We start from the raw sequence: 144,179 nt of genomic DNA on the forward strand, positions 1-144,179 counted from the left end.
ATTAATGTCTCAACACAATAGCTTGGCATTTTTTCCTTTTTTCTATTTTTTGGTTCAGTTTGTAGAAATAAGAGATTAGGCTTCCTTGATGGCTCAGCAGGTAAAGAATCTACCTGCAATGCAGGAGACACAGGAGATGCTGATTCAATCCCTGGGTCTTGAAGATCCCCTGGAGAAGGAAATGGCAACCCACTCCAGTATTCTTGCCCTAAAATCCCATGGACAGAGGAGCCTGGCAGGCTACAGTCCAAAGGGTTGTAAAGAGTTGGACATGACTGAGCAACTAAGCACTTGTTCCCTGAATATGTGGTAGTAATGACCTATTAACTTTTCCTTGTCTAGAGCTTCCTAAGAGAGAAAACTTAGAATTAGTAATATATTTAGTGGTTATTTGTCTATTCAAGTTATTTTTTCATCTTTTACTAATTTTGTCACTACATTTGTATATTATCCATTTAATGTGGTTTTCAATGTAGTATTAAATTATTATTCATAACTTGATATTTTCAATGTCTTCAGTTACTTCACATCATTTTGTGTGGTGTTTGCTTCATGCTTTTCTACTGATGATAAATTTTTTTCAAATGTATGTCTGACTGATCTTTAAAAAAATAGCTTGCAGTTTTATAAATCATATTTCTGTCTTCCATTTCATTTAATGACTATTTTATTATTTATTTTATTTGTTGCTGTAATCTGTTTATTGTTAATCATTTTCTATCTTTATTGAAAGGCTTAGTTCAGTTCAGTCGCTCAGTCCTGTCTGACTCTTTGTGACCCCATGAATCGCAGCACACCAGGCATCCCTGTCCATCACCAACTCCCGGAGTTCACCCAAACTCATGTGCATTGAGTCGGTGATGCCATCCAGACATCTCATCCTCTGTCGTCCCCTTCTCCTCCTGCCCCCAATCCCTCCCAGCATCAGAGTCTTTTCCAATGAGTCAACTCTTCGCATGAGGTGGCCAAAGTACTGGAGTTTCAGCTTTAGCATCAGTCCTTCCAATGAATACCCAGGACTGATCTCATTCAGAATGGACAGGTTGGATCTCCTTGCAGTCCAAGGGACTCTCGAGAGTCTTCTCCAACACCACAGTTCAAAAGCATCAATTCTTCGACACTTAGCTTTCTTCACAGTCCAACTCTCACATCCATACATGACCACTGGAAAAACCATAGCCTTGACCAGACGGACCTTTGTTGGCAAAGTAATGTCTCTGCTATTGAATATGCTATCTAGGTTGGTCACAACTTTCCTTCCAAGGAGTAAGCATCTTTTAATGTCATGGCTGCAATAACCATCTGCAGTGATTTTGGAGCCCCCCAAAACAAAGTCTGACACTGTTCCCACTGTTTCCTCATCTATTTGCCATGAAGTGATAGGACCAGATGCCATGATCTTAGTTTTCTGAATGTTGAGCCAACTTTTTCACTCTCCTCTCTCACTTTCATCAAGAGGCATTTTAGTTCCTCATCACTTTCTACCATAAGGGTGGTGTCATCTGCATATCTGAGGTGATTGATATTTCTCTCAGCAATCTTGATTCTAGCTTGTGCTTCTTCCAGTCTAGCGTTTCTCATGATGTACTCTGCATATAAGTTAAATAAGCAGGGTGACAATATACAGACTTGACGTACTCCTTTTCCTATTTGGAACCAGTCTATTGTTTCATGTCCAGTTCTAACTGTTGCTTCCTGACCTGCATACAGATTTCTTAAGAGGCAGCTCAGGTGCTCTGGTATTCCCATCTCTTTCAGAATTTTCCACAGTTTATTGTGATCCACACAGTCAAAGGCTTTGGCATAGTCAATAAAGCAGAAATAGGTATTTTCTGGAACTCTCTTGCTTTTTCTATGATCCAGAAGATGTTGGCAATTTGATCTCTGGTTCTTCTGCCTTTTCTAAAACCAGCTTGAACATCTGGAAGTTCACGGTTCACGTATTGCTGAAGCCTGGCTTGGAGAATTTTGAGCATGACTTTACTAGCGTGTGAGATGAGTGCAATTGTGCAGTAGTTTGAGCATTCTTTGGCATTGCCTTTTTTGGGGATTGGAATGAAAACTGACCTTTTCCAGTCCTGTGACCACTGCTGAGTTTTCCAAATTTGCTGGCATATTGAGTGCAGCACTTTCACAGCATCATCTTTCAGGATTTGAAATAGCTCAACCGGAATTCCATCACCTCCACTAGCTTTGTTCGTAGTGATGCTTTCTAAGGCCCACTTGACTTCACATTCCAGGATGTCTGGCTCTAGGTGAGTGATCACACCATCGTGATTATCTGGGTCGTGAAGATCGTTTTTGTATAGCTCTTTGTGTATTCTTGCCACTTCTTCTTAATATCTTCTGCTTCTGTTAGGTCCATACCATTTTTGTCCTTTATTGAGCCCATCTTTGCATGAAATGTTCCTTTGATATCTCTAATTTTCTTGAAGAGATCTCTAGTCTTTCCCATTCTGTTGTTTTCCTCTATTTCTTTGCACTGGTTGCTGAGGAAGGCTTTCTTATCTCTCCTTGCTATTAAAGGCTTAGATACTTAATATTCTTTTTTACACTTTAAACAATGTTTTCAAAACTATACATTTTCCTCTATTCACTGCTGTATAAGCTTTGAATTGTCTCCTAGGATGAGAAGTTCACATTCTATAATACTTCATTATGTTCTTTCAGCTCCACTTGCAGTTTGCTCAAACTTATGTCCATTGAGTCAGTGATGCCATCCAACCATCTCGTCCTCTGTCGTTCACTGCTCCTCCTGCTTCATCTTTCCCAGCAGCAGGGTCATTTCCAATAAGTTGGCTTTTCCCATCAGGTGGCCAAAGTATTGGAGCTTCAGCATCAGTCCTCCCAGTGAATATTCAAGGCTGATTTCCTATAGAATTCACTGGTGTATTTTGTTCAAAATGCCATAGATATAACCATAAATGATTAAAAAATATATGAAAATATTTACAGTGATTATGCAGAGTAGAAAATTTAAAATATTTTCTAAATTTATTTTAGAAATATTTTCTAAATTTTTCAAAATTTTCTTCTAAATTTTTTAATATATTCTTCAGTTTATGCATTACTTTAGCAAGTAGAAAAGAAACAATAAATGCTAATAAGTAATGTTAATAAAAATTAAAACCAAGGTAAAATTATCCTTCTCAAAAACAAATTTGTACCGCAGATTATCCTTTTAAAATTTTGTCAAGTATTTTCATATTTTAAGAATCAAATTTTATGTTTCCTACCTGAGGTTGGCCTAGAGCAGTGAATATTTTCATACCTGGTAGATATTTATAGGTGGAATATTAAACTTTATTATTTTCAGAAAAGTTGAGCCAAACCAAAAGTTGGCTCTTTCGGGAAAAGTTTTGAAAAAAAAAAATTATGTTAAAAGAAAAAGAGTTCAAAAATAAGTCCTACTACCTGAAATAATGCTGTAAATGACTGTGGTTTCTGAGACGGAAATAAATATGTAGAGGGGGAAGCGAACCATGAAAATACCGCCAGCCAAACTGCTCAACCCAGACCCATGTAGCAGGAAGTGTCGTGGGAAGAGAGGATCTGGTCAAATGAAACAATTGCATATCAGCCGTCAAGCCTTAACATTCAAATCACATTACCCTTAGAGCTGAAATAAACGACTTCTTTTCTTCATATTGGGCTTTAATCCTCTGACTAACAAACTGGGACTGGGGACTAAATCATCTTGAAAGTCCTATTCATCTTTCAGTTTCTATCTGTGATTTCACATTTGTTTAATTATGAGGAAATTCACTACCCAACATATATAAACCTACTTACCACCAAAATCATGCAGAGTTATTTTATATGTAGATAAAATAACCAAAGAGCAAAATCAAAGCTGTAAGATTATTAGAACACAATATGACCAACTATTTTTAGCTCAGTGTGGAAAGGCCCACTTTTTTTTTTTTTCTAGAATCCTCGCTGCAGGTGAACAAGGTTGGCACTAAAATGCAGCACCTGGAATATCCCCTCCACAACTTTGGAAAGGCCCACTTAAAGAGGAGAAATGTCTACACACAATCACCAACAGTCTTGGAAAAAATATTTGTAACACATACACAAGACAAGGAGTTAATATTCCTAATATACACAGTGATTAAAGAAATGGATTAAAGAATTAAAGATTAAAAAAGATTAAAGAAACCATACAATATGTAAATATATAAATAATATGAACATAAAAGTCATAGAATACCTATAGACAGCCAATGAATAAAAGGAAATATGCTCAACTTTCCTCTTAGCCAGGAAATGCAAATGAAGACCAAATACAGTATGATATCATACCCAGTAGATTTATAATAATTAAAATAAGAGCACTAAATACTGGCTAGGGTCTGTGGAAATAGATAGTGAACAGTTTTTAGAACCATTACTATAAAGTGGGCATAATATACTTGGCAAACACTTTAGAATATCAATCAATTATTTAAAAAATAAAAATATAATTTGAGGGTCTTCGCTGGTGGTCCAGTGGTTAAGACTCGGAGCTTCTAATGCAGGGGATCCAGGTTTGAACTCTGGTCTGGGAATTAAGAGACTACATGCTGCTGTAGCATACACACACACACACGCACACACACATATATACACATACATACACAGATATAATTTGAACAATCACTTTCACTTCTAGGAAATCTATTCTTCAGAAAGAGTGCTATTTATAGACAAAGTTATGTATAGAACACTGCAGCTTTAAGTATTATTTATAAACCAAGAAACCTGGAAGTTAAAACTAAAGATACACCAATATAAAATAATGCATCAATATAATGTGTTACAAGATGGCAATTTTTTAATGAAATACACATATACTCACCTGAAAAAGTAATACATGATAGGTAAAAATTGCAAGATAAAACCAAAGGCATACTCTTTGGGCACGTGTTGCATATTTATATGTATGTGTATGCATGTGTGCACATGAGTAGTTATATATTTATACCTGTACGTGCTTTAGTCTGGGTGTTTATAATGATGGTGATGATGAGGAGGACCGATGGCAGCTGATATTTACTACGTCCTTACCTTTTGTTAGGCATTATCCTAAGCACTTTACATGGATTCATTTAACTAATCCTCAGAACTATCCAATGCGTTAGAGTAGTAGTCTCCCTTTTTAGAGACCACAAACAATTTGCCCAAATCACACAGTTAGGTGACAGAGCTGGAATTGATTTCAACCGTTGTTCTCCAGAACCCACATCTCTTAAACCTTTCAGTAAACTTCTCTAAACAGGTTCGGCCTGAAGCAAGACAGTAGATCACCGACATGGCCTGATATGTGGTCTTGTAGGCTCCCAAGGACCCTAGCCTCTCTTCTCTGAGTCATCCATGAGCAGTTTGAGAGCCCTGGGGCATTTTTTAAAGGCTCTGGCTCCTTTTCTTCTCCAGCAATGTGTAGCTGAAATCTGTCTTTGATACCTCTACTGAATACCATGGAAGGTTAGTGATTTTAAAATATTAAGGTCCTATTAGGTGAGAAATTGGAGAAGGAAATGGCAACCCACTCCAGTGTTCTTGCCTGGAGAATCCCAGGGACGGGGGTAGCCTGGTGGGCTGCTGTCTATGGGGTAGCACAGAGTCGGACACGACTGAAGTGACTTAGCAGCAGGTGAGAAATAGCTTTTGAAGAAAATACTGTCACTGTATGATGGGAAGCTTTATGTTAGCCCCACAAGAATGCTGATTTAATTCTGAGGTTGGTGAGGATATTGATAATTGAGTTGAAAACAGTGAGAGAAAATGTTCTTTATTTGCATACAGTTGTACAACAGTGGGGAGCTAGAGATGGACCTACTCCTGTGCTCATGATCAATAGTCAAACAACTGCATTAAGAATAGGCAAAGGCCCAGGACTAACCTGCTGCTTACATTTCTCTTTGTGAAAGTTTTGAGGAATGAAGTGAATATAAAAAACAAAATAAAATAAAATGATGCCCTCATCAGGATCACGTGGAGATGATCCAGCATTACTTTAGAAAAACACAGCAATGATTTCCAAAGCTAATTCAAACCAGATGCAGTTTAAAACTCACGGAAAGTAGTTTTCCAGTGAGAAAAAAAAATTGTCTCTTTCAGGGAATTTCAGGACAACTTTTAGAATCACTCAATTGTGCTGCATTTTTATATCATTCTGTACAGCAAATATGTTTCTAAAAAGTCTTCAAAACAATTATTTTGTCAGTTATACATAGGCATTGCTATTTACAGTTTATTTATTTCTATTTTCCTTCCAGTGTTATTGAGATATAATTGACATACAGCACTGTGTAAGTTTAAGGTATACAGCAGAGTGATTTGACTTACAACATCATAAAATGATTACACAATAAGTTTAGTAAACATTCATGATCTCATATAGATACAAAATAAAAAAAAAATTTTTTTCTTCTTGGTGAGAACTCTTAGATTTACTCTCTTATATAACATACAACAGGGTTAATTATATTTATCATGTTATACATTACATCCCTAGTAGTTATTTATCTTACAAATGGAATTTTGTTTCTTTTGACTAACTTCATCCAGTTCCCCTCCTCCTACCCCCTCACCACCTCTGGTAACCACATCAGAAAGGGAAAGAAGCCAAGAGTTATGCTGTCATATCGGAAAGACTGCTTGGCAGGAACCTCCAGTGTTCATCAGCGTCTCAACAGTCTCCTTCAGATTTTAGCACTCATAACTTAAAATATTTAATTATCATGAACTTCCAAATGTCACTAATTTTCACTGGGTATTTTAGTGTAGAAAATTCTCCCTAAAACAAATGACTCATCAATTTAAACCATATCCATACTAACCAATTTTAGGTTAGTAAAATCTTTTGAGGACATTGTTCCCTGTACTGTCTTTTGGAAATTGTAAACAAACAAAAAATAAAACAAACAAACAAAAACCCCTTTCTCTTTCGTTGCAAAGCTACTTGATTATAATAAATATTTATTACTTGACAGTTAAATTTTGAAATTGCTCAATGAGAGAGAAAGCAATTTTTACAGCCAGGAGCTGCCCCACATAAACTCAGAGAGGAAGAAATCTTGCCAATGCTTCCTACAAATGTGGAAAAGCCCACACCTGCCAGTTGTTTTGGAAATGGGAGACATGTGTCAGACCATGCTTCATCCCGAATGCAGCGGCTGGCCTTTTGGACTGACATTATAAACTCTTCCAAATGTATCTAGCCATGCAGTGCTAAGAGCTTTATTCATTTCATAAATATTTCAGAATGCAATTATAGCAGAATGATTTTTTAAACCTTACAAAGCCCAAGCTTAAAATTTTTAAAGGAAAAGTTTTTATAATAGAAGAATCTAAATTTTACAAAAGTTGACTTAAGAGAATAGGGACCTCTATATTCCTGTCACTCAACAACAACATTGTTACCACTTTATCAGTTTCATTTCCTCTAACCTTCCCTTGCTTTCCTCCTGGTGTACCTGAACCTAAATCCCAGACACTGTGTTGTTTTATTCATAAATATTTTATTATATCTCTATATGAGAATGAGATACTTTTATCTTTTTAACCTCTTATAACTAAGGAATATATACATTGTAATATTGCACTGATTTAAATAATTAAATATTGCACTACTTAACAAAGGCCATGAATGCAAGAAGATAGTAATTAAGACCACTGGAAAGAATGTAGCCGAAAGGAAAGGAATTTTCCCCTTTTTCTGCCTTCTCTTTAAGTACTTACTTACCATGCTGTTTTCTTCTTCCAGTTTCCTTGATTCATTAGGCAAATATGTTTTCTGGGTCATTATAAACTTAGAAACTAAAAAAAGGTGGCCAACATAAATGCAATATGAAGCAGATAATTCTTAATTTTTTTAACAGGTTTTAAGGGTGAACGATTTCAGGTTGTAGCAACAAGTATTTTTCTGTACATTCTTAAACCAGACTGTAATAAAATAGTAAATAAGTAACCCAGGTTTTACAATTCATGTGAAACACTTCCTGTGTTAAACATTTTTCTTTCTGTCACACAAACTAAAGAACATACAGGAAAAATGCAACAAGAACTACTATATTCATCTTCAATAATTCCCTCTGTGCTATTCTTGAGGCCCCTGAATTTCTTTAAAACACTACATAATGTTTATTAGAGTAGATCTAAATTTTATATATTGATATACCAACATTTTTAAAAACTCAGTCATATAGATGGATGAATGGATGCATGGATGAATGGATAGATAGGATTTTTCAGGCAAGAGTACTGGAGTGGGGTGCCATTGCCTTCTCCGAGGTATATAGACAGATGGGTAGATTTTTTAAAATTTGTTGCTATTTTTATTTTTGTTTGCTTTGGGATTTTGGATCTCAAGTGCACAGAATTGAATTGATTATACTCCTTGTTTCCTGGCAAATTTTTATTGTCAACCAGTGCATCTTCTCTCTTTTTATTTCATGATTTTTCTCATTCATTTCTGCATCATCAACCCCCTCAAAACCCCACCAGGCTCCTACTCACATGCAGTTAATGTACACTCTTCCAATCCACATTCCACGGGGTTTGTAGTCATTTGCAATGTGAGCATTCATGAAATTTATTTTTGTTAATGTACATATGCTCTTATTGGCACAACTGGCATCACATGCTGTTTGTTACTATTCTATTCAACTTCATAGTTATGAAATCTGCTTACACTGCTATCTTTTCCATGCTGATCATTGCCTCAAGCATAAGGATTCCTCTCATGCATATTAATACACTGCATGTTACTTATACCTAAAAGCAATTTACCTATTTTTCAACTCCTAGATTGCCTTCAACTTTTTCCAGCACAATATACTTTGATAGGCATCACTCTACAGTCTCCCTGAGCATCTGTGAAGAACATCACTCAAGTCCACACTCAGGAGTGAACTTGGGGGCACAACAAATATGCCTACAGTTTTCACTCAGTACTGCCAGACTCACTCGAGATGTTTACATCGTGTTAGAACTGCCCGTCTCAATATTATATGAGATTATTTCCTTACATCCTTGCCAGCCTTTGATGTTATCTTTCTAATTTTTAACAACCTGATGGTGTAACAGCAGTGGAGTCATACCAGTGTTAGAGGTTATGTGTGTGACATCAGAGAAGGCAATGGCACTTCAGTACTCTTGCCTGGACAATCCCATGGATGGAGGAGCCTGGTAGGCTGCAGTCCATGGGGTCTCGAAGATCAGACATGACTGAGCGACTTCACTTTCACTTCTCACTTTCATGCACTGGAGAAGGAAATGGCAACCCACTCCAGTGTTCCTGCCTGGAGAATCCCAGGGATGGCGGAGCCTGGTGGGCTGCTGTCTATGGGCTTGCACAGAGTCGGACACGACTGAAGCGATTTAGCAGCAGCAGCAGTGTGACATCAGGGCTTCCTTGGTGGCTCAGTAGTAAATAATCTGCCTACAATATAGGAGCCGTGGGAGTTGTGGGTTCAGTCCCTGGGTTGGGAAGATGCCCTGGAGAAGGGCCTGGCAACCCACTCCAGTATTCTTGCCTGGAGAATCCTATGGACAGAGGAACCTGGTGGGCTACAGTCCATGGGGTCACAAAGAGTTGGTTAAGACTGAAGCGACTGAGCATGCAAGCATATGTGGCCTCAAAGTCTCATTCCACCTCTAAATACTTGTGCAACTTTCTGTTCCTGGTTTCCTAATTTGGAAAAGGAGACAATAATGATGCCTAGTTCATGGAGTTGCTCTAAGGTCAGAACAGAACAGTTATACTTTAAAAGCACTTAGAGTAGTGGCGCTCAAATATTGGATGTGTATGTAGTGCTGTCAATTAATAATGAGTGCCCAAATAAGCATTCTTTGTATATGCTCCATATCTTTACATTACTTTACATTTCCATAACGTTCCTTGACTTTATTCTTGCTGCATGTGTTTTATTTGCATATATTCTTGATATCCTTATTTACAGAAATTAAAAGCTTTTCACTCAGTCTGCCCGCATCTTCAATTTTATCTTTGTCATCCTATTTTAAGGCCATATCTTTAGTTCCATGTAGTCAAAGCTATCAGTTTGTCCCTTTATATTTTGTGCTACTTTTGGCATTAATAAATTTTTCTACTCGGAAATCATAGACATGTTCAATTATATATATATACATTTAATTCTTATGACTTTGTATTTTGTATCACATTATTCTAATCATTTCATAATCTTATTGAATTTTCTTGTTCTATCAGTTTGTCAGTAGGAGTCTTAAACTTTTTTTTCAAATAAGCATCTGCAGATAATGAGTTTTAATTCTTTCTGGCAATTCTTAATCTCTTCTATTTCTTCTTCTGGTCTTGTATTGTCCATGACTTCCTGTACCCATTTGAGAATTACTGAGATACTAGGGCTCCTATTGCCTTTTCTTATTAGTTTTTTCCATTCTCAAATGAAATCCTTCTAAAATGTTCCCACTTGATATGTTATTGCTATAATTTATTATTATGTCATTAGGTTAAGAAAGTTCCCTTTTCCCAAAGCTACCTAATTTTCTAAAAATGTTGACATAAAGAGATTTTTTTTTTAATATATTGAGATTATCCTATTTTTTCTTTGAAACAAAAATAATTTTTTACTTGGTTGGATAAAAATTTAGATCTGATATGGTGTTAATGTTCATAAGTGAAAATGAACTGTAATTTTATTTTCTCGAACTGCCCTTATTGAGGTTTATATTCTGTAATTGTTTCATGGAAATAATTTTAGCAGTTTTTCTTTTTTCCTCCTTTCTAGATATATTAGTATACAATAGAGGATATACATGGTAAAACTCACATATAAAACTTTTTGGACCTGGTACTTTATGGAAGAAAAGTTTTTGCTTTTTAAGGGGCCTTGTTTACTCAACATATGTGTATTGGTCAATTAAGAATTTCTATTTCTTCTTTTGGTAATTTTAACATTTTATATTTTTCTAGAAATATAATTTTACTTTTAATTTCAAATGTATTGACATTTATTTATAATACTTTTGATTTTTAAAATACTTATATTATTCTGTACTTAGATTACTTTTACAAATTATGTGTTATTTCCTAGAACTAAGAACTGCATACTCCTCCAAGGTCCTGTCAACTCTCACTATCTTTGATTCTAAGATTTAAAAACCATAGTCTTGCTGAGGGACATCCAAATACATGTCAAATCAATTTACTGTTCTTCAGGAATTATGCTATCCTCCTGATTAGGACCTGGATGAGTTAGTACTAGGGCTTCCCTGGTACCTCACCTGGTAAAGAATCTGCCTGTAATGCAGGTGACCCGGGTTTGATTCCTGGGTGGGGAAGATCCCCAGGAGAAGAGATACGCTACCCACTGCAGTATTCATGGGCTTCCCTGGTGGCTCAACTGGTGAAGAATCTGCCTGCAATGCCGGAGACATCAACCCACTCCAGTATTCTTGCCTGGAGAATTTCCCCATGGAACAGAGGAGCCTGGCGGGCTACAGTCCATGGGGTCACAAGGAGTTGGACACAACTGAGCAACTAAGCACAACACAGCACGTTAGTACTGACTGGTAGAGGCTGGGACGATCACTGTGGTTTAGATGGTGAGTTCAGCACTTCAGTAGCCTAGGTTCAGATGCCAACTCAGCACTGATTACAAAAGTGACTTTGGACAGATTTCTTATCCCACCTCTATCTCAGTTACTCTGTCATGAAAAGGGAGATGAAGACTTCCCTGGTGGTCCAGTGGGTAAGACTCCACACTTTTACTGCAGGGGGCATGGGTTTAATCCCTGGTTAGGGAAGTTCCACATGCTGCAGTGGTGAGGCAAAAAAAAAAAAAAAAAGGGAGCTGATAATAGTAGCACCTGTCTGACATGATTGTTGCACGACTAGGTTGGCAGTGCGTGTGAAAACACTTAAACAGCACATGGGACACACAAAATCCTCTAAGTAAAAGGTGTTCGTTTACGATTTAAAGTCAAATCTGAAGATACTAATGTGTGAAAGTGAAAGTTAGTTGCACAGTCATGTCCGACTCTTCGATTCCAAGGACTACAGCTTGTCCCGTTCCTCTGTCCACGGAATTCTCCAGGCAAGAGGACTGCAGTGGGTTGCCATTTCCTTCTCCAATACTAACTTGTATCTTGTTTCATTTTTCTTTCACTTACATTTTAAGAAAAACTTTCCAATCATTCTATATTATTCTAAACCTTTTAGTAATTTTTAAATGTTATCAAATCCTCTCATATCATCTATTGATATAATTATATATCAATAATCTTGAAGATGAGCCTATTATTGCACACATATAGCAATGCAGATGTATCATATATTTAATTATAAAAGATTTAGGAATAATAATTTTTTTAAATCCTTAAATAATACTGAATTTTATAAACCAAGACATGACTAAATGCCAAGATTATACCATGTTCCCAACACAGTAGATTAAATTAATGTTAAAATCAGTTGACTCGTTTCCAAAGAAGACATAGATGGCCAATGGTTGTATGAAAAAATGCTCAGCATCACTAATCATCAAGAAAATACAAATCAAAACCACAATGAGATATCATCTCATACCTGTCAGAATGCATATTATCAGGAAGACAACAAATAACTAGTAGCATTTGGCTTCCCTGCTGGCTCAGTGGTAAAGAATCTGCCTGCCAGTGCAGGAGACATCAGGGTTGGATCCCTCATCGGGGAAGATCCCTCATGCTATGGAGCAGCCAAGCCCATGTGCCACAGCTTCTGAGTCTGTGCGCTACAGCCCCGGAGCTGAAACTACTGAGCCCATGTGCTGCAACCCTGAAACCTGTGTACCCTAGAGCCTGTGATCTGCAACAAAAAAGCCCCTACAGTGAGAAGCCTATGCACTGCAACTAGAGAGAGGTCTCTGCTCATCACAGCTAGAGAAAAGCCTGCACAACATCAAAGACCCAGCACAGCCAAAAATAAATGAATAAATTAGTAAAATCAATTTTTAAAAAATAATGAGCTTTGGTAAGGATGTGAAGAAAAGGGAACTCTTTTGCCCTGTTAGTGGGAATGTAAATTGGTACAGCCACTGTGGAAAACAGTATGGAGGTTCCTCAAAAAAGTTAAAGTAGAACTACCATAGAATCCAGCAATTCCACTTCTGGGTATTTTTCCAAAGAAGGGAAAAAAACACTAACTCAAAAAGATACATGCACACCTATGTTCATTGCGACATTATTTGCTGTAGCCAAGCTATCAAAGGAACCTAAGTGTCTGTCGAAAGATGAATGGATAAAGAAGATGTGGTATATATGTATACAATGAAATACTGCTCAGCCATAAAAATGAATGAAATCTGGTCATTTTCAACAGTATGTATGGGCCTAGAAGGTATTATGCTAAGTGAAATAATAAGACAGAAATACTGTATAATTTCACTTATATGTAGAATCTTCTAAAAAATGAACAAATAGAACCAAAGAACAATTCATAAATACAGAGAACAAACAGGTGGTTGCCAGAGGGGGTAGGGTTTGGGGGGATGAGTGAAAGAGGGGAGGTAGATTAAGAGTTACCAAAAACATGAGTCATGGGGATGGAATGTTCAGCATGAGGAATACAGTCAATTCTACTCTTATATTTTTGACGGTGACAGATGATAACTAGACAGATCATGGTGGTCATGTGTAATGTGTAGGAAATTGAGTCAGTGTTGTGTACCGGAAACTAACAGTAATGTAGATCAATTATACCTCAGTTAAAAAAAAATACATAGACACTGGGAAGAAATGCATCAAAATGCTAGTGATGGTTATCTCTATGGGGTGGGGATTATGGGTTATTGTTAATCTTTATGTATTTATGCATGTCTTGTAACAGAAAGAAAACAATAAAGGTCATTTAAAAAGTTTAATGTGAACATTAAATGATAAATGTGAACATTAAATTAGAATTAAAATGATTCTAAATATTACATGTCAAATATGTAACAATTGATACGGAAGTTTTGAAGAAAATAGTGAGGACCTACCACAGCAGAAATTAAAGGAAAATATAATTATTGTGATAAAAGAAGCATGCCACAATGAATACATAAATCAGTAGATGGAATAGAAAGCTTAGAAATAAGAATTTCATATATGATATATATTATCTTTCAAATCAATACATAGACACGAGTAGATATTATTTGATCTAGAAATCCCACTTTTGAAATCTATTCTACAGAAATAGTGACACATGAATAAAGAATAATACATATGGAAGATTGTTTATTGACATGTTATTTAAATTGATGCTTTTGAAAGTAACTAGAAGTATATAATTGGGGAATGGTATATTAATACAATGGAATACAAAGCAGTTACTATTTTTAATAAGGTTCTATATATCCTTACCTGAAATGATGTTTATAATTTATTAATAATTTTTAAAGCAGGCTACATATGAATATAGACTCCATTTTGGTTGAAATATGTATGTGAATATATGTGTTTGTGTGTGAATAATAACATACATTTATTGAGAGTTCACTATCTGCCAAGAATTTTTTCAAGTTTATCTATGTTAACTTATTTACTCTACACAGCAATCCTACCACGTGGTACCCCCATTTTAGAGATGAGAAAACTGAGGTGCCACAGGTTATGCAGCTCAAATTGACTGAGCAGGGAACTGAATATAGGACAGTTGAGTCCAAACTGTGCTTTTAACCACTGACGTACATAGAGATGGGTGAATGCGAGGGTGAACAGAGACGGCTAGACAGAAAGTCATAAAGATGATTCATGGATATGTCTGTAACGATGAAAAACTTGAAAAAATTGTGCATCAGATTGTTAAAACGCGTCCTCTACAAAGTGGACTTCAGTGGGCCAGATGGGCATTCACTTCTAAAATAATACAATGTTTGTCAAAATAGAGAGTAAGAAAGATGTGATTATGGGTGAGTGTGACTCTCTTATAATTTTTTTGAATAAAAATAAAAGGTAAAATTATATTCTCAAAGACTCTAAAATGACACATGATTTGTTCATGCCTTACAAATCAGGGTTTCTCAAAGGTGAGGACAGGGCTTTTGAAAATTCTACATTGATTTCAGCTCCACCCGCCCAGTGAAAAGATCTATGTATTAATATTAGAGATGATAAAACAAACTGCATATCAAAATGTAGAGTTTCATTTCATGATCTTATTTTTGGTTAAAATGTTATCAGAACTTATCCTTAGGTTGTGTGATTAGGGATCATTTTAATCTCATTCATAATTGGTACTTTCAAAATTGTCTTCAATGAACATATCTAACTATTATAATCAGAAAAAGCACAATAAAAATAGTAGAAAAAAACAAAAGAACTCTGCCCTCTTTTTATAAGACCTCCAGTATCCCAGTGCCCCACGATTTCCTTGGTGAGGGAAATTGTCTTCCATTTTTCCTCTGTGGGCCTCAGCAAGAAGCGTGAGTTCCAGGCGTCCAGGGAACAGTTATTGAATGACTTATTTTGAATCTTGGTCATTTCAGGAGAGAGACTGGGTAGACATGGAAGAGGTGAAATCTAAGAGTAAAAGGACTACCAGTCAGATTGCTCAACTTAAACTCATAGAAACAGATACTGAGTCAAGAAGAGAATTAGCTAAAGGAAGTGACCTCCGGTCAGTGAGAAGGGTTCAGTCAAGCCTTACCTTTTCAGCAATCTGCTCTTTGGTTTAGGTGAGTTAATTAACCCTAATTTTGCAAGTACCTGTACAAGAAAATGATGATCTGATCATGTCTGATTTCTATTATTCTCTATGATCACAGTTCTGCCATTCAAATGCCCTAAATAATTGTTGACGTATTTCTTGAAAATTTTAGGTTATCTCTCACAAGATGGTAAACTCAGGGTTACAAACAAAACTAAATAAAACACTCATCATGATTATTAGTAAATAGTTATATTTAGAAAAATCAGGCAAAAAAATAAACTGTTCAAGCAGCTTTAGCCTCAATTCTGTCATAGTTTTAAAGCTAGAATCCTCCTCAGACCCCTATTTGCATAAAAATAAGCTTAAAACAAAAATTATCATTTTAAGATCATAAATTTCTGTAAGACCTTGGACCCTCAATCTTCTTTTGGTCATGTGCATTCTCTAATATGTAAATTCCTAAAATAATGATGATGTCTCAATAATCTCATATGGGTTAGCTATTTCCTATATAATAATAATAATAAATGATTTTATATATAACAAAAAATTACAGAAAAGCACTGAACCAACCCACTGTAGTAAATAAGTTTACAAGAAATAAATTATCCCAACTGCAGATTTTCAAGACCAATAAAACCTTTACTGTAGCATTGAGCCATGGATGTGGCTCTAGTTATAGTTTATAGTTATAGTATTATGTGCAATTTTAAACTAACTAACTGGTAAAAGATAAAGTCCTAGATACTGACTGATCTAAAAAAAAAGAAAGAAAGGTGAATTTTTTAAAAATTCTACTTTGTCTGATGTGGACAGGAGAGATGGAAATATACTTCCTTAGAGTGCATTTTCACTTTTAATAATCACCTGCTTTAGAAAAGCACTGGGTTTAGGATCAGGCTGATTATTAACTATGTTCATTGACTGTGTTCACAGGGTTTTGCCATACCTTACTTCTTTCAGTCTTCACAACACTCACATCTTCTGACTCCAGGTTCCATGCTTAAACCCTGAACTCATTTGGTAAATCAAACAGGTTAATACAGTTTAGCAGGATTGCCTGTAAAAGAGATATATTTTTAATTATGTTCTTTTAATATTTAGTCAAAGGAAAACAAAAAATAAGATGAAGCATTTTCCTCTACTGGAAAAAAAAAGTGTATACATCCTGTTATTCACATATGTTTAATTTCAACAATTCTGTGGTCATGAATCAGTAATGGAAATAAAATTAGCTGCCTCTCAACTCTAAGATTTTATGATTTGGAGAATGAAGGCCACTTGAAGCCAATTTTTTGTTTTGTTTTTTTACTAGCTCATCCCAGTGAATTTCACAATGAATTAATTATATTATTTAACATTGCTATTTATTTTATAGATTAAACTATGTATCATTTTCCCTTGGGCATTAACATTCTAGAAGAACAAGCACCTTGAATTTAACCAAGGTCCCATACCTCAAATCTTCAGACTCTTAGTGAAAAACAAAAAACAAACAAAAAAACTTATCCACCTTGGTAGTTTTTATCTGGACTGAGAGAGGATTGATACATTGACCAAAAAAAAAAAAGTAATTTAATCCAAAATCAGTTATTTAACCACACATTTTCAGCATGTGTTACCATAAGATCAGAGAACAAAATAATGAGATATTCGTCTCTGAGTGAGCCTACAGTCTTGTGAGAGAAAACTTGCTTGAGAGTGTGGTAGTTGCTATAATGTAAGAGCATACCAAGAGCATTAGGAAAAGAGAGTTTCCTAAAATTTAGAGATGCCAAGGGTATAATGACAATGAAGATGTATATCTTCAATTAAACCTGAAAGAAATGGTAAAACTTCAATAGATGGATAGTGGAAGAAGGGCAATAGCATGAAGAGGAGAAAATAATCACTTTTAAGAACGTAGGTTATGAGAGAAAGAAAAAGAGAAAATAAAGGCATGGAAAAGAAACTGACATCTGGTTTTAGAGACCTATTTTTGTATAGGAAATGGGCAGTTCTTATCTGAACTAGACTTAGAAACATATTTCTTAAAGGATTGGATTTGGAGAAGTGAATTAACCATTCATCAATCTCAGCTGAGTTTATGCCAGACAGTATTGCAGGGCTTATATTTACTTATCCATTTAATGGGCTTCCCTGGTGGCTCAATGGTAAAGAATCTGCCTGCCAATGCAGGAGATGTGGGTTTGATCCCTGGGTTGGAAGGATCCCCTGGAGGAGGGCTTGGCAAACCACTCCAGTATTCTTGTCTGGGAAATCCCATGGACAGAGGAGCCTGGCAGTCTAGTCCATGGGGTTGCAAACAACAACACATTTAATAATTACAATTTTACAAGGATTCCTGTCTGTATTCCCATTTCACAGACAAGAAAAATGAGATACGAGAGCATAAAGATTCAGACATGACTTAGTGACTGAACAACAACAATGCAAAAAAACCCACAATAAACAAAAATATCAAAATTTTAAGTAAAGGAAGATCAGTATTTTTTCCTTTGTTTCAGCATCCAATATGGTCCCATCTAGCACTGTTAACAAGTCTGTCCTTATTTTAAACTTTGCTATTTTTATCATAATTTTTTGCATTAATCTTGATTTTAAAAAACGCTGCCTTAAAATATTATTGACCTTGATTCTTGAACATTTTTGGTGCCCTTGTAAATTTTGCATCCCAGGCAGGTACCTCACTTGCTGTGTGCCAAGTCGCTTCAGTCATGTCTGACTCTTTGTGACCCTGTGGACTGTAGCCCACCAGGCTCCTCTGTCCATGGGATTCTCCACGCAAGAATACTGGAGTGGGTTACCAGGCCCTCCTCCAGGAGATCTTCCAGATCCAGGGATTGAACCCACTTCTATTATGTCTCCTGCATTGGCAGGTTTTTTTTTTTTTACCACTAGTGCCACCTGGGAAGCCCACCCTAGTGCCTGCATAAGCAAGAGGGAATTTCACTTATCCATCAAAGTTCCTTTTTATTTCTTTAGTAAAAAGAAATTATCTCCTTTCATTTTTATTTAATCATTAAGAGGAATTCCTTCACCAGAAGGAAAGGAATTATCACTAAAACTGAAACTGAACTTAAGTGATAACTCTGATTTTTAAATTGTCCTAATTCTAGATCACCAGTTTTCATATTTTTTTTTCCCTAGAGGAAGGAAGAGAACACATGATTTTAACTTTACAGATAAGAAAACCGAGACATGTAACGGTTCAGTGTCAAAGCTAAACTTCCTAGTGCTAAATGGGACACATGAGATCAGAAGTTCTCTAGGACAAGTCTGAAGAAAATAAAAATACAATGCATACTTACATGAACAAATCTTGGCCAAATAATTTGTCTTGAAAGAGTAAGGAACATATGTTTTTGAATTAGACACAGTGAGCTTGAATTCCCCTTTGGCCACTCACTAGTTCCATGATCTTTGACAAGTTACAAAGCTTCAGTTGCCTCATTTATAAAATAAGCCTTCTCATATCTACCTAACATTGTGTTAGGAGAAAAAAAGAAAGTAGCTAATAGTTTTTAGCAATTAGGATCTCGATCTGTGACAGAGGGCATATACAAAGCAGAAAAATTCATATTATTAATTTTTTAGAGGTTACATACATTAATAGAAGGACAGAGGAACCAAAAGGGATAGTGCGCCTAAGGGTACAGTTGCTTGAATCCAAAGGAGAGAAAAAGTTGGTTATTTGTCTTTAAAAGTACAGGGACTTTTGGTAGAGGAAGTCGAGGAAATAAATACTCTGACCTTACTCTCCTCTCCCTCTGATTTTCAAGCAGCCCCTAAGCCAGAGGACACTGAAGCCCAATTGCTCTAGGTCATGCAGTCGGGTCTTAAAGGAGGGCTACAAGGTGCAGAAGGATGGAGGAGTTTAGAGGAGCAAAAGGAAGCTTACCACCTCATAATGTGCATACATGCTCAGTCGTTCAATCTTGTCCAACTCTTTGTGACCCCATGGACTGCAGCACGCCAGGCTTCCCTGTCCATCACCAACTCCCAGAGCCTACTCAAACTCATGTCCATCGCATCAGTGATGCCATCCAACCATCTCATCCTCTGTCATCCCCTTCTCCTCCCACCTTCAAGCTTTCCCAGCATCAGGGTCTTTTCCAATGAGTTCATTCTTTGCATTAGGTGGCTAAAGCATTGGAGTTTCAGCTTCAGCATCGGTCCTTCCAGTGAATATTCAGGACTGATTTCCTTTAGGATTGACTGGTTGGATCTCCTTGTGAGAGAGTCAATTCCTAGGTAGGTTGACAAGAAGTCGGGGGTCCCCAATGAGAGAGGGGTCTGGAATTCTCAACGGGGAGGAGAGGACAAACTTTTTTTCCTCTTCATTCCTTAGGATTATATAACAATAATGTATCCTGCTTGAGGACAGTTTCTGGAAAAAAACCTTCTGGCTAGCCCTGTAATCTTAAAATGTAAGTTTTATGAGAGTGGGTCTAGTAAGGTCTTCACAACCTCCAGACATTCTTTCAATTCACTGTAATAACTAATTTAAAAGTATATAACTCTATTGCTAACAGTAGTGAGGGGGTACTCTTTCTGCCCCTTTCTGATGTCTATGTCAGAAGCTTTCTCTATCTCTTTTATATTTTAATAAACTTTATTACACAAAAGCTCTGAGTGATCAAGCCTTGTCTCTGGCCCCGTATTGAATTCTTCTCCTCTGGAGGCCAAGAATCCCAGCGTCTTTTGTGGTTCAGCAACCACCTTTCATCTTGGGGGCTCATCCGGGGTTCTTCAGGACAAGGTAAGGATGCTTGGAGCTCTAGTTCTTAGTTCTAGTGAACACATTTTCTGCTGTACTTTACTAACTCTACAGTGTGCTTACGTGAATGAATGACATGCCCTGTGTGACGCAAGTGAGGAGCCCTGTTCTGCGTTTCCACAGTGACCTCATAGGGCTTATGGCAGAAACCTGTTGGGGTTTATAACAACCTGCCAATGCCAAGAGGTACCCAATGTCTCCTTCGGGTACCAAGCAGAAATGGACAAAGCGTGTGGACTGAACTTTCCTTTCTCGGTCAAACTTTCCTGTCTCTTTGACCATTTCATAACTTCTTGGGAATTAGAACTACTAACCTATCTGTCGGATCATAGACTTTCAAGGGACTTGTGATCTATGCTGTTACTGTGTACTGGTACTTAGGTCCCAAACGTGGATTGATAGTCAGGAAGTGCCTAGCTAGGAGTCAAAAGTTTGAAAGTTAGATGGAGCTCTAGCTCCAGGAGCATCTCTGAGGTTAAAGGTTACTTAGACTGGAAGTACAATGGGTTTCTTACTCCGATAACACTAGCTCTTAGTGGACCACAGGAGGATTTCCAGTGGCTTCTGTCCCAACTCCTTAGATATTCTTTCTTTAAAATCTGTGGGAATGAACTGGAAGGACTAGCCCCAATAACTGGAGGACAAAAATCACTTTTTCCTCACTGGCCAGCTCTTCACCATCTCTTTTGCTATCACTTATACTGGTGTGGTGACACTTGGAAGGAACATCTCAGTTTTATGTTCATACCAGTCTTATTGTGGTCAGGAATATACTCAGGGTCGTGCACAAGCACTCAGGTGATGAATGTTTCCCCCAGCGGGTCTTAGATTGGGAGGCATTCTGGAAGGTTACTCTGACAGCACCCCACGTGGCATCAGAGGCAAGCAAGGTTTTAATGGTGAGGAACTAGACATCACGCTGGAATGCCATCAGGTCTACCCCTGGTGCATCTCCACCCCACCTTGGTGGTAGAACCAGGAGGGACGAGTATGGTGCCTGCATCTGTAAGGGACAGACTAAGTCTAACCAGGGAAGGAAAGCTTAGGTGTAAAGTCTGTCTACGCCCCCATCTAGAGCAGGGAGGGATGCCTCCGGTAGAAAGATGGTGCTGGTCACTTTTTTTCTCTCTTACATATGGGAGCTAACAATTCCAGCCTCGCTCCTTTGACACGCCTGATCTTCCTATGTGATACTGCATGGCCATGGTATCCATTAGAGGATGGTGAACGGTGGCCGGTTGGAGGGTTTCTTAATTATAATACTGTTTTATAATTAGACCGGTTCTGTAGAAAACAAGGGAAATGGATAGCAGCAGCATATGTGTTGCTCTTTTTCTCTCTGCAAGGCATGCCAGACTTACGTCCTAAGGGTATAGTTTTGGGTGTGCAACCTTTAGCTCCCTTTTGTCTTCCTACTTTGCCCTCTTACCTGGGGCTCCAAACTGAGCAAACTGAAAGTCAGAGAACCATCCCCAGGAAGGGTTGCTTTGGTCTCAGTAAAAACCCAAACTGAGAGTCAAACAGCCCAAGTAGAGGTCCAAACAACCCCTGTCTCAGTACGACCTCAGACCACTCTGGTTTCAATAGAAACTCAGACAATCGAAGTAAGAGAAGCTCAGACAGCGAAAACTAATGGTGAAATACAGGATGAGATGGAGGACAGGAGACAAAGAGATGAAGAAAAGCAGGTTTCTCCAATCTATCCCTGGGATGGTATGTGCAGAGCAGCCAGAGAGGCTGAGAAACAGCCACACAAGCTGTTGCCTCTACATGAAGCATCCACCAGGAGAAATAATCAGTCTGTGAGAGTTAATAACTTTTCTTATCAAGAAATAGAAAGGATCAAGGAGGATCTGGGAGACTATTTAGAGGACCCAGAAAAATATATTAGAGCTTTTAAAGGTGTTACTCAGCTTTATGACCTTACATGGAAGGATATGATATATATCTTGGGACAAATGCTGACTCCCAGCTCAAAAAGTCGAGTTTGGCGGAACGCTGTTGCTTATGGAGATGAATGGCTTGGAAATGAATCAGTAGGGAAGAGGGACAATGAGATAGCCGCCCTCCCCACTGGGAATCAGGCAGTCCCAACTATAGTGAAGGAGGAAACAGAAAAGGCTCCATCTTGAAATCAGAAGTCCATCTTGGGCCGGACTGTGGACTTTGAACTATATGCCCAGTATCTATGGAAATGACATATCAACTGGAAAACCAGGCCCCCCGAAGGAAGAGCCCCAGGGCTCCTACCTAGACTCTCAGTCACCTAAAAGAATACCCTAATTATCTGTGTAACCAAATAGACTCATACATTCTATTATGCTTATTGGGGTATGACCACAGGCCTATTGATAATTGTCCATTGTTAACTATCTAGGCTTAAGGTATATGATTGCGGGTAAACTAGTTTCAGGGAACCTTATACACTTAGGGTATATAGTGAAAGTGAAGTTGCTCAGTTGTGTCCGACTCTTTGCGACCCACAGACTGTAGCCCGCCAAGCTCTTCTGTCCATGGGATTCTCCAGGCAAGAATACTGGAGTGGGTTTCCATTTCCTTCTCCAGGGGATCTTCCTGACCCAGGGATCGAACCCAGGTCTCCCACATTGCAAGCAGACGCTTTAACCTCTGTGCCACCAGGGTAATCTTAGGGTATATAAGGTTTTCACAAAAACTGGTCGGGGTCCTTGGCTAAGAGGAGACTCTGCCTTGGGCCCGCCGGTGTCCACTATCTGCACTGTCCTTCTGAGTGAGATTGTTTCCCAGAACGCTTGGTTACAACTGTAGAACCAGACTGGAACTACAACAAGGCTAAAAAAGGAAGATGGGATCAGAGTCATTTTGTCGGATGTATTCTTGAAGGACTCAGGCAAATGCATGCTAAAACTTTAAACTATGCCAAAGTGGCAAACATAGAACAGGAGGAGAAGGAAGCTCCTGGTAAATTCCTAGATAGACTGAGAGAAGCCCTTTGCAGATTCACTGAGACTGATCCCGAAAGTGAAGAGGGAAGAGTGATCTTAAAAGATTTCTCACTCACTTACAGCTCCATATATCCACCGTAAGCTATTAAAACAAGCGTATGGACCAAACCAGTCTTTAGATAATTTGTTGCAACCAGGTCAAACAGTCTATTATGGTAGGTAATATGAGGAAAAGAAAGAAAGGCCGAAAAAGACAAAGGAACAGTCGGAAGCTCTTGTAATGGCTGTCAGAACCGTTCTTAAACAGCCTGAGAAAGATCCCAAGAGGGACCCAGGTGAAAAGGGATGGGTTTGCTATTACTGTGGAAAGGAGGGGCACCTCAAGCGGGATTGCCCTCAGGCATCTAAGCCGCCCCCGGCTCCATGTCCAGTCTACAGGGGACCACACTGGAGGAGAGACTGCCCCAAGAGGTTTAGGTGTCAGGGGTCAGACTCTCAAGACAATCAGGACTGAAGGTGCCTGAGGGTCCCCACACAAGCTCCCATCCTAATTACACCTGAGGAACCCCGGGTGGTAATAATTGTGGGGGGCCAATCCACCGATTTCCTTTTAGATACTGGGGCAGCTTACTCTGTGTGCTTACTGAAGCCCCTGGCCCACTTTATTCCCTATCTGCTTCCATAGTGACTGTCTGGGCAGTCCACTGTCCAGTCCACTTTGCCTATTTGGGCAAAGTTTGTCACGGGATCTACAAAACTTTAATAGCTCCGAAGCAGTTATGCTATGATATATAGATGATATTTTGCTCTGTGCTGAGACAGAGGAAGCTTGCTTACAAGCCTCAGAGGAATTCTTAAGCTTTCTAGCAAGCTAAGGTTACAAGGCATCAAGAGAAAAGGCTCAGTTTTGTCAACAATCTGTTAGATATCCGAGCCTAATCATATCAAAAGGGACTAGGGCCATAGGCCCTGAAAGAATTAAACCTATACTAAATCATCCCCTGCCTATGACTTTGAGGCAATTGAGAGGATTTTTAGGAATCACAGGCTACTGCTGCATTTGGATTCCAGGTTATGGGGAACTTGCCCGGCCTTTATATGAATTTATAACTGAGACCCAGCAGGCCCAAACCAACAAACTGGTTTGGTCTCCAGATGCTCAAAAGGCTTTTAAGGCTTTTTGAACTGCTCTCCTGAAAGCTCCCGCTCTGAGCTTGCCCACAGGGTCAGAATTTAATTTGTTTGTCGCTGAAAGAAAAGGTATGGCCCTGGGTGTTTTGACACAACCCTGAGGGCCTCACCAGCAACCTATTGCTTATCTAAGTAGAGAATTAGACCTAATTTCACTAGATTGCATTGTGTAAGAGTAATTGGGGCAATGGCTTTATTAATACCTGAGGCCTTAAAAAAAATTATGGACGAAATCTTACTGTACTGACTTATGATGTGAGTGGAATCTTAAATTATAAGGTTAATACTTGGATGACAGACAGTAGGCTTCTTAAATATCAGTCATTGTTGTTAGAAGGACCAATAACTAAGCTTTAAAGTTTGTGGAAATGTAAATCCTGCCACTTTGCTTCCTGAGAAGGAAAATGAAACACCTGATCATGATTGCTTCCAATTTCTAACTTTAAACTATGCAGCTTGGGAAGATCTAATGGATACCCCATTAGACAATCCTGACACAGAAAGATTTACAGATGGCAGTTCTTTTGTTAGGGATGGGAAGCATAAAGTAGGTAACCTACAGCCGCTATGCTGAGAGCTGAACACTAAGTATGTTTATTTGACTTTACATGCTCATGCTGCAATATGGAGAGAAAGAAAGTTTTATATGGCAACAGGAGAACCTATTAAGCATTTGAGAGATCAAGAGACTTTTAACTGCTGTATATTGCCCTAAAGAAGTAGCTGTTATGCATTGCAAAGGGCACAGCAGGGATGGGAGTAAAGTAGCAGAAGGTAATCAGCTGGCTGACTGTCAAGCCAGAAAAGTGCATTTTTACAAAACCCCTTCACTGCAGACACCCTTGATCTGGACAGGTCCTGTGGAACAGGAAAAACTACAACATACTGAGGAAGATTTAGAAAGATATGCAAAAAGAGGAGCAAAGATTACTGATAAAGGATGGTTACAGTCGGAGGATGGATGATTAGTAATTCCTGAAAATGCTCAATGGAAAAGTTTTCCTAAAGCCTTAGAATTAACTAATTATGTAACTCAGTCCTCAGCTTTTCAACAGGCATTGATGGAACTCTGAGAGGTGTCTCCTGACCCAGCCTCTGAGTCAAGCAAGCCTCTACTTGAGCCAGGAGCCAAGCTGCTGAAAAAAACATTGGGATCTGGGGGCCAATCTCTCGAGCCCCTCTGGGAAGGCCCTAATTACCAGGTTATTCTTTCTTCTCCCACAGCTGTCAAAGTGGCAGGAATTGATTCATGGGTGCATCACACTCGAGTTAAGAGGTGGCACCCTGACCAGAACGAAGTGACATCATTTTATGCCTTTACTTTCTATACTCTGACTTTGTACTTTTTAGATGGGCCTGATAATCTATGTGAGCCTACTTCTGCTGACTCCAAAAGTCCTGAGTCTGCCATTTGACCTTCAAGACAATGCCTTCCTGTCCTGAACTCATTCCTATGTCACATTCCACAATCCATCTAATTCCTGGGTCTGCGGAATGATCCCCTTATCATCAGTGGAAGGCTTCCCGTGGTGGACATCTCCACTTCAAGGTAAAGACTCTCTTCAACTCTGTAATGACATCTAACAATCTTAAGATGGACTGATGTAACTATGGACATAATGTGACTTTTGAGTTTAACTTGGTTTAATGACTATTTTGCCTTACATCTATAACTGTAAAACAGGTTTTGTTTCTAACCGTCTGAAAGCTTTTAAGTTACAAATGGTTGTCCAAGCTCCTATGAGTGCCACAGCCTCCTCCAACTATTACTTGGGACCCCTGGAACAGAGACCCTCAATATGAGGGTTAGGAGAATATGTTGCCTCAGCAATTTAGGGACAATACCCCTAAATAGCAGGAAGTAGTTATGGAATGAAAACGATGCCCCTTTCCCTTGGCAAAATAATGCTCTTAAAAGAAAAGGAGGGGGGGTGGGGGAATGAGAGAGTCACTTCCTAGGAGGCTTGATAAGAAGTCTGGGGGTCCCCAAGGAGAGAGGGATCTGGAATTCTCAAGGAGGAGGAAAGGACAAACTTTTTTTCCTCCACATTCCTTAGGGTTATATAACAATAACGTATCCTGTTTGAGGACAGTTTCTGGAAAAAACCTTCTGGCTAATCCTGTAATCTTAAAATGTAAATTATGGGAGTGGGTCTAGTAAGGTCTTCACAACCTCCAGACATGCTTTTGATTCACTGTAATAATTAAAGTATATAACTTCACTGCTAACATTAGTGAGGGGGAACTCTTTCTGCCCCCTTCTAATGTCTATGTCAAAAGCTTTCTCTATCTATTTTATACTTTAATAAACTTTATTACACAAAAGTTCTGAGTAATCAAGCCTCATTTCTGGCCCCGTATTGAATTCTTCTCCTCTGGAGGCCAAGAATCCTGGAATCTTTTGTGGTTCAGCAACAACCTTAAACTTGCTGTCCAAGGAACTCTCAAGAGTCTTCTCCAACACTATAGTTCAAAAACATCAATTCTTCGGTGCTCAGCCTTCTTTATAGTGTAACTCTCACATCTGTACATGACCACTGGAAAAACCATAGCTTTGACTAGATGGATCTTTGTTGGCAAAGTAATGTCTCTGCTTTTTAATACGCTGTCTAGGTTGGTCATAGCTTTTCTTCCAAGGAGCAAGCGTCTTTTAATTTCATGGCTGCAGTAACCATCTGTGGTGATTTTGGAGCCCAAGAAAAGCCTCTCACTGTTTCCATTGTTTCCCCATCTATTTGCCATGAAGTGATGGGACCAGATGCCATGATCTTAGTTTTCTGAATGTTGAGTTTTTAAGCCAGCTTTTTCACTCTCCTCTTTCACTTGCATCAAGAAGCTCTTGAGTTCTTCTTTGCTTTCTGCCATAAGGGTGGTGTCATCTGTGTATCTGAGGTTATTGATACTTTTCCTGGCAATCTTGATTCCAGCTTGTGCTTCATCCAGCCCGGTATTTCACATGATGTACTGTGCATATACGTTAAATAAGCAGGGTGACAATATACAGCTTTGATGTACTCCTTTCCTGATTTGGAACCAGTCTGTTGTTTCATGTCCAGTTCTAACTGTTGCTTCTTGATCTGCATATAAATTTCTCAGGAGGCAGGTCAGATGGTCTGGCATTCCCATCTCCTGAATTATTTCCCACAGTTTGTTGTGATCCACATAGTCAAAGGCTTTGGCGTAGTCAATAAAGCAAAAGTAAATGTTTTCCTGGAACTCTCTTGCTTTTTTGGTGATCCAGCAGATGTTGGCAATTTGATCTCTGGTTCCTCTGCCTTTTCTGAATTCAGCTTGAACATTTGGAAGCAACAAGAGAAGAATCTACACATGGACATCACCAGATGGTCAAAACTGAAATCAGATTGATTATATTCTTTGCAGCCAAAGATGGAGAAGCTCTATACAGTCAGTAAAAACAAGACCAGGAGCTGACTGTGGCTCAGATCATGAACTCCTCATTACCAAATTCAGACTTAAATTGAAGAAAGTAGGGAAAACCACTAGACCATTCAGTTATGACCTAAATCAAATCCCTTACGATTATACAGTGGAAGTGACAAATAGATTCAAGGGATTAGATCTGACAGACAGGGTGCCTGAAGAACTATGGACAGAGGTGCATGACATTGTACAGGAGACAGTGGTCAAGACCATCCCCAAGAAAAAGAAATGCAAAAAGGCAAAATGGCTGCCTGAGGAGGCCTTACAAATAGCTGAGAAAAGAAAAGCAAAAGGCAAAGGAGAAGAGGAAATATATACCCATTTGAATGCAGAGTTCCAAAGAATAGCAAGGAGAGATAAGAAAGCCTTCCTCAGTGATCAGTGCAAAGAAATAGAGGAAAACAATAGAATGGGAAAGACTAGAGATCTCTTCAAGAAAATTAGAGATACCAAGGGAATATTTCATGCAAAGATGGGCACAATAAAGGACAAAAATTGTATGGACCTAACAGAAGCAGAAGATATTAAGAAGAGGTGGCAAGAATATACAGAAGAACTGTACAAAAAAGATCTTCATAACCCAGATAATGAAGATAGTATGATCATTCACCTTGAGCCAAACATCCTGGAGTCAGAAGTCTTGTGGGCCTTAGGAACCATCCCTATGAACAAAACTAGTGGAGGTGATGGAATTCCACTTGAGCTATTTCAATTCCTAAAAGATGATGCTGTGAAAGTGCTGCACTCAATATGCCAGCAAATTTGTAAAACTCAGCAGTGGCCACAGGACTGGAAAAGGTCAGTTTTCATTCCAATCCCAAAGAAAGGCAATGCCAAAGAACGTTCAAACAAACACAGGTGGTTGTGCATTTAATTCAAATAACAATCTTTAAGGTGAAAACTATTATTTTCCCATTTTATACATGAGGAACCTGAGGCTTGCTGTAGTTAGGAAGTTGCTAAAGCCTCAGAACCAAGAGTGCTTGCTTGCAAGAAATGTTGTTTGCAACATTGTGTTAGCAAAATATAGACAAAATTTAAATATCTATGAACCTCAACAGATTAAATAATTTACAGTACATTTATAAGATTTAATACCATGTGTCAGTAAAAAGAAGAGGCTCTATGAGTACTGGGTATTGATATTTTGATATGTTGTTACAGAACAGTGTGTATATTACCATTTCTGTTAGAAAATAAAATTACTATGCTATCTATATTCTTGTAGATAAAAGAATATCAAATATGTCTGGAAAAATACACAAGAAACTGGTAACTCAGCTGCCTCTGGTGAAAGCTGAAATAGAGATACATTTTTATTGCTCACCTATACTTCTGAATTCTTTTTCCATGGTCATGTAATACCTATTTCAAAACAAATTAATTAAGGAAAAATCAAATTGTATGTAATTAGTGACCTCCAGAGAAGGCAATGGCACCCCTCTCCAGTACTCTTGCCTGGAAAATCCCATGGATGGAGAAGCCTGGTAGGCTGCAGTCCATGGGGTCGCTAAGAGTTGGACACGACTGAGAGACTTCACTTTCATTTTTCACTTTTCATGCATTGGGGAAGGAAATGGCAGCCCACTCCAGTGTTCTTGCCTAGAGAATCCCAGGGATGGGGGAGCGTGGTGGGCTGCCGTCTATGGGGTCACATAGAGTCGGACACGACTGAAGCGATTTAGCAGCAGCAGAGGTGACCTCCAGAGAAGCCTGTAATTTGGGAAACAGTGACAGAAAATGTACATGCATAAAAACTAGCTTTCTTCCTCTGCATCCTGAGCAATTTGGTTTCTCAATAACAATAAAGTCAATTGCCACATCAGCTTCAGTTAAATGAATGCAAAATAAGGAGTAAACTTTCATCTATATTTTACAGTGCTTAGCCCATGCTACAAAAGCAAAGTCTGTAGGGAAAACAAAAAGATCAGCACCCTGAAGCATTTGTAAGAGGTAACTCACACGGTAAGCTAAGTATATAATACCACAGTCACAAACAACCCAGCCTGAGAACATCCCAAGAGGATTGCTGCTTTTTTTTTGTTTCCAAAAAATTTTCTTGGTGAACGAAGCAGGTGGCAAAGAGGTTAACCACAGCTTCCTGAATCCCTGAAGACTTATAGAGCTCTATCCCCGGGGTAAGACTGCTATCCTTCCAGGTTTTCATTCTTTCCAAGAAAACTGACAAGCTGTTTCTCGTGGCACTTTCAAACCGGGAAGATCAAGACAGAGAGAAACTGTGGCCAGCAGGGATGGAGAGACTGGCAGATGAAATGATGGGGTTGATGATTAATTATTACCTAGACAGCCAATTTTTTTTTTCCCCCTAAACGATGCACTAAACAGTTTTCATTGTTGATCTCCTCCATCTGTTGCCAAGAAATATGTCCTTCCTGGGAGGACGCATTTCCTGGATTTTCAGTAAGGTTCTCTCAGGATCTCTACGATTTCTGAGATTCCGATTTCCCTCGGGCTGCAGGAAAGGGCGCAGGAGGTTGATACAGGATGCTGCGCTTAGGCTGAGAAGTGATTGGCTGAGATACTCCTGGCACTTGGCCCCTCCCTTTGGGGGCCCCGCCCCCTCCCCCGCCTCCCCGCAGAGCACACCCTATAAAACCGCTGCGACCTGGGTCCATCCAATCGGTCTGGGTTCAGTCCGACTCCCAGGTCAGCGAGACCCCGCGTCCACTCCCCGGAACATCGCGTGCCCGAGTCATGGCCCAGGGGCTGTACCACGAGGAGTTCGCCCGCGCGGGCAAGCGGGCGGGGCTGCAGGTCTGGAGAATTGAGAAGCTGGAGCTGGTGCCGGTGCCCGAGAGCGCGTATGGCAACTTCTACGTCGGGGATGCCTACCTGGTGCTCCACACGACGCAGGCCAGCCGGGGCTTCACCTACCGCCTGCACTTCTGGCTGGGTAAGGGGCGAGCCGGCCGCGGGGCTGGCTCGGGGAGGGGCGAGGCCGCCCGGGATTGCGAGTGGCCGGCTGGGGGAAGGCAGCACTAGCTGGACCCACTTGGAGACCCGTCGCGCCGGTTGCGCCCCAGTGGGCGCCCCCTCCAACTTTGGGGTTGGAGACCTTCCACTCGCGAGAGTCCGCGCCTGCAAACGCGTTAGCGAACGCAGGGCGCGGCGAAGTGGGGGAGCAGTCTTACCTCCATGGCTTTGATCTTTGTTGAGTCCATCTCCCAGGTTTGCAGCTGGTTCCTCTAGCTTCTCCCCCTTTCACGTTCCAGTCTCCAAACTCCCGCTTCCTCCCAGGGCGGCTGCCAGCCACGCCCTGGGTCCGGTCAAGTTAGGCTCACCTTCCGAGAAGTTCAGTCCTGGTTTCCCTGTCAGCTAAGAGATGAAGTCAAACAAGTTTATGGGCATTCGCCCGCAGCCGCAGGAAGTCCTTGAATATATGTATATATATATTTTTTCCACCCCACCCCGCACACCCCCACCCCCACCCCCACCCCCGCCCCGCCTTCCTGGACTCAGCTTAGCGTTCTCTAGTAATTGCAACGATTAATTAAGTTCTTGGCTGCTTTAAAAATCACATCCCAAGCCTGCACCGCGCTGCTTGCAGCTTTGGTGAACAGAAATTCCTCTTGATTAGGATGCTGGCGGCCTTATCAATACAAAGTAAATAACTTTCTATGGCAGATTTTGTATTTAGATGAGTCGCTTTATAATGACTATTTTTATATTTATTACCTATGTTTTTGAATAAGGACACAGTTTGGAACAAAACAGCTCCTTCATCGGTAGTAATTATTTTGGGCTTCACCCGCGCCGGTCTCTTAGAACACTGGGCCTTGTGTGTTCTACTTTTTCCACCTTCTACTTTTACTCGTAAACATGCTGAATGTCTAACCTCTCCCTGTGAGATCCTGTGCCACTGGGCACACCCCGTCTAACAACACACCGATTATCTGAGCCTTATTGCCTTCGTTGAGAATCAGCTTGCCTCCCCTAGACTGTGTTTATTTATACTTTTATTCATTATGGGGAAAACACACAAAACATACACATTTTGAAGTCCCTGAAGTCATTTTTCCTTCCTAACATTTGAAGATTTTGAGGCAAGATGGTAGAGAACATTGAGAAGTGATGTTCTCAATATTAGCCACCACCGGGAGTGAACACTTCCAAATGAGAAATCCATACAGGGAGACAGGACTGTTTCATTATAACATTTATTTGATACTAAAATTTTGTGCCTGCTTGAGGAGGCTGAGGCTGAGATCCAAACTCCTTGTGGTTTTCTAGTGTAATGTCACTATTCATTTTATCACAGACAGTGATCTACTTATGTTTTACACCAAGAATCACCCCACTGAAATCTTAATGTATAACTTATGTTCATGAATGAGTGAAGCCACATAGAATAGTAATGCCTTCACCTTGGTCCTTTTTTTAGAACTTAGTTTTGCAATGAGTAAAAGTATTGTAAATGAATGAATGAATCAGACTTCAGAAAGGGAAGAGAAACCAAACTGATATAGTTCCAGTTTCAAAAAATGTAACAGAAATGCTTTGGGCAGAAACATTTTATGATCTTAAAGATCTATAAAAACTGAACGTACTAGTGTGTTAATTAATAGGTTAATTCAGTAACTTTCAATGTGTCCAGCACTGTGTAAGGCATTTTTGCATACGAATAACTTAAGGAACTTCCCTGAAAGTTTACAGTCTCAATGATGCAATGAAACAAAAGTGATAGAACACAGGTAAAATGTGATGAGCACCAGGAAAGAGACACGAAGTGTCTATGGTCACTGGGAAGCAGAAGAGCGTTGATGGAAAAACAGGAAAAGGAGGGGAGTTGGGAGGGATTGTGTGATAGAAACTCATGGGAAATGTGGAAAGTTTAGAGCACAGTAGCCAGCAGGACCTGAAGATATAACTCGAACTAAATTTGGGCTTTGCAAGTGTGGTTAAAGAACCCTTGTCAATGCAGTAGACACAGGAGATGGGAGTTCGATCTCTGGGTTGGGAAGATCCCCTGGAGGAGGAAATGACAACCCACTCCAGGATTCTTGCCTGGGAAAAATCCCCTGGACAGAGGAGCCTGGCGGGCTACTGTCCACGGAGTAGCAAAGAGTCAGATATGACTAAGCACCAGCACACCATTAGACCTAAATTTGGGTGAATTCGTGAGTTTTATTCAGAAACACAGATTGAGAGGACATTCCAAGAGGGAGAGCTGAAAGTTCAAGGGAAGAGAAAGCCTGACTAAAGGAAGTCAGTTGAGAGGAAGATGAAAGAGAATAGAGTTAAAATCAGCCTGGTATGAAAAGGGGCGTAGCGTAGAAGTGAAGAAACAGGCCAGCTGAGAGGAAGAAAAGGGAAACAGGAAGAAGTGGGCCCAAAACAGGAGAACAGAGGAAGAGTTGTCTTCCCTGGCCTCTCCCTCAGTGTCTTTCCATAATACCCTCGCATATCTCAGATCTTTTTATTTGATTATTTTTTTGTTTTATTTCCTTTACAAAGTAAGCATTTGTTGCATGTCATTCAGAAGTTGTTGCATTGGTTCTTCCTGAAAAAAACATTTTGGTTTTGTACCTAGCAGTTTAAATGCATCTACCAGCTAGTCTGTGCTGGGTTCTATTTCAAGGCACTGTGAATCCAAAAAACTGGGTGAGCGTATACAACATACAATACAAAGAACTTATACACCAGCTGCGGAGGATGCTGAGAAACTGGGGTTTTATACATCGCTTGTGGTGGGGGTGGAATATAAAGTGTACAACCATTATGGAAAAGACTTTGGCAGTTTCTTATGAAACTGAGCATGCAACTTCCATGTGATTCAGCAGTTACATTCACAGGTATTTAACCCAGAGAAATTTCATTTTCATGCAAGAACCAGTACACTGATGTCATAGCAAAATTTCAGTCAGCCCACATAACTTTCAACAGGTTACTGATTAAACAAGTGGCACGTCTATACCAAGGACTACTACTCAACATAAAGGAACAAACTTTTTTAAAATTAATTTTAATGTTATGTTAGTTTCTACTGTACAGCAAAGTGAATCAACTATACATACATATATATACACATATTCTTTTTTTTTTTTTAATTTCCTTCCCATTTAAGTCGCCACCAAGCACTGAGTTCCCCGAGCTATCCAGTTACTTCTCAGTAGTAATCTAGTGTATACATCGTGTCAATAGTGTATATGTGTCAATCGCAATTTCCCAACTCATCCCACTCTCCTTCCCCACGTGGTGTCCATACATTTGTTCTCTGTGGCTGTCTCTATTTCTGTTTTGCAAATAAGATCATCTATACCATTTTTCTAGCTTCCACATATATGCATTAATATATGATATTTGTTTTTCTCTTTCTGACATCACTCTGGTTGAGAGCCCCAAACTCCGGATAAACACAAGTCAGACGAATCCCTTAGGGAATTATGCCTAATGGGAAGAAGAAAAACAACACCAGTAGGTCTCATGCTATATGATTCTACTCATATAACATTTTAAAAGTCTAGATTCATTGCTACCAGAGGTTAAGGATGAGGTGAGGAAGGAGTAGTTCAGGTGGGAGGTGGGTGGAGTTTTAAAAAGACACCATGAGGGATTTTTTGGTGATGGAACTATACAGTGTCTTGACTATGATGGTGGGTATGTAAATTTACACATGTGATAAAATTATATTTAACTAATGTACAAGTGCAGATGACTACAAGTAAAATTGGGGAAATATGAAAAGTGTATAAGTGGATTGTATCAGTGTCAATATCCTGGTTGTGACAGTCTGTGCGTCCTGTACTTATATGCTTATACTTTAATGTGTGTATACTGAATTAGTGGAGAAGGCAATGGCACCCCACTCCAGTACTCTTGCCTGGAAAATCCCATGGATGGAGGAGCCTGGTGGGCTGCCGTCTACGGGGTCACACGGAGTTGGACATGACTGAAGCGACTTAGCAGCAGCAGCATACTGAATTAGTATACATATAGTATACTAATTTAGTATACTAAACTATACATACTAAAGTTTTACAAAATGTTCTATTTGAGGAAACTTGGTCTATTGATCCATCTGTCGATTCTTCAACCAGTACCACACTATCTTAATTAATTATTGTGCCTGTATAGGAAAACTTAATATCAGATAGAATTAGTTTTTTTACCTTGTTTTTCTTTGTCAGGATTGCTTTAGCTGTTCTAGGGACTGTGCCTTTTCACATTAATTTTATAACAAACTCATGTAATCTGTAATAAACCTTGATAGGATTTTGACAGGAATAGCATTAAGTCTATAGATCAATTTGGGGAAAATTGACATATTTATTATATTACAAGACTTATAATTCACGAACACTGTCTTTACTAAGGTCTTTGATTTTTATCATCATTTTGTAGTTGTTAGCATGTAGATCATGTACTTGTTTTGTTAAACATATTCCTGAGTATTTCAGTTTCTTTGAAGTGACTGAAAATGATATTGTGATTTCAATTTCAATTTCTGCATGTTCATTGTTTCTATATAAAAATGCGACTGCTTTTTGTTATTGGTTAATATTTATCATGCTATCTTGCTGAATGCATTTATTCTAAAGGGTTTGTTTTATTCTTAGGATTTTCTATGCAGATTATCCTGTCATTTCTAAATAGACACATTGTTTTATTCCTTTACAATCTTTATGTTTTTTTATTTCTTTTTCCTACCTTTCTGCAATAGTTAGAACTTCCTGTGTTATGTTCATAAGAGTACTTGCCTTGTTCCCCATTTTGGGGGGAAAGGATTCAGTCCTTGATCATTAAAAATTATGTTAGCTTTATGTTTTTTGAAGATGCTGTTTATTAAGTTGAGCATTTCCCCCCGTATTCTAGACTTGCCGAGAGCTTTTATCATGAATGGATATTCCATTAACCTAGTCATTAAACCTCTCTTTTTATTATGTTTTATATATAAAATCTGGAGAAAGCAATGGCACCCCACTCCAGTACTCTTGCCTGGAAAATCCCATGGACGGAGGAGCCTGGTGGGCTGCAGTCCATGGGGTCGCTAAGAGTCGGACACGACTGAGCGACTTCACTCTGACTTTTCACTTTCATGCATTGGAGAAGGAAATGGCAACCCACTCCAGTGTTCTTGCCTGGAGAATCCCGGGGACGGGGGAGCCTGGTGGGCTGCCGTCAATGGGGTCGCACAGAGTCGGACACGACTGAAGCGACTTAGCAGCAGTAGCAGCATATATGAAATCATCACATCCTCGAAACAATTTCAGGAAGCTTATAGCATATGGCTTCCCAGGGTGCTCAGTGGTAAAGAATCTGCCTGCAGTGCAGGAGACGCAAATTAGATCCCTAGGTCGGGAAGATTCCCTGGAGAAGGAATTGACAACTCACTCCAGTATTCTTGCCTGGAAAATCCCATGGACAGAGGAGCTTGGCGGGCAACAGTCCATGGGTGTTACAAAAGAGTCATACACGACTTGGAGACTAAACAAACATACAGCATATGTACAAATAAAATATAACACAATGTAATGTAAATAACATAACATAAAAGAATATAACATGAAAGGCATTGGGAAAATCAGCATGGGAAAAATAAATGAAATCATAAGAACTCATTCAGAACACTCAATAGTTTTTGAACACTTATGAGAATTTCATCATGCTATAACTGAATTTGATTCTAGTTTTTATGTTCAAAGGCTAGTATTGGTTTCATTAAGACCTTTCAGCCTTTTTAGAAGACTCTGGTTTACTCATACTGACATTCCCTGGCCTGGCACAGTACATAAGCATCAACAAATTACAGGATAATTTAATTAACTTACTTCAAGTTCATTCATTAATCACATACCTATCCATTTGTATCTACCTCAAGAAACTCGGATTTCAACCTGTTCTGAAGTAAGAATACGTGTATCAGATGCATCATCCTTAACACCTTTCCTATTAAGGTTGATTTAAGTTTCCCTCCTTTAACATCTTTGCCTTCATTGATAATCTGATTTATGGATGGGGAAGTGGACAGAAGAATGACACTAGAGCTCTTTCAGACTGCAAAACTGCATGTGCTTTTTATGTGTGTTAAGTAATTTCCTTTGACCACAATGAGTTCATAAAATTGATATCTAGCTACTGATTTTCTTTTTTCCTGAGAAGATAGCACACCAGTCTTCTTTGAGAGTAAGAGAGGAGTTATAAATAAATCCAATCCTTTCTTTTATATACTTGACTGACTTCCTTTCTTCAACTTTAGTGAATACTCCTAATTGGGGTTCCAGGTGAACTCTAGTATTGTTACAGCTTTTAAATGTTTATGTGTCAATTATCCAGGGAGGAAAATTACATTCCCCAGTCACCTCAAAATGTTACTGCTAGTGAGAGTCTGAGTTTAAAAAACCTACTAGTATTGTAATTTCTAAGATCTGTGCCTCAGAGTCACAGAAACCTGTCTTAGAAACCTGGGCTGTGTCTGCCAAAGGTCAACTTTATGACCTCAAGGAAGTTACTTTTTCTCTCTAAGCCTCCATGTCCTCTGCTGTAACATGGTAGAAAATGATTTTGGCTACGTTGGGTCATTTGAAGATTAAAGCAGATCATTAATGTAAAACACTAGCACAGCGTCTGGCCCATAGCAAGGGTGCTATAAATGTATATTAGCTACTATTATTTCTAGAGTCATTAACGGTTTTCACACAGGTTAGGTATAGTAAAAGTTTTTAAATGTCTTTTAAATTTTGAGGTCTTCTCAGGACTGTCCTCGACGAAGGCAATGGCATCCCACTCCAGTACTCTTGCCTGGAAAATCCCATGGACGGAGGAGCCTGGTGGGCTGCAGTCCGTGGGGTTGCTGAGGGTTGGACACAACTGAGCGACTTCACTTTCACTTTTCATTTTTATGCATTGGAGAAGGAAATGGCAACCCACTCCAGTGTTCTCGCCTGGAGAATCCCAGGAACGGGGGAGCCTGGTGGGCTGCCGTCTATGGGGTCGCACAGAGTTGGACATGACTGAAGCGACTTAGCAGCAGCAGCAGCAGCAGCAGCAGGACTGTCCTGGTTCTGATCTTTGTGTACACTGAGGACACTGGGTCTTAAGAATTGGTGTTTTGACCTCAGTGAGGTGGCCTGGATCAGATCTGTATTAGAATTATGAAAGTTAAATGTGTGTAATATGTTAAATTCCCAGGATGATACTGCATATGTTAACATTCAAAAGATGTGAGCATGCTGTTGCTTTTATTCTCCCTTTTCCTTCAGAGAATATTATCTGATGCCAGTAAGACAGTCAAGTGGGGACACTGGGACTCAAACACAGGGGAAAGCTTAAGATATGAGGGAAATTATCAGCTCTGTAGTCCTAGAAGCGATCTTTATATTTATCTTGAGAACACAGTTTCTGGACTTAAAAAAAAAATGTATTGGCGTATCCCAACCATCTGTACTGTTCTAGGTTTTTATCGCTTAGGAGTGAATATGATTTGAACTTAATACATTTTTGTTGTTCAGTTGCTAAGCTGTATCTGACTCTTTTGTGACCCCATGGACTCTAGCCCATCGGGCCCTGTGTCCATGGGATTTTCCAGGCAAGAATACTGGAGTAGGTTGCCATTTCCTTCTCCAGAGGATCTTTCCCACCCAGGAATCAAACCCACATCTCCTGCATTGACAGATGGATTCTTTACCACTGAGCCACCAGGGAAGCCTCATTTTTAAAGTTGTCAAATTCAGAACCAGACAGATCCATCTCTTGATCTTAAACATGGTGCTAAAGTAAATTGCTTGAGAAAATTGGATTCCAAAGATTACATGGGGAGAATTTTGAAGTGTGACCATATTCCACTGAAGTTCAGAGAAGCCCAAATAAAGAATTATGGACTAACTGGCAGCTGTGGGTTGAGCTTTTTGACAGGGCTATTGAAGATTATGACTTTGGAGGAATTAAGGTGCTTGGCAGTGGAAAGAATCAAAACATGTGAAATTCCTTAAAAATGTATTGACTTAATTATGCCTATGTTACACATACTTATTAAAAAAAAACCTTTATACTTAAAAAATAGAGATAAGGTCAAGTTACATTAATTTTCCTGTTCTCAAAGTGTTGTTTAGTTCTGGCCTATGATGTTTGTATTCCTTACAAATATTAATATATTGACATGTTGGAAACCTGGAGATTAATGCTGAGAAAGGTTAAGACAACTGAAAAATGTTTTGATAGCCTGATCTTATTGAATGTAACAAATGAATCTGAATCCTACTGGAATATATTGTTATATCATCCTGAACGTATTTGGACAGTGGTGATTCTTTTAAGGTTTAAAAAAAAAACTGGAAAGCAGATACAGAGAATTTCTTTTACTTATTAGCAAAATAGTATTTTCTATTGAATCATTTCTGCAGAAAAATTGTTCTGTTGAAGATGAACAATTTATACATAAATTTATGGTTCAGTTCAGTCACTCAGTCGTGTCCGACTCTTTGCGACGCCATGAATCGAAGCACGCCAGGCCTCCCTGTCCATCACCAACTCCTGGAGTTCACTCAAACTCATGTCCATTGAGTCGGTGATGCCATCCAACCATCTCATCCTCTGTCGTCCTCTTCTCCTCCTGCCCCCAATCCCTCCCAGCATTAAGGTCTTTTCCAATGAGTCAACTCTTTGCATGAGGTGGCCAAAGTATTGGAGTTTTAGATTTAGCATCAGTCCTTCCAATGAACACCCAGGATTGATCTCCTTCAGAATGGACTGGTTGGATCTCCTTGTAGTCCAAGGGACTCTCAAGAGTCTTCTTCAACACCACAGTTCAAAAGCATCAATTCTTCAGCACTCAGCTTTCTTCACAGTCCAACTCTCACATCCATACATGACCACAGGAAAAACCATAGCCTTGACTAGACGGACCTTTCTTGGCAAAGTAATGTCTCTGCTTTTGAATATGCTCTCTAGGTTGGTCATAACTTTCCTTCCAAGGAGTAAGCGTCTTTTAATTCCATGGCTGCAATAACCATCTGCAGTGATTTTGGAGCCCCCAAAAATAAAGTCTGACTCTGTTTCCCCTGTTTCCCCATCTATTTCTCATGAAGTGATGGGACCGGGTGCCATGATCTTCGTTTTCTGAATGGTGAGCTTTAAGCCAACTTTTTCACTCTCCACTTTCACTTTCATCAAGAGGCTTTTGAGTTCCTCTTCACTTTCTGCCATAAGGGTGGTGTCATCTGCATATCTGAGGTTATTGATATTTCTCCTGGCAATCTTAATTCCAGCTTGTGCTTCTTCCAGCCCAGCATTTCTCATGATGTACTCTGCGTAGAAGTTAAATAAGCAGGGTGACAATATATAGCCTTGATGTACTCCTTTTCCTATTTGGAACCAGACTGTTGTTCCATGTCCAGTTCTAACTGTTGCTTCCTGACCTGCATATAGGTTTCTCAAGAGGCAGGTCAAGTGGTCTGGTATTCCCATCTCTTTCAGAATTTTCCACAGTTTATTGTGATGCACACAGTATAATTCAAAGATAGTTTCTGAGTTTTTTCTTATCAGACATTCTGCCTTAATCCTGTTTCTCAGTTGACAAATGAGATACTGTCATTTGCTCTTTTAGGAAAGGAGTGTACTCAGGATGAAAGCACAGCAGCTGCCATCTTTACTGTTCAGATGGATGACTATTTGGGTGGCAAACCTGTGCAGAACAGAGAACTTCAAGGCTATGAGTCTACGGATTTTGTTGGCTACTTTAGAGGAGGTCTGAAATACAAGGTAAGCAGCTCCCTCAAATTGTTTTATGACCCCCTTTCTCTTCCTATGCATCCATACCTCATGTCTTGATAGAATAAAAGTTCATTGAGGGCAGGTGTTTTTTTTTTAATTGGAGGATAATTGCTCTACAATATTGTGTTGGCTTCTGCCATACAACAATGTGAATCAGCCGTAAGTATACACATGTCCTCTCCTCTTGAACCTCCCCTCCGCGCCCCCGCCACCTCGTCCTACCCCTCTAGGTTGTCACAGAGCTCCGGGTTGAGCTCCCTGTGCCTGTACAGCAGCTTCCCACTGGCGGGCTGTTTTACACATGGTAGTTAGTATATGTCGGTGCTGCTTAAACCTAGTGAAGTAATTCAGAAAGAGGGCAGGGTATTTCGTTTTCATTTTAATCTATTTTGTTCACTGATACAGCCCCAAGACTCTCTAGACACATAATAGGTGCTTGATAAATGTTTGTGGAATATATGGTATAATGTGTGACATATTCTGACTTAATCTCATTTGGAAGGGTAATTTTTAATGAAGTTAAGTAAATATAGGCAACGTGGGCATTAATAATGTTTATTTTTTGCTATTCTAAAGAATCGCTGAATTTGCTACAAATACATGACTCAGGAATTTCAGTTCTGGAACGTATGAATTCAGTATTTATAGCAAGTATAACTTCAGTTAATACATAGAACTATACATACATTTCCCAAATAGCTTAGTTTGATCTTAGAAATGTTACAAGTGAAACCACTGAATTGAACATATGCGTGGTTCAGCCTCACAAACTCCTACATATACACTGGCATACACACACACACACACACTCACACACACACTCACACTCACAGAGTTTATGTGTTTGGCCTGAAATTCATTATCAAATGACTTTACTTTGGAAATAAACAAGTAAAATATCAGATAATTAACTATCTCTATACCTTTAAGGCAACTTTCAGTAAAGGATAGCTTTTTCTGGAATTCTCTCAGTGACCCTTGCAGATTGTCCGTCTTTCATTATTCCCCATGCCCCGGAGAATGTTCAGTTAAAGTGTGAGGAATACCTTCCCTACAAACACCCCAGAAACAATCTTTTTAAAATCAAAAGTGCTTCAGCAGGTATTCTGTGAGACCCTGCCACTCCGCCCCTCCAGTATATTAGCCCTGTGGAGACCTAAAACCTCAGAAGTAAACTACTAAACTAGAATTCTGACTCTAATCTAGAGACTATTAAATATGAAACTATTGCCCTTTATTTAATTCACATGAGTTATTTTATGTCAAATGATCCTGAAGTCCCCTGTATATCAATGAATCCAAGATTTAGAATAAGCTGGAGCTTGTATTACTAAATGCATGTACTGTACCATCATCCTGATTATGAACCCATTTCTGTCACATGTGGCTTGTTTGCCGCAGGGAAACAGGTTTTCTGTGCTCAATTTCCTCAAATGTGCAACAGGATAACAACAGCTTTCTTGTGTAGGTGTCATAAGGATTAGATTAAATGATAAAAATGTGTATGTTATAGTGCATATGCAATCATTTGAGACTCATGCTATTATTAATTCTTCTGGTATTAGTGGGTCTTTTGAAATCAAATTTCTGGAAATATATTTAAAAGTGGACATGATAAAAGTAATTTTACAGTTATTGAATAATTGTCTTCTAATTGTCAACATTAAAACCACCACAGATCAGCATTTTTTAGAAAGAGGATATTTGCACATAGAGGTCAAATTTATCAGCAAAAAAATCAGTTTACTGTCTTATCATTAGTGACATTAACCAGATGGTAACATGTGTAGTTGTAGCTAGACTTGATAGGAGATGTGGAAACAAAGATCATTTTACCACCCAGAACAGCAAAGATTATTATGTTATGCTTAAGTTCATGCTTTTAGGGATGTACTAAGCACTTCACATGTGTCATCTCATTTAACTGAAAAAAGCAGCCCTGTAGTCAGTTTCTATCATTATCATCCTATTAAGATAAGTAAATGGAAGCTTAGAGAGCCTAATTTGTGAAGGTCTCACTTTTCACTTTCATGCATTGGAGAAGGAAACGGCAACCCACTCCAGTATTCTTGCCTGGAGAATCCCAGGGACAGAGGAGCCTAGTGGGCTGCCGTCTATGGGGTCGCAGAGTCGGACACGACTGAAGTGACTTAGCAGCAGCAGCAGCAGCAGCAGCAGCAGCATAGGTACTATATGACTGAACTGGGTGACCGACTCCAGTGCCTAAGCTAGTAACCATGGTATTATGATGCTTTCAATATAAGTAAATGGTTCAAACGTCTGGATGAATTTTTATTTAAGAATACTCTTTGAAAAGGATATTGTGTCTATTTGAAATGAGTAAAATTTGGCAAAGTCTACCATTACCAAGTCAGCAATGGTCACATTTAGTTGCCATATGCAGTATAAAGATGTAGCTAGGAAACGGTGAGACCATCTTCCCATGTCCCATGTCATTTAATTGACTTGTGGTTTTTTTTCTCTGTGAGGTTTTATAGGGAGATGGGGTGGAGTTATAGAGGATGACTTACTTACTATTGCTTCCTTTCGGAGAAGGCAATGGCACCCCACTCCAGTACTCTTGCCTGGAAAATCCCATGGACAGAGGAGCCTGGTAGGCTGCAGTCCATGGGGTCGTTGAGGGTCGGACACAACTGAGCGACTTCACTTTCACTTTTCACTTTTGTGCATTGGAGAAGGAAATGGCAACCCACTCCAGTGTTCTTGCCTGGAGAATCCCATGGACGGGGGAGCCTGGTGGGCTGCCGTCTATAGGGTCGCACAGAGTCGGACACGACTGAAGCGACTCAGCAGCAGCAGCAGCATTGCTTCCTTTATTATCTCTCTGGCTAAGCCCCTGTCCCAGCTTGAACAAGACCCAGCCCCAACTGTGGTTGTAAGTAGCAACAATTAGACATCTGTCAGCCAGTAAAACTGTATTTATGGTGCCCTTGGTTTAGAAGATCATCCACCTTGCTTTCATTCTATAAAGTAGGTAGAAGGAGACTGGGAGTTTCTAGGGTTCATTCAAGCAATGCTCACAGAAGAATTACTTTCTGATATGGATATATATGGAACTTTAGTTTTTTGTTCATTTTTGGCATCAAATATTAGAGACAAAATTAATTTTTAAAACTACCATTAAATGTTCACACACTATATATATATCACTCTGATAGTTCACCATATGAAATTATCCTAATATTATATATTTATTTTAAGCCTAATTCAACTCTATATTTTATGACTTTTTTTTTTCAGAACACAGTGTTCTTACACTATTTTTTGTTATCAGATCACAGTATAATTCTTATTTTAAAAAATTAAAATGGCAAAACATAATATGTAGATGATAAACTTTATTTTTATTTTATACTACTTTGTGCTGTCAAGAAATATGGCAATCCTTTTAAAATTATGAACTGGGAAATTATTATGTATTTGTAAAAGCTTGTGGTTATAGTTATCCTGAAGTCAACATTTAAGCCCGTACTAATAAAACCTTTATATTCATGAGGGCCTTTTGGAAAAGCGGAGAAGTCTGAAAGTCATTGGAAATTTAAAGAATGTGCTATTAATTATATATGAAGCTTGACCTCTTTCTTTGGATTTATTGTATATGTTGATGTAATAAACTTGAAATCTGGATTATTTAATAGACTTCATTTTTAAAAGATTTTGTTTTGATGTGAACCATTTATTTTTAAAGGCTTTATTGAATTTGTTACAATATTGTTTCTGTTTTATGTTTTTGGTTATTTGGCCCCGAGGATCTGGGATCTTAGCTCTCCAACCTAGGATTGAACTCGCAGCCCTGCATTGGAAGGCAGAGTCTTAACCACTGGACTCCGGGGAAGTCCCAATTTATACAGCTAATTTTCTTTCCATATTATCATGGGAGGATTTTGATCAATAAATAACAGATTTATTTCCACTGCACCTTTATTTTGTACATTACCTCATAGTTAATTATGGAAGTAAATAAATATTAACCACTGGACTCTGGGGAAGTCCCAATTTATACGGCTAATTTTCTTTCCATATTATCATGGGAGGATTTTGATCAATAAATAACAGATTTATTTCCACTGCACCTTTATTTTGTACATTACCTCATAGTTAATTAGGGAAGTAAATAAATATTATTGTCCCTAACATTTTAATTCAGGAAAAGAATAAAAAGCTTGAAAAAGCTGAAAGCTAATTTCAAATGATGCAAGAAGATGTGCTTGATACAGTTCATCTTTATTTCTCCCCATTTCTTAGTTCAATGTGGTTGGACTTTGATTTTCTTTCTGTTTTGGTGGGGATATGCCACCAATTTAGACTGTAAATACTTAGGCCTGGCATGTTTTGTACTCTTTTTACCTAAATAAATAGGTAAATAAGACGTGTGATGATTATTTAATGCAAAATCAAGGACTAAGATTAGAAGCAGCCCATACCTGGCAAGCACTCAGGTCTCTCCTCTGTCTTGAGGCTGTGACCATGGGAATTTCACGCTGCCTGGTTCCCGGGCCCTCCTTCGTGTATGCTTGTGACCTCTGACTCTCTAACCTCCTGTCACCTTTTCCTCTGAAATCCTTATCTGCCTTCTCATTCAGTGCTTTGAGAATCATTAGTTCCCCAAAGGAAAAGAATAACGACTCTTTTCTGTTTATGTAGCAGGTTTTATATACTGAGGGTTTTCTGTAAATATTTGCGGTATTAACAGGAATGGTTAAAATAGGAAGGACAAAGAGCCCACAACAAAACAATTACCTATTGATTTGCCTGTTGGAAATTCTCTTCTACATATTTAATTTTTCACACGCCCTTGGCTGTTTTCTCTTGGCCTAGCAAGCAGTTTGGTACCAACACCAGCGGTTTTCTAAGCTGCCGTGTCAAAGCCTCAGCTGTTTGGTTTGTTTTCTTTCTCTCACTGATCAGGCTGGCGGTGTGGCGTCTGGACTCAATCATGTGCTTACAAATGACTTGACTGCTCAGAGGCTCCTGCATGTGAAAGGTCGGAGAGTCGTCAGGGCCACGGAAGTTCCCCTGAGCTGGGACAGTTTCAACAAGGGTGACTGCTTCATCATTGACCTTGGCACTGTAAGTGTTATGCTTACCTGGAGATGTCTAGAGGAAGGTAAATTGTCTTCAGATCAAATCAGATGTATGTGTTGTGGAATATACTCACTTTTTCTACACACTAGAAAGTGGTCATGGCTACGTGACATGCAATCATATCATATGACTAGTTGGCAAGTATTTAAATGACACATAAAACTTCAGAAGTTTTTATTTCTTTTGATAAACTTAATTAGAATGGAGTAATGATTTAGTTCTTCCTACCATAGAACAGAAATTGAATAATTCTTAATATAGTTCCCCTTCTTCTTGAACAGAGCTTCCTCTAATTATTTTTGTCCTGAAATATGTGTGGGAAAACATTGCATGAGGGGGAAATTGATTCCCCCAGGAAGCAAAGATTCTAGAATTTAACATGGACATAGGATGAGTGTAAATAGCCTGCCTGAAGAGTGTAGGGAAAGTATTTCAACAAATACTAATATAGCCCATATAGCCACACACATAATACTATTTCGTACTTGTTAATTCTCTCGGAATTGTTAGAAGTAAAGGCACAAGTACAAATGTCTGGTATTATCTTAGTGGGATGGGCAATATCTGACTTAAGTCTTTAAAACTTTGTAAGGTTTCAAAAGTAGAAGGAAAAAAAAAAAAGTAGAAATAAAGGGTATTTCCTGCTACTGGAAACCATGTGCAGTGGCAGGGTTGCCCTTTTCTTCTCCAGGACATCTTCCCAAACCAAGGATCAAACCCGTGTCTCCTGCATTGCAGGTGGATTCTCTACTGCTGAGCCACCAGGGGACAGTGATTCCTACCTAAGTATTTTGTTTTACTGCCTCTCCTTAGGCAGTATGTTGGGGAAGAGCATCAGTCAGAGGCCAAAAGAGTTTATTTCATGTATATAGAAAGACGTGATACCAAGGAATTTAAAAATGGAACTACACAAAGCTCAGTGTGAGCAGTATTAAGCTGGCAGGAGCACAGAAATTGAATATGCTAAGGTTATAAATGGTTTGGAAAATGACCCAAATTGTAAACTTCATTGGGTTCTCTAAGTCAGGGTCACCTCTACTTTTATTACTACTAGTGTATAATCTTGGAGAAGGCAATGGCACCCCACTCCAGTACTCTTGCCTGGAGAATCCCATGGACGAAGGAGCCTGGTAGGCTGCAGTCCATGGGGTCGTGAAGAGTCGGACACAACTGAACGACTTCACTTTCCCTTTTCACTTTCATGCATTGGAGAAGGAAATGGCAACCCACTCCAATGTTCTTGCTTGGAGAATCCCAGGGACGGGGGAACCTGGTGGGCTGCCATCTCTGGGGTCGCACAGAGTCAGACACGACTGAAGCGACTAGCAGCAGCAGCAGCAGCAGTGTATAATCTGACTGTCTTAGATTATACAAGCTGTGTGCATAGTTGAGATTATGCTACTAATGCCCAAAGTACAATTCCCAGTGTTACATTTAGACATCTACATGCAAAATGGCAGTATTCTTGCCCTGTATTTCACAGTGAATTTCATGGAAATGTCCTTTTCAACTTTAGATGCTGTCCTATTGCCCTAACCAGACTGAAGTCCTAACCTTCATGCTGCTGCTAAGTCGTTTCAGTCATGTCTGACTCTGTGCGACCCCATAGATGGCAGCCCACCAGGCTCCCCTGTCCCTGGGATTCTCCAGGCAAGAACACTGGAGTGGGTTGCCATTTCCTTCTCCAATGCATGAAAGTGAAAAGTGAAAGTGAAGTCACTCAGTCGTGTCCGACCCTCAGCGACCCCATGGACTGCAGCCTTCCAGGCTCCTCCATCCATGGGATTCTCCAGGCAACAGTACTGGAGTGGGGTGCCATTGCCTTCTCCACCTAACCTTAATATCTAGGCAGAAAACAGATGCTATTCTCTCTCTGCACTCACCAGCAAACAAAACCATGGCATATAAATAGATGATCAGGTGTATTAAGCTGTGCAGTTCCAAAGACAGTCACAGCACTTGGAATCTCTCACAGCTAATGTACAATAATTAATTTTCTGTCTTAACTACTTACATTTTATAGCTCTCTATCCCCTTATAATTTACAAAGTATTTTTATATATAAGGTGATATGGTTCATGGAAAAAGCGGGCCTCAATTTTCATCAAGTTGAATATAATCTCAGGTTCTCATCTACAAATTTGGGTATTTGATTAGATGTGCTCTGGGGTCTGTAAATACTTCCCATTGATACTGTAATTCATCATTGCCATTACTTGAAAATATTTCCTTCCTAAAAAAAATATTTTATATATAATGTATTTGTTTTACAAGTGCAATAATCTCTTTGTCATGAATAGTGTCCAGTTGAACTTTTCAACTCTCTACTCTTTTATGTTGAGCAAGTCATTAACCTCTTCCAGCCTTAACTTCCTTGTTTTTGTTTTTCATCTTGACTGTGGTTTCTAGTCACATACTGATCTCAGTTGATGGTGATTCAGTCCCGTCTGACACACAGTCATATCTGGAAATGACAGTTACCATTCCAGTTTCCAGAGAAAACCACCTTAGAATATGTGAGAAAGTCACTTGCATTAAAGCAGGTTGAGCGGCGATCTGGAATGAGACCTGAATTTTTCTATTCATAGTTTACATCCTACCAAGTGTGATATGGCTCTATAACAGAGTATCTTGCAACAGTTTCAGAATCTGCTTAACTCAGAATAGATTATGTCTAATCTGGCTTAGAATCTACTGAAATTAGTATTAGTAATGAAATTATTTGGCTTCCCTGGTGATTTAATGGTAAAGAGTTTGCCTGCAGTGTAGGAGACACGGAGATGCAGGTTTGATCCCTGGATTCAGAAGGTCCCCTGGAGGAGAAAATGGCAACCTACTCCAGTAGTCTTGCCCAGAAAATCCCATGGACAGAGGAGCCCAGTGGGCTATAGTCCATGGGGTTGCAAAAGAGTTGAACACGACTGAGCAATTAAACAACAATGAAATTACTTATTATTTTATTGAATAAGTATTGAATTTCCACAATGGGCTGCATAGTTCAGTGCTGTGCTAGACTGATTATAGCTCTGGTAACATGCTGTCTTTCCATAGGTAATACCTGTCATAGGAATATTCCCCACAAATCCAGGCTCATGTCATAGGGAAGAGTCTCTATAAAAAGGTTCAAGGACATTGACCTATTTAATAGTCAATTTTCTTTATTTTATGTAGTTAATATTTCCAATGACTTTCAAGTTATCTCTTGCTCTCGTGGCTGATTAGAGACATTTGGGATAATTTTCTTGCATCAATACTTGAAGCTGATTCCCTCTTATGTTGTGGAACTTTCCCACCACTCCCAGAGATATCCTAGTAGGATTCAAGCTCTGAATTCCTAAGTATTTTAGAACAAACACTCACATGACCTGTGTTTATATTACTAACCTTTAACCAGTTGGTATGTCGCCAAAAGTTTCTAAAAGGTGATAAGATCTTGCAGTTACCTTGGGCACTTTAGTTTTGGGGTGTGTCATAGTCAACCAATAAGAATGAAATGAAAATCTCTGTCATAATATTTTAATAGCAGTTATTGAGTTAATTATTTTGTGACCACTTTCTGCTTTAGTTGTTACTTCATGTGTTTCATGAGCCAGGTATGAAGAAGATAGGTTGCACATCTAAAGCTGTCATTAGGCTAAAGCCACATGGCCAACACTAAGGTTATAGGTATAACCTAAATCCTGTGTCTTGATTGTTTTGGGGGGAAGTGAGCTTTTTTTTGGATAAACAATCACTAGTATTAAGGTGATGTGGCATATACCTTAGTAACATTTGGTGTGATAGGATTTTAGACTACAGTAAATATTCCCTAGGGGCTTCCCTGGTGGCTCAGAAACAAAGAACCTGTCTGCCAGTGCGGGGATGAGGGTTTGATCCCTGGGTCAGGAGGATCCCCTGGAGAAGGGAATGGCAACCTGCTCCAAGATTTCTTGCTTGGGAAATCCCATGGACAGAAAAGGCTGGCAGGCTATAGTCCATAGGGTCGCAAAAGAGTTGGACATGATTGAGTGACTGAACAACAATGACAAAATATTCCCTAGACATGACAGCATAATCTTTCCAACCTAAAGCATGAAATTGTAAAATTATTTATTTAATCACTTTGGAAGTTAAGAAAATTATCATTTTAGAGGATGATTTGGATAAGTTGTCTTATATTTAGTGTATTTTCAGTAAATAATATGAGACATGGGTAGATTTCAGCAATTTGGAATTTACCGAATTATTGGAAAAATGCTTTTGAAATATATGTTCTAATGTTGCTGAATTTATGAATCATTACTCTCCCACTATTTTTAAAGATATGAGGAATTTGTAGAAATTAATAACATCACAGCTTAATATTGCAACAGAACATCTATAACCTGGGAATGTGAGTGATAATGAAAAAAAGCCCATATTCTCAAAGTTTGGGATCTGAAATTAACTCTTTTAGAAGTGTATATCAGAGCCAGTCACTAGTGGAGAATTAGGTTTCAGAGAAATAGGAATCTGTGCTGAATGTTTTTTTTTCTTGTTGGTTATCCATTTTATTTATGTTTAAAAATGTATTTATTTTAAATTGAAGGATAATTGCTGTGGTGGGTTTTTAATCATGATGTTCTGCATGTTCCGTTCCCGTGTTAACTTATTTGGTCAGTTGTGCAATATTGCCCTACTGCCTTGCTATTTATAATCTCTCCTGCCCTCTCCCATAGTCAGTCATCTGCTTCAAGAAAGCAGCCTGCACTTCCTCATTGACCAGACGTGGCCTTCAACCCACGTCTTCTGACTTTCACTCCCACCGTTTCTTTGAAACTGTACTTCCTGTGAGCATCAATGCCTTCTGCTAAATCCATGCCTTCTGCTAAATCCAGTGAACTCATCTCTTCTACTTGCCTCCTATGCTGCAGTTCACACTGCGTTGTTGTCATTAAAGCACATCAGATTATCCCACCCACCCCCGCCCCCATCCCAGAGGAAGTATATGGAATGTTAATGGCCTGGGATGGGGAGAGGGTTGAGAATGAAAGTGTGAGTCTGGTTTGCAGTCTTCAGCCTCCCTCCTCCCTAACCTTCCCAGAGGTATTGACATTTCACTGAATCTTAACTGCTGGGCTTTGACCTCTATCCTAAGGCATTTGCTGGAAAGTATCCTCACTTTGGTCTTTTGAGATGCCCACATCTCCACGGCACGGCCCTTCCTGGTCTGTCAGCCACAACTGTACCCACCCTTAGGCGTTCTGCTTAGTTTTTCCTGTGCCACATACAAGTTTCGGGGACAGCGTGTCCAAGTTGTTCCCAATACCTGTTAGTCCAACTGCCTGGACACTGTCCAGAGTTGTTTCTGCTCTCATGCTCAACATCACGGATAAATGTATGACAGAGATTACCAAGCTCTTCTCAAAGATTCATTGCACCTGGTCATGTTTCCTAGTTTGCTTGTAATGACCTACTCTTTTTGGACCAGACAAACTAGTCTTACACCATTTCACACTGCTGTCCTCTCAGTGGTTCCTGCAGTGCACTCTAGTCCCTAAGGCCAAGACCGTGGTTCTTGATATACAGATCTGACTTTCTAGACCACATCCTCACTCCTCCCCTGCAAAACCCTTAACTCTGGCAAAATCAAGTTTCTTTTAAATTAAAGTTTTGTTGGCTTTCAGACTTTTGTCTCTACTATGACTTAAGGAGGCTAACTTTAAAACTGAAAACTGAGCAGAATCATTTGTTCTGGATACATTTTTCCTTACTTCAAAGTACTCCACTAGATCTACTGGGGACAACAAGAAGAAAAATGGGCAAGATCAACCTAATTTTAAATCTGTAGAATTTACTCTGCAGCAAAAGTACGGACGGATGGCATTTAGTGTGTTCTTAGCATGTGTTGGGTGTTTGGAGTATAAAGATGAAAACCAGATCGCCTTTGACCTCAAGGTGCTGTGAAGTGGTGAGAGACACAAACACATACACAAATCAGAGTCTGATCAGGTAGAATGTTAGAAGCGCTGGAACAGAGCTACGCACATGCCGTAACTGGAGAATCGATGAGGGCACTAACACAGATGGCTCGCAAGGTATTAGGAATTATATTTTAATTCTCAATCATGGTTTCACACTGGAATCATTTAGAAGAGGTTTTAAGAGTACTGATACCTGTGATTGGATTCCTGGAATTCTGATTTTAAGGTTTTGGAATGGGCCTTTGGTATAGGTTCTTCTTTTTTTTTAACTTTTAGCTTTTTTTGGCTGTGCCACATGTCACATGGAATTTTAGTTCCTTGACCAGTGATGAAACCCATGTTTCTGCTTTGGAAGTGGGGAGTCTTAACCACTGGACTGCCAAGGAAGTCCTGATGTAGATTCTTTTTAAGCCCCACTCCCAGGTTATTGAACATTCCCATTTCAATATGGGAGATGCCCAAAGGTGCTGGGAAGTTCACAGTCATACGTCTAAAGAACAAATAAGTCAGTTAAAAATAGTTGAGTCATCTACTTATGTGGCTGGTGGAAATTATTTTAATAAGATGTGACTATAAGACTTCCTTGCTTTGCTAGGTACTTTGAGTAGGACACAATCTCGCCTTCTCTTCTTATGAAAAGTTTGCTCCAAAAGCTGTCACTTGGTCCCAATAAATGACATTACTGCTGCAGCAATGCTAGAGTTGTCCAAGTCATGTCCCCCTTTCTCCGTCCTCCAGTACCCATCCAAAGGCATGGTTGACCCTCCCTGTAAACTTTAGTCTTATAAATATCCCTCTATTCTTCTCTGCTTCTCCATCAGCACTGCTCTGTCCTACCTCACATGCAATTCCTCCTTTCTGGTCGCCCAGCATTCTGTGACCATCCACACCCTCTGCACCCATCTTCTATCCTTCAGTCAGAGATGCTTTTAAAAACACATATGCATGTCATTGAAGGATATTGAGGTAGCTTGACTTTAAACGACAACAAAATAGAATATAAATGAACATTTGTTTATCCAAAAACTAAAAATCATGTTTTAAAGTTAAAAAAAAAATGGAGATTCTTGGAAATATTGTGCAAGTTAATATCTTTTTTAAAGCAATGCTTAAAGACCCTTCAGCCTAGAGGGGCATCTGAATGAACTTCTGTATTTGTGGTTAACTAGATCTAAGGAAAACTAAGGCTTCCCTAGTAGCTCAGTGGTAAAGAACGTGCATGCAATGCAGAAGAGATGGGTTTGATCCTTGGGTAGGAAAGATCCCCTGGAGATGGAAATGGCAACTTACTCCAGTATTTTTGCCTGGGAAAATTCCATGGACAGAGGAGCCTAGCGGGCTACAGTCCATGGGGTCACAAAGGAGCCAGACACGACTTAGTGACTAAATAACAACAAAGGGAAAACTAGGCCCTGGAAACATAAAACCGATAGAAGCAAGGAGAGTAAGAGGTCTGCTCCTCCTACCCCCAGCTTTTATAAACTTTTAGATATGTTTAGAATAAATAGCTTGGAAAAAGGAGCAAGTCCATGCTGAGTTCTTTGCCCATGAGTCACCATCACTGGAGGGTTCCTTTAAACTCAGCTTCTGAAATCTTGCCTCCCTTCAAGGGCATCATTAACCATTGTTTTATTTCTGCTCTTATTTCCTGTCCCCGAATGAGGTTTGGCTACACTTCGATGTGTGACTTGTTAGCTCTGACCATGTAGTTTAGAAGAAATTTTAGAAACCTCTGGTCTGCCTGCGGTGTGGTTGTTTCTATGAATACCACTCACTTACTTTTATTTCTTGTTACTGGTGGTCCAAACTAATCGCCAGTAACAGAGTGTTTTTGCTCCCTTATTTCTTCCTTTTCCAACTATCCAGAATAATTTTACTTTCCTTAAATAGTTTGTACATTAAGAGTTAATTGTGGCTTCACAAGCTTCTACTTGAGGGTGTTCATGAGCAGTACATACATCAGCAAATTTCTGCCAAAATTTAAGTGGACTTCAGTCTGAATTGAATGGATAATTCCATATTTACAAGGAGTTTTTATGTCCTTTCCCCGCAAAAATGTAAAGTTTTCTGTTGAGTTATTAAAGTCTTTAGGATCTTAGAAGGTAAAATAGTTGCCTCTGAAACTGTATTTGCTTTATAATTTTTAGTGTCCAGTACACAAATCAGATTTACAAAAAGTTTATCTAACTCCCATTCAAGTATTATAATCATCCTGAACCCTCAGGATGGAAAATAAAGAAAAGAAAAAAAAAAATAAAATAAAATAAATGTGAAGAAGTTTTTGGAAAAAAAAAAGTATTATAATCAAAACAATTTAAATTATAGTGAAAGCTTTTTCTGTTTTAAGAATACACATCAACCTATCACATCAGTTACATTTTTTAGCTCTGTGCAGAATTTCTTATTTTTTAGCCCTTGCCCTTTAAAAAAAGGTTAAGTTGAATTATAGGGGAGTTTTTTCAAGGATGGGGCCAATTGAGTACAAGGTTTCTTCGTTTGCAGAGTGGTAAAGTAGTCTTAACCAACTGCCTCTGAATAGGGTGCGTGTTGGGCTAGTGCAGCTTATTAATAGTACTGCACACATGCATTTAGTTCATCACTGTAGCACTCTGTTAAAATGAGACGTCTTAAACACATCACCCACATGTGGTAAAATATGAACTGCTCAAATTGAATGAATTGCTCAAATTCTGTTTAAAATTTGAAGTATGTTTTAATGTCCATAACTGAACAAACTATGTTTGTATAAAAAACATAGTATTGAATGAAAAGTGTTTTTTATTAACTTAAAAATTTTTTAATTTCATATTTTAATTAACTTTTTAAACAGTTCTGGCTTTTAGCAATTTAAAGTCCCCATTTTATTGCATTTCTTGTCTAAGTTAATCACTGAAAATTAAATCTAATAAATCAGCTATGTTACTTCTAGAAATATCACAAAATAAGGTGAAAATAATAAAAGAGTAAGCATAATACACAACATCCATTTTCATGCTCAATAAGAAATTTTTTGGCAATGTTTTCTTTGATGATTTAGTCTTCTTTGAGTTAAAAGGAAAACTTTACTTTTAAAAGTTTTATCATTTTTATGAGTTTTTCCTAGATATATTTTTGCTATGTTAAAGGTTGAAAATTGTCTCTAAGCAATGGTGAGGAATATTTTCTAAAACTAAATTTATCTGTGAATTGATACTGCACATAAAAAAACTCTCAAAATAATATCATAAAAAATATTTTGGGGTCCAAGGAATATTATAAAATTCTATGTTAAATAATATTTATAAAATTATCATTAACTAGAATTCATTTTTAAACATATTTTACCAGACTTCCTTAATGCTTTACAAACACTAATAAAAACTCAGTTCAGCCGCTCAGTTGTGTCCAACTCTTTGCGACCCCATGGACTGCAGCACACCAGGCTTCCCTGTCCATCACCAACTCCTCAAACTCATGTCCATCGTGTTGGTGATGCCATCCAACCATCTCATCCTCTGTCGTCCCCTTTTCCTCCTGCCTTCAATCTTTCCCAGCACCAGGATCTGTTCCAATGAGTCAGTTCTTTGCATCAGGTGGCCAAAGTATTGTAGCTTCAGTTTCAGCATGAGTCCTTACAATGAATATTCAGGACTGATTTCCTTTAGGATTGACTGGTTTGATTTCCTTACAGTTAGTGTGATTTTATATAATTTCTTTGAAGTAGATAAGAGGTCATTTATAAAACTAGAGAGAATATCAACATCTATTGGATGAATATAAAAATACAGAGCAAATCAGTAATGAATGTGGCTAACAGTCTGAGAAATCTTGAGAGATAACTTCTTATCCACTTCTTATATTTCACTGTAATGTAAATATTAGAAGTTTGTTTTCTCAGATCTACTAAGAAAAAAATCAATTGCAAAATATCACGGAATAAGGAAGAAAAGGTACCTAAGCTAAGAGCCTAAGTGTACTGGCAGAGTAGCCTGCTTTGCTTCAAGGGGTAATTAGAAATGATAGATTCCCTGCAATACCTGCTGGGTGCAATTTGCTCCTAGAGACCAGCAGATGTTCCAGCCCTGGTTTAATGCTTAGAATTGTCAGGGGAGTGTCAGTAAATGCAGTTGCCTAGAACACATCTGAGAGTCCCTCAAGGGTAGGCTCAGGTATCCATATTAAAAAAAAAAAAAAAAATCACTATCCTACTCTAACATCTGATTTTAATGCTCAGTGATTAGGTGTTGGCTGATCATTGGGAACCATTTGTTTTCACTGTTTGTAATTGCTAATGTGGGCCTGGTATTCAAATCACCTCTAAATGTGAGTCTCATATTCAGAAGCCCAGGTGTAGAAAACAGAAAAAAAAAACAAAAACAAAAAAACAGAAGGAAAAAAACCCCACTCCCTTAATCATGTTGAATAACTAGATCGGATTCTGAAATGAAAGGAGTTGCAAGGCACAGTCCCTTTTTCTTTTACTTCTTATGAAGGCGTGAATTCCTAAGAGTTATATTTTACTCTTGAAAAGGAAAGTGGAGCCGATGAATAAGGAACATGGGAGTTGGGGGTACAGCTTAAGGGGTTAGAGAAGCTGTTACTGGGCTGTGTGCTTTGAAGTTGCACTCCCACGGACAGGGAGCCTGCCCAATTTTAGGCAATAGTAAGCTATCTTTGAATGAAGAAACAGCTCTGGACTGTATCAGAGAAAAGAGACCGTTTCTCTGATTTTGAGGGTGCTGGGTTTTTTTTTGCTGTTATTAATTTATTCCCTCGTTTGAAAGTTTGCAAACATAAAGTCACATAGTAAAAGGCTGCTAAAGTCTGTCTCCTTTACACTTAACCACAGTGCAACCTCCCCTCCAGATTGACTAGACAAGTATGTATGGAAACGTTTTGAAAACCGACGGTAGTGCAAACATATTACTAGCCTTAGTGATCTACATGTCAGTCTCTGCTTGCTAGTGTCCACTCATTCATCTCTAGTCCCAACATCTAGCTCCTAATAATCACTTAATAAATGAGTGACATTATCAAAAAAAAAAAAGGAAAAAAACACTGACAGATTAAAAACTGAAGGCTTTCTTTCTGCAAATATGTGCCCCTCCCCGTGAGACACTGTGTAGCTTTAAAAATCTTTTTCCTGCAAAGGCAAAAACAGAGCTTATATTTTTGTATCTAATTAAATGGAACTGTATTATTGTGTGGTTTTATTTAAGTCTTTATGATGTACCTGGATATTTTCAACATCAGTGTTTAAACATTATCCTCAATTTCTAACCACTGAAGGATAGTCTATAGTATCCACATAATGACATTTTTATGGTGATTTCCCTATTGAATGGGCATTTGGTTTTGTTTCTTTGTTTTTGTTTCTGGTGTCTGATACTTCTGTAAAATAGAGTCCTAGAAACGGTCCTGACTCTAAAAGCACATGTAATTTTTTAATGTGACGCCAAACTGCCCTTGAAAAGAGCCTGTCTCAGTATCTGTCACCTTAATAGTGTATGATAATACCTACTCCCACATCCCACCAGCCTGGGTACCATTAAACTTCTTTCTTGTGTTAACTCACATTTAGTGGAGAAAATGACATTTATTGTTACTTTCATTTGTTACTGTATACTTTCTGAACATTGTACCTAAGTCCAAAATATATACTGTAATATAAAGGCAAGTAATATATTTGATTTACTATTTATAAAACTGCTGTTGTTCTGTTTCCATTTTTTTTTTAATTTCTGTTAAAGTATAATTTTTATATATAAGTATATTTTTTATATATCATAATTTATATAACTGTTATCCTATTGTTGAATATTTAATGTCTTTTCATTTAATGTCTTTTCAATGCCTTACAAAAATCTCAGCTGTGAAAAACTCCTGTACACATGTTTTTTTCTCTTCTTTATGAATAATTTATTAAAATAAATTCCAGTTAGTGATATTACTGGGTCAAAGGTTTAACTTTTCATGACTCGGTAAAGATTGTTAAATTGCTTTACAAAAGTGATAATATCATTTTTTATGATCAGCAAGATCATATTACTACTGTAATAGATTCTTGACTAACTTTCTGAAGGATGTTAGGTTTATTATTCTACATTTATAACTTGTATAAGTTTACTTTCATAAATTGTGCTTTGTGGATTATATACACAGAATGCTGAGATATGTATTTATATTTTCCATGTTTAAAAAATGCCCACTTTATAATGCTAACTGAAAGCAACAGGATACACAATGAGGTATAAATTAAATATATCGAATTATATATACCTCACCAGTGGATAACTTTATTTTTTATGCCTTTGTGTTTTTTCCTAATTAACCACAGCGTGTATTATACCCGGGCTGAATGTCTGTCGTATATTCTTGAGGTCAGAAGATCTGTCTGTTTCTTTTAGGAAATTTACCAGTGGTGTGGATCTTCTTGCAACAAGTACGAGCGCCTGAAGGCCAGCCAGGTTGCCATCGGCATTCGGGACAATGAAAGGAAAGGCAGAGCTCAGCTGATTGTGGTAGAAGAAGGGAGTGAACCATCAGAGCTTACAAAGGTATTATGAGTTGTGTGGGTTTTTAAAAGCTTGCATCTCTAAGCTGTATGTGTGAGCGTGTGTGTTAGATTTAATAACATCTCTGATAAAGCTCAGATTAGGTAAGAGGATGTATCAGAGTTTTCTAAGTCATGGTCCTAGGAGAGTAGCGTATCACGATTGTTTTTCCCCACCATTGGAATGACTATCAAAGGAAACCTTGTTCCCTATCTTCTGTGATATTCAAGGACTGATAGGTGGGCAACACCTTTGAGATTGACTGTAAGAAAATATTTTGGAAGAAAAACAATATTTATTTGAGCTTCTCACCTTTTTTTAAAGTAGTGATTTTTTTCAATTTTAAAATTATTTCATTAAAAGAATGAAATAAAGTCTTATACCAGGAGATTAAATACACCAATATTTTAAATATTTCAATCATTTTAAACTAAGAATTATAGTATAGGTAAGGCACTTATAATTTTAGGATAGTTGTTAAATTAACATGAATTATCTGTATGGCTCTTTACATCTCTGTCATTTACTTAATCAGTATACTAGTCCTGAACATTTAGTTGTGAACAGTTTTTCCCTTTTAAGAAAACGACAGTGAGTACCTGAGTCTAAATATTGTATATATTCCCTTAAGTAAGATTGTCAGTCAAAGGATATAATCATATTCCACTCTCTAAATACATATTGGTAAATTGATTCCCATTCATTTATTTAACAAATATTTATTGAATTCCTATATGAGCTAGGCCCCAAATATTTGTACCAATTGCTGCTTCCTTGCATAAGTACTGTGTTCCTTCCTGACTTTACAGAGCCCTGTCAGCATTTCCTATCATAATACCTTTTTGAATCTTCCCACTTTTCTCTTTGAGTTCTCATTTCTCTAATTTCCTAGGATATTACACCTTTTCCCCAAAGATTTTAGCCATTTGCATTTAAATTTTTCTAAAGACAGTTTTATAAACATGTATTTTTAATATTTTTTTATTTAGAGCAATTTAATGCATTAGAGTTACCTGATCCAATGCTAGGCTACATAATCCAGTAAATGAAAATTATATAATGGAATCATTTTATTGATTATAGTGTCTTTAAATTTTTTTACTTTAATAACCACTAAACACAAATTTTCATGTTAATGTTTTGGGAATAATTTGAATTCAATGGGAAGATGATCTCAGTATAATGCTAAGAGAAAGGATAGGCTGTAAAATTTTATGTGTAATATTATCTTAATATGAAAGTTTATATTATATAACTGTATATTCATATATACATTTATATCTGGAAAGAAATATGCTGAAATATTACCAACATTATCAATAATGTCTTTGACTCTGGATATATGGCTTCTTCTTATCTTCCTCTTCATTTGTGTTTTCAAAATGTATTATAATGGGTTCCTTTTATAATCAGAGAAAAAAGACCATCTGAAAAAATAAAATTAGGAATGGCTTACCTGGGTTTTCAGTAGTCAAAATTACATCACTAATAAATTAGACCTTGAAACTACTTACAGCAAATTCTTGATCTTTTCATATTTTTTAAAGACCTCTCTTCTGGAAATGTGATCATCATTTAAGTTATCTAATTCTCATATTGAGAAGCAAAAACCTATAAATAAGATGTATTTCTAATTGATTGTAACCCCTTGATTCAATAGCTATATTTTGATAGAAGTGGCCCCTGAAACACAATTGGTCCTTGCTGGGAGCTGGAGGGAGTGTTGCATTAACTGTCAGGCTAGCTTCTCCATGTCACCTTGGAAGTCCCTTAAACTCTCATTGTCTCTGGTTCCTCATTAGTAAAGTGAGGGTTAGACAAAGTGGCTTCTTGGGTCCTTTTAGGTTCCAATGATCTGTGATTGCACATGTTTAATTACCAATCACTTGAGTGTGTTCCAGAGAGTGAAGCTGCTGAGGCTGAGGGCCTTAACTGTGTGTATGTATTTTCCATGTCTTTGCTTGTTGGATTTCATTCAAAGTTCTGAGAAATAAAAGCTTAAGTATGACTGTATGATGCTGTTAAATTAAAACAAGGTAATGCAAATCTGAGGACAAAATTTTGTAAAAATGTAACTGATTTTAAAATATTAGAGATAGGAATAAGGGACATACTGTTTAATATAAAAATGCTTTGTTTAATATAAAAATGTTTTAGGGGATCTTTGTTTTCTAAAAATAACTTCTAGAAAATGCCTACTTTGTTTCTATTTAGTACATTCAATGTATACTGCGTTATGATCGACAGTTCTCACAACTGATCTGAACTGAATTTTCAGTGGAAGCCTTCTTTTTTTGTTGTTAAAAAGCATTCAATGGGAAGTTTTGTTTTTAGAAATGTTCTTTTGGAGCTTGATTACCTGGGTAAGTAGTTGTTTGATGAATTAAGTATGCATTTACGATCAACTAGTTTGACTTTTAGGCCTTCCTAATGTTGTACATGTAACAATAGAATTCAGAAAGTTTATGAACTTGGTTGGGGAAAAAAAAATCACAGTTTCATTTTCACTAACCTCTTCATGAAAAATTTCTCCAGTTGTGAATGTAGTTAATAAACCACAGTAGCACGAGCAGAACCTGTGACTTTTCGGATCACATTGTAGGTATTGCAGATAACTTCAAAATATCGTTTATGCTTATCACTATTTGGTAATCATGGCAGTTATTAGACTTGCTAGTCAATAATATTATGTAATGAGTATATGAAGGAGCTCATTTACTACTTTATCATGTTTGTTTTTTTAACATATATTTTGATTTTTGATGGTTATATTCTAATATAATTGGTTTTCATTGTAATAATATTTTATTTTAAACATGTAAAAAATACATTCATTAGTAGGGGCTCACAGACTTGGCAAAAATGGTCCAAAGTGGTCCATAGCACAGGGACAAAAAAGGTTACCTTGTTTAAGATGATGGAATGCCACTTTTTTTTTTTTCTGAGATTCTAATGCAATTGTTGACTTTGCTAGAGGATTCTAAAAAAATCTTTCAGAATATCTTCTAAAATTGATCTTTTAAGTGACTCATTTTTAATGAGAATTTTAAAAATTTATTTCCCCAAACTTTGAAAGTCTATATATGAAGGTTGGTAATGGCTTGAACTCAAGGACTTTTCAACCAATGAAATGATGCAATTGTCATGACTCCATATTCAATGCTGAATTTTTGGAACATGTCTTTGTAACACATTCAAGTGATCAACACAGAAAATCATGAAAAGTAATTTTTCTGAGAGTCTTTTGAAAAATTGATGTTTATTTAGAGGTGGTTCAACTATCTATTGATCACAGTATTGTAATATTTTCACACTGCTTTCCTATGGCTTATCTCTAGGATGATCATACATTTATAATCCTTTAAAACCAAACACACTGGAGAGTAACAGGGTGTGCTAACCATACAGGACATCGCATGCATTAACAAGAACCGTCTGGGGAAACGGGATGTGTGGTCAGCCTCTTCTCTGTATCTTCAGCACTTTTAAAAGTCATATGCCTAAATAATGAAAGTGATACTATAAGCAAAGCTAATTAAAGCCTGTAACTAGGGTTGCATTTCCTCTGTGCTGATTTTCTCCTCTTTTTAAGCATATTTACCATGAAAAGCTGCATATAAATTATGTAAAGCTTTTTTTCTTGTTTTTTTTTTTCTTTTCCTATTTAAAATAATCAGTGAATGTGAAGGAAAATCAAATATCTCAATAGCCCGAAGGTCTCAAACTTTCTTTGTTGGTTCTACTCATTCTCTAAACATCCGAAGGGAGGAAGAATGGCGAAGATGAATAATTTATCAGTATGTTTTATAGACTTTCATTTTTAAAAAGACAGCATCTTGCTATCTGTAGGGTAGATAGCAAAAAGAAGGAGCAAGTACTTTGAAACAACAACAAAGCAACTAACCTGGAAAGAGTTTTTTCTCAGTGTAATTTAATGAACTTGTTTAGCCCATAATCACTGTACATGCTATAGAAGGAATCCTGGCAGTAAAAATACTACAGGGAGATTATGAACAGATGCTGTGTTGTTGAACTGTTAGAGTTCTTGCTTCTATAAAAAGCACTAAGGCTCCCTGGAAAGTCATATGTACAATCATTATTTTAAATTTTGGATTAAAAGAGAAAACTGGAAAGAAAAATTAGAATGTCATATGATATTTCAGTCAATCAGTGTTTATTGATCACCAGGTTGGTTCCCAATGAAGTTCAGAGGCTATATTTTATTGTCTGATGGAGAAGATAAGCATGCACTGAATCTGAAACATAGTCCAAGAGTAGGAACAGATTGTAAGGGTCCTCAAATGCTGGAAAGCATGGTCAGAGTGACACCATCAGAAGTTGAAAGATTTCTCATGATAAAACTCATGTATTTTATATTATTAAAAAAAATTTTTTTTGAAGTATAGATGATTTACAATGTTGCATTAATTTCTGCTGTACAGCAAAGTGATTCACTTATATATACTTTTTTTTCATATTCTTTCCAATGTCACAGGATATTGGATACAGTTCCCTGTACTGTATACGGTAGGACCTTGTAGTTTATCCATTCTGTATATAGTAGTTTACATCTGCTAACCCCAAACTCCCAATACATCCCTCCCAATCTTACGTATTTTAAACTGCATGACAATAGTGTATAAGATAATCTCTAGAGGATCTCCCCATATAATAATTATGTTCATCTTGTTATTATAAGTCATAATTGCTTGAAAATAAGAAAATTTATTCAGTCATTCTTTTGACAAGTTGATTAGATATTCATGATGGATATTTATATTTAAGATCTGAGTATCTTGTAAGTAAGATCTAGAGTTGAATTGTAGAGGTGTTTCTTAAATTATCTTTTAGAGGTGTCTGTTTAGACAAAGAGTAAAATTTTAGTTATGTTTCCCCAAAGTACTTGGCCCAGCGAAATTTGTATCTTAATTATGATGCTACACTAAATTCCTTGAGGGCAAGGTACTGCTTTATTATCTGTGTAACTTTCACATCTCTAACTCATTGCTTGTTAATATGAAGATAATTAATACAATTAACTGTGAACTTTGAGGTACTATATAACCAATTACATTTGTCTTCCTGTTGCAAAGAGGATAGTATTGCTTTAAAACCTTTCCTGTGTTTTAGATGATAGTGTTGGCGAAGATATGAAGAAAGCCATATGACTGATTAACTTTTAAAACTGACAACGTTGATATAGGAGCAGTTAGTGTTTAGATAAGCATAATCTATATATTCTGCTAGTCTTCTTTTTATAAATCAATAGTTAACAACTTACCTCCTGGCAAGTGATAACCGAGCCTTGAGCTTATCTGCCTTCCCATGTATTAGGTAGATTGTATGTTCTCCAGGTGAGAATACCTAGTACAGGAAGAAATGGATAGCTGATGTCTAAAACTGTTCGTTCTGTGAAAGTGCAGGTCCCCAGAAGCTACATTTGGGTCTTGCCATCTGTAAAATCTTCCTTCCCAGGTCTAGTCACTTCCCCATTTAGTGTTCAGTAAAATTGGACACCATTTCAATTTTTGTTCACTTAGGGTCCAAAACCCTCTCCTCTGACTCTCTAGCACACATCAGTGCTGGCCACTCACCTTGACCACTTTGCGTGGCCACTGTCAGTAATCCTAGTGCTGCCTCTCCTGATGGCTGTGTTAAAAGTAATACACTCCATGAACTCTAAGAAACTGTAGAGATGTAGGGCTTTATTTTTGAAATCACCCTATATATTTATTTTTCTCCAATACTTTACATTAAAGGCTGGGGTACTAATGCTTCCCAAGGTTGTACAATTTGAATTTACAGAAAGTAAAAGCAGGAATGCTTTTGAATGTTTAATAATCTAAGCACTGGAATAGTCATATATTTTTATCACATAAAGTAAAAGATGAAGAAAAAGCAAGTTAGAATTTGCAAATTTATAATTCTGTTGACATGCCATGAAGCTTCTTTGTGGACATGTTTGCTTTCATAGCATAATCTTGAGTTTACTGGATTTATATGGAATTATATATTAATCTTTTAACTAAAATAATATTGTATATTTGAATCAAGCTTGATCATTTTGAAAGTGATACAACAGAGAATAGGAGAAACTTTATTTTCTGGGGGTAACTTTTGATTAAATATATCAATCCCCATTTATCTTTGTAGAATAGTGTCAAATGAACCAAAGAAGTACAACTAATAGAAATTGGGAGCGATTTTGAAAATCCCCTCATGACAGTTTTGGAACAACAAGTGTGTAATTTTTTAAAGGGTCTAAAGATGTACGCTGCTGCTGCTAAGTCACTTCAGTTGTGTCTGACTCTGTGCAACCCCATAGACGGCAGCCCACCAGGCTCCCCCGTCCCTGGCATTCTCCAGGCAAGAACACTGGAGTGGGTTGCCATTTCCTTCTCCAATGCATGAAAGTGAAAAGTGAAAGCAAAGTCGCTCAGTCGTGTCCTACCCTCAGCGACCCCATGGACTGCAGCCTACCAGGCTCCTCCGTCCATGGGATTTTCCAGGCAAGAGTACTGGAGTCGGGTGCCATAGGGAAATAGTATAAATAAGAACAAAAATCACAGGTTTTTAGTGTCAGAGAATAAACATGGGTATTTTGAACTCGTTAAATGTAAAACACAAAGTTGTTTTGGGGGTTTATAACACACACACACCCACACCCACACACATACATCACTCATTAAAGTAGTTTCTGTTGCTCTCTTGTGTGTGTGCTCAGTCACTAAGTCATGTCCAGCTCCTTGTGACTCCATGAACTGTCGCTCACTAGGCTCCTCCGTCCATGGGATTTTGCAGGAAAGAATACCGGAGTGGGTTGCCATTTCCTTCTCTGGGGCTCTTCCTGACCCAAGGACCGAACCTGCATCTACAGCAGTGGCAGGCAGATTCTTTACTGTCTGAGCCACCTGGGAAGCACCTCTCACCCTCTTAATTCCTTGTTAGTCACAACTTTATGCTTTGCGAGGATGGAAATCTGAGTTGCGTAAGATGTTAGTTTGGTCAGTAGGCACAGTGAACATATTAACACTAAGAGATAACAGAAAACATTTTGTTAGAGCAATGTGCTTGTTAGAGAAGTACACTTCTCTACACTTCTTGTTAGAGAAGTACACTTCTTGTTAGAGAAGTACACTTCTCTTTGTGTGCTATCCAAGTAGCTTTAGCTTCCTTGTTTACCCCTCCTTTATTTTCCAGGCTCTTTTAGTTCTTGGGAAATTGAACAATGTCTTACATACTTTGGAATTTCCTAGTCATGTCGCGTGGTATCTGGCACACCAGAGAAGTTCACCAGAATTTGTTGTGTGATTGAAATAACATTGTTATGAGAGCCATGTGGTCCATTTATGGGTTTGCCATTCAAAGATTTTTGAGGTAAGAGGATTCAAAATATTTGCCACTCTCTCTAGAGTAATCCTCTTATTACATATTAAGTAGACAGGAAGTGTCAGAAGTACCAGCAAATAGAAATCTTTCCTTTTCTTCTCTCTGTTGCAGTACACTTAAATTATCCCCCATTTTTGCTTTACAATAAATGATACTTAGTACACACACCGAATCAACAGAATTATAGTGAGAAGTAGGGCATGCTGCACGGTTATGCTTCTAAGAGCACTACACTCGCTGTAGCTACTTGTATCTACCACTTATTGATAGCTTATTTCATGTGCCAGGCACTGTTCAAGGCGCTGTTCATTTGTTATTTATTTTAACAAGTATTTTTATTGGATGTGTGCTCAGTTGCTTCAGTTGTATCCAAATCTTTGTGCCCCTATGGAATGCAGCCTGCCAAGCCCTTCTGTCCTTGGGATTCTCCAGGCAAGAATACTGGAGTGGGTTGTCACGCCCTCCTCCAGGGGATCTTCCCGACCCAGGGATCGAATCCGGGTCTCCAGCACTGCAGGCAGATTCTTTACCTCTGAGCCGCCAGCAAAGAAGACCCTGTCTAGTATTTAATTCAGATACCCACTTTGTTCCTCATTGGCTCATCCAGTGGGGGCAGTTGAAATATTCTGAACAAAGATAAGAAATATAGTAAAAGTATAGCTAACCAGATATACTACAGGAAGATGATTTTTCAAATAATTTACTTTATCACACCAAAGTTCAACATAAAGATTCGTGACCTTACTAATAAGATGTCACTTTATATAGTCAATCCAAGCTAATACTACTTGGCAAGCTTTTTTGAATGAGGTAATTTCTCCTTTAGTTTGTAGCTGAAGTGAGGGAAGAGTGATAAGCCCTATCAATAGGATAATGCAGTTCCATGACAGATGGCCTGTATGGAAGGGTGGCTCTTCCCTATATCTGAATTGATAAACTAACACAAATATTACACTAGAATGGCATGTTTCTAGTTTCTCTATTAGTTTTATTTTTCCTCATGTTTGCTGTGACATTAGTGATTATATATATATGTGTATATAAATATATATATATATATATATAGTAATAAAAGAACTGATAGTAAGACTGTATTTCTTTTGGCAGTTTCAGGTGATTTCTTCTTGTCCCTGTGCTAAGAATTAGCCAGATACAAATATCGAAGGGCGAGATCTCTGAGATTCAGTGATTCATAACTCCTTGACATTTTCATTTTGTAAATTAAATATTAAAATACAGAAGAATAATTTCATCTTGTCCTCCTTTACACGGGTAAGGGCAAACGGTTCACTAGTTTGCTGAATTTTCTGTTCACTTTTTCTTCTTTCTAGCTGCATTTTTCTTTAGATGATGCAAGTGCTTCTTGTCAAGCACACAAAAATTCAATAACCTAAAAAACAAATTTGTCATGGATTTTGTTTGCTGCAGAGGAGGTAAAACAAGCAGCACCAGGACAAACATCCAGGGCCCACTTGCAACTGGCATTCTTATATGGGCTGTACATGGATAAGCTGGTTTATGAAAGGTTGTTGCTGAACCACGAAAAGACGCCGGGATTCTTGGCCTCCGAAAGAGAAGAATTCAGTCCGAGGCCAGGGACGAGGCTTAATCACTCAGAGCTTTTGTGTAATAAAGTCTTATTTAAGTATAAAAGACATAGAGAAATCTTCTGACATAGACATCAGAAGGGGGCAGAAAGAATACCCGCCTGCTAGTTTTTAGCTGGATATTATATAGTCACTGCTGCTAAGTCACTTCAGTCGTGTCCAACTCTGTGTGACCCCATAGACAGCAGCCACCAGGCTCCCCCGTCTCTGGGATTCTCCAGGCAAGAACACTGGAGTGGGTTGCCATTTCCTTCTCCAGTGCATGAAAGTGAAAAGTGAAAGTGAAGTCGCTCAGTCATGTCCAACTCTTAGCGACCCCATGGACTGCAGCCTACCAGGCTCCTACATCCATGGGATTTTCCAGGCAAAGTACTGGAGTGGGGTGCCATTGCCTTCTCCAATATATAGTCACTAGCAGTCTGTTAATGAAAGAAAGGAATGTCTTAAAACTCAGAATGGCATCAAGCCCCTCATCCAAAAGATGTATTTTGGGATAATCTTGGCACCAGGGTATCATCCCAGGGCCATAAAATGGTTGACTTGAATCTTGTAGAAAGGCAGATTACCATACAAATAGTTTCGTTTACACAGATTAGGGGGACAATGTCTGAGTATAACAAACTGGTTTGTCAAGTTGGTTCTGAGCCATGAGGCATTAGGGACTTGAAGACAGAGTCTGGGATAAATGCATAGTATATTAACATAGCTTAAGACAAACATTTCCATAAGAAAAATGCATTGGTTAACTCAAGGTTTGAGAAAGGTTAACTTCAGGTGAACCAGGTGTCATTATGGCAGCACAGTATTTTAAGAAGAACCTCCTTTTTAAATTTGTATAGAGAAGGGAAAAAAAAAAACATATCACTAGTTTGTTTCCTCCTGCCACTTAAAAGAGAGATAAAAAATGTCTGACACTTGCAGCTTATTTCCTCCATTTGGAGACCCCTGGCCTTCCTGCCTGTTATCCTCTCATTTACTTCATAAATAGCCCTATGAAATGGATACATTTACTATCCCCTGTCTTGGTTTATGTTCCTCAAATGCCTATTTGGGGAAAAGGACTTGGGAGCAGATTGTTATTTGGAAGATGATCCTGGAAGCACAGAGTAGGAGTGAAATGCAGCAATAGTTTGTTAGTAAGTTACTTACTGCTACAGGCAACTGGGACCTAGTCCTAGAGGGACCCTCTGAGAAACTATATGGAAAACACTTCAGAACTGGCCCACTGAAGGCTGAGGTGGCTGCAGAATTTAGCTGGTAACTCTTATCCCTCATTGGTTGAGGGTCACCCCTTGGGTATTAACTCTCCAGAACCTCCAGCTGCCTTGTGTATGGGTATGGTACAGCTTTGTGGCCAGATCATGCCATCAGATAAGACAGCAGAAGGCTTTGGTCTTTAAGGAATTACTTGCTGATGAGCCTGGGGGTAGACCCAGGCGAGATGGGCAAAACACCAATAGCATCTCTGCGTCCTCACTCTATGAAGAAAGTCACAGAGAGCCTATGTAACTTGCCCACGTGGGTTGGGAATAGGATGTCTGTGGTTCACAGATCATGGCAGATTTTCATTCCATGGCAGATCTTAAACATGAAGAGAGATGGGACCCACATCTGTTGATCTTCCAAAATTTTGCTATGCATTTTTGACAGCCATACCTGTTTTGTGTATTCCATACTGAAAGCGTTAGCTTTTGTAGCATAATTTTTTGTGCTCAATAGGCTGGCTTGACCCTTTATTTTATATCACTTAGGATTAGAGTGCAACCTTTCATCCATACTCTAGAGGCATTAGGTGCAGGGTAATTGGGGTAGACATTTTCTTTGAAAGAAAATACATTGTTTTAATGTGAGTATAAAAGGTAGGCAGATATTTTTCAAGCACCTCAGAGTACATGAAAGCCGTTTTGAATTTGCTCAGTTGAATGTTGGTGTTTGGGAATTTTCTTTTTTTTTATTTTTAAAATTTCCTAGCACCAACATTTAACTGAGCAAATTCAAAATGGCTTTCATGTACTCTGAGGTGCTTGAAAAATATCTGGTTTTCTGAATTAAGTAAAGAGGAACTTTCACAACTCTCTTGTCATAAAACTCTACCTAATCTGATTAAGTTTTATATGTAACTCAGGTTTATTTATTTCATTTAATCATCATCATAACTGTGAGTGGTAGTAATTATTATACCATTTGAAATATGAGAATAAGGTCACGGAGTCATTTAGTTGTGGGTCCATCCAGCTCAGATTGTCTAATATTAGTAAGAGAAGGGATTGTGAAAAAGACAAGGGTGGAGGATGCTCATTGTGAAGCATGAAGATTAGGAACCATAAAGACCAATGATGAAAGCGTGCATTCAAGCACTGGTCAGGTAGAAATATCCAAATGGGTTTGAGATCTTACAGGAAAAAGGTCTAATAATCCCCAGAAGGAGCAGAAAGCCTAGAATCTTTCAGATTTGACTCAGGGCAACCTCCAGAGCACCAGCCTATGTTAATTTGTCCACAAGATTAATTCTTTTTGTGAAGATATGGCTTCCCAGGTGGCACTAGTGGTTAAGAACCCACCTGCCCGTGCAGGAGATGTAAGAGACATGGGTTCGATCCCTGGATTGGAAAGATCCCCTGGAGAAGGAAATGGCAACCCACTCCAGTGTTCTTGCCTGGAGAATCCCATGGACTGAGGAGTCTGGAGGGCTGCAGTCCTCTGGATTGCAAAGAGTTGGACATGACTGAAGTGACTTAGCCTGCATGCATGTGACAGTCAGAAATGCTCGGCAGACTTGTCCTGATGGTGAAGATGAGTGAGCCATGCTACCAAAGCTGATACCACTAAAGGTTTAAATTGTATCACTGTACCCAGCCCAGAGTCTCTCCAAATACACAGTGCTAGGGCTTCATTCAGAATCTCTGGGGCTGGGGTTCAAACTTGAGTGTTCTTTATTATAACTCCTAGGTGGTTCTAGTATGCAGTCAGCGGAAAACAGCTGCTCTAGTTTAGTAAGTTGACATTCTGGCTTATATATTTTAATAACTTGGGAGTTATATTTCCATGTTAAAGAAAGTCATGTTAGCTTTATGTAGTAGCACTTTGTGGATTAGCTTTCTATATTATAATCATTTATGAGTTAACTTTCTCATGATGTTGACTCCCTGAATATAATCTCTACAGTGTGGTTATTACAGTAATGCTGAGGTTCAGGTCTCCATCATGATCAGTTCCCCTGGCCACAGCGTTCTCTGCATCCTCCTGAGCTACATTGTCAAATGAAGCATGCATTTGACGTGTGAGACACAAGTGGCTATTTAGGTTTTGGTTTAAATTAGCTAAAATTAAATAACACTTAAAATTTAGTTACTTGGTGACATTCACCACATTTTAGGTGCTCAGTAGCTACAGGTAGCTAGTGACCACTGTATTGGATCACACAGATATGAAACATTATAGTCACAGAAAATTCTACTGGACAGCCCTAGCAGGATAATGAAACGAAGCTCTCTTGCAGACACTCATTTCACTTTTGTCCTTTTATCCAAACAGGTATTTCACATGCTTTCCCTCGGTCTAAAATACCTTACCCACTATTTGATGTATTAAATTACCCTTTATATGACTTACCAGTAAAGGGATAAAGGTGTTTTAGAGGTGGGGAAGTACATCAGTGAGAGAGAGCAGGAGGGCAAATGTTGGACTGTTTCCATATTAGGTGGAGCTGGCTACAGGAGGGTGCCACTGTACCTCGGAATTGCCTGTCATTCTATATGAGTGTTTCTTCCCTGTTATCAAATATTAGTCTTATCAAAGACATAAACTGTCTCGAAGTAAGTAAATATACTGAAACTATGAGGCTGTACTTCACTTGAACAGTTTCTTTCTATTTACCATATGCTTGCACTGTATTGATCTTTTTTCCAGTTAGGGAAAGGAAATAAAACACAAAACTACTGAGCAGTTAAAATTTTAGCTCTTAGAATGCAGAAACTTACTCTGTTTTTAGTGAAAAAAGAAGCAGAGCCATTTACAGTAAAATAATTAAGGTAAAAACAATGCCATGTCTCATTCTCTTAAAAGCACTGCAGTAGGACTTGGAATTCCAGGGGGTTAGTTACATCCTTGCTTCAGTGTTTTTAAGACCTGGGCCTAAGGCACACTCCTAACTCATTTTCCTAATCTTGAGATGAAATTGGGTTGAGAAGTACATAAGACCCTCTGTTTAACACCGTAGGACTTGACACCAGTGTAAATAATTTTTATCCCAGGTGATTTGGAGTTTGAGTTATGTACTGTTCTTCTTCCAGGCCACATCATTATCTCTTCTTTTCTTATTATTTACTTTAATTTCTTACTGTAAAGTGTCCAAATATCTTGAAGTTTCTGTTGAATGTCAAAGGAGGGAAAATGGATCTTGTATGAGCTAGATTGCAAATGTTGGAATTTTGTATCCAAAATAGATGGCTCTGGCTAAAAGCTTTAAAATAAATAAATACAATTGCAAATGTGAGAAGTCAGTAAGGATTATGAAAGTATAGCAAAGTTTTCCTTAACTGCTTGATCCTTTCTAAGAAAACAAATTTACACATAGGCCAACTTATTCTTTAAACAAAGTTGCAGTGGATCTTACAAAAGAAACAGGCAAGATGCTGAGGATGGTCTTGGCACAGGTCATGAAAACCTAGAAATTCTGAAGATCGGGGATTGTGAATATAGAGCTGGGTTGTGTGTTTGCTTTAATAATTTAATGTAAATGTCTCCTGAGTTGTTTTGAATTGAGCTCCTGTTGAAGGCAAAGAATAAACAGCAGAAAAGAAAGTCCAGGCAAAGAACAAAATTGTATTTCCACAAATTTCCAACCTCTTTAATATACTTGGAGTCGTGTTTTACATTATTAAGCATTTCCATTATGTTACTGATAAAAAGAGAGGAAAAGATAGAGATACGACCATTTTTGTATTCACATCCCATCTGTAACAAATTAGGTCCTCATCTGTAACAAACTAGTCCCTGTGATCTTTGGAGCTACTTCATTTCCTAGCTGAAAACTTAAGAACCCTGGGCCCCTGCTAGCTCCTTCTAGGTCTTTACATTAACAAGTGCTTCTTTGGTCAAAATGCCTAGAGCTGTTAGGGATCCAGTAATATTTACTCTCCTTTGATGAACTGAGGGAATAAGGCTGAGACAGAAGCCTGAGGTAGTCAGGCTTCCCTGTTGGCTTAGTTGGTAAAGAATCTGCCTGCAATGCAGGAGACCTGGGTTTGCTCCCTGGGTTGGGAGGATCCCCTGAAGAAGGGAATGGCAACCCACTCCAGTATTCTTGCCTGGGAAATCTCATGGACAGAGAAGTCTGTTGGACTCTACAGTCCATGGAGTCACAAAGAGTCAGATACGATTTTGCGACTAAACCACCATCACAAAGTTAAAATGAAGTGGTAATTAGTTTAAGTAAGGCGATGGCAACCTACTCCAGTACTCTTACCTAGAAAATCCCATGGACGGAGGAGCCCGGTGGGCCGCAGTCCATGGTGTAGTGAAGAGTCGGACTCGACTGAGTGACTTCACTTTCACTTTTCACTTTCACGCTTTGGAGAAGGAAATGGCAACCCATTCCAGTGTTCTTGCCTGGAGAATCCCAGGGATGGTGGGGATAAATTTTGCATACATTTTAATTATACATTTTAATTATTTCTTTAGAATAAGCTACTAGAATAGAAGGATTGAATCAAATGATAGGCATCCTTTTTTTTTTTCCTATCCAAGTCATTTATTTGAAATGCCATCATATTCCTTAATGTGTATTTATATGCATATGTTGACACGAATTACGTTACACATGAGAGTAAATAGAGTACAGTGTTGGTGGTATAGTGGTGAGCAGAGCTGCCTTCCAAGCGTGAGTAGACATAGTTGGTGGAGGAACTCTTTCTTATCTATGACCTGTATTTTTTAAAAACATTACGCAAGCGCTGTTGATGACACACATGCATTTTTCTGAAAATTTATTAAATATTCTTCCATATCTTTAAAATAAAATTATAAAAGAAGTGGCCACCGTTCATAGTTTAATTTATGAAGTTTGCTTTTAATAATTTAGTAGCATACCTGGCTAAACCATATGTATACAGAGAAACGTGCTGTGCATGGCTGTGACTTTCAGAAGGTAAACCAGCTGGGTTTTTTTGTGTTAGGATATGTGTTTAGTGGACTTTTCACGTATCTTGTGAAGTATGGTCCACAGAGTAGGCTGGATAGGCCATGCTTTTAAGGTTTTTGTCATTGTTCATCACTTTGAAGAATGTTCCTTCTCACCAGAATGCCTGGTAGAATACTGAATTTTTCCCAACACTGGATATTGTCAGTTTTTTCCTAACCTCTGATGATTTTGTGGATAAAAAAGTACCATGGTTTTACTGTTTTACATTTTTTAGTAGCTCTTCCATGTTTGTTTTATCTTTTTTAAGGGCTGTTTGCTCCCACAACACTGACAGATGAAAGAACTCCTCTCTTTCAGCCTGTAATGCCCACAGCATAGGCAGAACCAAGAGGAAAGGGGAGTAGGCAGATGGGACTCTGAGGAAAATGAAAGCTATGCAGACAGGAAGGGAGAGTACCCCACCCACTGTGTATAGGGTGAGTGCCGCACGCTGTATTTGCTGGCATTATTCTGATCAGAATGGGAGAAATAAACATGACAATAAATAGAAATATACAATCCCTGCTATGAAGCACCCTCTGCTTCATCTCCAGCGACAAGTCCTAAACAGTGAAGTGAAGACTTTTGGACATAGCTTGGAGAGACAGCACAGCCTGTTAGTTAAGAACACATACTCTGGAGTCAGAGTTCAAATCTGGACTTTGTCACTTACTAGCTGCATGAACTTAGTCTTGTTTCTTCAAGCGTAAAATGGGATAATGAAAGTGCCACCTCATAGCTTGTTATGAATATGAAACAATTTAATAAATGTAAAGTGCTTAGAAAGGTGTCTGGTACACACTGATATATAAGCATTGGTTATATTAAGTGTGGGACATTATGGCACTTGAAAAGTTGTAGTTGAATACATGCAACGTAATAAAAAGCAATAAATAGATAAATGCATTCCACTACATGGTGTTTAGACAAGTGCGGTACTATCATTAATGGATAATTTTCAAAGAAATAAAATCAATCTCAGACAAGTATAAAATAACCCATGTCAAGAAAATTGGAGATATCAAGGAAACATTTCATGTAAGGATGGGCATGATAAAGGACAGAAACAGTAAGGACCTATTAGAAGCGAAAGAGATTAAGAAGAATACAAGAATACACAGAAAAACTACAAAAAAAGTCTTAATGACCTAGATAACCATGATGGTATGGTCACTCACCTAGAGCCAGACATCATGGAGTCTGAAGTAAGGTGGGCCTTAGGAAGTATTACTATGAACAAGGCAAGTGGAGGTGATAGATTTCCAGTTGAGCTATTTCAAATCCTAAAAGATGATGCTATGAAAGTGCTGCATTCAATATGTCAGCAAATTTGGAAAACTCAATAGTGACCACAGGACTGGAAAAGGTCAGTTTCATTCCAGTCCCTAAAAAAGGGCAATGCCAAAGGATGGTCAAACTACCGCACAATTGTGCTCGTTGTACCTCCTAGGAAGATTATGCTCAAAAGCCTTCAAGCTAGGCTTCAGCAGTATATGAACTAAGAACTTCCAGATGTACAAGCTGGATTTTGAAAAGGCAGAGGAACCAGAGATCAAATTGCCAACATTTTTTGGATTATAGAAAAAGCAAGGGGATTCCAGAAAAATAGCTGCTTCTGCTTCACTGATTACTTGAAAGCCTTTGACTGTATGGATCACCACAAACTGTGGAAAATTCTTAAACAGATGGGAATGCCAGGCCACCTTTACCTGTCTCCTGAGAAACCTTATAAAAGATTTTATTTTGCTGGACTCCAAAATTACTGTGGATGGTGACTGCAGCCATGAAATTAAAAGACACTTGCTCCTTGGAAGAAAAGCTATGACAAAATTAGACAGTGTATTAAAAAGCAGAGACATCACTTTGTCGACAAAAGTCCGTATAGTCGAAGTTACAGTTTCCAGCAATCATATATGGTTATGAGAGTTGGGCCATAAAGAAAGCTGAGTGCCGAAGCATTGATGTTTTTGAACTGGCATTGGAGAAGACTCTTGAGAGTCCCTTGGACTGCAAGGAGATCCAGCCAGTCAACCCTAAAGAGTATCAACCTTGAATATTCATTGGAAGGACTGATGCTGAAGTTGAAACTCCAATCCTTTGGCCACCTGATGCGAAGAGCCAACTCATTAGAAAAGACCCTGATGCTGGGAAAGATTGAAGGTGGGAGGAGAAGGGGACGACAGAGGATGAGATGGTTGAATGGCATCACTGACTCAATGGACATGAGTTTGAGTAAACTTTGGGAGTTGGTGAAGGACAGGGAAGACTGGTGTGCTGCAGTCCATTGAATCACAAAGAGTCAGACATGACTGAGCAGCTGAACAACAACCAGAATCTCAGCCTCAACACGTAGCAGTGTGTAAAACAATCTCTTTGCTTCATTGGGTATCAGTGACCTTTTCTGTAAAATGATAAGAGTATCTGGTTCACAGGAGCTCTTATAAGGTTGAAATTAACATGTGTCTAAAGCTCCTGACCCAATGTGTGACTCATAGGAGACATTCAATAAGTGGTAGCTATTACTATGCTGAACAGTATTGTGCTAATTATAATTAGCTGAATCAACCAAAGAGTAATTGTTCGGTTTTGCTTCTGCCACACCCCATCAACCTAGGTGACAGTTACATGCAGCATTATGTACCGCCCTGGGGAAGGAAAGTGCATGGCTGCCGGGAAACATGGAAAACATCAGCCTGATTAGAGGAGGTTACTTGGTAGATGCTGGGAAATAATGCCGAGTACGTTACATCCAGCCTCTGGAGGTGCCTTGGAAACCAAGCAGAGGAGCTGGGGCTCTGTCAGTAGCATCCAGTTCAGAATCATCTCAGAGGAGTTGGGGCTCTGTCAGTAGCATCCAGTTCAAAATCATCTGCAGATTTCTGGTGAATGCCCGTGTGCTAAGTCCCTTCCACTGTGTGTGACTCTTTGCGACCACATGGACTGTAGCTCACTTGGCTCCTCTGTCTGTGGGATTCACCAGCCAAGAATACTGGAGTGGGCTACCATGGCCTCCTCCAGGGGATCTGCCCAACCCAGGGATAGAACCCATTTCTCTTATGGCTCCAGTATTGGCAGGTGGGTTCTTTACTGCTAGTGCCACCTGGCAATCCTGCAGATTCCTGTGTTTCACCTCAAATCCACTGTAACAGCTGGCAGTTGGGAATCTGTATTTTATCAAGTTACCCAGATGTTGCTTGAGCACATTGAACCTTAAGGATCACTACTGCCAGGCGTCCCTGAGGGCTCGTCAACGAAGGGGACATGGGTTCCATCCCCAGTCCAGGAAAATTCCGCATGCCTTGAGGCAGCTGAGCCAGTGTGCCACAACTACTGAGCCTGTGCTCTAGACTCTGGGAGCCGCAACTACTGAAGCCCACACGCCCTAGAGCCGTGCTCCACAACGAGAGAAGCCACGGTAACGAGAAGCCTGTGTACCCAACTAGAGAGTAGCCCCTTGCTCTCCGCAACTAGAGGAAAGCCCGGGCATCAGTGAAGACCCAGCACAGCCATAAATAAATAAATAAAACAAAAAAATTGAAAAAAAAAATCACTATTGCAGATAAAAGATGTATATCTTATCTGGAGTCATCTTCTTGAAACACTGAAGTAAAGTGAAATAGGGAGTCTTCCAGCCACTGTAAAGAATAACTTTCTGGATGAAAAGATGAATGGGGCCCTGAAGGCCGGAGGGAATTGACAGGAGTAGGCATAACCTGTGACTTGGGTGATGAAGAACTTCACTAGGGTGGAGGTTAATGTAGACAGGGATCAGAGACTTTCAACATCATCAGTAAAGAGGGAGAATTTAATGACTGAGCAGCTAAGAGATTCAAAAAGAAGGACAGCAGGTATTCAAAACTGATGTCATGATTGTAAGTCCAGGTGGAGAGAGGAATAGAGATTTGCTGACAGGGATGGAGAATGGTCAATTTTGTGGAAAGATAAAGTTACGTCTGGAGCATGTTAGAGGATGGTGGTACTTTTAAGTGGAAACTTACAGGAACTAACTGAAGGAAAGGGGAGGACTCCAAGCTGGAATGACAGGTCTTGGTTTAGGTGAAACTTTCAAGGAGCATTCTCAGATAAGATTTCTCTGCTTCAGTATTAAATATGTCCTTTAACCCAAACTATTGATTCCAAACTACTGTCTTCATTGGAGTAGAACTTTAAAAGGGTATATGACATCTTTCACTGCTCTTATAAGGAATACATATTTCTAACCAAGATAAAATTGTTATAAAAAAAGCAATTTTGATTGCATTTTAACTTTTGTTTGATCCTACTTTTAGCAAAAGAAGAAAACTATATTGCAATCATTTAGTATGTTCAATAATTAAAGGATTTTATGGATCATTGTGTAGGCAAAAAGATGGGCATATTCCCAGAGGAAAATAAGTCTTTAGTATATTTCTAAACTCGAGACTGTGCTGTACTCATGCATAGGTTAGAATTTAAGCTTTTATTGTTGTCTGGTATTCAGCAGTATGTATTTTCATACAGTATATTTGTAAGGAATACTGACTGTAAAACACATTATGCATGGAATTTCATTGTATATTAAATATTTATTAAATCTAAATGAATAGCATCTTTGCATTTTTAAACTTGCATTTATATTTGTGTTATAAAACTCATATTGTTTTGAATACATTTATATTTGATTCCTGTTCTTAACATACTATGATACTTATGTCAGTTAATTAAATTCATTAATTAAGGTCTTTATGGGCATTTTGGGGGATGATTTTAGTGTACAGAAATTCAGAGCAGATCCAAATGTATTTTCTACAAAATGCTTTCTTAAACTTTTGGATTGCATCAGGTGTGCAAAGAGTACATAAGCACATTCATTCATTCAACATTCATTTGTTCTGTGTCAAAAATGCAGCAGGAAGCAAAGCATATGATTAACTGACATTTCATCTAGCCTAGCCTATATCAATAATAATAATAGTACCCTACCCTCAAATAGTAATTTTGCCCAAGACTTTGTTACAATAAATTAATAAAACCTATAGATTGCTTGTAGAAACAGAGGTTATGGAAGATATTTTGTTGCACAGGTGAACTTAGAACTCATATTTTAATTAATTCCTACTAGTTTTCAATAATGGAGAATGCAATGGCACCCCACTCCAGTACTCTTGCCTAGAAAATCCCATGGACGGAGGAGCCTGGTGGGCTGCAGTCCATGGGGTCGCTGAGAGTCGGACACGACTGAGGGACTTCACTTTCACTTTTCACTTTCATGCATTGGAGAAGGAAATGGCAATCCACTCCAATGTTCTTGCCTGGAGAACCCCAGGGACGGGGGAGCCTGGTGGGCTGCTGTCTATGGGGTCGCACAGAGTCGGACACGACTGAAGCGACTTAGCAGCAGCAGCAGCAGTTTTCAATAATACGGAGACCTACACTTTCAAGTTTGGGATTTCACTTTCTTGAAAGTTCACATCACCAGCAAACTCAGTGTTTGTTTACTTAATGCTGTCGATTGATTTGACCTGTGGGAGAAGGCCAGTTTAGTATGATTGGTGAGAAATGTCTGAGCCTTGTCATTTCAGTTGCTAATATTTTATAATCTATGACTTAGGAATCTTTTTTTCAAACTTTGTGCCATTAATAAGAGGTCTTTATCTTTTTATCTGTACTCTTTTTTCCAGGTATTAGGGAAAAAGCCAAAGCTTAGGGATGGAGAAGATGATGATGACATCAAAGCAGATATAACTAATAGGAAAATGGCTAAACTCTACATGGTGAGTTCACTGGTAGGAAGTTCTGTTGTTTTTATTGGACAGGATGGTGCTGGGGAGACCTGCTGGGGAGGGACTGTTTGCCACAGATGACAATGCTCCTCGTTGCTCTCAAAGAGAAATGTGTGGGAAGAATTTGTTCTTTGCTTTAACACAGTTATTTAAAACTCTTATTTCTATTACTTTTAAAATTTTTATTAAAAACAACAAATAATTTGCTGTGATTTAAATTAAAAAATTATATATATTGTTGCTGTACTAGTTTGCAACAGTTCAGTTCAGTTCAGTCACTCAGTTGTGTCCGACTCCTTGTGACCCATGGACCACAGCAAGCCAGGCCTCCCTGTCCATCACCAACTCCCGGAGTTTACGCAGACCCACGTCCATTGAGTCGGTGACGCCATCCAACCGTCTCATCCTCTGTCGTCCCCTTCTCTTCCCACCTTCAATCTTTCCCAGCATCAGGGTCTTTTCAAATGAGTCAGCTCTTCGCATCAGGTGGCCAAAGTATTGGAATTTCAGCTTCAACATCAGTTCTTCCAATGATTATTCAGGACTGATCACTTTTAGGATGGACTGGTTGAATCTCCTTTCAGTCCAAAGGACTGTCAAGAGTCTTTTCCAACACCACAGTTCAAAAGCATGAATTCTTTGGTGCAAAGCGCAACTGGTGCTCCTTGCCTTGGAGGTGGGGTATCCCCTCTCGACCGCTCGCTGCTCCAGCACCGCGCAGCCGCCGCTCGTTGCTCCAGCGACAATATGTCCTGATATCTTACATTCAGTACAATACATTCAATAAAGTGTTTCCTTCGTAGAGTACAAAGACTGTAAGCTTTTTCTTATGAAATCCTAATGAGCTATAAAATTGTGACCTCACTTGAAATATCCTGTTTAGCCATCATGAAGTCTTTTTTATAAGAGGGCAAGGCTATCAAATCAAACAGCTGGAAGGAAAAAGGGTAAAAACTGTCCTGGGTGTTGGCAGACTTAGTTCCATGTTAGCTCTGTGGGAAGGACTGCCAGGGCGACCTTGGCCAAGACACGGCCATTCTGGGTCTTAGTTTTCTTATCTGACAAAAGAGAGATTAAACTGGAACTACTTAGGTTCCTTCCAATCCACAATTTTATGATTTTATTGCTGGTGAGGGTAACAAAATCCACAAGATGTACCAGGTGAGGAGACTGTTCACATGGGATCCGTTAAGCATTCCCTCCCTCTGTAACTTTCCAAGCACATGATTTCGAGCAGACCACAGTCTCCCTGTAGAATTGAGTCCTTTTCTCATCTCTGATAAGAAGGACGTCTATTTTCTGCTCTTTAAAGGGATGGTCCAGCTCAGACACACTGTGATTTTTAAACGAAGTTCAAGTGACTGTCTTGTGTAGAATAACTTCCTTTTCTGCAGAAAGAAAGGAGAAATAGATTCTTTTTGTCTAGATGGCAAAAGAAAATGTCTTTACCACTCCTAAATGCTGATAATTTTAATATAAACCACACAGAAATTGTTATTCTACAGATTTTGTGACTGCTTATTTTTTATTATTGGGTTTTGTTTTGATTATTTTTATTTATTTTAAAATTAATTTTAATTAAATAATAATTTAATTATTTATTTTTAAAGCATAAATTTATTTTAATTTACATTGATTATTTTTATTGTTAGAGTTGGGTTTCTAAAACCCAATTTCAAGAGTTTAACAAATACCTTTTATGTTACCTCATTAAATAAAGCTGTTCTCCCCTCAGAGAACATCATGAGAGTAAAGAAAGAAGCATGAACATGTTAATCTTGGGGCTTCCCTGGTGGCTCAGTTGATAAATAATCTGCCTGCAGTGCAGGAGACCAGGGTTCCATCTCTGGTTCGGGAAGATCCCTTGGAGAAGGGAATGGCAACCCATTCCAGATGTCTTGCCTGGAGAATTCCATGGACAGAGGAGCCTGGCAGGTTACAGTCCGTAGGGTCTCAGAGTCGACTGACACACAATGTTAATCTTGAGTCAATGCTCCCTCTAGTGGGTCTATTATGTATTGCATACTTCTATTTCAGTCCTGAAAATAATTTGAAATAGCTGAACAGGGCTTCCCAGGTGGCGCTCGCTAGTGGTCAAGACCCTTCCTGCCAATGCAGGAGACGTAAGAGACTCGGGTTCTAACCCTGCGTAGGGAAGATCCCCTGGAGAAGGGCATGGCAACCCACTCCAGTATTCTTGCCTAGAGAATCCCATGGACAGAGGAGCCTGGCAGGTTACAGTCCATAGGGTCTCAAAGAATCAGACACGACTGAAGTGACTTAACGCAACAACACAGGGCTGGGAAGCTGACTCACCTCGGGTGATTTCTAAAAATACAGAATTCAAGCCGCACTGCAGTGTTGTAAAACCCCACCACTCATCTAGGGAGGACCCTCAAATCTGCATATTTAACAAGTGCCCAGGTGGATTACCTTACAGCCTACCAGGCCTTGAAAAAACTGAATTCTAACCTAGGAAATTTTGTAAGACTTTGTAAGCTATATGTCTCCAGCTTAAAAAAAAAAAAAAAACTTCTGTAGCCGTTTCCAAACTTCGGGAGTCTCCGTAAGTTTACTTGTGACACAGATGTAACAAGTTTTATTTTATGATGTTTTATTTGTGACGTGAGATTTACTTTGATAATTTATACAGAGTATTTAAGTAAATGACAGGCTCCATATTGAAAAAAGTCTGTACGCATAAGCTATAATGTATCAGGGCCTTCCTTACCACAGTGTCTGGGATATGGTAGTACTCAGTGAATATTGAATGAATGAACATTTAAGCTTCAGCTTTGTGTGTGTGTAATGAGTACAAGAGTATCTATTTCAAAGATTTTTATAAAGACTAAGAAATAATCATGTAAATTTCATTGTGTGGCTCCTGGTATATGTGAAAACTGAAACAAACTTTATCCATGATTATTATCACTATTATTTTATGTGTTGAAACTTAGCTTTTTATTAGTAGTACTTTTATCCTAAAGGGCTTTAAGAAAGTCTTTTCCAGGTCTAACTGGGTCCATGAGGGTTTTTTTTTTTTTGTCTTTGTTTTCTTTGAAATAGCTTTGTTGAGATATAACTTACATATATAGTTTATCTATTTAAAGTGCGCAATTCAGTGGTTTTTATTACATGTACAGAGTTGTGCAGCCGTCACCATGATCACAGTTTAGAACTCACTGATGATCCTCAAGCAAGCTCATGGTTTTCATGTCAGGTTTCAGATGCCAGTGGCTCCATGAAAGTGAGTCTGGTGGCAGAAGAAAACCCCTTCTCCATGGCGATGCTTCTGTCTGAAGAATGCTTCATTTTGGACCACGGTGCTGCAAAACAGATTTTTGTATGGAAAGGTAAAAAAAAAAAAAATGCCATTGGCATTGTTGACATACTTCAGATTTATATGTATTTCTTCAGAAAGATAAATAAAACATCTTTTCTGACTTAAAAAAAGCTTACCTTTCTGCATGATCTATACAATGCAGACATCAAAACCATATTTTCTTACTATTAGCCTTATTTACTAGGGATAATGGGGTAAAAGAAAGTCTTTGGGTACTAGAAATAGAATTTTTTATATATTCTATATTATAATATTGTTAAATATATTTAGTATACTAGGAAGTTTTTGCCATTTTTCAGTATTGTAGTTAAATTAAATTATAATTATGTTTGATTTTTGGTGCACAAGTATCTCTTAATCATGTAATATCTTGCCTCTCTAAAATTCTCTTTCATTTATGTTGCATGTTAGGTAAAGATGCTAATCCCCAGGAGAGAAAGGCTGCCATGAAGACAGCTGAGGAATTCCTACAGCAAATGAATTATTCTACGAATACCCAAGTACGTATGGAAATGAACTAGCTAGGAAAAATTTTTTAGATATGGGAGCTCATGACATCACCACAAAACTCCTGAGCGAATTTGGTTCCAAAAAACATACACAGAAGTCATTCTTACCTATGTGCCTGCAATGTTGCGTCCTGTGCTCTAGAACTCTGTGTGGAGGACAGAATTTTACAGAAATTGGAGATTAGACTTTCAGTGGGACTCTGTGATTAGAATAAAAGCCCATTCACTTCCTGCACAGCCTTTAAGTCAAGATGGTCAAGCACAGTTGAATTAATTGAGAGCATATATCAGTTATTCCCTAGAGCAAGTTGTATCAGCATGGACTAAGGCCCAGAAAATACTTGCCTTCATGGAGATTAATTTAGACACTGACTAGTTGCTCTTTTCTGAATCTCCTAGCTTCATCTTTTCTCTTCATTTTTCTGTCCTGGCAAAAGCAGCACAAGGAGATAATTTCTTTCAGGTCACAGAACTTCTATGAACCTAATATAGAAAAACAGTCAAACTTATTTGACTGTAATGGAAAAATATGAAATGACTTCATTCTTCTCTCAAACATGCAAATTCATTGGCACTTACTTCAGCTATAAGAAAAAAAGCAGGGTTGAATTGTTTTAGCTTCATATTTGATACTTTTCCTTTTGTATTCATATAAGGATTCCAGCTTCTAAGTTTACATTTGTCATCTTTAAAAAAAAAAAAAAGGTTCCTCTTTGCATTTCCTTAGTTTTTTCTCCACAACTATTGTTTTTCCTTAGTCTCTTATTTTTCTGTTTATAATTATTGTTGTTTAATCACTAGTCGTGTTCGACTATTTGCGATCCCATGGACTATATCCTGCCAGGCTCTTCTGTCCATGGAATTTCCCAGGCAAGGATACTAGAGTGGGTTGCCATTCCCTTTTCCAGGGGATCTTCCTGACCCAGAGATCAAACCCATGTCTCCTGCATTGGCAGGCGGATTCTTTACTACTGAGCCACCAGGGAAGCCCAAACCAGAGCACCTGAACAGGGACATGAACCGTGGACCCTTGGATTAAAAGTCTGATGCTCTACCCACTGAGCTAATCATAATAATAATAATTTTTTACATTTCAGATTCAAGTTCTTCCAGAAGGAGGTGAAACACCAATCTTCAAACAGTTCTTTAAGGACTGGAGAGATAGAGATCAGAGCGATGGCTTCGGGAAAGTGTATGTCACAGAAAAAGTGGCTCACGTAAAACAAATTCCATTTGATGCCTCAAAATTGCACAGTTCCCCACAAATGGCAGCCCAGCATCACGTGGTGGATGATGGTTCTGGCAAAGTGCAGGTACTTACACGTTTCCGTCTATTTGTCTGTCAAGCCCATTGATGCCAGTTTATGTGGCAATAGAACTTCAGGAAGCTACAAACTGTAAAATGTGCATCTTAATGATTAATAAAGATGATCCAAGACCAGGGGGTTGAAAGTTGGAAGACAGCGTTGTCTGACCTTCAGTCTTAGTGTGTAGTGTGTTTGCTGAGATTCTAAGAAACTAGGTAATTTGTGTTAGAGGCCTCCAAGGAACCCAGCTGTCTCCATCTCATTTCCTGGTCCAAGCCTGCGTCTGCTCTCGGAACTAGACTTGCCCAGTGTGGGTGCATTGCTCCGAAAGTTCCAGGCCCTACGTTTGTCCTTCCCTTGCACCTTAGGGGCATTCACAAAGGCAAATTGTGTGTTATGTGCCAACATCACAGATGTTTTTAGAGCATTCAAAATGAATTTGTTGATTATTGCTATTTTTTGACAAAAATTGTCGAAACCCTCCTAAGGATTCTCCCTAACTAAAATCTCTTCATGTTTGGTCTGCCATTGAGTCATCTAACTTAAGGGGAACTGTATAAGATCACTTCTGTTCTAGAGTCTGTTGGTGGCTCTCCACAGTCTTCCTGAGAACATCCGTCCTTAGCTGGGCCTCCCAGGCCTTCCATGACTGAGCCTTGCTCTCCGCACCTCAGCCTTCACAGCCTCGAGGGCTCCTCGCCATCGCCATCTGGGTGACATTCCCACTCCTCCTTTGTAACTCAGTTAAGTCACAAGCTTCATCTCTTCTGAAGAGACTTCTTTCTGCACTGAAATGACCTTTCTCTGTCCTCAAGCCAGAAGTCATGTTCTTCATGGATTCATCGTAGAAGTACCACAGAGTTGTTCATTTACTTAGAGATTTCTTCTCCCAGACCTCTTGTTGTTCCTTGAGGGAAGGAATTGAATAATTTATCTCTTCATTCCCAGAGCTTATCACACACTGCTCAGACCAAAGTCTGAGATTTAATGTAAGAGATTTAAGAAGGTGTTTTTCTTCTTTTCAAAGGCTTGAAGTGTGACTCTAAGCTGGGCAGGGGTTATGGGAACTACACAGGGAGAAGCGCCTCCTGTGGTCACTGTCAGAGGGTTATCAGTTTTGGGGCCTGAGTCTGTGTCCTGCTCAGACATCCTTTTCTGGAGCTCAGCACAGCCAGAGAGCCCCGCGGTGGACATGGATCCCCAGCTCCAAATGTGTCCTGGCTGCCGTCTCCACATCAGAGCATAGTGTTCTGAGAAGTCCTCCCATGCCACCCTGGGAAGATGATGTCCAGGGTTTTCTCTAGGATTTGGGGTGTAGCCAAGCCATGCTGCCATTGTTCCTCTGGGACGGCGCAGGAAGGCTGCTCTCTGAAAGCACTGCACCGCTCCATTCCACTTGCTCATCTTCAATTTCAAAACAGAGGATCTATCCTGAGCCTCCCAGGACCCAGGCAGGAGGATGTGTGTGCGTGCAGTCCCTGCAGTCTCTCACTCACGTGTTACTTTCCCATTTCATTTACAACTCTCATCTATCCAACTTTTAACCTTTAATTAAAAATATCTTTAGTTCGTGATGAGGAGGAGAAAATAGAAAATAACTAGTTCTGCCTGCTTCTATCTTAGTCTTATGGCACATTTTGAAAATAGAAGTCATGCAATTTGTCATTTTTATTGTTTAGTCACAATCTGCCACTCTTACCTGAGGGGAAAAAAAAAAAAAAACAGTTTCATGCCTTAAAGCACAGGGAAGGAGAAGTTTTAAAAAACTGCCTCCCAACTGATGAAAAATTTATGTAAGTTAAGAGATGTATTTCTGAACTAAATATTTCAGTTTGTCATGTAACTGGAGTGTCATCATGTTATTTTCACTAATCAATCAAACAATAGGTATTTATTAATCAACAGGCTCAGAACTGAGATAAGTACTATGAAGGGTATAAAAGAAAAGAGTATAAAAGAACTCTAAACACTTAAGAAGTCAATTACCAAACAGACAAGAATTTCTTCCTGTTGCTTGATTTGTAACTAGTTAGAAAAGTAAAAGGTTTTTAATGACAGATCTAAACCAAAATGTTTTTTTTTTAAACCTTAGAGAAGTAGTACTAGATAAAGAAGATTTTGATTTTGATACACCTATTTATTCCTTTTAGATTTGGCGTGTAGAAAACAACGGTAGGGTCGAAATTGACCGAAACTCGTACGGTGAATTCTATGGTGGTGATTGCTACATTATACTTTACACTTATCCCAGAGGACAGATTATCTACACCTGGTGAGTTTCCCTCTTTGATAGAATCTCAAGTTCTGTAGAGGCCACATTTTGCTCCAAAGTTAAATTTCATTATATTCCAAGCAATATGGGATAAAATTATCCTATAATTTAGCCTCGTGAGCTTTGTATAACATGAATGTAGTATTTTCTTGTATGATTTTGGCTATGTTTTGATAGCTGCTGTCCACGAGCAGTTTAGATAAAAGTCATTCTTACCAATTTAGGAGAAAGGTTTTGGTAGCTGAAGGGTGGTGTTCCTTTAATGGATATGTAGTTGAATAACTCCTCTCCTTTGAAAGCTAACAAACATTCCAACTGGCCAGCATCAGGTACCATGTCTTCTTATTGTTAAAATTCACAGAGGCTCATCCTGATTGGAGTTGCAACATTTCAATGAATCAGATTCTCTAAGGCATGTATATAATTTATGGTTCTATTTCAGACTCTGGAGATCTCAAATTGATGCATCCTTATTCTTTGTCCTCATGAAATTCATAGCAGTATTAAATAAAAAAATGCTATTGCTTCAATTTCTTATCCATTTCTTTTGCATAATGATTTGAGTTAATTAAAGGTTAAGCTTACTTCCCTGGTGGCTCAGACCATATAGAATCAGCCTGCAATGCAGGAGACCTGGGTTTGATCTTCAGGTCAGGAAGGTCCCCTGGAGAAGAAAATGGCAACCCACTCCAGTTTTCTTGCCTGGAGAATCCCATGGACAGAGGAGCCTGGTGGGCTATGGTCCATAGGGTCGCAAAGCATCAGGACATGACTGAGTAACTAACACTTTCACCTTCAAGTTGACTTAGAGTCAGTGCCAATGGAAATGTCCAACCAAGTAAGTGAAGTGCACACAGCATGCTGGACTAGTCCAAGGGACAGAATTCCGCAACAAATCATGCAATGCTGGATTCTCAAACTATTTATGAAGTGAAATCACATAAAGTGGAATATTTCTGAGAAGACTGAGAGAAAGAAAAGAATTTTCAAAAAAGATATTAAAGCTGAGAGGTGTAGGTTGAAGTTGCGAGGATGAAGCAGGATCCTGCCTTTGCCTATGTGGTGGTAGCTGTCTTCAGTAAGGATACTGAGTGGACGAGGACTCAGGTGTCTGCTGATAGGGTGTCTGCTGATAGGGTGACTTTTCTCTATGGTGAGTGTCCCACCGGATGACAGAGTCATCCATCCTCATAGTGTGACCACTTCCCCCTTATACTGGCCAGTGCCTTGACCTTAACCAAGATCAGGAGATGAGATGATTTTCCCCACCCCATGGGTTCTTGGTACCCCGAGGATGGTCTGGAAACCAAGAGTATCAGCGTCCCTGGGGAGCTGGTTAGAACTAGAGAGTATCAGGCCCCACCTTTGACCTACTAAAGCGGAACCTGTGTTTTAACAAGTTCTCAGGATGATTCAGAATCACCTTAATGATTGATAGGCACTGCCTTAGGCAATGGCTCCGAACACTAGCTGCACATACTAACCCGGATAATTTTTCCCAAAGCTGAATACCCAGTGCCCTCTTTACACCAAATAAATCAGACCCCCAGTTGGCGGGACTCTGGAGTTTCTAATGTACACCATGGCGTTAATGAGAACCACTGTGTTCAGAGACATTTCTGACCCCACAGTCGCATCATATCCTGTCAAAGATGCATGTATTTAGCTATTTAGCTCTGTGTTTAAGATGCCATCTTCATAGCAACCAGTTTATTTTGAGCAGCGTGTTTGTGCCAGCAAAATGCTAGATGTTTCCATGTATTATCTCTCTTCCTCACAATTAGATAATTTTCAAAAGATATAAAAGGAGGGGGGAATCAGAGAGTAAATAATTTAACGCAAAGTCACAACTCTTGTAAAGGGTGAAGCATCATTTCACACCTTGATCTGCAGCTGTCTTTAAGGCCTGCCTGCAGCTATCCCCTGGTAGAAACTATGTCCTTATTTTGAAATTTCCTTTTCTAAAATTTTAACTCAGAAAAGTACCTGTGCAAAGCATGGCATCTGTAGGGATAAATTCATTGTAAGTAGGTAATGAATTTACATTACTTACATTCTGAGTAAGCTTTTCTTTTACATTCTGTTTCTTGGTCTTCCTCTAAATTCTTTTCGGTATGTAAAAAATTTAGTTAATAATTGTGGCACTTAGATCAAACAGGAAAGATTAAATAAGTAATTCAAGAGAATGTTTTGAGGAATTAGCAATTTGCAATCCACATAAATAACTATGTGGATATAGATTAAACGGATTAAATCAGGTTATAAGTTTTGAATGTAAAAGCTATTCTTTAAATCATTTGAAAGTGTCCATTGAGCACTTTGTATGTGCCAAGCACTGAGCTAGATACTAAAGATACAATAAAAAATGTTCCCCAAGAATTTATACTTAAAAGAGAGAAAGATGGTTATCAGCCATTTCAATAAAGTATGAAGGCTTAAGATAAAACCAAGCTGAATGATCTGTGTAGAATTAGGAACAGACACTCAAGCTCACTGCTAGGTTATTGGTGAAGGACTCTTAAAAGTGACATCTAAGTGGGAGCAGAAATGAGAGTGAGGAAAGCAAGCAAATAGTATTGAAGGTGTTCCTAGCAATGCAAGAAAAAGCGTGCTCTAATCTAGCAGTAATGGTGTATGGTACGAGCAAAGTTAGGAAGCAAAAGACAAAACCAGTGAATGAGAAGGAGCCAAGTGATTAGTTGGGCTTCCCTAGTGACTCAGACAGTAAAGAATCTGCCTGTAATGCCAGAGACCTGGGTTTGATCCCTGGGTCGGGAAGATCCCTTGGAGGAGGGCATGGCAACCCACTCCAGTATTCTTGCCTGGGAAATCACATGGACAGAGGAGCCTGGCGGGCTACAGTCCCTGGGGTCGTTTAATAGCACAGATGTTAAATTTGTCAGTTTGTTGATGTATAGTTTGCAGAACTTCAAAAACTTCCATAAACATAGTGAAGAGGCATTTAGGAAATGCCTCCTGAAGACTAGCTTCAAATTAAACAACTTTCCAGTTTATGTGGTCATTTCAATCATAGAATATGAATAGGTTAAATCCAAGAGGCAGAGTTAAAGATGACAAACTTGAATGAAATCACTGCTGAATACACAAATTTGTCTTTTTATTTCTGAAACTACTGAGACTCTAAAATGACAAGAGAAAACTAATTTCAGCAGTGATCTTTTCTCTGAAATGTCAAGTAATTGAAATTAAACAAACTTTGATCAGTGGTGATGATGAGTCTCTTGAAGCAATAAATTCCATTTTCATGCAGCATTTTATTTTTAATGAGTAACAAGTACCACAGATTTGTAAAGAAGAAATCATATCAAAGTAGATAGCTTCTTTTCTCCCTCTAAGCACAGGATTTCAAAGTTAAGAGACAAAGCAATTTTCTTATGGTCTTGATTGCATTGCAGTCCTTGACTGCCTGGGTCACAGATCCATAAAGCAAATTAGTTTGAATCTGTGTGGGTGGAAACGTGGTCACTTTGACAGGAAGAGGAAGAAGGGTTTGAGATAAACAGTGAAATATTTATTAAGAGTGTCAGAAGGCAAAAAGAAAATGAAGAAATATCCAAGAAATTGCCGAGCTAGGGAATAAAGGACAGGTGATGACAGACCCTGCTGTTTCCTCAGCTCTGCGTTTCTCCCCACCTGGTGCTTCCAGCGGCTCCCAGAAGTGTTTGCTAGCACGACAGGCTCATGGAAAATTTCAGTTATTCGCATTAAAAGGCTATATCTTCATGTGTGCCCTTATTATGAAAAGCATTTTCTATTTTTTTCAAACATATGTCTGACATAAGCATGTCCTTTTTTTTCACCCCACTGTACAACATTTTCATATCAACCATTTGACTCTGTTGGTTCAATGAAATATTCTGAGATAAATGAGACAGGCTTCCTGCACTCAGTGTTGTGTGGGTATGTGTGTGCATATGTGCATGTATGGTGTGTATGTATGTGTGTGTGTTGTCCAGGTTGGGAGCCTACTGTTAATCTGGTTCTGGGTATGGAACAGGTAGGTCACTCTCAAACCTTCAGAAGCAAGAATATAATTAATTGTCAAAATCCATTTCCAGGATTGGCGTTCTTCCTGCTAACCTGTAGTCATGTAGAGATGGGAGGATTGGCTACCAACAGTGCTTTCACTGCCTTTTCCCTCCCACAGTCATCAAACAAGCAGATCTCCCAGAGGCTGTTGTGTAGGGTGAGTCAGTGTTTGGAGTTAGAGCCACAAGTTATCCTAGGAAGAGAAGTTGCCAATGAATTGACTCCTATCTGATCACTGATACTTTAGCTTCTCTTACTGTTTTATTCATAATTCCTTTAAAGAATGACAAAATGGGGGCCTCTCCATTGCCTGTATGTGTTTGTGTGTGTGCGCTCCATCAATTCAATCGTGTCCAACACTTTGTGATAGTATAGACTGCAGCCCTCCAGGCTCCTCTGTCCATGGGAAATCCCTTTAAGGAAAGACCAGAATTACAAAATGGGGGCCTCTCCATTACCTCTGTGTATGTGTGTGTGTGCACGCGCGCACGCTCAGTTAACTCAGTCGTGTCCAACTCTTTGTGACACTGTAGACTGCCCGCCAGGCTCCTCTGTCCACGGGATTCTCCAGGCGAGAATACTGGAGTGGGTTGCCACGCCCTCCTCCAGGGGATCTGCCCAACCCACAGGTTGAACCCACGTCTCCTGTGTCTCCTGCATTTCAGGCAGATTCTTTACCCACTGAGCCACCTGGAAAGCCCCTCCATTGCCTGCTTCTAATCATTATTTTCTTGATTTTTGTGGGTCCACATATTTGTTACTATGCTCACCAAATAGTCATGGAAAAATAAAGTGCCTCTAATATCCAGCCCAGTAGATCTGGCTCATATACTACTCAAATGGGTTATTTTCACTGTTGAGATTGTTTCCCAAAATAGGCAGCTCCAACTTGAAATCAGACAGAATTGACTACTTAGCTAAGTTATTATGGAACTAAAAATGGGCCCTTGAAATGGAGATTAAAAACATCTATGATATGTTGTTCTAAACAACACATAAGATAGATCATGGCTCAGTGTTAGTACTTTAAAAAACAATAGCTTCTATGGCTTTTTTATGTCAAAACAGCAAGGTTTCTTCTTGATCTTTCATAATAACTTAAGTTTCTGTTTGAAATGCCTGCCTTAGAAGATCTTAAACTTAAATACAAGCTAATTTGTTTTACTTTGGTTCCTCCAGGCAAGGAGCAAATGCCACACGGGATGAGCTGACAACCTCCGCATTCCTGACTGTTCAATTGGATAGATCCCTCGGGGGACAGGCTGTGCAGGTTGGGATGTTTTTACCCCCTAAACTCATACAAGTTTTTCAAGCCCAATGTCTCATTAAAACCCTTCTCCCACTTCAGGATGCAGATTTGACACTTTGTAAATATTTCCTTTTTTTTCATTTCAGAATTTAAATATTCCTACTCTCATGCCATACTTGTTCTCTCAGATTCTGGAAAAGAGGGAACAAATTTTAAAATAGAAACAAAAATAAGCTATTAACAGATTTAGAGCCCCAAAGAATCTTTCCTTTAGAATCATATCAGATCAATGGCAACCACTTGTTGCTGCTGCTGCTAAGTCGCTTCAGTTGTGTCTGACTCTGTGTGACCCCATAGACAGCAGCCCACCAGGCTCCCCCGTCCCTGGGATTCTCCAGGCATGAACACTGGAGTGGGTTGCCATTTCCTTCTCCAATGCATGAAAGTGAAAAGTGAAAGTGAAGTCGCTCAGTCGTGTCCGTCACTCAGTCATGTCCGAGTTCTACCTGAGTTATCACTTCTAGCTGATCACTTTCCAGTTTTCAAATTTTTATACATTTTAAGATCCTTATAAGTCAAATCTCTATCTAAATTATTACCTGATTCAAAGGTAATAATTAGAAAAGTAAGTCTGATACTTTAGTGCATAATATATAATATATGGAGATCCAATCTGGTCTTTTAGCTGGTTTTCTTTCCATCTTGGTTTTTAGTTCCTAAATAAAGCAAGTTAGACTTAAATTTAAAGATGCATATTAACTTTAAAAAATAAAACTAACATTGTTAATTGTCAGTTAACAAGTTGACAAGATTATTGAATTCTTTAAACACACTTAACTCCTGTGAATTCCCATGAACTGTTTACTACATTCATTTCCTGAATGAAATATGTCTAAGAATAGACATCATTGATGTCATTTAATTAACCTTTCAACTCTTCTTACAAAATCACACAAAACTTTGAAGATATGCACTGTGCCTTATAAATTCTACATTTCAGAGTTAACTACTACTATTTAATACACCCAATGAATGAATTTATTGTCAGGCATTTGAATCCTAATTAACAATGGAAGCATAATGCCTGCTTTTACCACTAGATGGCAGGGGTTTACAATAAATAAAATCACTGTTTTAAACATTCCTTCATACTCAGAAACAGTACTGAAAAATTTTCAATTTACCTTTCTCTCTTTCTCTCTCTCTGGCCTTGCTGCATCGCTTGCAGGATCATAGTTCCCTGATCAGGAATCAAACTTGAACTCCCTACAGTGGAAGTACAGTCCTAAGCATGAACTGCCAGGGAATTCCCCTTTCTCTTTCTTGTTTTCATTCATAGTGGAGAATGGGTTTTAATCTGTAGCCCTCTTTCTCTCAATTTGGCAATTGAGGTTTTCTCAATGTTATGGGAAATGTTAAGGCAACAACAGTTTTAGGTACTCTTAGCTAACCTTGCCCCAACACAGTTTCATAATTGGCTGCTTGCTTATTTAAGTAAATGTGTGCTAACTTTCACTTTCATTCATTGGAGAAGGAAATGGCAACCCACTCCAGTGTTCTTGCCTGGAGAATCCCAGGGACGGGGGAGCCTGGTGGGCTGGCTGCCGTCTCTGGGGTCGTACAGAGTCGGACATGACTGAAGTGACTTAGCAGCAGCAGCAGCAGCTGCTAACTGAAGGTTATCTGTTCACCACACCCTAGGCCTTCCCATGATGGTGTATACTTCAGCATTCTCATTCACTTGGTTTCTAGGAAAAAAAACAGACCAGGGCAGGGTAGGGGAGATGGTTTAATTTTTGCAAAAGGCAAGGTAATTGAAAAAAATAGGAGACTGACACAAAATTTGAACTCTTGATGTAAATAAATGCATCGTTTATGCAAAAAATAGGAAATTCATGTCTAATCCAGTATCTGTTAAACTAATAGATGAAATTAAGTCATTTACCATTTATTTTCTTCAATTTCCTTATCCTGACAAATGATTATGTTAAGTAAATCTATTACCATTTCCATAGGTAAGTTAAAAAGTAAAAGTCTATTCTGTTTATTTTGCCAGCTTTTGATGTTTGGATTGAAATCTTTGTTCACTCTTAGGTAACGATGGTGGCTCAGATGGTAAAGAATATACCTGCTTATCCTGAACCCTCCTCTCTCCTGGGGAGGGAAGAGGGAGGAGGGTTCAGGATAAATTTTAAGAAAAATTATTAAAAGTAAAAAAAAAAAAAAAAAAAGAATATGCCTGCAAAGCAGAAGACCTGGGTTCGATCCCTGGGTTGGGAAGATCCCTTGGAGAAGGGAATGGCAACCCACTCCAGTATTCTTGCTGAAGACTCCCATGGATAGAGGAGCCCGGCAGGCTATAGTCCATGGGGTCACAAAGACTCAGACATGACTAAGCAACTAGCACTTTCACACATGTGTTCATCTATATCTCCAAAAGGGAAAAACAACAAAGTGCTGATCTTTGTCATCTTTTATAAAAATTCCTTTTTTTTTTTTTTTTTTACATCTTTGCGCTAAGGTGTAAGTGGTGCAGTGTGGAAGCAGAAAGCAGCACAGTGTGATGTTGTACCTACCTCCCCCTACCCCAGTGTGCTGTATCTGGAATAACGAATGGTTCCTAAGTCAGCAAGGAAGCTGTGCTTGATTTTTATGAACCTATATTTTCTGTTAATCATCGTTCCTCCTGCACTTGACTTTTTATTTACTTTTAATTTTGTTTTCGAAAAGAAAAATAAGGATGTCTTTGGAAATACAGCCTTCTTTCATTGCCCTCTTTATTACATTTCTTTATCCCCTCTGCCCCCAGATTCGAGTCTCCCAAGGCAAAGAACCTGCTCACCTGCTGAGTTTGTTCAAAGACAAACCGCTCATTATTTACAAGAACGGAACATCAAAGAAAGAAGGTCAGGCACCAGCCCCCCCTATACGCCTCTTTCAAGTCCGAAGAAACCTGGCTTCGATCACCAGAATTATGGAGGTAATGTCACGCGGTCAATAAAACCTGCCCTGCTCATGGATTTCCCAGTGGCCCTGGGCCATCAGCCAATATCAGTCATTAAAAAAAAAGTGGCAAGTAAACTTCTTTCATTGCTGTAACGTATCCAGTTTTCACCATTAAAAATACTAAAAGCAGGAGAATCAAGTAAAAAGTAAAAAAGTTAATCAGATAACGGGCCTCTCATATTTTTCAACCACATTGTAACAAAACAAATGGATTTAAGAATAATGGAGAGGGGACACAGGTATACCCTTGACTGATTCATGTTGATGTTTGGCAGAAACCAACACAATACTGTAAAGCAGTTATCCTTCCATTAAAACTAAATTTAATTATATACAAAAAAGAAGAATGTAACACATCAAGTTGTTGAAGCCATGAGACAGCTTAAGCTCTGTCTTGAAAGGCCTGGGGGAAGATGGATCGCGGGTGATGGTCCGGTGACCACACTGGGGAAGTTGAAGAGAAGGTGCTTATTTGCACAAATGTAAAGGAACATGGAAAGCAAGCTTTGCCACACTGGGCCAGAGTCATAATTCAGCTGGCCGAATGAGCTGCCTCAGTGGCAGCTGTGAAAGAGGTCAAGCCCCAGATCTCGGTGTCCAGCCCCAAGCCTGCCGGGTATGGGGCAAGGACAATGGGCCCAGGGTTTTGAATGGCTGAGTGCTTTGACTTCAAGGAGGATTCTCCACAGTTCCTCACCCCATCACCTCAGTCATCACTGAACCCAGGTCTCCCAAGTCTCCTAATTGCCCTGCGCTCTCTGTATGCCCGCAAACCTGGACTGCTCTGCCAAGTTGTTCAGATGAGCCCTTAAAAGCACGTGGGTCACGGCCTCCCTCCCCCTGGAACCTCTCCTCTAAGCCGCCCCCTTTCTTGCTCTGTGTTCTGAGGTCACAGAGGCCCATACAGCCCTCTTGAGTGGAAGTTGTATTTTTCTCCGATGCCGGCTGACCAGGGATGGGATGGCAGGCGCCCCTCCTTGCTCACTTTTGCCCCGTTGGCTTCGTTCCTTCTTATCCATCTACCTTCTCCATCTCTTTTCTGTGTTCTTATCCATCTCCCTCCTCCATCTCTTTTCTGTGTCTGCTGAGCCGAGAGTCCTGCCCTCTTTTTCTTTGATGGCTTTCTTATCTCACTGTCTCCATCGCTGGCTCCTCTCATCTAGCAGTCTTATCTTGACCCCACTTCATCTCACACTTGTGGTCCTGTATTAGACCTTGTCCTTGGCAATAACTTTAGCACCTCAAGCATCTAATGTGTGACAAGTGTCTCCTGTCCTTTAGCCCCCATTTCATCCAGCAATTCTCCAGTCTCACGGCTGAATCCATGAACCCTCTCCACCCATCACACCCATCACACCCCCCCACGTCTCCAACATCCCATTTCTCTACTGATAATGAATTCTGAGTTCACAGAGAATATAAAAATAATCCCAGAAGATTCACTTTATCTGCACGCGTGCATGCTAAGTTGCTTCAGTCATGTCCGACTCTTTGTGACTCTATGGATTGTAGCTCGCCAGGCTCCTCTGTCCATGGGATTCTCCAGGCAAGGATACTGGAGTGGGTTGCCATGCCCTCTGACCCAGGGATCGAACCCACATCTCTTATGTTTCCTGCATTGGCAGGTGATCTTTACACTGGAGCCACGTGGGAAGACTGATTACCTTATCTACTTCCCCACAATATCACCAGCTTGTCTGCATCTGTATATCGAATTCTCCCTCTTGCCTATTTTACAAAATCAATTTATTGGTTTATTGATAGCTAACAATTAATAAACATTTTATAATAGTAATTTACATATAAACACTAAGGTACACATTAATATTTGTATATTGTTATCCATACATTAATAAAAATAATAATATTTGTATAAACTAATACACTGGTAAATAACTGAATACGTATTTATTACATAAATAAAATGACTCCTGTCTCTCAGGCCAAATTCCATCTGCCCCCATTCCTCACCACTGACTTCTGTCCTGGGTCCCCTGTCCTGGGGTTTTCCAAGGACTTCCCTGGATTTCTCTGTCCAGCACTCTCATCCTAACTCTGGTTCATCATTCTTGCCCGCAGTCATCTTCTTTCTCTTCATATCATTGATTTATTCTTCTCTCCTGGATTACTTACTCTGCAGCACAAACATGCCTTGAAAACACTTCAATCCTTTCTTTAAAAACTCTCTTGACTCTGACCCTCCCGGCTAGCACATCCTTTCTCTGCACTCCTTAAGAGTACAGATCCTCAGAAGAGTCATCTTCGCCCCCTCACTGCCCCTGCTATGCTAAGCCTCCTCTATCAAAAGCCGCTCCGCTCAGCCATCCCTTCCCGCCACACCATCCACATGGGATTTATCTAGTTTGCCAATGACCTACTTTTGCCATCAAAATTCTCTTCTCTGATGCCATTGTTTCAACCTCTTTCTAGCATTTGACTTAGTTGCTCTTTCTGTCTTCTCAAAACACTATTTTAAACGAGGCTTCTGAAACCCCACACTTACCAGGATTTCTCCCACTCTTCAGGGTCACCCTTCTGAAGGCTGTTTTCACTCCCACCCAGTTTCTGAATTCTCCTCCTCTGCTTGTCCTCGAAGCTCTTGAGCTCTCCAGGGCTGTCTTGGCCTTCTTCAGAGTGAGCTCGTTTAGTCATGTAATTTAAATGCCATTCTGTATTGACTCATCCATGACATTCTGTGCAGGGATTCTCATGTGTTCAATTGTGACTGATTGTTTAGTCTGTCAAATTGAAAGTGAAGTTTTCATCTCCAGGCCCTCTTAGCTGATTTCAGAGGCAAGAGTCAAGGAGAATCGTAACAGTTCTGAGCTCTTCCCAGTGGACACTTCTTTATGAAGCATCGTGAGCTGCTTGTGATGTAGATTCTTTCTTTTCTTGCAGCCTCTCAAACTAACCTTTGCATTCCTAGCCTTTCTGAAATGCACCAGTCAAAACACTATTGCTAAGACTTTCTGTTTTCATCTCCTGGGAGGCTAAAGCTTTCTAAGGTTCTTCTGTGGAACTACCACCCTGACCTCACACCAGTCTGGGCATGGGCCTCTTATCAGTCTCTCCATCTTCCATGCTCTTTCCTCCATACCAACAAAGAGACATTTGGGCTTCCTAGGTGGAACAGTTGGTAAAGAGCTCACTGCCTGTGCAGGAGATGCAAGGCAGGCAGGTTCATTCCCTGGGTCAGGAAGATCCCCTGGAGTAGAATGTGGGAATCCTTTCCAGTATTCTTACCTGGAAAATTCCACGGGCAGAGGAGCCTGGTGGGCCTACAGGCCACCAGGGTCAAAAAGAATCAGACATGCCTGAGTGACTGGAAACACACACACACACAAAACAAGGAGACATCCAGATTAGGAATTGGGAGTCACAATTCCTACCAGTTTTCATCGTCACATCTGATGGATTCCTTTGAGCTTGGTCCGTGGGGCCAACTTCTTACTGAAAGAAGATGCCAACCCTTCCCCTGAATGTGACCAACACCTGGGCACATCTTCAAAGCATCCAGCAGTGCGTGCTTGCTCCTCCAGTGCTGTCTCTGGGGACAGGGTCCTGATGAACCTGGGCAAGACCAGCTTTCCACACGCTGATGCTTTCCTTTGGCCACCCCACACAGTTGGTCAAACGGCATCACGTGCTGCCTCCCGAAGGCTCTCTGCACTTGGCCTCAGGACACCACGCTCTGGAATTCCTCCTCCCTCATGGCTGTCCTATCACAGTCTTGTTTCCTCCTCCTCCTCCATCGCCCTGCTAGCACACATCACACGTCACACAGAGTCCTACGGAAAGTCACACACACACTGTCGCGGTCACACACTCCTGTGTCCAGAGGGCCTCAGACCAGTGCAGAGACACAAGATGACAAGCTTACAGACGCAAGCCCATGCTAGGAGCTCAGGCCCCCTCCCAAGCCTGAGGCTCTGCACAATGCCTTGTTGCTGCCCCGAGGCTCCACCTTAAGGCTCACCCTCAGGCTGCAGTCTGGCCTCAGCCAGGCATCTCTCACTGGCCCTTGGCCACATGGACCAGAACTGTGCTCATGTGGCTCCTCGCAGACGGTGTCCACAACATCTTGGTTAAAAGGAAGGGGGTTTGTCAGTGCTATGGAGAAGGCAATGGCACCCCACTCCAGTACTCTTGCCTGGAAAATCCCATGGACGGAGGAGCCTGGTAGGCTGCAGACCATGGGGTCGCAAAGAGTTGGACACGACTGAGCGACTTCACTTTCACTTTTCCCTTTCATGCATTGGAGAAAGAAATGGCAGCCCACTCCAGTGTTCTTGCCTGGAGAATCCCAGGGATGGGGGAGCCTGGTGGACCGCCATCTATGGGGTCGCACAGAGTCGGACACGACTGAAGCGACTTAGCAACAGCAGCAGCAGCAGTGCTATGCTTTTAATGCCTTCTAAATATTATTTTATAATCTGAGCTATAATTTATCTGAGCCTGGAGAAGCTTTTAGTCAGTCTCTGTTACAGTCTTTTCTTACATTAAATCTCAATCCCTGTTTTATGATTTTTAGATGTCCCCTTGATTATTTGACAAACCTCTTTAGTAGGGGAGAGAAAATCGGAACACTGCTTTATGAGTGTCATTTGGGAATATTACATCCTCTTTCCAAGTATCAGTTATAGGCCATCATCCTTTTTGCAGTCTCTTTGAATATTATCCTTGTTATGTATCACTTAAATTTGCCTCATTTTATTCTCAGAGGATTATGCAGGCAGGTGAGCCTTACAGTGACCCAGCAATATATGCTCCTGTTCTAATGTTTCTAACCCCCTAGCAGTTACCTAGTGGTACCAAGGTGAGTTCACTTCAGTTACTTAGTCATGTCCAACTCTTTGCAACCCCATGGACTGCAACACTCCATGTTTCCCTGTCTATCACCAGCTCCAGGATCTTACTCAAACTCATGTCCATCCAGTCAGTGATGCCATCCAACCATCTCATCCTCTTTCATCCCCTTCTCCTCCCGCCTTCAATCTTTCCCAGCATCAGGGTCTTTTCAGATGAGTCAGTTCTTCGCATCAGGTGGCCAAAGTATTGGAGTTTCAGCTTCAGCATCAGTCTTTCCAATGAATATTCAGGACTGATTTCTTTTAGGATGGACTGGGTGGATCTCCTTGCAATCCAAGGGACTCTCAAGAGTCTTCTCCAACACCACAGTTCAAAGGCATCAATTCATCAGTGCTCAGCTTTCTTTATAGTCCCACTCTCACATCCATACATGACTACTGGAAAAACCATAGCTTTGACTCAGTGGACCTCTGTTGGCAAAGTAATGTTTCTGCTTTTGAATATGCTGTTTAGGATGGTCATAGCTTTTCTTCCAAGGAGCAAACGTCTTTTAATTTCATGGCTGGAGTCACCATCTGCAGTGATTTTGGAGCCCAGAAAAATAAACTCTGACACTGTTTCCATTGTTTCCCCATCTATTTGCCATAAAGTGATGGGAGTGGATGCTATGATCTTAGTTTTCTGAATGTTGAGCTTTAAAACAACTTTTACACTCTTCTCTTTCACTTTCATCAAGAGGCTCTTCAGTTCTTCTTCACTTTCTGCCATAAGGGTGGTGTCATCTGCATATCTGAGGTTATTTGTATCTCCCCCTGCAATCTTGATTCCAGCCTGTACTTCCTCCAGCCCAGTTTTTCTCATGCTGTATTCTACATATAAGTTAAATAAGCACAGTGACAGTATACAGCCTTGATGTACTCCTTTTCCTATTTGGAACCAGTCTGTTGTTCCATGTCCAGTTCTAACTGCTGCTTCCTGACCTGCATACACATTTCTCAAGAGACAGGTCAGGTGGTCTGGTATTCCTGTTTCTTTCAGAATTTTCCAGTTTATTGTGATCCACACAGTCAAAGGCTTTGGTGTAGTCAGTAAATCAGAAGTAGATGGTTTTCTGGAACTCTCTTGCTTTTTCGATGATCCAAGAGATGTGGGCAATTTGACCTCTGGTTCCTCTGCCTTTTCTAAAACCAGCTGGAACATCTGGAAGTTCACGGTTTATGTACTGTTGAAGCCTGGCTCTGAGAATTTTTTGTACCTAGACAACGTATCAAAAGCCAGAGACATCACTTTGCCAACAGAGGTCTATCTAGTCAAAGCTATGGTTTATCCAGTAGTCATATATGGATGTGAAAGATGGACTATAAAGAAGGTTGAGTGCTGAAGAATTGATGCTTTTGAACTGGGGTGCTGGAGAAGACTCTTGAGAGTCCCTTGGACAGCAAGGAGATCAAACCAGTCAATCCTAAAAGAAATCAGTCCTGAATCTTCATTGGAAGAACTGATGCTGAAGCTGAAGCTCCAATACTTGTCCACCTGATATGATGAGCCGAATCATTGGAAAAGACCCTGATGCTGGGAAAGATTGAAGGCAGGAGGAGGAAGGGGCAACAGGGGGTGAGATGGTTGGATGGCATCACCACCTCAATGGATGTGAGTTTCAGCGAGCTCCCAGAGGTAGTGAATGACAGGGAAGGCTGGTGTGCTGCAGTCCATGGAGTCGTAAAGTTTTGGACACAACTTAGCAACTGAACAACAATAACAAGTGGTGTGCTAATGCCCCCTGAGTTAATTCCTGGATCAGGACAGAAGTCTGTAGGTGGGTTGGCAGCAGCACAGCTTCTTGGGCATGTTTGCTGAGGAACCAGCAATGAATTTAAATCATATTATTTTTCTTCATACTCTAGGTAGATGTTGATGCAAACTCATTGAATTCCAATGATGTTTTTGTCCTGAAACTGCGACAAAATAATGGCTACATCTGGATAGGAAAAGGCTCCACACAGGAGGAGGAGAAAGGAGCAGAGTACGTGGCAAGCGTCCTCAAATGCAAAACTGCGACGATTCAGGAAGGCGAGGAACCAGGTGTGTACAGGTGGGACCAAGGACACGAGCCAGAACTTACATTTGGTGTACTTGCTCATCATGTAATTTACCTTTTTTTATAAAAAGGAACTTTGAAATGGTTATAGGGCATTAAAAACCCATTATCTAGTTGCAAGAATGGGTGATGGTACCTGCTCTATTTGTGTAACATCTCCTGCTATATTTAAGTAACTTAGCAGTGAACTTGAGGTGAGGTGCAATTATTTGTTACTGTAAAGCAATACCGACCATACGCTCCTGAAAATGCATAGGTTAACTCAGTGTGTTTTCCACAGAGGAATTTTGGAATTCCCTTGGAGGGAAAAAAGACTACCAGACCTCTCCTCTGCTAGAATCCCAGGCTGAAGACCATCCACCTCGGCTTTACGGCTGCTCCAACAAAACTGGAAGATTCATTGTAAGCATCCTGAGAAACCACGGGGTAGAACCGAACAGTAGGGGGAAGGGAGGCATTCTGATGCTGCTCTGAGTGTTTCCAGTGGCGTTCCTACTCCAATCCCAGTTTTGGTTTACTTGCAAACCACAGACAATCTTGGCTCCACACAGGGCTGATTTTAGGAGCCAATGATAATGGATGGGAGAGCATGGAAATACTCAAGCGGCTCTTAAAAATATCAGCTACTGTGCACCCGTGTCAGCGTGTGGCTGTTGCTGTATGCATATGTACATGGTTGGATTTGGTAATTTAATAATTTGACACTTTTGGTGTGCAGCAATAGTGGTTTCTGTGATCAAACTATGTAAAATGTTACACTTCAGTTTCCCAGGGGAGTCAAACGTCTCACCGTGTTGATGGAATGGAAAACATTATGGAAATATTATGATCATTGAGCAAAATCACAGAAAGCTCTACACACACCTGCAAGTGAGCTGAAATCAGCAGGAAGAGTTTATGTCACAGTCACATTCACAAGCTTTGAATTCTAGGCAATTCGAAGTAAAAGTGTCTGTGTACAAGTATTTTCTATGCATCTCTGAAATATCCTGGGCTGAGCCCCTCATCTCAGTTTAATCACAAAAATTCTGCTTTCTCTATTTGACATACTAGGCTTTTGTATAAATTTTTCATTTAAGGAACAAATTCTTTGCTGATAAAATTTGAACTAAAGATTTGGTCACCCTGTCTTGGTAAATACAAGCTTTACTTTTGAACACACACATCAACTTTAATATTTTCCCAGGTACATTGCATGCTTGAAATAAAATGCTTTGAAGAAGAAACTGCTCATATGTGAAACACACTTGCAGCTTACAAGTGACTTGACCTAAAGATTAAAGATTTAAATGGTGAATTGTGATAAACATTAGGTTGTTAGGCACCACAATTGTTCATCTACTTTGCAGGAAATCCCTGTATTTTATAAATTTTTCATCAGGAAAATCTGTTTTACTCTTTTGTCTGTTATTTGGTATTACATCCAAATAACATCTTTTTCAGTATGAGCCTCTCTAATTTCTTGAGAGTATTATTTGCTAATATTTCTATAAATATCATGCTTGTTTCCAATGAAGATATATTTTACAAAAATGAATATGCAAATATATACTCACAAATATAATTCCTAGGCTTTTTCTTAAGTTTAAAAAATCTATTAGTTTTTGGCTTTTGTCATTCACATATTTAAGAGAAATATACTTTTTTCTTTACACCTATTCATTTTCTTGTTTAACATTTGGAACTCTAATTCTTAACATTTTAAGGAAAAGGAGTGTTGCTAACAAGTGTTTGATCTTATTACCATCATCAGAAAACAGGCTTTAGACGTGCAGATTCATACAAGACAGCAGAGTCTAGTGGTCAAAAGCACAGCTTTTAGAACCAGTGTGCCTGTTCAATATCACTTACTTGGTGATATTTCTTACTGGCTGTGTGACCTGAGGCTGGTCACTTACCCTCTCTGTGTTATAATGTTCTCATCTGAAAAATGGGGCTAATCCTAGTACCGACTTCACAGAGTTGTGAATATTATCTTGGTTGTTGCATATAAAGAATTAGAACGGTGCCTGGCATGGTATATTCTGTAAAAAGATATATAAACACATTTCTTGCCCTCTGTACATGGCTAGTGTTTGTTTTTTGTGTACCAATCTGAGAATACCATCAGATTGCAACAAATTGGTATTGTCATGCTTAAGGGGCTGCAGGTGAGGTTCATGCCTGTTTATCCATGGACAGAGCCCAGGAACACAGGAGGCTCTGCTGAGTCCCATTGGCTAATGTGACACAGCCAAGGCCACAGTCAGCTTTACTTGCAGAGTCACACGGCAGAGGGGCAACGTGAAGAACTGCAAACCCTAATCCAATCTGTCACCACCTTCTAATGATTAGGGGGAGTTTCATCCAGAATTCTTTAAAAAATTTGAACTTTAATGAATGCCTGCTGGTATTGGGTGTGTTAAACTAGCCAATTACCCTTTAGTGTTAGCTCTGGAGAACACAATTTAACCCATTTAAAATAAAAATAATGACACTTTGCTTATGGAATATTGTTATTTTATTTAAAATGGTTGATTTTTTAAAATGACCAGATCTATTGATTTTATTAAAATAATCTTGACCTACCTACAAAATGAAAGAAGATGTAATACCTGCATCATAAACTTAAATGTCTTTAGGAACCAGGAAGGCAACAGAAACCTGCGAAGCAACTTGTCACAAAGAACTGGAAGTAGACGAAACTATGGCTATATTTCTTGTGCATGGTCTCTCTAAAGCCATATGCAATATTTATGTTAAATACTCTCCTCCCTAAATAAGATAGCCTCAGTTTGTGATACATGACTAAATAGATAAATGATTATTTAAGTCTTTATTGCCCAAAGGGAAGGAAAAAAATGACTAACAAACTTTTTTTTTCCCCCCTATGCTCCAGATAATACAAAGCATTTGTATCCTTTATATTAGAAAAATCACTGCTTGACTGTTGGCTTATAAAGCTTTTTTATACATTTCAGATTGAAGAGGTTCCAGGAGAGTTCACCCAGGATGATTTAGCAGAAGATGATGTCATGCTGTTAGATGCTTGGGAACAGGTAAAACTGTATTTTGTTCATGGCAAGAGAGTGTGCTTATACTTGAGAGCTGATAAAACCTTCTTTGAGAAATGGCAAGTTTAATAATAAATAGACCCATGGATTTAGGCTATATTTATAAGAAACTTTCCTCAGTTTGGCAAAAAATAAAACTAATGCATATGGCAAGTTTTCTTAAGCTGGAAATGATTCCATGGCTATCCATCTTTGGCTGTATAGTTTTAGGTGGAAACAACAAACAAACAACAAAAAACTCCTGTTTTTCATTTATTTTGTAAGATTTATTTGTTCCTTATTTATTCAGACGTTCATTCATTCTTATTCATTCATACATGTAAGTAATAAATGCATTAGTGGGTTGCAGTGCCTCAGGGGGAGAAGGTAATGGCACCCCACTCCAGTACTCTTGCCTGGAAAATCCCATGGACGGAGGGGCCTGGTGGGTTGCAGTCCATGGGGTCGCTAAGAGTCCGACACGACTGAGCGACTTCACTCTCACTTTTCACTTTCACGCATTGGAGAAGGAAATGGCAACCCACTCCAGTGTTCTTGCCTGGAGAATCCCAGGGACGGGCGAGCCTGGTAGGCTGCCGTCTATGGAGTTGCACAGAGTCGGACATGACTGAAGTGACTTAGCAGCAGCAGCATGCCTCAGGGAGACTGAAATATTCAGAATTTCTCTTGAAATCTGACAAGAAGTCATAGGAGACCTGGCCCCTGGAGAAGAAACAAACAATACTTTTGAATCTACACACTAAAATACGTTACTGTTAATATATATGTCTTTATTTGTAGCAAATTAATGGTGATTTTGTATGTCACATCGATGTGTTGTGTGTTAGTCGCTCAGTCATGTCTGACTCTTTGCGACCCCGTGTATTGTAGCCTACCAGGCTCTTCTGTCCATGGGATTCTCCAGGCAAGAATACTGGAGTGGGTTGTCATGCCCTCTTCTGGGGGATCTGCCCAACCCAGGGATCAAACCCAGGTCTCCTGCATTGCAGGTGGATCCTATACTGTCTGAGCCACCAGGGAAGTCATACCTGAGAGTCGTTTTCTTTTAACCTCTGTGTAAACTAATAATGGCTTCTTTGGTGGTTCATTGGTAAAGAATCTGCCTGACAATGCAGGAGACACAGGTTCGATCCCTGGTTTGGGAAGATCCCCTAGAGAAGGAAATGGCAACCCACTCAGTATTCTTGCCTGGAAAAATCACACGGACAGAGGAGTCTGGAGGGCTACAGTCTATGGGTTCACAAAAGAGTCAGACATGATTTATCGACTAAAGAGCAGCAAATTAATAATAGTGACAGGGAAAAATAAATGTTAGGAGCTACATTGTGTAGAACAAATATAAAATATGTTCCTGAATTAGGCCTAGTCTTTAGTCAACCACAGAGATTTGTTATTTTTAGGTCTGTTCTTGTTAAATCATTCAGTTATATTATACTTTAGCTTCTTGGTCTTGAATTAGCATATTTGAATTTGGGATCTGGTCACAGATTTTCCCTAAGTGAATGGATCACTTATTTCTAGATATGAAATATAAAACCTCATGTCAATAAAACACCTTTGTGTATTTAAGAATTACAAAATAAGAAAGTCTCATTATTCAGAAGAATTTAATCTTTTCCATTTGCAGTCAACTCTGTTGCTTCCATGATCAAGGATGCTTTAGAATATTTCCAGTACTACACTTCATTTTTTTTTAACTATGCTTTTTATTTACTCAGCAGTGTTGTCATGGTTTATTCTGTACCTGTAGGCAAATATTCCAGCACTTTCAGTACGAATTAGAATATAATCAAAACTAACTTCACCAAAATTTCTCTGCCAACAAGTGATCTTAAAGTGATTTAAATATAAGGGAATTCAGGAGAATTTTTCATCACTGAAGTACACAACCTACATTTGACAAGAAGGATACATGCAGAACTTATATCAGGTTTTAAAGAATCAGTATTTAAATACTAAACAATATTTGGGCTTTGCTGGTGGCTCAGACTGTAAAGAATCTGCCTGCAATGTGGGAGACCTGGGTTCGATCTCTGGGTTGGAAAGATCCCCTGGAGGAGGGCATGGCAACCCACTCCAGTATTCTTGCCTGGGGAATCCCCATGGACAGAGGAGTCTGGCAAGCTGTAGTCCATGGGGTTGCAAAGAGTGGGACATGACTGAGTGACTAAGCACACACACACGTAGCACTTTTCCCAAAGTGTGACAGGATGCCTTAACATAGAAGAAGACTAGGTTTAAGTTAGGGATTCCTAAAGGGAGTGTGGGGTGCCCATGAACAAGCTACATATGGCTCCCTCAGGATAATAATATGGGAATAATGCCTGCTTTACACACCCCAGGAGCATGTGTGCATAAAACCCAGCCGGTATGTTGTTTTCAGGAAGGCTCACTTTGTAAACTAGAAAAATACTATATAAACATAAAATACCAGAATGTGATATCTAGCGTCAAACTGGCTGGATACAAATTCAGGCATCTCTTAATAAGTGTAGACATTAGGAAAGCGAAGGGACTTCTCTGGACCTGCATCTCCACATCCCTGACTTTGGGGCTGTGAAGATTCAGTGAGATGGTATGAGAAGCACTTTGCATAAGGCTCACACTGCATCTAGACTCCCAAAATTATGAGTATTATTATTGCTTAATTTTGCAGATTTTTATTTGGATTGGAAAAGATGCCAATGAAGTTGAGAAATCAGAATCTCTGAAGTCTGGTAAGCTGGATCCCACGGGTAATTAGGACATAATTCTGAACAGTTGTTACCAAGTTCCTGATTTCTCTTTGCACCACATCCTCCAAAACCATGTATCAAAACCAAGAAGAATCAGAAGAATCTTAGCTTTCATCTTCAGAACTAAAGAGTAGTGGAATTTTTTTAAAACTGAAGAATTTCAGAATAGGAATAAGAAAATTATGTTTTGTTATCTAATTTAGGATATAATTATATCAATTTATTCTTAGACTTTTAAATTCATTTTTTAAAATTATGGGAATAGTAAAAGCTCCATAACTCTGATAATCTAGATTTTTATAAATTCCTTTTGAGGAATGCTGTTCTTTCTGGCAGTACTTTGTTGTTGTTGTTTTTTGCATTATTGCAAAGTAAAGAATAATTATGCTATAAGGATAATTCCATAAAGTTTGGAATTTTTTTCAGGCAATAATGAGACATGCACATTCCAGATGTGAGAAAATAATAAGGAATTGTCCAAATGGAGTAGCATTGGCTACTTTGGGCCAATGAAAATTTGATTTATTACTTTTATTGGAAGGCTTTTCATTCTTTAGTTATTTTACTTTAGTTGAAACTAACCAAATTTATTTGTTTTTTAAACTCTTTTTTAGCCAAAATATACCTTGAGACCGACCCTTCTGGAAGAGACAAGAGGACGCCAATTGTCATCATAAAACAGGGTCATGAGCCACTTACTTTCACAGGCTGGTTCCTGGGCTGGGATTCCAGCAGGTGGTAAACTGATTTTTGTAGGAAAAAAACAAATATAATGGGGCAGCTGTCCCAGGGGGGAAGGAGGAGCTTGTTTAACTTTAGAAAATTAACCTCAGCCATATGGCTATTTTTCCGTGCTTAGAATTGGTTTGAAATTTCTTTTAAACTGGAATTTTCTTATGTTAATATTTTTATAACTTTTCTTATGGACCAATATTAGCTCTGCTGGATGCTGACATATCTTTATATATGACTTTTTAAAGGGGAAAAACTATACACAATCTAGGGGAGTTTGTCAGCAACTTTTACAATTCAGGAGCCATTAGCCAAACTCCTACTTTTAATATACCATGGAAGAAAGTTATACCTGCCTTTGAGGTTATTCTTCTTTCTATGTATTGTGTTGAAAAGAATCACCTATTTGCAGTAAGATTTCTGTTAAGATGGTTTTAAAAGTTTGTTATTTTCCTTCTTTAGCAGATGTAACTGTGATAAGTATTAACTCCTAAGCATCATTTCCTAAGAGAAACTTTACCTTTTTGGCCTTTTAAGAAGCCTTTGAAAGCACAGCTCTTTCTTGACAAATGATTTATATTCTTAACCCACTTTTATATACATCCATATATTTGACAGTACCTGTTTAACATCACAAAAGATACATACAAAAAAGGCTTCACTAATACTGTCTTTATTATTAAAATACATATCTTTTAAAAGGTGACATGTTGTGACATTTTATTCAAGTGTGATGTGTGAGTTAATTACACGGTCAACTTTTAAGATTAAAATACTTTTATATATAAATATGAATTTAATTTTTAAAAACTCATTAAGTAGTTAGAATTAAACTTTTCCATAGCTACAAAGTTAATATCATAGTGTAAATGAAACCCGGGCCTTGTTAAAAGATAAATAGAAGCGTATTAACCATTTTAAGAATATTTTTTTGCGCAAAATCCTTCTTGGATTCAGCAGTGCCAAACCGAGCACTGGGGAGAGATTTTCACGGAGAAAAGGTGGCAAGAAAGCAAGGAAATTACTGCTGATTGGCTACAGCTTGAACCCTAGTTGATTGTGATTGGTTGTCCTTAGGTTTTGATTTCGTAAGCTGTGAGGCATTTACAGGCTTAGATCTTGGTTTGCTTCCGGAAGTGGGAGCTTGCTCTATACAATGGGTCTGAAGCCTAAAAAAGTAGGGAGATACCTCAGGGTTCTCTCCTGTCCTGGGCTACAAAACATTCACCTTAACAGACCGAGCTGTTTAAACCTGCGCTGTGAAAACATGACTTTCTCAAATCCCAAACGCAAGCACTCGGCGGCAGGTGTGCCATCAACACAAGCCCTGAGGGAAGGACAAAACCCTGGGGCGGTCACAGAAAGTACCAGCAAAAACAGCTGCTGTATCATCAGTCCTGCGTCAGTCAATTGAAGGGCTGTTGGTGGACAGTGGGGATAAAGAGGATCTGTAAAAATTGCCTGAAAAAGGTGAGCTAGGGAATTCCTTTTTGCATTTCACACCCAAAAGTGATATGGCTGGAAGAAACGCCTGCAACACGTGTGAAGTCAGCCTAGGGCAGGGGAACCAGGCTACTTCTAAAAAGAACATTTGGTGGATTATAGCGGGGCCGTCGTTCTGTGATATCGTGTAGCCTTAAAACTCCTATTATACGTAAACACATATGGAAATTAGTCTTTTGGATTTGAAATGCACTTTCATACAGCCGAATTAATAAATATAAAAGTCACATGAATTATTTTCTATTTTTCTAGAATGGAGCTATTGCTTACTAATGTTTAATATGAAAGGTTAGATTGCTTTATTGTCTCTGATTTTCCTCAAAGATGTTTGGGATGAAAAACTAACAAATTTAGCTGTCAGCTAGTGCTTTACAGACCTTTCTTAGCTTCAAAAAATATAGCAAACTGGTCTTTGTGTGAAAGAACATTAATGAATCCAGGAAAGTCGAGTACTAGTCAGAAATAAGTATTTCTTATTTACTACTTCTTCTGAAGTAGCATGCTCAAGAATTTCAAATAAGGAATTGGATCATGGCATTAACTTTGAACAGAAGACCAGGAAACAAAGAACCTATGTAAAGTGAACTATTGTTTTGTGTTTGAGCACTGTTTGTTTGTTTTGCAAGATTGTCCTAGAATTGGCTTCAAAATAGTTTCTGTGCTGGACAGATGACTCAGAGAGATTAAATTCTAGTCAAAAGGAAGAAAAGAATGTTCGTATTCATTGCATGTAAGGAAGCGCATCTTGTAGTTTAAAAACTGTATTTTCAAAATGTTTTTTCTTGCTCTATCTTTAGATGTTTTTTCCCATTATGATTTCTCCCTTTTTAGTTTTAGATACATGTTAGATATTTTAAATACATGTTTGATATTGTGACTTCCCTGGTAGCTCAGAGGGTAAAAGCATCTGCCTACAATGCGGGAGACCTGGGTTCGATCCCTGGGCTGGGAAGATACCCTGGAGAAGGGAATGGCAGCCCACTCCAGTACTCTTACCTGGAAAATCCCATGGACAGAGGAGCCTGGCAGGCTGCAGTCCATGGGGTCGCAAAGAGTCGGACACAACTGAGTGACTTCACTTACACTTTCACTTTAGATATTTTAAAAGTATGTTATGTATTTTATATATTTTCTAAAACAGTCTCTCCTAAATACCATCCTTATTGTACTACCTAAAATATTAATAATGAAATACTTCAGTGATAAAAGAAAAGGTTGGATCCACATTTTATTGTATATGCCTGGATAAATTCCATATGGTTCAAAAATTTAAATGTGAGAATAATAGACTAAAACATGGAATTCCATTGTAATGGGGAGATAATCTCTCAAGAACTGATAGAATAAGAAAATCAGTAAGGACCTAGAGATTTTGAACAGCTTTCTCAGCCACTTTAACCTAATTGATGTGTAGTGAACACTTCACCAATAAAGTGCTTAGTCGCTTGTTGTGTCCAACTCTTTGTAGCCTGCCAGGCTCCTTTGTCCATGGGGATTCTCCAGGCAAGAACACTGGAGTAGGTGGGCAGGCTTTCCTCCAGGAGATCTTCCCAATCCAGGGATTGAACCCAAGTCTCCTGCATTGCGGGTGGATTCTTTACCATCTGAGCCACCAGGGAAGCCCCCACCAATAACGGCAGTACATGTAATTGGTTTTTAAGGGCACTTAAATTCTTTGCCAAGAGAGAAAATATTCTGGACCATACAACAAATTTCAACAGATGTTAAGTATTGAAATCATACAAACTGTGTTCTCTAATCACAATGGAATTAAAATAGAAATAACAGGCAGATAGCTTTCTAATCTGCAAATGTTTAGATAAATGAAAAAATCACAAGGGAAACAAATTATTTTTATCTCAATGAAAATTGAAATACAGCCTATTAAAATGTGTGGGATACAGCTAACTCTGGGTTTAAAAGGAAATTCATAGCACTAAATGCTGATATTAGATCAATAGGCCTCAATGATGTAAGCTTCCACCTTAAACTGAGTGAATTAAATCTAAAGGAAACAGAAGAAAATGATTAATACAGACTATTACAGAAAATGGGGGAAAATATAAATTTATATTTATATATACTAATATCAGGAATAAAAGAGGGGTTATACCACAGAATCTATGGACACTGAAAAGAAAATAAGAACCATAATTTTATGCTTATGAATCTGACAGTGATGAAATGGGCAAATTCTTTGGAAGACAAACTAACTCAGGAAGGAACAGAACTTAATTAGCAACACACTGTTGTTCAGTCGCTGAGTTGTATCCTGCTCTCTGTGACCCCATGGACTATAGTCCGACAGTCTCTGTCCATGGGATTTCCCACACAAGAATACTGGAGTCAGTTGCCATTTTCTTCTTCAGGGATCTTCCCAGATCAGGGATCAAACCTGAGTCTCCTGCATTGCTGTGCAGATTCTTTACACTGAGCCACCAGGGAGCAGTAGCAGCACATACACACTTATTAAAGAAATGGAATTCATAGTTAAATGTCTCTGGCAGAGAAAGGCCTAGGTCTAATTGGGCTTCACTGGTGACTTCTATCAAGCATTTGAAAAAGCAGTTATACCAATTTTGTGCAAACTGTTCCCAACAATAGAAGATGAAAGAACATTTTCTGACCCATTTATTAAAGAAACTGAATTCATAGTTAAAACTTCTCTGGTAGAAAAAGGCCTAGGTCTAATTGGGCTTCACTGGTGACTTCTATCAAGCATTTGAAAAAACAATTATACCAATTCTACACAAACTGTTCCCAACAATAGAAGATGAGAGAACATTTTCTGACCCATTTATGAGGCTAATACTACCCTAATATCAAAGCTAAACAAAGAAAGGAATGCTATATGCCAGTATTCCTCCATACATAGATGGAAAAATCTTTAAAATTTGTCAAATTGACTCTACATTGAATGGGTTTTATCCCAGGAACCCATTTAAAAATTAATCTCCATATTACCAGACTAAAAAGAAAGAAATATGAATATCTGGATAGGTGCAGAAAAGTAGTTGATAAAGTTCAACAATCACTGATAATGAAACTGGGCAATCAGGTATAGAATGGAAGTTCCTTGATGTTAAAAAGGGTATCTATAAAAAAAAAAATGTACAGCTAACATCATACGTAGGTTTCCCAGGAGGCTCAGCGCTAGAAAATCTGCCTGCGAATGTAGGAGATGCGGGTTTGATCCCTGGGTTGGGAATATCCTCTGGAGAAGGAAATGGCAGCCCACTCCAGTATTCTTGCCTGGGGAATCCCATAGACAGGAGCCTGATGGGTCTATGGTACTCGGAGTCACAAAGTAGGACACAACTGAGCACCACCAAGCAATATCATATTTAAGAGTGGAAGACCAAGTGTTTTCCCACTAAGATGGTATGAAATACAGAAGTTTGTTTCCATCCCTTCTCTGCTTTTCTGGAGGTCCTAAACAGGCTGCGAAGGCAGGGTTCTCAGTCTTGGCACTATGGACATTTTGATAATTCTTGCACTGGGAGTGCCCCTGGGTGGATGACCGATAGCATCACTGGCTTCTGCTTCACAGATACCAATAACCCCTTCCTCCCCTACCCCTTCTGCCAGTGTACTAATTAAAACTGTCTCCAGACATTATAAATATCCTTGGGGGCAGAGGGAAACCAAATTGCCCCCAGTGGAAAACCACTTCAGCATGGCAAGAGAAAGAGCTAAAAGGCTCACAGACTGGCAAGGAAGACTTGAGTATTGTTGCTGAAAGTGATCTGGGTGTTAATAGTTTCAACGGCTCCCAGGTGAATACAATATGCAGCCAGGATAAATACCTACTAGAGCCTTCTGCGGAGAAGGCAATGGCACCCCACTCCTGTACTCTTGCCTGGAAAATCCCATGGATGGAGGAGCCTGGTAGGCTGCAGTCCATGGGGTCACTAAGAGTTGGACACGACTGAATGACTTCACTTTCACTTTCATGCATTGGAGAAGGAAATGGCAACCCACTCCAGTGTTCTTGCCTGGAGAATCCCAGGGACGCGGGAGCCTGGTGGGCTGCCATCTATGGCATCGCACAGAGTCGGACAAGACTGAAAGTGACTTAGCAGCAGCAGCAGAGCCTTATGCAAATCACATGCAGTTCTCTCCTGGCTTCGCTATCTGGGGAGACTTCTTAATGTTCATTCAGATGCAAGCAGCAGCAAAAACTGTAGCTGTTTAGCCTTCATGGTATCTGACAACCAGCAAAACATCTCTTTGACTTAAAAACTCTGTTTATGTTCTACTGTTGCCTCAAATCCAGTGTGAGGTGGTAAATAGCCATTGAGGAAAAATCTACACCCCAGCAGCATAAGATTTACTTTCTGTTTAGAAATACTGATAGCATCAAACATGAAAATTATCTATTTGTAAACCTTTTCAAACAGTGTTCTGCCTGATTAAAGCAAAAATTAAGGAAAAAAGATACCTTCGGGACTTCCCTGGTGGTATAGCAGATAAAATGCCTGCCAGTGCAGGGGACAGGTTCAATCCCTGGTCCAGGAAGGTTCCACATGTCGTAGACCAACCGAGTCCATATACCACAACTACTGAAGCCTGTGTGCCTAGAGCCTGTCACGAGAAGCCCCTGGTAGCCACAACTGGAGAAACATGCACAGCAGTGAAGATGCAGCACAGCCAATAAGAAATAAATAATTAAAAAAAAAAAAAAAAAACCCTTCAGAGATGCGTGCATCTGTGTAGCACAGTAGAGGGCACTCTTTGCTCATTTTAATAAAGATTTTCTAGATCTTGAAAACACTAAAAAATACAGTCAAAACTTACTTTTATTTTAGATTGGAAATGAGTACTTCTAAGCAGATCGGACACAACTGAGTGATTTTCAAAGCAGGTCGGATGTGGCTGTGGAAGTATTTTATACTGTTTTCCAATTTTGAAGTTCAGTGGAGTACAGTCATATATTGCTTTTATAATATATTTGCTACCTACTAGGCTCTCCTGGCATGTATATCCTGAGGCATGCCCTTTTCCAGGGGATCTTCCTGACCCAGGGATCGAACCTGGATCTCCTGCATTGCAGGTGGATTCTTGACCATCTGAGCTACCAGGGGAGCCTAACAGAGTGCAACCGTATATTGCTTTTAAAATATATTTGCTACTTGCTAGGCTATCCTGGCATGTATATCCTGATGTGTGTGTGTGTGTGTGTGTGTGTGTGTGTGTGTGTGAGTGTATATATATATATCTTTCTGTGATAGATACATATGAATATTTACCTATCTCACTCTCTGTATCCTGTTCTATAGCCTAGTGCTGGCAATACAGCAGAGGGTAGGTAGTTAAGGATACCTTCCCTCAGTGAAGCTACTATCTGGTGGGTGGAAACAGAAAGATGCAAATACTAAAATCCACATTCTGTCGATTAGTCGTCTTATGAAGGAAAACTAGGCCAGGGATTGTGAGGTGAGCAATTCTGTTTTAGATCAAGTGAACAGGAAAGGTCTCTCCAGGGTAGTATTTGGACAGAGACCTGGAATAAGTGAGGAAATGAACTGCGAGGATTAATGGTATGTGTCATCTTGACTGGGCTATGGGATGCCCAGTTATGGGGTTAGATGTTATTTCTGGGTGCATCTGTGAAGGTGTTTCCTGGAGAGATTAGTATTAGAATTGGTGGACTAGGTAAAGCAGACAGCCTTCCCCAAGGTGGGCAGGCATCATCTCACTTACTGAGGGCGTGAATGGAGCACAAAGGTGGGGGAAGGTTGGATTGGCTCTCTCTGCCTGACTGCTTGAGGTGAGACGTCAGTCTTCTGCGCTTGGGCTGACTTATAAGAATTCCTGTTCTCAGGCCTTTGGACTCGGACTGGAAATTTATACCACCGGCTTTCCTGGGTCTCCAGCTTGCAGATGGCATATTGTGGAACTTCTCTGCCTTCCTAATCACGTGAGCCAATAACTTATAATAAATCTTATTTTGTATAGATAGATGTAAGTAGATACCGAGATCTGTATCTATCTGTCTATTCTGTTGGTTTTGTTCCATGGAGAACCACGACAAGTGACTGACACAGAGCCTTGGGCACATCTCTGGTTGGGGCCTTTCTATGCAGAGGCATAAGAAGCTACTTGCTTTGCTCACAGAATTGTGAGGAAGTCAGTGTGACTAGAGTGATGGAGAGGTGGAGAAGCGTGGGAAGCGAAATCAGAAAGATTAGATCATATACAACTCGTGGCATTTTCATTTTCCCTCTGGATGGGATTTAGTGGAATGACGTGATTTGTCTGACATTTTCAGAGCATCACTCTGGCTGTTGAGTTGAGAAGAGACTGCAGGATGAGAAGACAGAAAAAGAGAGGCCAGTTAGGAGGCACTGATTCTAATCCCAGACAGAGTTGATAGTGCTGGTGGCAAAGAAGGATTGGATTCCTATGTGTTCTGAATGTGGATCCAATGAGAGGATGGTGGATTTGATAGAGGATGTGAGAAAATGAGAGAAATCGAGTATCAGAGGAGCTGTAACTTACTGAGCTGGGAAGGTGGAAGGAGAAGGTTTGAGTGGGGAAACAGGAGCTGAATGTGTTTATTTTTGAGATGCTTATCCTATTGGACAGTTAATTGAAGTTGTTGAGTAGCTGTTCTAGTTCAGTAGAGAATTCATGGCCGGAGATGTATATATGCTGTGAGTCAGTGTATAGATACATTTGGGGACTTAAGAGTGAATGTGATGACCTAGGGTATGTGTCAGTAAAGAAGAACTCTGAGTGGATAACTTGAGTCCTGGGATGTTCCAGCATGTAGAGGTGAGGCAGAGGCAGCAAAGAGGATGCGAAAATCCTGGTGAGGCAAGAAGAAAACCAGGAGAGTCCACGAGAGACTGCCTTGTTGAGGTTCTCCATCTCCTTTAGTTACAAACATGAATTTCAAAGAAACAGCAGCCATTGTCTTTCTGATCATTTCCTAATGTGTGCTGAGTCGCTTCAGTCGTGTCCAACTCTTAGTGGACACCAGTGTAGCCCACCAGTTTCCTCTGCCCATGGGACTTTCCAGGCAAGCATACTGCAGTGGGTTGCCATGCCCTCCTCCAGGGGATCTTCCTGACTCGGGGATCGAACCCACCTCTCTTATATCTTCTGTATTGGCTAGTGGGTTCTTTACCACTAGCACCACCTGGGAAGCCCTGACCAGTTTCCTGATCAGGGAACTAAGATCCCACAAGCTGCACCAGCGCAGCCAAAATAAATAAATAAATAAATAAAATAGAATAATAGCATATTATTCTATGTCCTAATAGCATAGCCAAATATTCTTGTGAATGTTCCAGTGGATACTTACGGGGTATTTATCCCCAAGTAATGAGTTGCCTAGGCAGTGATTTTCAACCAGTGTCGATTGTGCCCCGCTGGGGACATTTGGCAATGTCTGATGGCATTTTGGTTGTCACCACTGGGGGACATCTAGCACTACTGGCACCTAGAGGGTAGAAGTCAGGGACGCACAGGAAGGTCTCTCCCAACAAAGGCCTGTCTAGTCTAAAATGTCAGTAGTGTCAAGACTGCGAATCCCTAACATCCCTAGTCATTACAGTGCAAAATGAAAATGCACTGTTACTTCAGAAAAATTTTAAGGAAATAAGCTAAATTGAGATACTACCATATGGTATGACAAGTGCCTCGTTTTTTGGTTTTTTTTTTTTAACATGTTGTTTCACATGAAGGACTAAATGAGAGCTGTTAATTAATTAACTAAATTTGCTATACATTCTTGTCATCATGACACAGAAACCCTATACCCAAGATTTAATTATTTAACAGATGGATAGGGAATTCCCTGGCCGTCCAGTGGTTAGGACTCCATTCTTTCACTGCCAAGGGCGTAAATTCAATCCCTGGTCGGGGAACTAAAATCCCACAAGCTGCACCAGTACAGCCAAAATAAATAAATAAAATAGAATAAAATAAGATATATGGATACAGGTAAAGAATCCACCTGCAATGCAGGAGACCTGGGGTCAATCCCTAGGTTAGGAAGATCCCCCGGAGAAAGGCATGGCAATTCACTCCACTGTTCTTTGATATTCTATATTTAAAATTGATATTATTGAATCATGGTATATTTATTTCCTATTGATGCTATGACAAATTATCCCAAATGTAGTGGCTTAAAGCAGCATAAATATATCATCTTCCAGTTCTGGAGCTGAGAATTCTAAATTGGGTCAAAGAGTTACATCCCTTCTGGAGGCTTTGGGGGAAAAATTCCTTTCCTTGCCTTTTCTGGGTTCTAGTGGCCTACCTCCGCATTCCTTGTCTTGTGATCACTTCTTCAGTCCTTAAAGCTAGCTGTGTAGCATCTTAAAAGATCTCTCTTTCCCTGTCTGCCCTCTGCCATGTGACCATCAGTCATTTCTCCTTTGCTGACTCTTTCTTGCCTCCTTCCTTCACTTATAAAGATCCTTATATTTTCTTGGGCCCTTTTGAACAATCTTAGATAATCTCCCCTTCTCAAGATCTTTCATTTAATCACATTTGTAATGTCCCTTTGCCTTGTAAGGTAATACATTCATAGGTTCAGGACAAGATGTGGTCATCTTTTGGGGGTTGTTACTCCACTGCCCCACTGGGTAGAAAGATATACAGTGAAGCCAGGATTCTAGTTGGTTGGCATAGTGGATAAAAGCTGATAACCTGGGAAGCCAGTACATTTTCCTACTGTCTTCTGTCCTTCAGCTTAGACTCCAATTTCTAAAATAGAAAATAAATATAATTGTAGCTAGGGGGAAATCTAGTCAATATTTCATCTCTTTCCTAATCCTTGCAAGAGAGTATGCTGGTTTCAACCTGACCCTCTTACAAACAGGTGCAGAAAGAAATTTCTCATACTAGGTTCGCCTAAGGCACTTGCTATCTTCACAATTAGAGTAACACTGCTAAATATCCTATCGTGAGACTCTTTGGAGACAAGGGAGTGGGTATGACAGTTTTTTAGGGTCTAACCAAAAATAAAATAGTTTGAACAATTAAATACCTAACTTAGTAAGATCATTTTTGAGCTTTGGAGTTTTTAAAAAATATTTGGCTGTACTGGGTCTTTGTTGCTGCGTGGGCTTTTTCTCTAGTTCCGATGGTGTGTGGTGGCTACTCTCTAGTTTCATAGCCTTCTCACGGCAGTGGCGTCCCTTATTGCAGAGCACAGGTTCAAGGCACACAGGCTTCTTAGTTGCAGCTCTCGGGCTCTAGAGCACAGGATAAGTAGTTGTGGCACACGGGTTTAGTTGTTCCACCCCATCTGGGATCTTCGCAGACCAGGGATTGAACATGTGTCTCCTGCATTGGCAGGCAGATATTTTACCACTAAGCCACCACAGGAACCCTGAGCTTTGGTTTTTGAGAGTAGTAAATTTTATGTATTTGAAGAGCCAGTAATAACATTTCTATAATGATAATATTCTCAGTGAGTCATCAGAGAGGTTAGCCAACAGGATTCTAACGGTATATAATATTCAACCCAGATTTGAATGAGAATAATTATTATTTGAGATCGTAACTTCTGAATATTAAAGTGTTTCAAAAAGATCATGTTTTTATAACGTCAAGTATTATTTTACATGGGGCTTCCCTGGTGGCTAGGTGGTAAAGAATCCACCTGCCAGTGCAGGAGACACAGATTGGATCCCTGGTCCGGGAAGATCCCCTCAGAAAGGAAATGGCAATCCACTCCAGTATTCTTGCCTGGGAAATCCCATAGACAGAGGAGCCTGGCTGGCTACAGTTCGTGGTGTTGTAAAGAATCGGACGTGACTTGACAACTTAATAACAATTATTTTACGTGAACTTGTATTTAAGGCACCAAAGATAACATTTTTTTTTTTTAGGCAATAGCTGAATAGACTGTAGTTTTGTTCTTTTCTTTGTAATGTTTTAGGCCCTGCAAGGTCATCAGTTACTCAAAGCAGAAAATTTATATAATGGTGAACTACTCCTATAGAATCCACATAGTTCAGTTCAGTTCAGTTCAGTCGCTCAGTCGTGTCCGACTCTTTGCGACCCCATGAATCCCAGCACGCCAGGCCTCCCTGTCCTTCACAAACTCCCGGAGTTCACTCAGACTCACGTCCATCGAGTCAGTGATGCCATCCAGCCATCTCATCCTCTGTCGTCCCCTTCTCCTCCTGCCCCCAATCCCTCCCAGCATCAGAGTCTTTTCCAATGAGTCAACTCTTTGCATGAGGTGGCCAAAGTGCTAGAGTTTCAGCTTCAGCATCATTCCCTCCAAAGAAATCCCAGGGCTGATCTCCTTCAGAATGGACTGGTTGGATCTCCTTGCACATAAGCCTCTTCTTCATGTTCCCATGATGATATTCCTTAAGAGAAGAGGTTTCTGCCAACCACAATATATTTCTCAGGGAATTTCGTAAATAATACATAGGAACAAATCATTCTATAGTCTAGCACTAAAATGAACACAAACGTAGAAGAATGTGTTGGGAAAAAAAGCAGTAGAATAATGATTCCCCAATTTTTAATGAAAAAATAGTTAACAAAAAGTATGGAAGTTTTTGTTCTATTTCCCAACAAGGATTATAAGTACCCTATAGTTTGTTAAAATATTCTGTGATCCTAAAATTTCCAGTTTTATAGGTTTTTTAAAATGTATTTTGTACTTGTTAGCTTTTAACATAATTTTTAAGTGAGACCCAAAAGAAATGGGTGTAATTTCATTCAATTTTCTGGGCATGGTTTTTCTCCCAGAAGGTAAATTACTTAGCCTTGGCGGAAACAGATCCCTGCCTGAGCCTCCCGTGGATCACCCCTAACAGTCAAATGTAACTGACAGATCACTGAGGCTGTAGGACTTCCTTTGCTTTGTCTGAAAGCAGTGTGGTTGTTTACAATAGCAGTGCAATGCTAAAGAACACTGGATGATGTCCTGATAAGTCTTTTAATTAATCCTCTAATTAAAAGGATGTCAGGATTCTTGGGAGGAATCCTAATTCCACCACTGCTAGTTGAACTAAGTATATTAGGGAAATCATTTGTGTTTTAACCTCAGTTTCGCTCAAGGTTAAGTACGCATCTGCCTGCCTACACTTCTTACACTCCACATGCTCAGTGGCCTTCACTGGTCAGTGTGGGTGCTGGGGAAAAAAACAGCACAAGGTTGTCGAGCTGCTGCCCCTGGTTAAGCTAAATGAGAAGAGAAGGAGGAGAGGATGGCACAGGCTCAGGACATGCAAAATATGGTGAAGAAAGAAAGACTATCTGAACAAAACTAAAATGAACAGAGCATGCAAGAGTGCCGAGAAAGGGAAATATAAGCATAATTGTTCAACTGCTCATGGAAACCTTGTGGAAAGGAGGGAATATTGGGGAAAGCTCAAGGAGTGAATAGAATAAATAAAACAACAAAAATGGTGACGGCGGGTCCGTAGGGAACAAAATTGAATGCCAGAAACCATCACTAGTTTGCAGTACTTTATTCTTGATGAGATGGGTTATACATGCAGAGGTGAGAAGTACAAATTAAGATGAACAATACCTGTTCAGAAGGTAGGGAGAATTCCTCCTTTGTTAACACCTCTCATATATCATCAGCTGTTTTATGTATTCACTCACCTTTTGCATTAGCATATATAGTCTCCTACCATCAAACACATTAGTAAGAAGTTTTGCTTTTATTGAACATTTCAGAAAATAGAGGGTAGAAGTTTAGAGAGCTTTGAAAAAAAACTATGTGTAACTCGAAGGAGAAAAAAAATAAAAGCAGAAAGTAACAGATAAAAAATAATTTTATTGATTAGTGACTTGGTGTTGATAAACAGCCTGAATATTCAAAAGATATGAAATGTAGATTGAAAATATGTAATTTTGTAACTTGGAAGCTAAAAACTGTAAATATGCATATTTACAAATATGCAATTCCCCCAAAATGATGTCAAAAAAACAAGCAATATGTTTGTTTGTGAAATATGTTAGTGTGTTATCTGTATCACTGATTGTTGTCTGTTATCCATTCTTCCGTTCTTCTTGTTAGTAACAGAAACCCCCCTGAGTGACTTAGCAGGTCACGTTCTCTGTGTCCCTAGTATCAAGGTCATCTGAATAAATTCAGGCTAATGATGTGAGCAAAAGTTTTTCGAGTTATGAAGGCAGGTTAGTAGTCACTTCCTTGAAAAGAAAGCTCTTTGTCCTCCAGTTTTCTATTCTCTTTCCCACTGGCTGTGAAACAGCAAGAGCTCAAATAGCCACCTTGGGCTCAGAGATGGAAGCCACGTGTAGCTGCTGACAGAGCTTGCCTGTTACAATCTTGTTTAAGATGAATAGATAAAAAGAATGTTCTTCTCTTAGACCCATGGAAGTCTCTTTTTAAAGCAGTTCAGCTTCAACTCTAATTAATACAAAAATTGATACCATATGTGGAGTTTTACACTGTAAAACTATTCTAACATACATGGCCCTTCCTTGATGACAGACTTGCTGAGCATGAGTAAACAGATACTTCAGACTGAAGAGCCAGTAATCCTTTTTATGGTAAACATTACATAAAACTGTTACCCATGGTAACTAAGAAGGCAGATCATGTGCCTATCAATTCTGTATCTCCTGGAACAGGGATCAGAAAGTTGCAGAATATTAATGTGCCTTGGCTGTCCCTTGCAGCTTTTAGCAATGCACTAAGAGAGAGATGAGTCAGGCAAGAATTAATCAGTGTGACGCAGAGCTGAAAAGGGAGTATAACTTGGCTCTATTCTCAGCAGGTGGCCTTTAATCTAAATTGACTGAGGGATTAGTAACTTGGAAAAGACAACTGTTTCTGTAAACAATCACAGCAGATAAAACTTGTCACCCAGGACCTTGCTCTAGAGCCCTCTCTTAAGGATTCTTCATGAATGTGAGCCAGTCCAAAATCAGATTAAGGATGTGGTTTCCAAACCCAGGGTAACTGCTGTTAATTCAAGGGAGAGAATATAGCATCATCGGGGTTACATACAGATAAGGCCTTTGGCTGTGCTTTCTTTCACATACAGGTACCTGGAATGGACAAGAACTCAACTATTTTTTGAGCAAATTATACTACCAAGGAACTTGCAAGTCTAGTGTGTAAAAGTTTGATAAGAAACCATCTCCTGAGATTCTAACCCTGTATCTGCAGAGAACTGAGAAACTTGGGCTGCATTCAATTTCAACCCTGAAACTCCTTGTCTATCATTACATCTAAAGTGAAAAGAGAATATGCTTTCCAGTGTGCACTGTAGAAGTGTCCCAGGGATGATGGATAAAGAAGAATTTCCTAAAGGACAAAGCCAGTGGACCACAAGGACAGTGGATTGGGGGTTTCCAAGAGGGCAGAGCCAGGATTTCATCAAGGAGCTCACTCCAGTGCCAGTGAGGGGAGTCTGCAATTGCTGCCCAGCAAGATTTCCGCATTGCTAGAGACCAGCTTCTCTGTGTCATTTATATCCTTCTCTTTTCCAAGTAGGAATTTTTATTACACTTGTCCTTGTTCTGTTGCACTACTGTATCTCGTGTTTTCGTGGGAACGTGGGGGCTGTGGGAAGTGGCAGGGAAATTATCTATAGTTAGTCAATCATAGAACCAGATGACGCTTCCTCAGGACTCAGGGAAAGAATTTCACATCACGTAGGAATTCTAGATTTTGAGCTGAACTGGGTTGGACTCTACATTGTTCACCTTTGGAAAAGAGGTGTGTCAACATGGGGTAAAAGAAGCAAAAAAAAAGTTGAGTTACACCCAAACGGGTTATGGCAAAAGCTGCCAAGTGTCCCTAGTATCACTACCTCTTAATTCCTTCTAATCTTAGAAGCCACCAGAATTTTAGCAAATATATACATGGTCCAAGTAGAAATGAAATTTCTAAAAAAAAAAAAAGAAATTTCTCAGCCTCACTTGGAGTTGACTGTGGCCATGCGACTCAATGCTGACATTTACCTAATAAGACGTTTGCCTAAGAAGTCATCTTATGGGCTTCCCTTGTGGTGTAGTGGTTAAGAATCTGCCTGCCAATGCAGGGGACACAGTTTGGATCCCTGGTCTGGGAGGAGCCACATGCTACAGAGCAGCTAAACCCACGCACCACAACTACTGAGCCTGTGCTCTGGAGCCCAAGTGCCTAGAGCTGTGCTCCACGACAAGAGAAGCCACCGCGTTTGCAACAAAGTGTAGCCCCCACTCACTGCAACTAGAGAAAACCTTCACAAAGCTACAAAGATCCAGTGTAGCCAAAAAGAAATTTAAAAAATTTTTTTTTTCTTTTTAAATTAGTCTTGCTACAGCAGCTTAACCCAAACATTAGTAATGATAGCACTTCCCCTGCACTCAACAAGAATGCTATAGGAAGCCATCTAGCTACTTCTAGGAATAATAATGGAGTACAAAATAAAAACGTATATATTTATAAGTATTAATATCTTATGTTGTTCAGTTGCTCAGTCGTGTCCAACTCTTCGTGACCCCATGGACTGCAGCACGCCAGGCTTCCCTGTCCTTCACCATCTCCCAGAGCTTGCTCAAACTCATGTCCATTGAGTCGGTGATGCCATCCAACCATCTCATCCTCTATTGTCCCCTTCTCCTCCTGCAAGCTTAATTGTATATTTCAAGGCTAGTGAGAAGAAAATGTCTAAAGAAAACTTCTTCATGAAATTAATAAGGAACAAGTTTACTGGTTCAATGTAAGTTGTATTTAAGTTTCTGTAGTTTAGTGAATGGCTTTTCTCATCCCAAATTTCAGCATAGGCCTAGGCAAATAGCTGGGTCTCAGTTAATATTCATTGAATGGAAATCTTAAAAATGGGATCTGGGCAAGATGATAAAGTAGAATGATTGTAGAGCCTAAAATGATTACTTAATCCTGTTGCAAAAGTTTAAACCTGCCTGAAGGAGAAAGAAAAAACCACAGCTGTACAAACAATTTCTGTATGCATCACAGCAAAAGCATATGCTCTCAGAAGGCATTAAAAGAAAAATACAGTATGCTTTATTACATGAAACTCTGACATACATAGTACTCCAAACTCAAAAACCTAGAAATTAATATGTAATACATACAGCTAACATTATTGCTACACAAGTACTAATTTCTGTCATTGAAATGGCACTCTTAAAAATCAATAGTCAACAGTCAAAAGATAAGAAGAGATAGTCCACAGAAAAAAATGAAAATGACCAATAAATATGGAAAAGATGTTCTATGACACTCATAATTTAATGAATTCAAAATTAAACAGGGGAAACATATTTTTTGTCTATCTACCAAACTGGCAAATGTTAAAATATCAAAATGTTAGTGGTCATCAGCATATAGGGATACAGGTTCAAAAATACACTCTTAATGGCTGTACAAATTGCTCAAAACTTTTGATGTGCAGTGTAGTAATATTTTTTAAAAAATACACCCAAAACATTTTATATTTATCAAACATATGCACTGATCTAAAATCAAAGACATTTGACTGGATACCTATGGAAGACAGAGAAATGTATATTCTTGAGGAGGCTAGTATTTTGCCATCCCTTGGAAGTGATATTTTGGCATATTTACCTAATATATAATCACATGCAAGGAAAGGAATTTCCTTTTCCTGGATTCAGCAGGGATCCAGGTCTATTATTAGCAGAAACCACTCCCATTTTGTCATTCTGATGCTCAAGGTACATACTCTATTCTGTCAGTGACTCATTGGAAGAGACCTTGATTCTGGGAAAGATTGAGGGCAGGAGAATGGGGCAGCAAGGATGAGATGGTTGGAGAGCATCACTGACTCAAAGGACATGAGTTTGAGCAAGCTCCAGGAGCTAGTGAAGGACAGGGAAGCCTGGAGTGCTGTAGTTCATGGGGTTGCAAAGAGTCAGACATGACTTAGCAGCTGAACAACAACAACCACCCTTACCTTGAAGAGTCATTTATTGAGGTCATCAATATTTATGCAAGCATAATTCTTGGTATTTTCATCTCCTATCTCATGTAGCTTATGAAATAGATTTTCACACCACATATTTCTAACATTCCTGATAAATAGAATTGCCTCCATATTGTATTTTTCTAATATTTGGCCTCCAGTAATTGCACTCATCTCACACGCTAGTGAAGTAATGCTCAAAATTCTCCAAGCCAGGCTTCAGCAATACGTGAACCGTGAACTTCCAGATGTTCAAGCTGGTTTTAGAAAAGGCAGAGGAACCAGAGATCAAATTGCCAACATCCGCTGGATCATCGATAAAGCAAGAGAGTTCCAGAAAAACATCTATTTCTGCTTTATTGACTATGCCAAAGCCTTTGACTGTGTGGATCACAATAAACTATGGCAAATTCTGAAAGAGATGGGAATACCAGACCACCTGATCTGCCTCTTGAGAAATTTGTATGCAGGTCAGGAAGCAACAGTTAGAACTGGACATGGAACAACAGACTGGTTCCAAATAGGAAAAGGAGTACGTCAAGGCTGTATATTGTCACCCTGCTTATTTAACTTATATGCAGAGTACATCATGAGAAACGCTGGGTTGGAAGAAGCACAAGCTGGAATCAAGATTGCCAGGAGAAATATCAATAACCTCAGATATGCAGATGACACTACCCTTATGGCAGAAAGTGAAGAGGAACTAAAAAGCCTCTTGATGAAGGTGAAAGAGGAGAGTGAAAAAGTTGGCTTAAAGATCAACATTCAGAAAATGAAACTATGGCATCTGGTCCCATCACTTCATGGGAAATAGATGGGGAAACAGTGGAAACAGTGTCAGACTTTATTTTTTTGGGCTCCAAAATCACTGCAGATGGTGACTGCAGCCATGAAATTAAAAGATGCTTGCTCCTTGGAAGAAAAGTTATAACCAACCTAGATAGCATATTCAAAAGCAGAGACATTACTTTGCCAACAAAGGTCTGTCTAGTCAAGGCTATGGTTTTTCCTGTGGTCATGTATGGATGTGAGAGTCGGACTGTGAAGAAAGCTGAGCGCCAAAGAATTGATGCTTTTGAACTATGGTGTTAGAGAAGACTCTTGAGAGTCCCTTGGACTGCAAGGAGATCAAACCAGTCCATTCTGAAGGAGATCATTCATCCCTGGGATTTCTTTGGAGGGAATGATGCTAAAGCTGAAACTCCAGTACTTTGGGCACCTCATGCAAAGAGTTGACTCATTGGAAAAGACGCTGATGCTGGGAGGGATTGGGGGCAGGAGGAGAAGGGGACGACAGAGGATGGGATGGCTGGATGGCATCACAGACTTGATACATGTGAGTTTGAGTGAACTAAGGGATATGGTGATGGACAGGGAGGCCTGGCGTGCTGCGATTCATGGGGTCGCAAAGAGTCGGACACGACTGAGAGACTGAACTGAACTGAACTGAATGGTTAGGAACACACGATAACTTTAAACATTAAGCATCTGTCCACCAGGCTCATCACTCAGTCATACAGCAGTTTTCTTATAAGTCATTTTCCAAAGCTATACGCTGGGAACATATATCATTGTGTAAAGAAACCAGCTTTTCTACTAAAATAATAAGTTGAGGTGTACTGAACTAAGAGGAAGAAAATGATAAGTATTTATTATGTTTTTTAACTGGTTTTGAATTTTAAAGCTGCGTTGGTCAAAAACATGTAGAATGACCATTCATTCCAGCTTGCTGTTGTCCCTGGTAAGGCAAATAACTTGAGGCTTATACACGAACTTCACAAAGAATGATATACAAAAGCCATTAGACTTACAGAAAGTAGTTCAAACAAAGTATTCACTAGGGAATGGCTAAAATCAAATACTGTCAGTACAAAGTAAAAATACTAAAGAGGATGTGGTGCTACTGGAGCTCTCATCCATGGCTGGTGAAAGTATGAACGGATACGTTGGTTTTGAAAAGCTTTCACTTTCTATTAAAATGAACATATACATATCCTTGGAGAAAGAAATGGCAACTGTCTCCAGTAGTCTTACTGAATAATTCCATGGACAGAGGAGCCCAGCAGACTACAGTCCACGGGGTCACAAAAGAGTTGCACAAGACTGAGTGACCGAACACACACACACACACACACACACACACATCCTATAACCTAGAAATTCTACTCCATGGAATAAACCCAACAGAAATGCATATAAAAGTGCACCAAGGGATGTAACTGAATGTTTAAGTGATAAGTTTCTTTTTTGCACTGGCAAAGAATTGAAGATACTGATTAGTAATTTCCTTGTATAATGCAGTCACTGGAAGACAAATCAGAAATATTGCTTCCCCTGTGCTTTGCAGCTTGTGTTTCTTTCATACTGATATGAAAAGCAACTGACTATTATTTGACAACATAAGTCTCCTATTAAGATATCATTTTCAGTATATAATTGGCTGTGATATTTGCATATATTTTATCTGGTCTCTAGTTGTTCAGAATGATGATTTCTAACATATTTTTCTCCTAGTGCAAGAATAAGAATTCAGGAGTCATAATATTTTCTGTTACTGGTGAAAAATGGGTCTTTTAATTTAGTTAACCTGACAAAGTTCATCTTATTTAGAGGGATTATTTTTAATGTTATTATAATGAAAATGATACCTTTATTACCAATACTTAATCATAAGATGCTTTTCCATCATTTCAGCACTGATTGCAAACAGAACCAAATTAAAATATTATTCCTGCATATTTACTGTGACTCAGTCTAAGGTTTTAATAATTCATGAATTAAGATTAATGTTGATGTTATCCTAATCATTCTGGCTAATGCCAACTCCTTGGTAAACAAGTAAACAAGAATGAACTAATTTCAGTTTTACTAATTACCTGGTACTGGCATTAGCTTGTGCTAGATCTATAACTGGAATGTATTTGTTAGATCTTTCTTCCCCTTGAGACTGATGAGCCCTGGGTGGAGTGAAGTGAGAACAACCAAGAATAGTTCTTAACTCCTTAGAAAGGTCAGAGGATTAAAGGAATGTGGGTAGGTTTTTGCTGGACTTTTGACCCATCATAGATGCTATGGAGACAAAAATTTTTCCTGATACCTTGTCTTTCCAATGAACTGGAAATAGCAGTTGAGTTAGGAGCTCTCAGTAATGCAATACCTTCTGGAAAGTCTTGCTTCACATGGTTAAGCTTTATGGAGCTCATAGTGGATAGAATTTTGGGGTTAAGATAAACAAGGAAGGGAGGCAACTGAAGTAAGGTTCATTGTCTCCATCATTTTCGAGGAGACGTGTGATTGTAAAGAGAGGTTGTGATGAGAGGTGAAGCTAAGACTCCTTGTATCTCTCTAAGATCTCTCTGTAGCTTGGTGCTGTGTCCTGCCTTTTGCCTATGGGTAAAATGCCATCCTGGAGGTATTTTTAACCATCCTATCTTTTCTTTTCGGCCTTCCCGGTGGCTCAGTGGTAAAAGAATCCGCCTGCCAATACAGGAGATTCAGGAAACGTGTCTTCGATCCCTGGGTCAGGAAGATCCCCTGGAGTAGGAAATGGCAACCCATTCCAGTATTCTTGCCTAGAGAATTCCAGGAACAGAGGAGACTGGTGGGCTTCCGTCCATGAGATCCCAAAGAGTCATGTGACATGACTGAGCGCACAGCACACATCTTTTCTTTTAGATACAGATTGCCTCAAGTGTATCAGTGAAGTTGGGGAACTCATGGAATATGAGAAACAGGAATTATAATTGCTGTAGAGTATGAAGTGTTCTGGACAGGGCTGTTGTAGTTTTTTTTTTTTTTTTTTTAAGGTTTTGAATCTCTGATTTATTAGACAGCAGGGAAATAACAGATTTAGGTTGTTTTACAGAAAGAGCTCAAGCTGCTCATACACAGCAACTGGGCTTGCTGAGGGAAAAACATTTCTTCAGACTACTGCACAAGGACACAAAGACTCCTCATCCTACAGTCAGGAGGAAACACCAGCAAGAGAACAGAGAAATTCACATACTAAATAACGTGTCCTCAATAACTAAAATGCATCCCTTAAGGGACTGAACTGAACTGAACTGAAGGGACGATCGTGTATCGGTAGGAAGCAAAACAGAGCTTTCCATAGAGAAACCACTTTCATGAGATGGTTAGGTGGACTTGGGTTTTGTTTCTGCATCTGGGTTTTACTGCTCCAAAGGGTTTTACAATATTGCTGCTGCTGTTGTTTTGGGAGGTGCCCTGGGTATGAACTCTGTCTGACAGAGTTTGCAGTGCTAAAATATGCAGGCTCTGGGGCCAGAAAAGGCGGGTCCCAGGCTTACCTGCAGTCACTCCAGGCTGCAGTGCATTATAACTGGATTAGTGCAGAACAGTCCAGAAGTCAATATGATAGCAATTTTCACTCTCAGATGAGAAGGTAATATTTTGGGAATCAGTTTCCCAGGCACATCATGCAGGGAACGAAGTTCTGAAGAGGAGGAAAGGACATCTGTTGTCCAGCTAGAATTAAAAGTCCTGACAGCATCAGTCTGGAGGGATCCAGTGACTCTGGTCAGGTCAGAAGATATCTTTTCTTTTCCTGAACATCTATAATCATCTCTGAATATGAGCTATCATGAGTAGCCTGGTGTACATATACACACCCATACACACATCCTGTCTTGTCAGAGAAATTGCCTTTATTTTCTGATCATAAAAATCTCACGTAAATGTTCCTTACCAGCTGTCTGTGATCTCAGTGTCATAATACATCCTTTAAAAAAAACAAATACTATCTTTTAGAGAGCCAATTAAAAAATAAATTAATTTTTAAAAAAAAAACAAAACTTCATGGGGCACAGGTTAAATCCCTTTTCAGGGAACTAAGATCCCACATGCCTTTCAGTGTGGCAAAAAAAAAAAAAAAAGAAAAACCAAACGTGGGGCAAGATTCTGCTCCCTTTCATAGAAGCAGCATGGTGGTGTGAGGATGGGGAAACAAACAAAGAAGCTCTTCATCCCCTGGTGAAAAATTGGTCGCAGTTGGAAGCACGTTCTGGCATGAGAGTTGAGTTGGAAGTATCATCTTATGAGGCCAGAGTTAGAGGGGGTGAGGGGACGGCCTTAACATTCAATTTATGGGAAACAGACAAAGAGAAAGAACAGAATCCAAAGCAAAGAGTTGATTAAAGAGCAAGAAAGACACAACAAAATGCATTCAGCTAGTAGGGTCTAGAGTCTAGTTCTGTGGGAAAGCAATGATATGCCTGGACTGTCCGCAGCCAGTGGAGCTGGCAGTGACTCTGAGCTAGTGTGGAGAGAGCCCACTGAAATGACTCAAAAACAAAGAAAAGTCAAACACTATTAGAATGGATAGATTTTTATGAGGAAATAAATAGGAATCAATCTATGTAGCTACTATTAATGCTTGTGGATTTTCTCAGTAATTTCCTGCAGCTGTTTAGAACCTGTTCTCGCTTGAACTCCTCCTACCATCTTTCCAAACACAGGCTCAGACTCAGCTAATCTATAAATTCTAGAGATGGATTGAATGGTAAGGTCTTCAGAGATAGATGAAAGCCCAAGGTAAAAGAAAAACATCTTTGGGGAAAGCACTGGAAACAGAGAGCCCTCCCTACTTCCTTCCTTCCTCTCTTCCTTTCCTTCCTTCCTTCTTTTCTTTCTTTTTTAATTATGTAACCTTCTGTTTCAGATCAGATCAGATCAGTCGCTCAGTCGTGTCTGACTCTTTGCGACCCCATGAATCACAGCACGCCAGGCCTCCCTGTCCATCACCAACTCCCGGAGTTCACTCAGACTCACGTCCATCGAGTCAGTGATGCCATCCAGCCATCTCATCCTCTGTCGTCCCCTTCTCCTCCTGCCCCCAATCCCTCTCAGCATCAGAGTCTTTTCCAATGAGTCAACTCTTCGCATGAGGTGGCCAAAGTACTGGAGTTTCAGCTTTAGCATCATTCCTTCCAAAGAAATCCCAGGGCTGATCTCCTTCAGAATGGACTGGTTGGATCTCCTTGTAGTCCAAGGGACTCTCAAGAGTCTTGTCCAACACCACAGTTCAAAAGCGTCAATTCTTCAGCGCTCAGCCTTCTTCACAGTCCAACTCTCTATTATGTAGGAGTTTACTTTCCCCCAATTTTTTTGGACAGTCATTCAGTTTCTGATGAATCAAATAGAAATGTGAAACAGGAGGTATTAGCCTTGTATGAATCAGAAAAGCTGCTTCCCTCATCATCCTTTGGGGGAAATCCACCAAAGTTATGAAGTGAAGGTTATTATTCCCTAGATAGTGCACAAAATGATTAATTAAGAAATGTTGGTTCTATCTTGAAAACTTAATGTGAAGTAAAATAAGTTAGACAAAGAAAGAACTGCATGGTTGCTCTTAAATATAGAATCTAAAAACACAGTAGAGGAACAGAGAGTAGAGTGGTGGTTACCAGGGTCTGGGTGGAGGAAATAGGGAGAAAACAGTTAAAGGGTGCAAACTTCTGGTCATAAGATCAACAAGTTCTGGGGGTCTAACATAGAGCATGGTGATTATGGTCATGATACTACATTATACACTGAGAGTTGGTAAGAGAATAGCAGCTTAAATGTTCTAACTACAGGGAGAAGGCAATGGCACCCCACTCCAGTACTTTTGCCTGGGAAATCCCATGGACAGAGGAGCCTGATAGGCTGCAGTCAATGGGGTCGCTAGAGTCGGACACGACTGAGCGACTTCACTTTGATTTTTCACTTTCATGCATTGGAGAAGGAAATGGCAACCCACTCCAGTGTTCTTGCCTGGAGAATCCCAGGGACGGGAAGCCTGGTGGGCTGCCGTCTATGGGGTCGCACAGAGTCGGACACGACTGAAGCGACTTAGCAGCAGTACAGAAAAGAAATGGTAATTATGTGATGGCATGGGAGTGTTAGCTAAGGCTATAAGGGGTATCGTTTGCAATGTTTAAGTGTATCAAATCAACAGGCTATGTATCTTTAACTTTTACAATGTTATATGTCAATTATATCTCAGTAAATCTGAGAAGAAGTAACAGAGGGAGAAAATAAGAAAAACATTGCTTCTAGGTTTGAAAGCAAACATTTACCCAGTTGAGACCTTCCTTGTATCATAGCAGGTGATTAATTTGGATGAAGATAGAAAGAATGAATAAGTAATGGTTTATTTACAAGAAGACTTTTAACTTCACTTATGTCATGAAGTTCTTTAATTTTTAATAATGTTTTTATAACATTATGTCAGTTTTACATTAGTCATGTTAGTGAAATATGGAAGTTAGAGTATTTATTTCATTCAGAGATATGGCTTGTTTTCCTAAAGCATGTTCTCTGATGACTGTCCCACTTAGAATGAGGTTCAGTTCCGTTCAATCGCTCAGTTGTGTCCGGCTCTTTGCGACCCCATGGACTGCAGCATGCCAGGCCTCCCTGGCCATCACCACCTCCTGGAGTTCACTCAGACTCATGTCCATTGTGTCAGTGATGCCATCCAACCATCTCATCCTCTGTCGTCCCCTTCTCCTCCTGCCTTCAATCTTTCCCAGAATCAGAATGAGGTTAGCAAACATTAACTCTTCTTCAATCTTAATTTTTTGTTTACACTTCAATTTTTCTTCAATTTTCAGAAAGCATTAATTCATAAATAATTCATATAGATTTTGGAGTCCAGGTTTACCTAAGAGGGAAGATGGATGTGGTAAATTATCAATACATGTCATAAGGATTAATAAAAAGACACAGAATTCTACACAGAAGAAAAATTAGGCCTGAGAAACCTGCATGGAGTCTTATTCTTCTGTGAAATACAGTCTGGAAATCCTTAGACAACAATTTCTAAGCTAAGTTTTGCCATTTTTCTCTTATATGAAGAATAATGACATTTTGTTGTCATTGTTGTTCAGTTGCCAAGTCATGTGCAACTCTTTGTGACCCCATTAACTACAGGATACCAGGGTTCTCTGTGCTCCATTATCTCCCCAAATTTGCTCAAGTTTATATCAGTTGAGTCAGTGATGCTTTCCAACCATCTCATCCTCTGCCAGCCCCTTCCTCTTTTGCCTTCAGTCTTTGCCAGCATCAGGTTTTTATCCAATGAGTCGGCTCTTCATATTGGGTGGCCAAAGTATTGGAGCTTCAGCATCGGTCCTTCCAATGAATATTCAGGGTTGATTCCCTTTAGGGTTGACTTGGTTTGATCTCTTTGCAGTCCAAGGGACTCTCAAGAGTTTTCTCCAGCATCAGTTCTTCAGTGCTTAGCCCTCGTTATGGTCCAACTCTTACCTCCATATATGACTACTGGAAAAACCATAGCTTTGACTATATGGTCAGCAAAGTGATGTCTTCTCTTTTTAATATGTTGTCATTTAATAGCTTTCCTTCCAAGGAGCAACTATCTTTTAATTGCATGTTTTCAGTCACCAACCACAGTGATTTTGGAGCCCAAGAAAATAAAGTCTTTCACTGCTCCTGCTTTTTCCCCTTCTATTTGTCATGAAGTGAAGGGACCAGATCTTATTTTTTTGACTGTGGAGTTTTAAACCTGCTTTTTCACTGTCCTCTTTAACCCTCATCAAGAGACTTTTTAGTTCTTGTTCACTTTCTGCCATTAGAGTGGTATCATCTGCATATCTGAAGTTGTTGATATTTCTCCTGGCAATCTTAATTCTAGCTTATGATTCATCCAGCCCAACATTTGCATGATGTACTCTGCATATAAGTTAAATAAGCAGGGTGACTACATATAGACTTGACATACTCCTTTCCCAATTTGGAACCAGTCTGTTGTTACATGTCTGGTTCTAACTGTTTCTTCTTGACATATCCAGCCAGTGCCATAAAAATGGCACATTTTTATCCAACAGAATTTTGTTTACTGTCTGCTAAATGGTAAGGCATTGGGAAGTGGGAGAGGATGTGTAATAACATTTGAAATTTGATGATGATAGTTTAAAACATGAGTAAGTCTTCATAAAGTGATAATAAAACTATTATGTTCCAATTAGAAAGCTTTCATTGCCAAGATGAGAGAAAGAGAGAGAGAAATATTAGAATCTCTCCTTTGATTCATCATCTGGTATATTCTTTAATCCTGATCTTTATTCTAGTCATTCATTTCTTCAAAGTAGCTAGCTGTTTTGAATCTCATTGATCTGTCTTACATACACTAACATCTTAAAAATGACACATCCAAGCAAGTGGCCAGTAGCATTATAGGGGTGATGGCAGGGGATATGAAGCACATATTATTAATTTTGAGTAAAATTGACCCACCCCATGATTCAGCCCATATTTTTCTTCAAGTATGTTCTAATTCCTTGGATCTCTGTGTTGGGAGAGTGTGTAATTTCCTTGGTTCTGTCTTGACACAACAAAGATTTAAAATGGCGAACCAGTGTTATAGCTTGGTTACAGCTCAGAGTTTTATTTGTCAAACAAAGGATAGGAAACCCTGGAGGCATGAGGGCAGGCTGGCCCCAAAAGAGAGGCCTCAATCCCTTTTAGCTTCCTCGTTTTATGTTTTGTCTCCTCCTCCGCCCCCACCCTCACCCCCAACCAGGCTGCCCTATGCAAATTGGCCTAGCCAGGAAGCGGGTGTATTTGTTTCACCTGAGGTTCTCACTCCAGTCCCTGGATTTTCTTTCGTTCCATTTTCGAGGGCTTTTCCCTTTCTTTGTCTTTTAACCACTGCCGTTTTGGATTCCTTTTTCCTATTCTAACTACTAACATCTGTATACTGTGTTAAATAGATATATAATGCATATAAATAGTATATATATATTATATACATCCTTTTAATAATTAACATATTCATGTGTATTTCATATTCATTCAACAAGTTATACTGAGTGTATATATTTCATACTCTTAACATACAGTGGTGAGCAAAATAGATAGTCTTGTGGGAAAGTCTGGGGAGTAAAAAGAAAATTATGTCAGAGTTTAAAAATCCAACCATCATGAGAGTACACAGGAAGTGTTGGTTTGGAATCTGAGGGAAGGTGAGACAGGAGTGGTTCAAAGCAGACATTCTGAAAGAAGTGATATTTAGGGTAGATCTGAGGTATACGTAGAAGTTGGCCAGGGACATCAGAGTTACAAAAAATTGTTCCAGGTGAAAACAGCAGCAAGGGACAATGAAAAAAGGACCTGAGAGAGAATGTTTTAATATTTCAGGGATTCATAACATTTCCTGTGGTAAATTCTGTTATTTAGTCAAAATGGCATTTTTAGTTCTTTCTTATTAAGAGAGCTCTCATTTTGTTCAAAGTAGCAAAACACCCAGGTTAAAAGGCATATAAAAACAGACAGAAAGCTACTTGTTCTTGTTTGACTTAGACTTAAGGGCCACATGACAGAGCTCTGCTGAAAACATAAGTAGATGTTGAGGAAATTTATGAGTAGGTTTTTTTGTAGCCACACGTTCTGGGAAACAAACTCACTCAGAAGGACAATGTAGATAGTGGAGTGCAGTTTATTACACCGGCGGGCCCAAGGCAGAGTCTCCTCTCAGCCAAGGACCCCGACCAGCATTTGTGAAAACCTTTTATACCCCATGTGTACGTGTCTGAACCCACCACTCCAGATTCCTTGAGACTTACATAAACCAAGGAAAATACAATCCCAATAACCCCATCATCCACGTGCTATGTGCTCATGTACTCAAACAGTCAAACAATTAGCCAATAATCAATAAACCCGAGGTTACACTCCAGTAGATACAGAAAAATTTATGGCCTGTCTGAAGGAAGGGGTGACTAGTGTATGTTTTCTCTTAGGCAATGAGTAACTTAGATACGATCTTTGAGGTTCCCCTGTCTGGAGGGGGTCTTATCCTTCTGTGGTTGTTTTCATAGGCACTAAACACAGAGTTCAGAGTCCATTGGAAAGGTGGCTGAGCATGATCAGCATGAACAGGCCTAAGATGGAGTCCAGGCCCTATGAATTCCTTCTTCAGTTTAGCCTTCCTAATACAGGTGTTCTTGTTACCTAGTCCAAACTCACTCTGCTGGCTGCACGGTAGGCCAATAAATCCAAGAGAAAAGGGGTTAAGACAAGTAAGTGATATATTTAGGGAGCCGGCTGACCAAGAAGATGGCAGATTCAGTTCAGTTCAGTTCAGTCACTCAGTCATGTCCAACTTTTTGCGACCCCATGGACTACAGCATGCCAGGCTTCCCTGTCCATCACCAACTCCCCGAGCTTATTCAAACTGATGTCTATCGAGTCAGTGATGCCATCCAACCATCTCATCCTCTGTCATCTCCTTCTCCTCCCACCTTCAAGCTTTCCCAGCATCACGGTCTTTTCAAATGAGTCAGTTCTTCACATCAGATGGCCCAAATATTGGAGTTTCAGCTTCAGCATCTGTCCTTCCAATGAATATTCAAGACTGATTTCATTTAGAATGAACTGGTTGGATCCCCTTGCTATCCAAGGGACTCTCAAGAGTCTACTCCAAAACCACAGTTCAAAAGCATCAATTCTTCAGCACTCAACTTTCTTTATAGTCCAGCTCTCACATTCATACATGACTACTGGAAAAAACAGCTTTCACTAGTAGGACCTTTGTTGGGAAAGTAATATCTCTGCTTTTTAATATGCTGTCTAGGTTGGTCATAACTTTTCTTCCAAGGAGCAAGCATCTTTTAATTTCATACCTACAGTCACAATCTGCAGTGATTTTGGAGCCCCCCAAAATAAAGTCTCTCACTGTTTCCATTGTTTCCCCATCTATTTGCCATGAAGTGATGGGACGAGGTGTCATGATCTTAATTTTCTGAATGTTGAGTTTTAAGCCTACTTTTTCACTCTTCTCTTTCATTTTCATCAAGAGGCTCTTTAGTTCCTCTTCACTTTCTGCCATAAGGGTGGCATCATCTGCATATCTGAGGTTATTGATATTTATCCCAGCAATCTTGATTCCAGCTTATGCTTCATTCAGCCCAGCATTTCTCATGATGTGCTCTGTATATAAGTTAAATAAGCAGGGTGATAATATATAGCCTTGACGTATTTCCCAATTTGGAACCAGTCTGTTGTTCCATGTGCAGTTCTAACTGTTGCTTCCTGACCTGCGTACAGATTTCTCAAGAGGCAGGTCAGGTGGTCTGGTATGCCCATCTCTTTCAGAATTTTCCACAGTTTGTTGTGATCCACATAGTCAAAGGCTTTGGCATAGTCAATAAAACAGAAGTAGATGTTTTTCTGGAACTCTCTTGCTTTTTCAGTGATCCAAAAGATGTTGGCAATTTGACCTCTGATTCGTCTGCCTTTTCTAAATCCAGCCTAAACATCTGGAAGTTTCTGGTTCATGTACTGTTGAAGCCTGGCTTGGAGAATTTTGAGCATTATTTTGATAGCATGTGAGATGAGTGCAATTGTGCAATAGTTTAAACATTCTTTGGCATTGCCTTTTTTTGGGATTGGAATGAAAATTGATGTCTTCCAGTCCTGTGGCCACTGCTGAGTTACCCAAATTTGCTGGCATATTGAGTGCGGCACTTTCAGAGCACCATCTTTTAGGATTTGAAACAGCTCAACTGGAATTCCATCATGTCCACTAGCTTTGATCATAGTGATGCTTCCTAAGGCCCACTTGACTTTGCATTCCAGGATGTCTGGCTCTAGGTGAGTGATCATACCATCATGGTTATCTGGGTCATGAAGATCTTTTTCGGATAGTTCTTCTGTGTTTTCTTGCCACCTCTTCTTAATATCTTCTGCTTCTGTTAGGTCCATGCCATTTCTGTCCTTTATTAAGCCCATCATTGCATGAAGACTTCCCTTGGTATCTCTAATTTTCTTGAAGAAATCTCTAGGCTTTCCCATTCTATTGTTTTCCTCTATTTGCACTGATCACTGAGGAAGGCTTTTTTATCTCTTCTTGCTATTCTTTGGAACTCTGCATTCAAATGGCTATATCTTTCCTTTTCTCCTTTGCTTTCCACTTATCTTCTTTTCATAGCTCTTTGTAAGGCCTCCTCAGACAACCATTTTGCCTTTTTGCATTTCTTTTCCTTGGGGATGGTCTTGATCACTGCCTCCTGTACAATGTCACGAACCTCTTTCCATAGATTTTCAGGCATTCTGTCTATCAGATCTAATCCCTTGAATCTATTTGTCATTTCTACTGTATAGTTGTAAAGGATTTGATTTAGGTCATACCTGAATGGTCTAGTGGTTTTCCCTACTTTCTTCAATTTAAGTCTGAATTTGCTAATAAGGAGTTCATGATCTGAGTCACAGTCAGGTCCCTGTGTTGTTTTTGCTAACTCTATAGAACTTTTCCATCTTTGGCTGCAAAGAATATAATCAGTCTGATTTCAGTATTGACCATCTGGTGATGTCCATGTGTAGAGTCTTCTCTTGTGTTGTTGGAAGAGGGTGTTTGCTATGACCAGTGCGTTCTCTTGGCAAAACTCTCTTAGTCCTTGCCCTGCTTCATTCTGTACTCCAAGGCCAAATTTACCTGTTACTCCAGATATTTCTTGACTTCTTACCTTTGCATTCCAGTCCCCTATAATGAAAAGGACATCTTTTTGGGGTTTTAGTTCTAAAAGGTCTTGTAGGTCTTCATAGATCCATTCAACTTCCTATTCTTCAGCATTACTTGTCAGGGCATAGACTTGGATTACTGTGATATTGAATGGTTTGCCTTGGAAATGAACAGAGATCTTTCTATCATTTTTGAGGTTGCATCCAAGTACTGCATTTTGGACTCTTTTGTTGGCTATGATGCTACTCCATTTGTTCTAAGGGATTCTTGCCCACAGTCATCTGAGTTAAATTCACCCATTCCAGTCCATTTTATTTCACTGATTCCTAAAATGTTGATGTTCATTCTTTCCATCTCCTGTTTGACCACTTCCAATTTGCCTTGATTCATCTACCTAACATTCCAGGTTCCTTTGCAGTATTGCTCTTTACAGCATTGGACTTTACTTCCATCACCAGTCATATCCACAACTGGGTGTTGTTTTTGCTTTGGCTCCATCTCTTCATTCTTTCAGAGTTATTTCTCCACTGATCGCCAGTAGCATATTGGGTACCTACAAACCTGGGGCATTCATCTTTCAGTGTCCTATCTTTTTGCCTTTTCATACTGTTCATTGGGTTCTCAAGGCTAGAATACTGAAGTGGTTTGCTATTTCCTTCCCCAGTGGACCACATTTTGTTAGAACTCCCCACCATGACCCGTCCATCTTGGGTGGCCTTACACAGCATGGCTCATAGTTTCATTGAGTTAGACAAGGCTGTGGTCCATGTGATCAGATTGGTTAGTTTTCTGTGATTGTGGTTTTCAGTCTGTCTGCCCTCTGATTGAAAAGGATAAGAGGCTTATAGAAGCTTCCTGATGGGAGAGACTGACTGAGGGGGAAACTGGGTCTTGTTCTGATCAGGGGCCCATGTTCAGTAAATCTTTAATCCAATTTTCTGTTGATGGGCAAGGCTGTGTTCCCTCCCTGTTATTTGACCTGAGGCCAAACTATGGTGGAGGTAATGAAGATAATGGGGACCTCCTTCGAAAGTTTCCATGCACACACTGCTGCACTCAGTACCCCCATCTCTGAAGCAGGCTACTGCTGACCCATACCTCTGCCAGAGACTCCTGGACACTCAGAGGCAGGTCTGGGTCAGTTTTTTGTGGGGTCACTGCTCCTTTCTCCTGTGTCCTGGTGTGCACAAGGTTTTGTTTGTGCCCTCCAAGAGTCTGTTTCCCAGCCCTTTTCCAGATGCAGGCTAGTGCCTCAAAATAACTATCGTGTGGGGTCTGTATGCTAAGTGCTTTTGGAGAGTCAGAGAGAAAGAAGCAAAGAGGAGCTAAAGTCAAAAGGCAGAATAGAGAGGGAGAGGCAGTGGGGCATTAAAGTGAAAGGGTCTTCAGTCTTGTAAAACATCTCCAAGGGAATGACCAGCCTTTGGAAGGGCTGTGTTAATCTTGTCTGTTCACAGGTGGGCAGGGTCAGATTATCTCTCTATGAGCTAAACAAAGGCACTTTAGTTTACAGTTAGGCAGAAGGGCAAGGTCCTTTAAGGAAAGCTATTAAGTATGATTATAATAACAAAAACAATGAAAAGCAAGTCAAAGAAACAGTTTCCAACATGGAGTCAAAATTGGCTTTTCCTTACAACACTCTTTCTTCATGCTTCCTGTCTCATCTGCTATCTGTAAAGAGAATGTATTGTTCAAGGTGAAGCAGTCATCTTGTTACTGGGAGGTGACCATAAGGAGGAAAGCTGTAGGTGGTAACGTTGTTTAGTCACTTAGTCGTGTCTGACTCCTTGTGACCCCATGGACTGTAGTGTGCCAGGCTTGCCTGTCCTTCCCTATCTCCCAGAGTTTGCTCAAACTCATGTCCAATGAGTCAGTAGTTGACATCCAACTATCTCATCCTCTGTTGTCCCCTTCTCCTCCTGCCTCCAATCTTTCCTAGCATCAGGGTCAATTGGCTCTTCACATCAGGTGGTCAAAGGATTGGAGCTTCAGCTTTACCATCAGTCTTTCCAAGGGTTGATTTCCTTTATGATTGACTGGTTTGATTTCCTTGTAGTCCAAGGGATTCTCAAGAGTCTTCTCCAACACCACAGTTCAAAAGCTTCATTTCTTTGGGGCTCAACCTTCTTTAGGGTCCAACTCTCATATCTGAACATGACTACTAGAAAAACCATTACTTTGACTCTATAGATCTTTGTTGGCAAAGTGTTGTCTCTGCTTTTGAATATGCTGTCTAGGTTCATCATAGCTTTTCTTCCAAGGAGCAAGTGTCTTTTGATTTCATGGCTGCAGTCACCACCTACAGTGATTTTGGAGCCCAAGAAAATAAAGTCTGTCACTGTTTCCACTGTTTCCCCATCTATTTGTCATTAAATGATGGGACTGAATGCCATGATCTTCGCTTTTTGTATGTTGAGTTTGAAGGCAGCTTTTTCGCTCTCCTCTTTCACTTTCATCAAGAGGTTCTTTAGTTCCTCTTCACTTTCTGCCATTAGGGTTGTGTCATCTGCATCTCTGAGGTTCTTGATATTTCTCCTGGCAATCTTGATTCCAGCTTGTGCTTCATCCAGCCCAACATTGTGCATGATGTACTCTGCATATAAGTTAAACAAGCAGGGTGACAATATACAGCCTGTAGGTGGTAGCATAAACTGATATAATAAGGAGCCTGGGAGGTGGATGATATCAAGGAGCAGCAGTTGTAACCCTGAACCACATCCCTCTGGATTTTCTAATACAGTCAGTCACTTACATACAAACGAGTTCCATTTCAAGAGCCCTTTCATAAGTCTGTCAACTTAAAAAATATTCACAACCTAAAAGTTGAGAGTTATGTTGTATATGATAGAAATTTTAGGACTTCAAGCCCAGGAGACAGCATCTCAAGTAACCCTGAGAGAAGTGCTTTGAGAAGGTGAGGGGAGGAGCCAGTTATATAGAAGTTGTGCAACAAAGGGCAGGTAGTCTTAACAGTAAAAAATTATTGTAAGAAAACCAGATAACCCAAGTTAAGGAATTTAGTGCTTTTCTATGTATGGGAAGATGCAAGAATCTGGGCTCAATGCAATCATTCCCTTCATATGCGTCTCAGGTATCCTGGAGCCATTATCCCATATTTTCACATCCTGAGCTTCACTTCTTCGGGGCTTACCTTAGGAAATTGCTGCAGTCTGATGGCTGCTAGAGAGGAGGTATTCTTTTCCTTTCTGAGTCGTCTTAGGGCTCACCAGCTCATGTAGGAGGGCTGCAATCTCTGATGACTGTGATATCCTTGTTTACTGCTATGGCAGGTAATATATGTTAGTCATTCAGTCGTGTCCAGCTCTTTGCGACACCATGGGCTATAGCCTGCCAGGCTCCTCTGTCCATAGGATTTTCCAGGCAGGAATACTGAAGTGGATAGCCATTCCCTTCTCCAGGGGATCTTCCCTACCCAAGGATTGAGCCCAGGCTTCCTGCATTGCATGCAGATTCTTTACTGTCTGAGCCACCAGACAAGCCCCCTATATGGCAGGAAATATTCCATTCTCAAGTCCAGTTTATCCGTAAGTCCAACAAAGTTAGCCTTCATACCCAATTTACTCAGTGGCCTATATAGTTCTGTACTGTAATAGATTTATAATACTTTTCACACGAATAATACATAAACAAATACAAATAATAAAAATATTTTTTCATCTTGGAATACAGTACCTTGAAAAGTACAGTACAACAGCTGGTACTTCTTATCAATACCAGCTACATCACCTCTGCCTTTACATTTCCTTTCAGACATCATGGACTTGAGATAAAAATACTGTACTATGTACCCCATACAGAACTGTAAAGTTCACAAAAGCAGATCCACTTGTAGAGGATTCATGCGATGAAAATATACGCCAGACACGTGAACTAACTTTCCCAACGGGACATGCAAACGCACGTTTACATCTTTGAAAATTTGCAACTTAAAGTTTCCAGTGTAGAAGACTTACTGAAATAATGTCACTCCTCCTACCAAGTTCAGTTATTTGGGTCACTGTTTACATGTGGCCAGGTGTAACAGCCAACAGAAAGAGTGCTACAGTGGCTGGAGCATTGTGAGTAACTATTAAGGCTGAAAAAGTAAGCAAGGAGCAAGGTCAACGAAAGATCTTAAGACATATTAGAGAGTTTAGACTTTATCCTTGGAGCCTGTGGGGTAGCAGTAAAAGGTGTTAGACAAAGAAGCCAGCAGGCATATTTGGACACTAGAAAGCCCCCCTTGGCTGCAGTGTAGACAGTGCACTGGAGGGGGTGGGGCTGGAGGCAGGGGAAATACTGAAGCTGGGTGGCCATCCAGATGCAGACATGAGACAGTCATGGCATAAACTGGAGTAAAACTTTAGGGATGGAGAGATGAACAGTCCTGAGTGATACTGAAGTGGCAAATCAGCAGAAAGAGCTTCATGAATGGCTGGATATGAGGACTGAAAAAAATTGATGAGTGAAGGGTAATGGCAGTTTTCTGGCTTAGTCAGCTGGGATGATGCTTTCGTAAGGATTCCTTAAGGAATGCTTCCATAAGGAAGAGAGCCAGCTGTGGAAACAGGCAGGCTTAGAGGGAGGAATTGGGAGCTCAGTTTTGAGCATTCTGAGTGGGTGATTCCTGTGGGATTTCCAGGAGGCTACGTGAGATAAAGTGTCAGAAACGTGGGCCTAGAGCTTAGAAGCTTAGAAGATGAGGGAGAAGATGTAGGTTTTAGAGTCGTTGTTATTTAGACAATATTTGGAATCATGAGAGGAAATGCAGAAGCCCACTGAGGTGTGAAGAGAAAAAAAATGTGAGGTCAAAGACTAAGGCTGGGGAATAATGACATTAAGAGGTAAGTGGGTTAAAGCCTTCCAAGGAGCCTGAGAAGAGACCAGAGAAGAAGGGGAGGATGAAGAG

The 144,179-nt window shown here is 39.5% G+C and overlaps 1 protein-coding gene and 1 long non-coding RNA gene across 2 annotated transcripts; one reads left to right on the plus strand and one right to left on the minus strand.

The window, feature by feature from the left end:
* Positions 1 to 13,913: 13,913 nt before the first annotated feature.
* On the minus strand, positions 13,914 to 31,414 carry LOC133245885 (uncharacterized). Its single transcript, XR_009735801.1, has 3 exons — positions 31,129 to 31,414; positions 16,590 to 16,700; positions 13,914 to 15,510 (listed from the first exon to the last, which is right to left on the minus strand). It is a non-coding gene; the product is annotated as an uncharacterized LOC133245885 (long non-coding RNA).
* SCIN (scinderin) lies at positions 30,580 to 109,094 on the plus strand. The gene is made up of 16 exons (XM_061413582.1): positions 30,580 to 30,890; positions 40,539 to 40,693; positions 45,635 to 45,796; positions 58,140 to 58,289; positions 79,124 to 79,216; positions 82,446 to 82,578; positions 82,980 to 83,068; positions 84,175 to 84,390; positions 86,535 to 86,656; positions 91,886 to 91,976; positions 94,765 to 94,935; positions 101,675 to 101,852; positions 102,149 to 102,270; positions 104,829 to 104,906; positions 107,578 to 107,638; positions 108,271 to 109,094. Exons 1-16 carry the CDS (start codon positions 30,692 to 30,694, stop codon positions 108,396 to 108,398), a joined length of 2,148 nt encoding a protein of 715 aa, XP_061269566.1. The 5' UTR covers positions 30,580 to 30,691; the 3' UTR covers positions 108,399 to 109,094.
* Positions 109,095 to 144,179: the final 35,085 nt, after the last annotated feature.

The sequence above is a fragment of the Bos javanicus genome, chromosome 4, assembly GCF_032452875.1.
Source record: "Bos javanicus breed banteng chromosome 4, ARS-OSU_banteng_1.0, whole genome shotgun sequence".
In the NCBI taxonomy this organism is placed as follows: Eukaryota; Metazoa; Chordata; class Mammalia; order Artiodactyla; family Bovidae; genus Bos; species Bos javanicus.

What these genes read in the sequence shown, in the direction of transcription:
- SCIN (XM_061413582.1), top strand. Translation starts at nt 30,692, where the DNA reads ATGGCCCAGGGGCTGTACCACGAGGAGTTCGCCCGCGCGGGCAAGCGG. An exon ending in GAGGAGGTCTGAAATACAAG is followed by an intron (nt 40,694 to 45,634) that starts GTAAGCAGCTCC and finishes CTCACTGATCAG; the next exon opens with GCTGGCGGTGTGGCGTCTGG. An exon ending in TCATCATTGACCTTGGCACT is followed by an intron (nt 45,797 to 58,139) that starts GTAAGTGTTATG and finishes TGTTTCTTTTAG; the next exon opens with GAAATTTACCAGTGGTGTGG.